At 32.0% G+C, this 144,179-nt stretch overlaps 11 protein-coding genes across 14 annotated transcripts; 9 read left to right on the top strand and 2 right to left on the bottom strand.

The window, feature by feature from the left end:
* Window positions 1–43,995: 43,995 nt before the first annotated feature.
* LOC128041031 (ankyrin repeat-containing protein BDA1-like) lies at window positions 43,996–44,490 on the top strand. The gene has a single exon (XM_052630314.1). It carries the CDS (start codon window positions 43,996–43,998, stop codon window positions 44,488–44,490), a length of 495 nt encoding a protein of 164 aa, XP_052486274.1.
* A 2,107-nt stretch (window positions 44,491–46,597) lies between these two features.
* Window positions 46,598–53,055, top strand: LOC105771136 (ankyrin repeat-containing protein BDA1). Of its 2 annotated transcripts, none has more exons than XM_052631741.1 (2): window positions 46,598–47,364; window positions 52,370–53,055. In XM_052631741.1, the coding sequence occupies exons 1-2, from the start codon at window positions 46,768–46,770 to the stop codon at window positions 52,772–52,774; spliced, it is 1,002 nt and encodes a 333-aa protein (XP_052487701.1). In that variant the 5' UTR covers window positions 46,598–46,767; the 3' UTR covers window positions 52,775–53,055. The 2 variants fall into 2 exon arrangements, with proteins under 2 accessions (XP_052487701.1, XP_012447994.1); XM_012592540.2 differs by lacking the exon at window positions 52,370–53,055 and adding an exon at window positions 48,442–49,091 and having other exon boundaries at window positions 46,607–47,364.
* Window positions 51,108–52,425, top strand: LOC105771137 (ankyrin repeat-containing protein BDA1). Its single transcript, XM_052631742.1, has 2 exons — window positions 51,108–51,861; window positions 52,285–52,425. The coding sequence occupies exons 1-2, from the start codon at window positions 51,265–51,267 to the stop codon at window positions 52,294–52,296; spliced, it is 609 nt and encodes a 202-aa protein (XP_052487702.1). The 5' UTR covers window positions 51,108–51,264; the 3' UTR covers window positions 52,297–52,425.
* A 15,405-nt stretch (window positions 53,056–68,460) lies between the features above and the next one.
* On the top strand, window positions 68,461–70,828 carry LOC105771026 (hypothetical protein). The gene is made up of 2 exons (XM_012592425.2): window positions 68,461–69,137; window positions 69,848–70,828. The coding sequence occupies exons 1-2, from the start codon at window positions 68,523–68,525 to the stop codon at window positions 70,625–70,627; spliced, it is 1,395 nt and encodes a 464-aa protein (XP_012447879.1). The 5' UTR covers window positions 68,461–68,522; the 3' UTR covers window positions 70,628–70,828.
* A 653-nt stretch (window positions 70,829–71,481) lies between these two features.
* On the top strand, window positions 71,482–75,435 carry LOC105771027 (metal tolerance protein 11). Of its 2 annotated transcripts, none has more exons than XM_012592426.2 (6): window positions 71,482–72,070; window positions 73,300–73,409; window positions 73,500–73,745; window positions 73,881–73,961; window positions 74,083–74,316; window positions 74,864–75,435. In XM_012592426.2, exons 1-6 carry the CDS (start codon window positions 71,890–71,892, stop codon window positions 75,212–75,214), a joined length of 1,203 nt encoding a protein of 400 aa, XP_012447880.1. In that variant the 5' UTR covers window positions 71,482–71,889; the 3' UTR covers window positions 75,215–75,435. The 2 variants fall into 2 exon arrangements, with proteins under 2 accessions (XP_012447880.1, XP_012447881.1); XM_012592427.2 differs by lacking the exon at window positions 71,482–72,070 and adding an exon at window positions 72,340–72,608.
* A 3,513-nt stretch (window positions 75,436–78,948) lies between these two features.
* Window positions 78,949–83,479, top strand: LOC105771028 (uncharacterized). 2 transcript variants are annotated; one of them, XM_052631009.1, is made up of 5 exons: window positions 78,949–79,132; window positions 79,934–79,976; window positions 80,081–81,976; window positions 82,247–82,415; window positions 82,506–83,479. In XM_052631009.1, exons 3-5 carry the CDS (start codon window positions 80,117–80,119, stop codon window positions 82,529–82,531), a joined length of 2,055 nt encoding a protein of 684 aa, XP_052486969.1. In that variant the 5' UTR covers window positions 78,949–79,132; window positions 79,934–79,976; window positions 80,081–80,116; the 3' UTR covers window positions 82,532–83,479. The 2 variants fall into 2 exon arrangements, with proteins under 2 accessions (XP_052486969.1, XP_012447882.2); XM_012592428.2 differs by lacking the exon at window positions 78,949–79,132 and having other exon boundaries at window positions 79,232–81,976.
* Window positions 83,480–84,090: 611 nt separating this feature from the next.
* On the top strand, window positions 84,091–85,168 carry LOC105767678 (dirigent protein 25). The gene has a single exon (XM_012587250.2). The coding sequence runs from the start codon at window positions 84,142–84,144 to the stop codon at window positions 85,042–85,044; it is 903 nt and encodes a 300-aa protein (XP_012442704.1). The 5' UTR covers window positions 84,091–84,141; the 3' UTR covers window positions 85,045–85,168.
* A 1,300-nt stretch (window positions 85,169–86,468) lies between these two features.
* Window positions 86,469–88,214, top strand: LOC105771023 (60S ribosomal protein L35). Its single transcript, XM_012592419.2, has 4 exons — window positions 86,469–86,589; window positions 86,714–86,849; window positions 87,509–87,665; window positions 88,000–88,214. The coding sequence occupies exons 1-4, from the start codon at window positions 86,586–86,588 to the stop codon at window positions 88,072–88,074; spliced, it is 372 nt and encodes a 123-aa protein (XP_012447873.1). The 5' UTR covers window positions 86,469–86,585; the 3' UTR covers window positions 88,075–88,214.
* An 8,992-nt stretch (window positions 88,215–97,206) lies between these two features.
* LOC105767592 (exocyst complex component EXO70H1) lies at window positions 97,207–99,301 on the top strand. The gene has a single exon (XM_012587166.2). It carries the CDS (start codon window positions 97,228–97,230, stop codon window positions 99,052–99,054), a length of 1,827 nt encoding a protein of 608 aa, XP_012442620.1. The 5' UTR covers window positions 97,207–97,227; the 3' UTR covers window positions 99,055–99,301.
* A 373-nt stretch (window positions 99,302–99,674) lies between these two features.
* Window positions 99,675–100,343, bottom strand: LOC105766954 (probable E3 ubiquitin-protein ligase RHG1A). The gene has a single exon (XM_012586495.1). The coding sequence runs from the start codon at window positions 100,341–100,343 to the stop codon at window positions 99,675–99,677; it is 669 nt and encodes a 222-aa protein (XP_012441949.1).
* A 7,364-nt stretch (window positions 100,344–107,707) lies between these two features.
* Window positions 107,708–108,906, bottom strand: LOC105767567 (probable membrane-associated kinase regulator 4). Its single transcript, XM_012587136.2, has one exon. The coding sequence runs from the start codon at window positions 108,848–108,850 to the stop codon at window positions 107,939–107,941; it is 912 nt and encodes a 303-aa protein (XP_012442590.1). The 5' UTR covers window positions 108,851–108,906; the 3' UTR covers window positions 107,708–107,938.
* Window positions 108,907–144,179: the final 35,273 nt, after the last annotated feature.

The following is a 144,179-nucleotide window of genomic DNA, read 5'->3' as shown; positions in this document are numbered from 1 at the left end:
CCATATTATTGAATGAACATTTTTCTTGTGAGGTCTTCTTCCTCTCCAATTTAGTTTGAGTCTCATCTTGACTTATTTGCTCGTCAGTGGCGTCAACCTGATTCTCTTTGAACTTATCACCGATTTGGTGTGGCGTTCATCCCTATCTTGATACTTTTGGTTCCTACCTCTTTAGGTAATGGGTCAAGGTCCCACTTCCTTCATCACCTTTCCACCTTAAGCAATATAAGTCTTGGGACGACACTTTCTGTAGTGTTGGATCATTCTTGATGCTTAAGTCCGAATTTCCATTCCATCTATCTATCAAATTATCTATCTTATTTTTTGATTAACCGAATCTATTCATATTATACTTAACCTATTTTGAACCTAATTCTATCACTTTACTTCATATTTAACCGATTACAAATAAACTACTCTTTTGGAGCGATACTTCCTTGTTGACGATCGGGCAACTAAGACGACTTGACTCAACCTACAGAGCCAAATCACATTAGTATCTCATGAGAAGATATATATTTTTAAAGGCATATTCATTAATTCATTCAATGAATGAAACCATACAATTCGGAGAAAAAAATAGCAAACACTTGTCCTGGATGATGAAGGACAAGCTCCATCAACACAACAAAGGCTTTAGCCTCAATATCAATAGAACATCATGACACATTGACAATTGGATTTGTCATAACTGAAGCACGACATATCTAGAGTAATTGCAAGCATTTAATACGATAATGAAATCAGCCCCGGATGGTCCAAAGCGACAAGTAAAAATTGACAAAAGAATCGAGCATTAACTAAACTAAAGAGGACGACAACTAAATCATTCCTAAAATCACTTGTAAAACTAAAATCACAGGCATAAGCAAACTAAAAAAAAGTAATACAAGAGCAGACAAAAACTTCTAAAACTGAATACTTATTAAACAATGGAAAAACAAGTAAAAAACATATAAACTTAAGACAATACGGGTTCAAATTGATATGTGAAATCATTTATTACTCTGAAACATTCTTAAACTAAAAACGAATAAATAAGTTGGAGAAGAGCCACCCACTTTCGAAGAAAAACTACTAATAGTCGGTGGAGTTTTAGCAAACAACAGGCACCGTCATCTGTCCATCACAAATTGTAAAGATAACAAAGAAACCCACAAAATAGATCTGCAAACTAAAAAGAGAGAAGACGTGTGTAGTGAATGAGAAGAAGAAAGAAAGAAAGGGTTGATGGGAGAGAAAAAAGGTGGGCGATAGCCAACCCAAAAGCTGACATCGCCGCTAAGCAAAACAAAAGATAAGAAGCAAACGACTTGAAGAAAAAAAAAAGATAATAATTTTTAGGAAAAGATAGACTTATTAAATGTCTAGACAAAAAAAGTTTTATGGAAGTCATTTTTACTATTATGCTGCAACGGTTTAAGGGTTTTATTATTTCTTAGATGTTTATTAAAACTTAAAAAAAGTGTTCTACACATAGGAAAGCCATATTATTTTACTAATGATATCTTGTTTCAACTTTCATATTTATTTATTTATTTATTTATTTCTAACATCCTTTGACATGTTTTGTTAGCTGGCATTATATGCTCCCCTCCCTTCTCTTCCTGCAGTTGCTTGAGTCGGATATAAAATGATGTGGTGGGAAAAAGCCAAATGGTCTTTGAATAAGAATGCTATTGTTTTGGGGGGCATATTCATCTTAGCAAACGAGCTCAACTTTCTTAAGATTATAAAGACACTTAAAGTAAGACCTAGCTGGAGGGCTCCTCAATGGGAAACATTAAGGTTCAATGTTGATGGTTCTTCGATGGGTAACCCTAGTGATGGGGGGTTGGTGGATTGTATAGGGATGAAATGGGTGTGGTTCTTGTCACCTTCTCTAAGTCTATTGGGATTTCTAATGCTTGGTTGGTTGAATTACTTGCTATCAAAGAAGCTATTACTGTTTTGTTTAAAGTTTCAAAATGGAGAGAATCAAATAAACTTCTTGTTAAAAGTGACAATTCTAACTCTAGTAAATGGGTCAAACACATGTCTCAAAACCTCCTCAGATGGTGAGGAATGTGTTAAAATCAATTAGAAATACTACTGCAAATGTGGCTGACTAGGATATTCTTCATGTTTTGAGGAGCTTAGAATCTGATGCAAAATAACTTGCAATGGAGGGTGTTGGCAAAATTAATGATTATTTTGTTGTGTTTTCCTAGTGCTATGCCTTTTGTAAACCCATGTGTGTTTTGCCTTGATGGCTTATGCCTTGATGGCTTATGCCTTGGTTTTATGATTTTTTGTTATACTGTTTTGCTGGTATTTACAATAAATTTTATTCTTAAAAAAATGTTCTTTGCTAAAAGTCCTTAAAAAATGCAATAAAATTTAAAGTTTTTGGAATGAAAGCTAGCTAAAATCGTTAACATATGACATTACATAATTAATTAGTAAGCGTATGAATTTAGATGCGTATATGATAAGTATCAAAAGTAACATGTTCTAATCTTATTCTTAATGCATTTCTAAAAGATTAATTGATGTAAAATGATTAATTTTATGCTTCTAATTCTTTAAATTCATGTTTCTAAACTTAGGAGAGAATTTGAGAGCAAAAAATGAGTGAAATTGAAAAATTAGAGTAATATGCAAGGGCTACACGGGCTGGACTCTCCCATACGTGTTGGGCACACGGCTGTGTGATCCAGATAGGCTAACACACCGGGCATGTGACAAACCGAGTCAAAATCATGATTTGCACTCCAAATAGCAGAGAAACATAATTTTTATGTTTTTTAGACACTCTAAGACATATATATGACAAAAATAAAAAGAAAGGAGGAAGCCATCATATAATACTTAAGAAAATAACTTGAAAAATACCATTGAAGCATATTCAAAAGTAGATTTCCATCAAGATTGAAGATTCCTTTTAATTTCTTTGGAGATGATTATGAGTTTCTGTAACACCTCTAACCTGTATACATCGCCAGAACAGGGTTTCAGAAGATTATCGAAGTTTTCAAACCAAACAAACATAAATCTCAAACATTTCAAATCATATCAATAATCATATTAAAATAAACTCAAAACATACATATTGTCACTTAAACGAGCCCTCGAGGCCCTAAATACACGTTAGAAACAAGTTGAGACTAAATAAAAAACTTAGAGAATTTTTTCAGGAAACAAGGAAAGTTTTCAAAGTTACAGGGTCACAGGGCCAAGAGACATGACCGTGTCTTAGGCCATATGGGCATTTGAAATAGAGACACATGGTCGTGTCCCAACCCGTGTCCATACCCGTGTAACTCACTAACTTGGGTCACACGGCCATGCCACATGCCCATGTGCCAGGCCGTGTAACAACTTGACTTGCAACACTTTGAAGGCTACAAGGGACACACACCTGGTCGTGTCTCACACATAGCTGATACACACGCCCGTGTCTCTGTCTATGTGGATGAAAATAGGCTATTTTACAAGACATTTTTCTCACCCAACATGGCATACAAGCCATAACAAGGCACCAAAATCAAGCATAATCAAGCTATATGCATAATGTATAACAACATACAACCAATATGTCTGTAGGAACCTCAAATGACAACATATAAGCATGTATAGTTATGTATTCAATTTGGCCAAAATAACCAACTAACTTCTAGGAATATTTGAATCAATACATACCATTTGAATTTAGTTACCAAAACATACCAAATGGTGCAAAACATGCCATTCAACTACTAACATTAACATTCATATGTGTCATTCACAACCAAGTACCAATTCACCATATTTCCAAATAAGATACATGTCATATATAATATGCATATCCATTACTATCATTCTATATTTCCTCATTCAACCACATCAAGTAAATCATCAACTATATTAAGGCTAATATTTACATGCAAAAACTAAGTTCATTTCATCACCAAAATACCATAACATAAGCCAAACCAAATGACCATTTTAACAACCAAAAACATGGTCAACACTAGCCAAAATACCTATACATGCTATTATAACCAAAATTAAACATCCAAAAGTATCGAAAGAGCCAATAGATAGTGTGGTAGATCTCCAACGACTATCCAACCCGAAAGAGCTTCCAACAACTACAAAAACAGAAAATTAAACACAAAGTAAGCAAGTCATGCTTAGTAAGTTCATAACACATATAGTCTAAGCTTGCCAATACAATATAGAACCACAAATCATGTATAACCCAATCCAACATGAGAATAACTAATTCAAAAACTTACATATATACATTCATACTTTTAATTTCACAAGGTACACATTACCTACCTTTCATCATACTAATGTAATTTACATTGAAAGCTCTTACCGAAGCTTACACAAGGTAAAAACAAGATGGTTGACACATCCTTTTTCATAATTCGATAACCAAAGTTATCCTTTTTCATAGTTTGATAGCCGAAGCTATCCCTTTTCATAATTTTATAGTCGAAGCCATTCCTTTTCATAATTTGATGGTTATCACCATCCTTTATCATAATTTGATGGTCGTCATCATCCCAGAGCTATCCTTTTTTGTATTCGATAGCCGAAGCTATCCTTTTTCATCTATCAATGATGGCTGTTGGAAATTATGTAATAACAACATTTAAATCACAATTAAAAACACTATTTAAATACGAACTTACCTCAACGATAAATAAGAAAACGAAGTCCACTAATCTAAAGCTTTTTCCTTGCCTCGATCTGAAGCCGTACGTGGATTATCTTGATATAAATGAATAAATTTAATCAATTTGATAACTAATCTATTCAATTGAATCCAAATTCACATTTTTACAAAATTACATTTTTCCCCTGATGTTTTGATTTCTTTACAACTTAGTCCTTAAGCTCGAAAAATGAAATTCATGCAATTTACTCCTAACCAAGCTTAGCCAAAATCATATAAACTTATATCATCCTACACATTTCATTAATTCAGAAACTACACCATAAATTTTTTATATTTTTCAATTTAACCCCTAATTGACAAATTCACCAAAAATCACTTAACAAAAATTATTTATCTTACAACAACTATCCATTTTCTTCCATCAAATAGCAAAACACATACACATTCATCAATTGTAAAACCCTAATACTTTAAAATTTTCAAAAATTAGTCCCCGGGCTAGCAAGATTAAGCAACAACGACCTCGGAAACATTGAAATCAATAGAAACGGGACAAAAACACATACCAAATCAAGCAAAGAGCAATTACCAAAATTAAAAGCTTCGAAAATGGATTCTCAACCCTAACATTCGGTTGAAGAAGAAATAAAATATAAAGGTTTTATTTTTGCTTTATTTAATTTATCATTTAAATTACTTTATTACAATTATAACTTTTAAAAACTTTAAAATTTACACAAATGCCAAGCCACCATATTCCCCTTTCTTTATTAGTGGTCTAATTATCATATAAGGACTCTAACTTTAAGGTTCTATAGCTATTTAATACTTTTAGCTACTAGAACACAACTTTTGCACTTTACGCGATTTATTTTTTATCAAATTAAGCATGTAAACAGTAGAATTTATGAACAAAATTTTTATACAATATTACTATCATGTTGTAGGTAATAAAATAATTATAAAATAAATTTTTATACAATATTACTATTCTGATTTCACTCAAAATGAGCTATTAAAATTTCTTTGTTTCTTGTGGTTATACTATCTTTGAGATGTTTTTATTTGCTATCATGAACTAATTTTCCAAATATCTAGGGAGATGAACCCTAGGTGATGAAAAGATTACTCTTCAAGCATGTGATTTTGTGAGAGTCCCTACTGAGTGAGATGATACTAATTATTCTGTTAACGTTAGGAATCATATGGCTCAACATTCTTTGCAAGAAATCCTTCATGAAAACGTGTTGGAGCCATATTTTATTCAAAGTGATAGAACTCGAGGGACAACTAAAAAGCGAATGGTGCAGCTCGACAACTAGATGAATGACGACTAAAGCTTGATGAGAAGTTAAGAAAACATGATGAAGAAATAAAGCAACGCCATGATGTGTATGTGAAGAGAATGAATCAATTCAAAGTTGGGGACAAAGTTGTTAGAAAAATTAGATCCACGAATTTTTCCTTTAGAGTTTAAGTTAAGAGTGTTTGACCTATGTGTGGTAAAAATTATTTTTTCACACAGTACAATTGAGGAAACACATCTTGAATATGACACATTTAACGTAAACAGTCATTATCTCAAATTTTATTATGGTAATAATAATAATCATAGAGAGGAGCTTCGGCTCCATGATCTGTCTTAATCGTTTGCACAAAAATAGAAAAGTCGAGCATTGGCTTGAAATAAACACTTCTTGAGAGGCAACCCGAGTGTTTTTATTTTTTCTAGTTTACTTTCATGTTCTTTAAAAAATAAAATATATATAGTACACGTAACACCCCTAACCCCCAACTGTTATCGAAATAGGGTTATAGAGCAATACCGAACAAATAGAATAGTAATGCAACACCCCTAACCCGGCCAAAACATTATGGCTGAATATGAGAGTGTTATGAAGAATGGTTTTGAAACCAACTATACTTCGAAAAAAACCATGTGCAGTTATCTGATAAAATATCCAAGTTTTATTAAAAAAATTCATTTATATTTTACTGAAACCGTTATAAGTTTTTCTTTAAAGTTAACTATTTATTTCATAGTGGAAGTTTGAAAATCGTTTAAAACCAAAACGAAGCTCATGTTTCCAAAAACCATTTGTTAAAACCATTTGTTTACGTAAATTGTTTTTGTCAATGTTGCGAAAGAGAAAGCAAATCAAAATTCAAACCCAAAAGTTAAAACCATACAGTTTAGAGAGTCCCAGAAATTACAAACTCTCAAGAAAAACAAGATTTTAAAATAAACTGTTACTACTAAATAAAAATAGTTCTCTGTCAAGAGGTCACCGTTGAGCCTCCGTCTCACTGACCCGTTTAAGTCTGTGGATTACCAAAACGGAACAAACAAACATATGTGAGTTTTTGAAAACTCGGTGTGTAACCCAACAAAAATAGTCATGCAACATACACAGAATTTCATGTACAGTCAGAAATAGATTCGGACCTAAGTTCATAACAATAACAGATATTAGAATCAAATAACACATCAGACGTACAAAATCCTACCCTCATCCTCTACACACTATCTCTTTCCATCTCATCACACCATGTGGGGTTAAAAACACCCACTCATCCCTACACACCATATAGTGTAAATGCGACACATAACAGATAATATGCAAACAAGCTGCCAAAATATAGGTGAAAGGTCTCTGTACAGATCACTTCCTTCACATATACAAATCCCACCCCAAACACAAATACATAATCCATATGCAAAATTAACAAAATAAGCATGCTTAACATCCTCGTATACAGATAAATACATACTTAACAGTATAGTCAAGCATACATATCAGTATACTACTCAGATCAGTTTATTAGAATATCAAATTGCATGAAATAGGTTTTGGTTAGCCCTTTCCGACCCTACGGTAGGCCCACAGTCGATCGGAGCTACCCGTTAAACCCTAGGGAAAATTTCATAATTCTAGGCCCACACGCCTAGAATGGCCTTGCTTGTGTGGCCAACACGGCTTGGCCCAAAACCCACACGCCCAATCTGTCCTAGCCTGTGTGGTCCACACAGTCAGCCACACGTCCGTGTGGCATCGACAGACCCAATTTTTGGCTTTTGCCAAACCTCAATTTTTTCGTGTTTAGGATACAGTCCTAGTACGATTTTGATGCGAAATCACTCCTGAGACCTACAGGACCTAAAAATCAATAATACAAACTCTCAAAATCAGTCTAAATCCTCAATTAAATCGAAATAAAGAAATTGACTACAGTAAGCATTCATCACTTACCCAACTTTCAGAATGATCCTGCTACTATGATTCCACAAGAGCAGAGCTTTGTTCATCACGATTCACTATTGCCAACAACCCAAAAATAAAACTAACGAAAAGGACAACATCGTTTTAAAACGGCTTTAAAAGAATTTTCCCTAACTCGAACAAAAACCTTACTACCACCACTTACCAAATCGTGCGAAAAACGGGAAACCAAAGCACCACAATTTAACAGGGAGATAATGATAGAAAACGATAGGTAGAAAAAGAAAGAAATTTGATAGTGGGAACTCTCGAAACCTTTTTAGAAATTGACTTTTATTTTAAAACGAAAATGAAGTTGTCACCAATCTTTTTTAATTAGGTGTGATCGGGTCACCTCAAAGTTATGTCATTTTTAATAAAACTTTAGATTTATTAAAATTATTTTTGGTCTACAAAAAATCCAAGAAACGGGTTCGGGAGTTGATTAGGCTTAAGGAAGGATTAACACCCTCATAATGCCCAAAATTGGTACCTAATTGATTAATTGATGTCTTAACATCGATAATTGAAATTTTGAAAAGAATTTAAAACATGATCCCTCTTTGCATAATATTATTAGATTAAAATATCACTCAACTAAATTAAATTTTATGGAAATTGACCTTATTTTGAGTTAATCGAGAAGGAAAGATCGTACCCCGTGAGTTAGGACACGATCCCTTAAATTCTCGAAAGCCAGAATGATCGCCATTTGATCATTACCTAAAACTCTTTTTTGTCTTTTTGTTATTTTAAAATGGATATTCAATTACTTTTGTTTTAGAAAGAGATCATACTACGTAAGTTAGGAGTACGACTCCTCAAATTCAAAAAATAATGAACATTGCCTCAATTTTGATTATTTCTCATACGTTGGGTAAAAATGAATATAATATTTAATGCAATATACCATTAATTTATTTAAGCAATATATGATTATATGGAACCGTAATAAAGTACTTAGCTAAAATGAAATTGTTATACAAGTTCAAATAATATTATGAATAAAATATAAGAAATAAAATAATAGTAGCCATAGCAATAATAATGCATAATGAATAATATAACTATAATAATAATGATAATAGCATCAATCAATAGCGATAAGAATAACAATAATAATCATAATACTATGTTAGATAATAAAATAGATAAGATAACTCAAAATAAAAATAAAATGAAATATGCATAATTTAAAAGGTAAATATAAATTACGTAAAAGTACCGAGAATAATAAAAGAAATAATAAGATAACTAGAAGAAATATAAAAATAAAATAATAATGGGAGTAATAATAAATAGATAAGATAACTAGAATAAATATAAAAATAAAATAATAATGACAATAATAAATAGGCAAAGGATTAAATTGGAATTTAAATGAAATTCGAAGTACAAATTTTAAAAAAATAGCAGACAAAGGACTAAGTCAAAACAAAACAAAAAGTACAAGGATCTAAAGCGTTATTTTCCTAAGCCCAACACGCGTGTCATTCCTTAGTAGGTCAACGCTAGGTCAAGGGATTAATTTGTAAGTAGATTAAAATTATAAGGCAAGAAATAAAATAATTAAAAAGGAATAGGACTAAATTAAATAGCACAAAAGCAAAAGGACCAAGGAAGTAAATAGACCCCCCAATATCATAATACAAGGATCTTGTGCATTTCGGGTTGAGTTGGCGGATCTTGCTCAAAATTTCAGCGTTTTGGTTTCTGAAAATTAAGCCCAAAACAATGCCATTTTATAAGGATATATAAACCAAAAATAATAAATAAAAAAAAGGTCATTTGTATCCAGTTTCAAAAAAAAAAAATCTTTCTCTTTTCCTTTTTCTTTGTAGCCATCTCATTGCCCGGCTATGGAGCTATCATGGCCACCGTGACCATCTCAAAAAATGCCCTTTTTAGCCCTTCATTTTTTTTAAAACTTTTTTTTACCCTTTTAACCTTTTTAAAACCCGATTTGAAATAAAAAATGATGAACCCTAAGAAATTTTGAGAAGCCTTTCGATTTCTCTCGTCCGACAATATTGTCTTTCATCGGAGACAGTAGCCTCGGCCTTGTATGGCGAAGAACAAGACGGGGCAAGTGAAAAATCTTTATTTTATTTCTATTTTTCGCAAAATCAAATAAATAGAAAACTACCTTTTTTAAAACATGTTGTTTTTTTTTTGTATTCTTTTCTTGTATTTAATTTTTTTTTTCTGTCAACAATACATCCGTTGTTATGCCTTTTATAGCCATATATTACATAATACTTTCTTTTCTTTGTTCCTATTATTTCTGCTTTCTATGGTTTTTTTTTTTTTTTTTTTGCAGATCTTTATGGCAAAGGTCAAGTCTACGGTGGTGGAGAAGCACACCCCTTGCCATTTTGGTGAAATGGTGGCAGTGGAAGTAGACCTCAGGGCGCAGGCATGTTGACATTGTGGGAGAACGGCGTTAGAGGCCTAGGGTTTTTTAGTCTTCTGAAAAAGTTTAGGTTATGGGCTCTAGGGTTTTTTTTTCTATTTGGGCCATTTTTGGTAAATGGACTTGGACTTTTTATTTTGGTTTTTATTTTTTTATTTATTTTTTGGTCTCTGTTTAGGCCGAACAAAATTGGGCCCTTACAGGAACAACAACAACAAAAAGAGGTTTTTTTGGGAAAAGATAAAAATTAAAAAGAAAATAAAACAAATAAAAATTAACAGAAATCTTAACTCCCCGCTAACAACATATCCCACCAAAACCAACGCTAGATTCTCATGCAACAACCTTAGAGTTCCAGTTCCACCGAGCCTTTATTAGACAACCGAAACAAAAATTAACACTCCTGTGTCCCTAACCTGTGTAACTCTCTGACTTGCAACTTAATTAAATGTAAGGGTCACATGGCCAAGTCACACGCCCATGTACCAGACAGTGTGAAAAATACTGAGCATTTTGTTTTGAATTTTAAGATGTAAGGGACACACGGCTAGAGCACATGCCCATATCTCTACCCCTGTGGACAAAATAAGGCCATTTCCAAGCCTTATTTCTCACCCATTTGATCATCGACCTACACAAACATTTTAACACATCCAAAAGTCAATCCAAAACATTTAAATCATGCAAAACTCAAGTTTCATATATACCATGTCACTTCATAAATCCATATTTGTGAATTTATCTATTTGACCATATTTACTTAATATCAAACATGAAATTAACTCATATGTTAATATACCAAAACACATTTATCACAAGTCATTCCAATGGCTCTTTACGACCAAAATATTTGTATGTCAACATTGGCTAACCAAAACCTATACATGCCATTATATCCAAAATAATTTCATAGTTATATCGAATTAAGTCGATGGATAGTGTGAGTGATCTCCACCAAGCTTCCAACCCAACGAGCTTTCAAGTACTATAAAACAAAGAAAATAAAATCGAGTAAGCACTTAGTGCTTAGTAAGTTCATATAACGGGAAATAAACTTACCATTTATTTGTACATTAAGTAAACATTCACATACATTCCAAATAACTTGGCCATAGCCTAAGCACACAATCTCAACAAATATATTAGTTATTCATTTCATGTGAATATTAATAATAAAGATGAGCTTATCAAATACCAAATTCTATGCATTTTATATATTTTCAGATATTGATTTCATTTTGATTTTCACTTGTCTTCATATCAAATTCTCACTCGTTGATTCATTTGAAATCTCGATGGATACGAGGGTAGTTCACATAAGTGTACAAATCAGAAATCCGTCAATTCATGCCTGGGGGTACTTATTAGAGTAATTAATCAGAAGCACACTCTCAAGCCATATAACAGTATGCTCATATGAGCATGTAACGTAAAGCTTATCTAGGCCTATTAATGGAAAGCTCACAAAAAGCCTTTAACGAGTAGCTCCGAAGAGCACTTAATTAGAAAGCATCGAATAGCAATATAATGGAAAGCTCAAGCGAGCACTAACGGGAAGCTTTGAAGAGCCTTTAACGAGAGGTTCACAAAGAACCTATAAACAAAATGCTCATAAGAGCGTGGGTGTGTCTACAATATATGCAGATCACAACCATTCGAGATACTCCATAGAGTATATAACAGGAAGCTCGTAAGAACACTATAACAGTGTAACACCCCTAATCCGTATCCTTCTCCAGAATAGGGTTATAGAGCATTATCAGATTTTACAAATTAATTTTCAGACATTTCATTTCATCAAGCATTCATATTTATAACCAATCAAAATCAAAACATTTATGAGCTAACATTAACCAATTTAACTTATACAAGTCATTATAACTAGAATCAAATCATCCAAAATTACCAATAGAACCAATGGATAATCTGATATATCTCCAACAAGCTTCCAACCCAATCGAGCTTCCGATAATCATTTCAAAATATCTAATAATTATACCTATTACCAATAATAATTCAATTCCAATAATAAAACAAACATATATATAATATTCATTACCAAATAGCATTCACTTCTATTAAAATTATACAAAATATAGTTCATACGAACTTACCAGGCTAAATTGCAGAAATAGCAAAACTCAGGGACATTTTGGAAAATTTCTATTTTTCTCAAATTTCCACCCAATCTTGATCTAAATTAATATTTCATTCAATTTACTAATTTAAATGATTAAACAATTTATTTCATGCAATTTGGTCACTTTTTGACATTTTACAAATTTACCCTTAAAGTTTCACATTTGTTCAATTTAGTCCCTGAACCTAAAACATGTAAATTGGTCATTTTAATGAAAAATCATGCTAGTTGAATAATCATATATCTTCCTCATCCTCCTCTCCATTCCACACCCTTAATGTATATAACATGCTTATATGTAACATTATCTATAATTTCACCATTTATTTATATATTCATTCAAAGTTGTCCACTTGAGTCATAGTCACTAAATTATTTATATCTTGAGCTACAGAACTCCAAATAGATATCTGTTAATTTTATTTGAAACTAGGCTCAAATATATTATTACCATAAAATTTTCAGAATTTTTGGTTTAGCCAATAAGTACAGTTTATTCTTTAAAGTCACCTCTGTTCTGCTGTGTAACAGTTCTGATCCTTCTTCACTAAAACTTAATTATCTCCTTGTAAAACATTTGGATGATATAATTGTTTATTTATATTGCAAATATACTCTCTAAGTATTTTAAACATGTAAATTATAACCCATAATTATTTTTGTACAATTTTTTATGATTTTCCAAAGTCAAAATAGGGGAACCCGAAATCATTCTGATCTTGTCTCGCAAAATCTATTATATCTCATGATTTACAATTCCATTACATACACCATTTCTTCTATGAGAAGCTAGACTCAGTAAGATTTAATTCCATATTTTTTTCATCCTCTAATTTCATTTCCACAATTTATGGTGATTTTTCAAATTTAACCTTCTACTGCTGTCCAAAACTGTTTTAGTGCAAAATGTTGATTACTAAGTTTATAACTTCATTATTCCCTTTCTCTATAATATTTCCCATCACTTTCACTTATTTCTCTTCAGTAATATATCAATAACATAAGACTTTATATAAGAAAACTCTACTATAACATCTTTTCCTTGCTATTTCAATAATATCAAACTTAAAAATATATTGAAATCTCAATGTTCTTACCTTGTCCTATTGATTACAGTCTTTAACTTGATTTTCTCTCTCCTCCAGCTTCAATTTCTTGAATCCAACTTGATATTCTAGCTCCCCATAGTCTCATTGTTATCTTTGTCTCTTGATGGATATAGAAATTCTTTTGATTTCTAGGTGAAAATGGTAAGTTTTTGGTGGAAGGACCAAATTGTAAAGAAAGCAAAACTTTCCTTCTTTTTCTCTTCTCCTCACGTTGGATGCATGGAAGATGATGGGTTGGTTGCTTTTCATCTTTCTTCCACATATATATACTAAATAAAATAATAATAAAATAATAAAATATCATTTAAAAATCAAATTAAAATGTTAATAAACTAATATTTATTTATTTAATTAATCTAAAATATCACCAACATCATCATTGTCTTCTAGATTTCTCTCTCTTCTAATTGACCATTTTTCCCTTTATATTCTTTTAAAATTCCATCCTTGAGTCATCACTTAATTTGGTAAAATTACGATTTAGTCCCTCAAAATTCTTCACCTTTTCAATTTGGTCCTAATTCATCCATTTTCCTTAGTTTCTAGATTATTCTACCTTTAAAATATTTGCACTATTGGTCCTTCAAATTTTTCATATTTACACTTTAACCCCTTAAATTTTGAGTATTTACTCTTGGGCCACAAAACTTTTCTCACTTTTGCGATTTAATTCTTTCTTGAATTAATTTGTCATAATATACTTCTCAATGTTGACATAACTCAAAATTACCCTTTTTATCCCTTTATTTCCTTATTTTACTATATCAGGAATATTATCTTACTTTCTTACTGTAGTAAATTTTTTTGGGTATTACAAACGGGAAGCTACGGTACGTCTACAACATATGTAGTAACATTACCATTTCGGAAAGCAAAACCCTGTATCCAATCGAGTTTCATTCATTTTATCGGGACTTATTCATTTATTAAGAATTGCCGGGTCTGAGGTAAATTATATACACATACATGACATTTATACAATTTACATATTCAAAATTCAATTTAAGCATATTAATATACACAATTCAGTTACACGAACTTACCTCGACAATTGTTCGTGAGTTGAAATCTATTAATCTGATACTTTTTCTTTACCGCGATCTAAATCTGTTTTTTATCTATTCGGATCTATACGAGTAAATTTAGCTCAATTTAATACATTCTATATTCATTTTTATCCAATTCACATTTTAGACAAAATTACCAATTTTCCCTATACTTTTAATATTTATGATTTCATCCCTAGGCTTGGAAGATGAAATTCATGCAACATAACCCTTATTCCAAGCCTACTTGAATTTTATATGTAACTATAACAACACATATTTTTCACAAAATTAGAATTTTCCATGAATTTTGCATTTTCATAATTTAATCCCTAGTTCATGATTTCATCCAAAATTCATTAATAAAATACCTTTGAATATCCACCAAGATCTCAATTTCATCCTCTAATAACTAATATCATATGAATTCATCAATGGTAACTTCCAAACCTTTCAAAAAAATCCAAAAACTAATGAAAAAGTAAGTTGGACCTGATTGTAAAAATCCCAAAACATAGAGATTTCAAGTAAAAAGCAAGAATTAAACTTACATAAAGCTAAATCATGAAAAACCAGCTTAAATCCTCTTCAATGGCTATTTTTCAGCTAAAAATGGTGATGATTTTCTCAGCTCAAAATGGTGATGATTTTCTCTAAAATTTTCAATTTCTCTTTTATTTCATTTAATTTGGCAAAATTTACAATTTTCCCCTTATTTCAAATAAAATCTCTGATTTTTCTAAGTTTATGCTACCTCATGTGATCTATTTGCCCTTTTAGTCTTCCTTTATTTACTATTTAGGTTATTTAATCACTTTAGCAAGTTTTGTACATTTTTCAATTTAGTCCTTTTAATTAATTAACTAAAAAAGTTAAAATTTCCTAACAAAACTTTAATAATAACTTATTAACACTTCGTAAATATTTATAAAAATATTTACTAGTAAGTTTATAAAATTGAGGTCTCGATACCTTATTTTCTAAATCAATTAATCTAATAAATCCTTATAAACACAAATTTACTAATTGAAAAATCGTTTAAAAACCACATTTGGCTCGTAAATATTAAATAATAAAATTTACGAGCTCATCTGAAGAATTTGGTGGTCTCGAACCATTGTTTCTGACATCACTGTAAATTAGGCTATTACAGGATAGGGAAGTTGAGTTCAGTATTGAACTGTTATTGGGTACTGCTCATGTGTCCATTACTCATTCTCGCATAGAATCGAAGGAGCTTATGGAACTAAAGGCTCAACTGTAGGAACTTATCAACTGAGGATTCATCCAACCGAGTGTGTCTATATGGTGAACACTAGTTCTATTTGTCAAGAAAAAAAGACAGCACAATGAGGATGTATGTGGATTATCGTTAGTTGAATAAGTTGATGGTAAGAACAAGTATCCACGTTCGATGATTGAAAATATATTCGATTAGTTTTGTGGGGCATCTCTTTTCTCTAAAATTGATCTTTGTTCTGGGTACCATTAGCTCAAGTTTAATGGTATAAGACTGCTTTCAAGACCCGTTGTGGGCACTATGAGTTCCAAGCCATGTTGTTCGGTTTGACGAATACCCTGGCTATGTTTATGGATCTAATGAACTGTGTATTTTAGTCATATTTGGATCAATTTGTACTCATTGGAGGTGTACTCATGCCAGATGCAAACAGCAACAAGGTTTGCTTGATGTACTTGCCCCCATTATTTGATTTGCATAACATTCGTTTGTATAGTTGTGGGTCTGTAATGCTGGCCATGTTGTATCACGAACTAAGTTGGATGACTTTGTTGGATGACAAATCCTTCTATCGTGGACATAAGTAGATGCCTCATATTGCTACAGTTTTGGGCACTTTACCGGATGTCATTTCTGGCATCGGTGAGTCACGAAGCATATGTATTTTCACTCGTGAATAGGTGATAAAATTTTACCCATTATAGAAATTATTTGACATTTTTGCATAATGATATTATTTTAACAAGTTTTTCTTCATAGATGGAGTACTAATCCAAGTTATCGGGAGGTCATACACGGTTTCGATATACTGCCTAATGATTGAGAATCATGCCGGAGATGGGGTAAGTTATTTCAATATTTGTGATATTTTATTCCTTTATCTTACTCGACCCACATTAATATAACCATGTTATTAATTGTATAGTTCATCTCGATGTCCTATTCTCTCCTAGATAATGCGAATGTTATTCCCTCGTCTGCTCACATCTACTTAGACCTATGGTGCATTAATGCACCCATTATAAATTTCTATACAGTGGAGTGGTATCATGGGGATTGAGTACTCTAACAGTTTGGTAACATACAGTATATTTCGGCCTCGCTAGAATGTTTCAGGGATATCCACGAGATTTACAAGAGGGGGAACATGGAAATAATTTGGCGATAGTACATCAACAATATATTGTAGTGTGGAATAACAGGATGGAGCGAATACCTCAAATAGATCGTTGTTTTGATCTATAGCACTCGTTAGAGTACATATAGTGATACTCTGAGATGGGGAAGCTTTATTTATTTGGTGAGCAGTTGGTGATAGCCCCCCCCCACATATGACATGACTTGGGCAATTGTCCCATCCCCTTCTACACTTGTCTTCTGTACACGAGCCAGAGCTATCGCCCAAGCCTGAGCCAGACTTAGACTCATATTTTTGGGGATAGTTCTTTTAATCTAGACTTGGGGGTTGATGGCTATTTCTCGAGCTTATCAGGACACGTATATCATTCAGAGTTTGATATCTTCAGCCCACTACCACAACAATACCCCACTCTTCCTTGCCCATTACCACCGTAATACTCAACTCCTCCTGGCCCAAGTTCATGGATAAAGTTTGGAGCCTATGATTTTTCTTCTACGTTTAGTAAACCCACAAGTTCTTGTGAGGAGAACGTTGATCATAGCAATCACCCGCAACGTGAATGCTGACCATCGCAAAAATATACCCCTAAGACTACACCATCAAACCATCAATTTTACGGGGTTCTCAACTTTAAATAGTCAAGTTTTGCATTTATATAATTATAGTAAAATATAAATGCAAAATTACAAACTTTGTAATTTTAAATAACATGTGTTGGAACAAACTCTATATTTATTTAATTGAGATTCATTAGAGCAAATTTTTTAATTTAAATTAGATTCATTGTAACAAACTTGGAACAAACTTTGTTATAAATTAGATACATTAGCTCAATTTCTACCCGGTCGCGGCGATTCTCCAATATAGTAGGTTTCCTATGGGCATTTACTTCAGTTATGCCCAACTAATTTGCATATGCCACAAAACTTTCTGTCAATTTTCTTCCTAATATCTATTTCATTATGGATTTTGGTTGATTGCGGACGACCTTTCAAATTCTTACACAACCCTTTGTCTCGGACAAGTTCGAATGTAGTCAGAGGCACCTTTCGTGTAGATAAGTCAAGCAAGATAGGGAATTCACTCTCCCAAATACACAATATACGCTCAAAAGTGTGCACCTCATATATAAACTGTTCAACATTGAGCGACGTATGCGCACAAGCTGCCACAACGTATGCACAGGGATAATGAAGTGTTTGGAACCTCCTACAATCGCACTATCTTGAATATATTTCTACTTTAATTGACCTTGGCCCTCTGACGATTTGCAACCATTGCATCCTTAACATCTTTGACAAACATAGGTCCCACCTCTATTTGGTTGACTTGTTATTGGCCCATTCTTGGCATCAAGGTAGCCAACCTATAGAATGTAGCCGAGAACACAAATAAAATCGGAAGATGTCATGTTTTCCTCAACACGGAGTTAACCCCCTTACTAAGTTGGTGGTCATATGACCATAGCGAAGCCCCTCATTGAAACTTTGAGCCCATTACCACAACTCCATGGTACCCAACCACTATAAGAAATGTGTGTTCATTTCACCTTCCATGTCACTATCAATTTGAGTCATCCTTTGTTGGAAAGGTTTGGCTTTAGCGCGTATGCTATACATTTATTAAGAAAAGATAAGTTATAGCCTTGAATTAAAACATTAAGACATATATTGAAAAAATAAGGTTATCCTTTACCCATTTTCACAACTTCTCTCTGCTAGTCTGCATTATTATACTCTCGTTAAAAGTTTGTCGCAATGTGTCAGATGCAATTAACGGATCTACATGGTACAAAAAAACGCCTAATGGCGGCAATTATTCCCTTCCCTCTATCAAAGATGATACATGTATTATCGTCACTAAAAACATACCTCTGTAGGTTCGTGAGGAAGAATTCCCACGATTCCATATTCTCCTTATCCATAATGACAAACACTATTGGAAGCATGTTATTGTTCTTATCTTGAGCAACCACAATAACTTCATCTGCATATATTTATCGTATAGTCAGGTCCCATCTACTTGTAGTAACACCTTGTAGTAGGGAAATGTGCGCACAGATGGATCAAACGTCCAGAACATCCATTGGAAAATTTTTTTTCTCGATTGTAGATGGTCATCCGGGCCATAATAAGGTCATGTCTGTAACTCAATGACAGTCCTCGATATGTACTCTTGTATAGCAGCTATCTTCCCTGTAGCTCATTGTGGGGCGCAATAAATATCCGTGCAATTATTCTATTGCCATCTGTTTAGCTGTCCATGCTTTCTGGTATTATACCTGATACTGGACTCGTGATTACATTTCGACAATCAATACTAAAACTTTAATGATTAGCATATCCTTCACCATTGGCATGATGCATGTACAGATAGTTTTGGAATCAAGTTTTCGATGATCTTCTATCATACGTGTTGAAGTGCATGTGTAAGGCCTAACAAATTCTTGTATCTCTCACATCTATGACTTCTGGATAAATACGACTCATAGCCGCTAATTGTAGCCCTCAATCATTCACCAACACTCCCCAATGTATAATGTCAGTTTAGACACAACGACTTTGCAGTCTACTGATACATTCATGCTATACCGCTTCATGGAAAATATGTATTCTTCATTACTTTCGAATTTCAAGCCCACAAACAACTCCTCAGGATCGAAATCTGCAGTCAGTCGGTGAGCAGGTAGTATATCAGGGTATTTAGGGAACTCAGTTGCATGCGTCTCACTGGGGTCTATGAGCAACATGTGTGCCCCAAAATTATTATGTATCACAATACATTGAATCTAGTTCCTGATTGAAAAAAAATTAACATTTCCATCGCCATTCACGTCTTCGTCGTCAATATCATTGGGGAGCTCGTCCATATCAGGATCACAATCACTATCGACCTCATGATCAGAAGGATCACGACTATTGTATCCATCATCACCAATTGTTTCAGTCTTGGGTGTAACACTAAGATCGATATTGATCCCACATATAGTCGATTGACTATTAACGTACGATATCAGAACCACCATAGACGACTCTTGAGATCCATGTTCTTCACCAAATGAGTGGGATTTTCAGTTGGCTCCACATCAGCTAACTCAGTAAATAACTAAATTAGTGCATTTTGGTATCATCGATTCCCACAATAAAGAGTGACCATTGTCTCCACGTCATCATCGTCTATAATTTTTATTTCAGTGAAATTGATAGGATCTGTCGAAACTGAAAACTTGTAGAAAAGTTTCAAGAACCTTCTCCCACAACGTCTAAAACTTTTTACAGTAATCCTTTCCTTCATATCATCAAATGAGACATTTCTATTAAATATCATTGCTAATTTTTGGAGACATTCAAATATACATCCAACTGTTGTTGTCAAAATTACTCCATCAAAATAAACGCATGCGAAAAACTGATTACCATCATCAATACTAAATCTGTTAAAAAAGAAAAAAATTCTCAATACAATTTCGAAAAGAAAAAATTACTTTAATAAAAATAATATGTAAAAATATACCAACATTATATCAATATGCAAAATTTTTCATTCATAAGCTCAGCATTATATCAACATTAAGTTCTCATTTCGTACATGTACAACCATATTTACTCATTTTTTCCACATTTTCCGATCTCTAACTTTTACTTTATCTTCGCATTTAACCACTTAAACTCATTTATGCATTTTCTTCCATCTCCGATTTTGTATCTTTCTCTAGGAAATACTCTATATTAAATTTTGAATTCTCTTCAAATTCATCTTCTACAATCCAATTTGGAAATTCCTCAAGATTTTCTTCCTTTTCCATCTTTTTAACAGGTATTGAATTTATAAATTCTTTAGCTAATTCCCTAACAACTAATTTATCCATCCATGGCATGTCAAAGACATTTTGATTCCTAGTCAACTTTCTCGAACCTACACTTTGTCTCGCTATTTTCCTTTCTCTATAACAGATTATAAACTTCACGTAGTATATAATTATATTCCAATAGGTTCATGGTACCAATTTCTTCCAAAGTTGGTCTAAATCATTTGATGCTCACATTCTATTAATGTCCCTATATGGGTAAAGTGTACTTTATTCTTTCTAATAAGTTCATGACCCTTCCATAACACTTCTTGCATCTTTTGATTTACGATAACAATGTGTTGAACAATTCCTTCTTCTAGTCTCATTCTATAATCTTGCACTTCTTTAATCATCCTATCAACTTTCTCCCTTTGTGCTGAAGTTGTTATCTCATCAGGCAATATCATATCTATTGTCATTTCTTTCAATATCTATGTCAAAAAAAAGTTTTTTTTCCAAATTTCAGTACTTATCTATTTTCCTCTAGTTTCATCCCTAACTAAAATTAATTTATAACAATTACTAACAAAATAATTTTAAATAACATAAAAATACATTTATAACAAATCACAATAAATATCAAACTAAACAAATTAATAACAAAATAATTTATAATCACTTCTAATCACTTCTATTAAAAAAAACACACCTTCACTTTCCTCTTCTCTACTATGTTTTCTTTTCTTTTCTTCTCATTTCTTTCTTTTAGCTTTCTTTTCCTTTATTTCTTCTCTACTAATTTTTTTTATATTTATTTCCTTTTCCTCTCTTCTTCTCTTCTCGCATTCCTTTTTTTTAAACTACTTCTCTTGTTTTAAAACTACAAAGTGGTACTATGGTTATAAGGTCCCCAAATCTACTTTTTCTCCTGTATTGCCTATCGAATAGGGGTCACTGGTGCTGCCTGCCAAAGAGGGGTCACTGGTGTCGCCTATTGATATGGCACCACCCCTGCCCTATACTTTTATTTTATAACCGAGTTTATACTAAACCCGTATCTTGGGTGTTGCCAATCATAATAGTGTAACCATTAAAATATTATTTTTTACATAAAATCATTTTCTGCTTGAAAAAAATAAGGTGGTGCCGCTTATGCACCAACCTCCACTCCACAAACATCCTATTTTCATATATAATTGGGCACACATACCATTTTTTAATTTAATTTTTTATTTTATAATAATGGTATAAAAAAGCCTAGTAATGGCGACTCCATTTTTGTCTTCTCATTAACATCCAATGTGCAAACAACATGTAATTGTTTTTATTATATGCAAGTGGAAACCAATAAGGTTTTTGGTTGAGCCTCACTTTGTCCAAAACACACTTTTTAACTTGGAAATTTCTTAGTCTCCTTTTGTTGGATGGTATTCAACAAAAAAAATTTTGAAGTTTCTTTCGATCACATCAATCATAGTCTTGATAAGGATGGAAGGTTTAAATAAATTTATTTATATTTAAAAGGTTACAAGGTTTAAGCCTTTCTTTCAACCTTTCTAAATATGATAACATAATTTTCATATTTAATTTTTTAATATTTAGCATTTATAAACTATATCAATATTCACTTATCTATATTATTATAAAATTTTCACTTTAGCTCACAAACCTTTTTATCAATGGATCTACATAGACATTCATAAAAAGTTAGCTTGTATTCAAGTTGTGATTGTTGAAGTAATGAGAGACTTATAAAATCATTCCATTTGATTTATTAATAGATTAGAAATCTATATTTATAGAGATAAAGATAATTAATCAAAATGTTGAACAATTAAGTCCAACAACAACAATAGTTTAATAAGAATAATAATAAATGAAGAAAAAGTTAGACTGATCTCACCAAACTTTTCGAAGTTGATCTATTGATTTCTTACTGAAGATTTTCATATCTTACTCTTACACTTTTAACCTTAATTTTAGTCAGCCCAAACATAAAAAAAAATACATCAAAATCATGAAAACACAGAAGAAAATTGGTACAGCGCTGACGACGTGGGTGTAATAGTGCTTGGCGGAGCATTATGGCACACAGGCAGCCTTGTGCTCAAAGGTATTACGAGACTTCGTCGAATGTCATTGCCCCTTAATCATTTTAGGTGCCATATCTGTTTTTCACCTTTTTAAGCTCCTAGTCGCCCATTTCAACCTCGTAACCTAGTTAGCTATTCATTTTACTCCTTATACTTGGTCATTATGGAGTTATGCCTCGTATTTTGGACTAAATAGTGTGCAACATCACAATAAGGAAGTGATCTTTGTCCCGACGAGCAATCGATGTCACGATAAGAAGAAAGCCCTATCCTAACGATGAGATCCTTGTTCGTCTCGATGATACGATGCCATGTCACGACATAATGACATGTAGTTCAATTTTTCCAGTTTTCTTCTCCCAGTTAAACTCTGTTTTTAGTTTCTTATTTAAAATCTGGTTAACCTAGGGTTGTTGTAGTCATTTATGCTACGAATTTCAGCCTATACATAGTCCTTAGTTACTTCAGGTTTTATAACAACAGAAATATTTAGATTGAGAGAATTCTATCCTTTGTTTCGAAGGGTTTTTTCTTACGGGGCTTCAGGTTTTCCTTTAATTCTCCCCATCTTTTATACTACAAGTTTTATGGTATTTGCTCATTTAGTACTCCTAGTTTTAACCCCTATTTCAAAATAGTCCTTATTTTAAAATTAAAGATCTTTTAAACATCATTTTCAAAAATTGATTTGATTTTCTAAAAGCCATAGACGAAAACATATCTAGTTTACCATGCTATGAATTTTTTGAGCACACTAGAGCTAAAATTCCTAAATTACCCTCAAAACTACTAGGCCTAATTTTGGGGTGTGACAATAATCTCTACTTTTTCCAAAGATTTTGGACATTTAGAACGTGTCGACCAAATCTACGAAAAGCCTACACTATTCATCTCTTGATTCGATAGACTTTTGGTCGTTTAACCCGATTACACGTGGCATGTACATAGGAGTGTCTAGTAGATGTAATGTAAAGTTTGTTTTGTGGCATTGTTGATTTTTGAACACCTATGGTAAATTACAGATGTGATGAATTGTCATGCTCGTAGTCTTGGTATTTTGTTATGCAAATATGGATGGTTAATCAAAACAGGTAATGCACATCTGAATTATCTTGTGTTATGAAATGGATATTAGTTATGGAATGGTTTGTGTTTATTCATTTTCATTGTTGTGAATTAATGTCAATTATGACATATTGATTGTGAATTGTTTAGATTACTACAAGTTATGTTTGGCATGGTGTTGGTATGTATTTTAATAGGTTTATGATTGCCAAAATGTATCTTGATGTCACTTTTAAGAGTTGGCTTTGAAACAAGTATCAAATGACCTACTTTGGTTCTACACGACCGTGTGACAAACACGGGCCATCTACGAGGCCATGTAGGTATTATAGAAATGGTCATTTTTAATCCACACGGTCTCAATTTGTTACATGGCCTATTCACATAGTCGTGTGACTATTTGAAATAAAAATTGGACCTTTTTACCACACAACTTCAGAGAGTAACACGATTTGGGCACATGATCATGTGATCCCTATTTTGAAAATTTGTCCTACTTTTTGAAAAGTTTTCAATTTGATTGTTATCTGTGCTCAAGTCAACTTAAGAGCTTTTATAAGCTCAATTGAGACTCGGATTAGTTTGTAAATCATATTATGCATGGATTATGAATTTTTATTATTTAATTAAATTTTAACACTGAAATTGAATGTAATTTGATTCGATATTGGTAGTAATATTCTATAGCTTGGGTTTGGTGACCGAACCAGGCGAGGGGTGTTACACTTATACTCAAATACCATATTTATACTCTTAAATAAAACTAACATGAGATCCATGTAAAACTTATCATTCTTACCTTGATCTCTTGTAATCAAACCCTAATTATTATTCTCTCTCCCCCAAGACAATTATAGATATACTTCTAATGAAACTATCATAACTATTATATTTCTCTTTTAATTTCACTAAAGAATCATGAAACAAATTGGAGGAATTAAGCTTGAAAGGCACGGAAATGGTGAAAATGACATATTTGTATTAAAAACAAAACTTGTAAAGATAGAGAAAAGAGAGTGTCGAAGAATGGGAGAAAGATGAATGGATATCATCATCTTTCAAGTATTCTAAGATAATATCTATTAATTTCTAATTTAATAATTAAAATATTAAAATATCTCCACCGATCATATCTTTACACCAATTTAGTCATTAATCATTATTCTTTCCATAATTATCTAAATTGAATATTGATCATTTAATCCTCAACTTTCTCTACAAGACCATTCATTAGTCATATTTTCTTTTGATAAAATTTCACTTCTAATCCTCTTCTTTTTCCTTCAATTCAATCTAATCATTCAAACTTTTACTTCTCTCACTTTTACCCCAACACTTTTCACTCTTTTAGTCAATATCCCGATTTATTTCTTATAATATATACAAGCCCTTTCAATTACCTTTAATATCTATCTTCTCCTGTACTAACATCGATAATTTTTATTTTATGAGCTTCTCAAATTCTAACGTATTTACTATTTGATTTAACATTGTTCTCAAATCGGGGTATTGGGATGATACAATATGTGTGAGGAAACACACATTTAGAATATAGGTGTGAGTTTAAAATAACATACAATAAATAATGAAATGCAATGTTTGAATATATGTATGAAATTAAAATAAAAAAGTATAATTTGTGAGTAAAAGGAAAGTTTAATAGATAAATACATCATATTGATAATATTAAATACACCAGCTTAAATAATAGTACAAATATACAAATGAAGTGGGTGAAAATTTGTGTAATAATATTAAAATATATCAAAATATCAAAATAAAGCATTTCTTGAAGTGGTAAAGAAAAAAAATTAGATGTTGGTGGCATGGGTTCAAAATTGCAAACTTTTTACCAATTTTATTATATATATATATAAACAAAGTACCTTCATAAAAATAAAAATGATTTTATACATGTAAAGGTATTTTTCGTAATTACCTTAACTGAGTTGATAACCGTTTGACCTATGACACTAACATGTAATAATAGCATGTTTAAGGCTTCATTTCTCATTCTTTTCAAAACCGCTTTTGGAGCTATAAGCAATACTAAATAGATTGCTTTTGAAGTTAAAATTATTTTCGAATCCAAAAGCAAAAACACTCGAAAACACTTTTTTTTAGCTTTTACTTTTGGAAAAAGTGCTTTTGGAGTCCAATGATATTTTTAACCCTTATTTATAATCTAATGTATTTTATTTAATATTTGTATATAGTATATAATTATTTTCATATTGCAAATTGTTTATAATATATAACACTATATACTTAAATTTGAATGGTTATATTTTAATAATTAAAATATAAATTATATATTCAAATTAAGTTTTACAAGAAATTAGTATTAATTTCTTAAAAAATTTAAAATTTATATTTTGTATATCAAAATACTAATAATGAGCTACAATATATTATTTTTATATTCTTACTAAACTATCATAATATTATGTGAATGTATATTTTACTTTACAACATATCTAATATAGATATTTTGTTTCTCAAAAACTTTTTTATAGAAATACTAGACACTTAAATTTTAAATCAAACTTTTCACAAACACTTTTTCATACCACTTTTTAAAAGTAATGAGAATCCAACCTAAGCCTATATTATCCTCCAATTTATGGGTACAAAGAGTTTATGTGTAGTTTAGGCATTGTATAGAAAACGTATATCTAAACCTAAAAAGAAAAGTATATCTAAATCAAAATTTTCAAAAACCCGTTCCTTTTGAAAGATCTAGGCCTTCTGATTCCAAAGATAGTCCACTCGCTTGGTAAGTGTCCTTAATAAACACTTCTTTTTAGGTGTGAAAACTCCTTTTAGTGTGAACACGCCTCTGAAGATCATAGGATCTCACCTAAACATAAAAACCTCATACTGTCACAACAAAATGGGTCCCACAATGCACGCCCTGCACATACCTTCTAATGGTAACCCCTCTACAATGGCTTGCCATATCCCACTATTTGAAAAGTAAGAACTTTCCTATAAATACTCTTCCAAGCAATGAGAAGGGGATCTTTTGGCCTCTTCAGTGACCTTTGAGCACTTATCCTCCTCAACCTTCTCCATAGCTCTCTTTGTTTGTCCTCTTATCTTTTTTGGCTCTCTGCCTCTTAAGGTGAATTGGTCTCCTCAACACCAGCACATTTCACTTCTTGTCATCTTCTTTGTTGTACATTGTATCAACAATTATTATATGAATTCTACAGGGTTATATACGCACTAACTCTAATCCACAACACAAAAAATTCATAACAACATCTTGTTTAATTATTTTATATAGGCAAAATCCCTTTTCAAGTTTTCAATTATTTATGTGTCTCTGGTAATCTTATATTCTTGGACATGGATAAAGGGTTAAAGAGAGTAGCTCAATCAGGAAACATTGATGGCTTATATGCATTCATCAACGAAGATGCCAATGTTTCCAAGCGTATAAATGAGATGGATTTCATCAATATGTCATTACACATTGCTGCCACTTCACGCACACTGTTCTCGCAATGGAGATGATGAACTTGAAACTATCGTTTGCTAGGAAATTGAACTATGATGGGTTTTCCTTGATTCATCTAGCTTCGCTCAATCAATAAAGTGAAATGATGATTGTATTTTTATCAGTTTATAAAGATCTTATTAAAAGGAAAGTAAGATTTCACTATTTTTCATTATGCTGCTTGAGAAGGAAATGTTTAGTTTTCTAGACATTTACCCCGATTGTATTGTTCAAGATATAATTGAGATAAATATCTAGAAACCTAGACAAAAGGTGGACATTTGTTGGTATCATTAGACAATTTTAACTGTAAAGCTAGGTCCAATTTTGAAATTGTTGGAAAAATTGTAAGTTATGAGAACTTTGAGGCATATTCTCAATTGGTAAAGGAAGAGAGTTGAATCATAAAATTTTGGTTTAATATTCTACTCCAGGAGACCTTTACAAAGGTATAACATATGCTCAAAATGGTTGAGTGATGAATGAGAAATTGATGCTCAAAGTAAGCTACTTGGAAATATTTGTTGAGGAAAGAAAAGCTCAGATCTCACATTGGTTAAATACCAAGTGTGAGATGTGAATATGTATGATAACCCACTTGAATGGTTGTTGAATGATTAAGTTTGGGACCTTGCCTCACGCATTGGGTGTTGTAGGTCCAAACTCGTTAAGGTTGGGGCACTTGCATGATGTAGCGATGCAAAATATTCGAACCGGTTGGGCTTAAAGTGGGATTATAAACATTTTAACCCAACATGAAATTTATTTTTTTTTCTCAGCAAATATATACAAAATCTCATATAAAAGAACATATACCCTGATTTTATTTTATTCTAATCAATTTGATTTGATTTTAATCAAATTGATTTAACTACCCCTTTAATGCAAATTTTGTCTCCTTTAATCCAAAAATTCCTCCACTTTGAATGCCTATAAAAGGCTAAGACTTCTTCTGAATTATTTGTTCAATCTCACTTCCCCACATCGAGATGATTTTCTCTCCAAAATTCTTCTATTTTCTTCTCCATATTTTCCAATGTTTCAGTGATAGAAAAAGGCATTGTTTGTTCATTGATCACTGCAGAGGTGCTACTGCTTCGATCATCGTGTTGTTGTGTCCTGGGAGACATTCGACCAACATTTCTCCAAGTACCATAGGATTGATCGAATCTGTCTTAAAGAAACTGTGTAAAACAGACCTCAACATCTAGTAGACTCATTTCTTCTTTTTTATTTCTGGTCTTTGTTATGTTATTTATTTGTTTTTCATATCTAATAATTTAAATATAAATTATTCATTTTATTTTATAATATACATATAAATATTTTTTATTTATATTTATATATTTTGTTCTTTAACGTGTTTTGTCCAACAACCTTAAGACTGAATTTATTATTTTTAATTCTCCAATCTAAGACGAATGAGACACCAAGGTGAAAGAACAAAATATATTGTATTTTATTTGAAAATAAAATTAAAGTTAAATAAAATCTACTTGGATTTATTCTTGTCATTTAATGATTTTATTCGATTTTGTTCCCAAATTAAAAGTGAATAAAATTTGTTTTGAGATTTATTCTTTATTCCGTTGTTTAATTGATTTTATTTGTTTGCAAATTAAAAGTGATTAAAACTTGTTTAGAAATTTATTATTTATTCTCGTTCTTCAACAAATTTTATTCAATTTTTATTTTATTTCTAAAAGAGTATTAAAATTAAATAAATCTATTTTGGGATTTATTCCCTCATTCAATGATTTTATTCCAATTTTGATTTTATTTCGAAGCAGTATTAAAATTAAATAAAATATGTTTCAAGATTTATTCCCGCGGTTCAATAGATTTTATTCCAATTTTGATCTTGTTTCCAAACGAGTATTAAAATTAAATAAAATCTATTTTGGATTTATTCCGCCATTTAATGATTTTATTCCATTTTTATTTTGTTGTTAAACGAGAAACTAAAATTAAATAAAATCGTGTCGGGATTTATTCCCGCTATTTAACAGATTTTATTTTATTTTATTTTTGTTTCCAAATTAAAATTAAATTAAATAATCTATTTCGGATTTATTCCATTGTTTAACATATTTTAGTCATTTGTAATTTTGTTTCCAAATTAGTATTAAATTGAATAATCTATTTTGGGATTTATTCCGCCGTTTAATGTGTTTTATTCGATCTTAATTTTGTTTCCAAACGAAGACTTAATCAAATAATTACATTTCAAGATTTATTACCATTGTTTAACAAATTTTATTTTGATTTTGTTTCCAAACAAGATTTAATTAAATAATTTTGTTTTGAGATTTAATCATGTCGTTCAATAGACTTGATTTTATTTTTGTTTCGTAATTTTAATTCTAACGTTTAACAAATCAAAGAGAAATTTTTCTATTTATGGTGGCCTTAATTGTGGCTTTAAATTGTGAAAGCTTAAATTGTAGCTTCAAAATTGTGACACCAAAGAAAATAAAATTCCAATAGTGAATTAAAAAGACAGTTTGAGAATGCATGACTAGGATTGGTTTCTTTAAAGACTTGGTATTTAAGCGTGTCGGGTGCACCACCTCTCTTTTAGGGTTACCTACTTGGTACATTATTTTATTGTATTTTTGTTAGACCGTATAAACTTTTGTTTCGGGTTTTATTAAATTCCTATCGTCTAATAAAAGTTGATAAATTTCTAATTATGGTTTTTTTTCTAAAATTTAATAGAAAATGGAAACTCCCATCAATGCTGTGGAAGATATGGACTTGTGTGCTATAATTTCTGAAGTCAACATGGTTAATTCAAATCAAAGAGAATGGTGGCTTGATACTCGTGAAACACATCATATATGTTGTGACGAAGACTCCTTTTCTAAGTTGGAACCTTATGAAAATGAGGAGAAGATCTATATGGGCAATGTTGCAAATTCTAATATCAAGGGGAAGGGTAATGTAGTCTTGAAGATGACTTCTGGCAAAGAACTCAAGTTTCAAAATGTGTTGTGTGTATTTGACATATGCAAGAACCTTGTTTCTAGGACACTCCTTAGTATACATGGCTTTAAGATGGTGTTTGAATCCCATAAACTAGCTTTTTCTAAGGGGGAATGTTTGTGGGAAGGGGATATGTATTAAATAACATGTGGAAACTTAATGCAATCTCTGTAAAAGCAAAGACAATGAATAAGAATGTCACTTCTTCCTCTGTTTATACTTGAGTCATTTGATTTATGGCATGGTAGGCTCGGGCATGTTAATTATGATACTTTACGTACATTAATTAACTTAGAGCACATTCATTCGTTTCACAATAAATATAATTATAAATGTAACACATGTGTTGAGGCAAAAATTAACAAGGTCAAAAAACCACTTGATCTAATACATACCAATGTTTGTGACCTAAAGTTTGTTCAAACGAGAGAAGGGAATAAATGTTTTATTACTGTCATTGCTACTTATATTTGCTTAAGAGCAAAGACGAGATAATTTATTCTCTACAAGCAGGAAGTTAAAAACCAACATAATAAAAAGATTAAGATGGTGAGAGGTAATCGTGGTGGTGAATATGTTGAACCATTTGAGTATTGTACTCAACATGACATTATTCATAAAGTAACACCACCATACTTTTCTCAAATGGAGTAGCCGAGTAGAAAAATCAGACTCTAAAGAAAAAAAATGAACGTATTGTTAGGAAGCTCTAAATTATCACAGAAATGTGGGGGAGCTTTTCTATGAGTTAATTACCTTTTAAATAAAGTGCCCCACAAGAAAAGGGACAAGACACTATATGAGTTATGGAAAGGTAGAAAATCATCCTACAACCACTTGAAAGTGGGGGATGTCTTGCTAACATAACGTATAATGGTAAGTCAAGACATATGCATTGTCGACATAATACCGTTAAACAATTGATCTCAAATGAAGTTATCTCTATTGATTTAGTAAAATCAAAAGATAATATTGTGGATCCATTAACTAAAGGCTTAAATCGAGATCATATTGATAAAATATTGAAAGGAATGTGACTAAAGCCCATGAAAATAAAAGGCACCATGTGAAGGAAAACCCTACCTAGTTGATTGCAGATCCCAAGATTTAGGCTCAAAGGGACAACCTAATTGTATAGACCTTGTGAAGTCACTGTGGGGGTACTTATCCCAAGTCCATTCCTATGATGTAAACAGTGACTAAAAATGGGATAAGTTAAGCAATGCTTTTAATGACCATTGTGTGTTTTGGTGAGACGAACAACATATGTAACCTATGTGAGAGTGAAGTGGGGCCACCTCAAGGAAACTATTGGGGCATAGTTCTCTCAACTCTTGCAGAAGCAGGAGATGTTTACAGCTATATGAACATAACCATGAGAACTAAAACCTTGCCAGAAAGGTAGTTGTGTGAGGTATATCATCGTTTACACAAACAACAGAATAGTTCAAAGACATCACGTCTTCTGGTTAGCTAGTAAAGTAAATATACTTTCACAAGGGAAGGTTCAAGGGTGGATATCTACCTATACTATGCAACTACCGACTGTAGATTCTATCACCACATCGAGTCGATTTTTTTATAAAACTATTAATTTTGATTCATGTGGGGGATTGTTGGAACAATTGTAATTTATGGAAACTTTGAGGCATATTCTCAATTGGCAAAGGTAGAGAGTTGAATCATAAAAGTTTGGTTTCGTATTCTACTCCATGAGACCTTTACAACAGTATATCATATGCTCAAAATGGTTAAGTGATGAATGAGAAATTGATGCTCAAAGTAAGCCACTTGGAAATATTTGTTGAGGAAAAGAAAAGCTTAGATCCCACATTGGTTAAATATCAACTGTGAGATGTCTATATATATGATAACCCACTTAAAAGGTGATTGAATGACTAAGTTTGGAACCTTCTCTTGTGCATAGAAGGGTGTAGGTCCAAACTTGTAGGGGTTGGAGTGCACCCACACGTGGGTGACGTGAAATTTTTGGACCGGTTAGGCACAAAGTGGGTCTGCGGATATTTTAGCACAGCACAAAATTAAATTTTTTTCTTAGCAAATATATGATATAAAAGGACATATATCTTGATTTTATTTGATAATTGATTTAATTTCCCCTTTAATGCAGATTTTGTCTCCTTATACATGATATTTTCAAAAATTCCTCCACTTTGAGACTTCTTTTGAATTTTTTGCTCAATCTCACTCTCCCACACCGAGATTATTTTCTCTCCAAAATTCTTCTATTTTCTTCTCCATATTTTCCAACGTTTCGGTGATAGAAAAATGCATCGTTTGTTCATTGATCAATGCAAAGGTGATACTGCTTCAATCATCGCATTGTTGTATCCTTGGAGACATTCGACCAACGTTTCTCCAAACACCGTGGGAGAGGCCGAATCTGTCTTCAGAAAACTGTGTAAAACTGGCCTCAACATCTAGTAAAACTCATTTCTTCTTTTTTGATTTATGTCTTTGTTATGTTATTTATTTATTTTTCATATCCGATAATTTAAATATAAATTATTCAATTTATTTTATTTATTTTATTTTATATATATAAATATTTGTTTATTTACATTTATAGATTTTATTCGTTATCGATCAGAAATTTATAAATTTCATTTCGTGAAATTCTATTGGAAAATTTAGTTGTTCTAATAAAAAAAATCTGTGTATAATATTCAAAGACATTAAAGTCCAAATAAGGTGTGGTGGCTTTGATTTGATGCAATGTAATGTAATACAAAAATGGGAAAGGATGAAGATAGGGTCCTAATTGTCTTGATAAGGAAGTGTAGGGTCGTAATAGAAAAGGTAATTATAATTGTGAATAAAGCATATGGCGCGGTCCAATGTGCAAACAAAATGTAATTGCTTTGATTTGATGCAACTCGAAAACAATAAGATTTTTGGCTGAGCATACTTTCTCCAAACAAGTCTCCTTCAATTGCTTCAATCATAGTATGGAGGGTTTAAATAAATTTATAAATGAAAAATTTACACTTCATTTCATTTGTTAAAAACCTGATTTGATTTTTGATGTTTAACATTTATAATTATATAATAAAATATTCATGCACTTGCTACTTATAGTTAATATCGTTAAAAAATATATCATCCAATCAAAATTTTCCACATCGTCACCCCATTAAAATATAATTCAAAAATAACTTTACATTGATATTTATATTAATATTAAATAAATATAATTATATTAATATTTTTTTTTTTAAATTTATCCCTCCCTTCCCCGTCTCTCCCCCATGCCTCACAGTATGTCTAACTTAGCTATACCACTTTTCAATTTTCATATCCTTTCTCAAATCTCACAAACCTTAATAACAAGTCCCTATCTTCAACACTGACCTAAAACCTTTCCCCATCATAGAGAAATGGTGAAAATCCACCATTTAATTGAAAAGTCTAACTTACTCAAAATATTTAACTAGAAAAATCTATCCCGTCCAAGTGTATAAAAGATATCAACATCTTTCATTGTTAATAAAATTGGCTGTTAACTATTTTTTTTGAGTATATATCTATTGTTTAGAATCACTTGCTTTGATCCGAAGGTTAAAATTGTGGATAAATTATACAAATGTCACCTGCTTTGAACTCATTCCTATTTTGGTCACCCGCTGTTAAATTGATAACGGAATGTCTTTTTCTAACTAGTATAATAACATATTTAGTCTTCAATACTTACATATTCTATCAATTTGATCTTAATTCTAAATAATTTAATAATTTTAACCCTTCACATTTACAAATTCTATCAATTCGATCCTCAAGCCTCCCAATTAAAACTTTCGACATTTAAAATAGAGGCATTACACATTTGTAAAACCCAAAAAAGAAAAACAACTTCTCCAATAAGACAAATTCATTTTAGATTCCAATATGAATTCCCAATAACCTATTCCCGCTCCCGCTCAAGTCTATACCCCCAAAAGAAAGGAAGACAACATAATTAAACTAACATAGCATTGGACTAAATATTCACTAAAATCAATTTCAAATCATCCTCCCTGCAATTGTGTTCAGAGGTTAACCCCACCCCAATTACTTCATGCTTTAACCACATAGAAACTCCCCAATTTACATCACGCATCCATACAATGAAGTAAGATAATAAAACTTCCACTGCTAGTCGTACTATTTTTTTTTTCCCAAACTTAACCGTTCCACTTTATCATCAACAGATAATTAATACAAAATCAAATCAAATGCAAGAACAAAAAGAAAAACAAAACCGTAATTCAGAAAATTAAAAGAATTGAACCAAAAACTGCATGAATTTCAGGTGCACTTACTCAGATCTTTAACTGGAAAAAGTGAAATTAGAAAGGAAGGGTTAAGTGAAAAATTACCTAGCACTCAAAAAAGAGTACCATCCAAATTAGCAAGTAAAGCAATCTATCAAACTGAAAAGCCTTTTTTGGAGGGGGGGTTTTACAAATTTTTAGATGCAGAACGACTCTGTTTTTTATGATTAAATTGATAGAATTTATAAATGTGAAGGGTTAAATTTATTGAATTATTCTAAATTAGGATTAGATTGTTAGAATATGTAAGTATTAAGTACTAAATGTGGTATTGTACCAATTAGAAAAAAAAACTTTTTGTTATCAATTTAACAAAAAGTGACCAAAACAGAAATACGAACATAGTTGAGTCACCATAAGTTTAGCTTATCTTAAAATTATTTTGGTTTTTTAGGTTCTTACAATGTTTAAGGTGTGTACATATTAAAAGATGGCTTTCATGCAGCCATTGAACTCGTGCTATGCAGATTGCAGCTGAAGAACATGCAGTTGTTTTTTTGTTGATTAGTTGATGTTTTGTTACTTAGTTACATTTGAACTAAGTTGATAATGTATTTGTTGTAATTTGGTGTTGATAGATGTGATAAATCAATTTAACCAAGTGTGCAAGCAAAGTTTTATAAGTTTAAAGACTTTGATAGTGGAGTTAGGTGTGTTTAGGTAACCTTTTTTATTTTCAGTCAAGCTGATTACTTGATATATGTAATGTGATGTTTTTAGCAATGTTATCTATGAATTATTCATCAAATTCTCTTCTTTGGTTTTGGTTCTTATCGAGCAATCTGTTACAATTCAAGCTTGATTTTCCTTATTTGTTCAGCAAGTTACAGTTGCTTTTAGCCTAAGACTTTGCAATGATTTCTTGATTTGTTTTCTTAACTTCCACAATTGGTATCGAGAGCCAACTTCTTAGAGGACCTTTCTCTTTTCTACTCTCATAAACACAATGTCTTATCAGGTTTCTCTCCAACACCACCAGTAATGTTCAATGGTGAAGGCTACCACATCTAGGTAGAGAAAATGGGGACCTACATGCAAGCATTTGACTTGTGAAAGGTTGCCAATGGTAATCTTGAACTACCACCCTTGAGAGCTAACTGCACGGTAGTTCAGATTTTGTCTCCTTGAGAGCTAACTTCCCCTTTAATGCAGATTTTGTCTCCTTATACATGGATATTTTCAAAAATTCCTCCACTTTGAGACTTTTTCTGAATTATTTGCTCAATCTCACTCACCCACACCGAGATTATTTTCTCTCCGAAATTCTTCTCTTTTCTTCTCCATATTTTTCAACATTTTGGTGATAGAAAAAGGCACCGTTTGTTCGTTGATCATGGTAAAGGTGATACTGATTTGATCATCGTGTTGTTGTATCCTAGGAGACATTCGACCAATGTTTCTCCAAACACCATTGGAGCGGCCGAATCTGTGTTAAAGTAACTATGTAAAACAGGCCTCGACATCTAGTAAAACTCATTTCTTCTTTTTTGATTTATGTCTTTGTTATGTTATTTATTTATTTTTCATATCCGATAATTTAAATATAAATTATTCAATTTATTTTATTTTATATATGTAGATGTTTATTTATTTATATTTATATATTTTATTCGTTAACATATTTTGTCGAATAGAAATTTATAGATTTCATTTCGTGAAATTCTATTGAAAAGTTTAGTTGTTTTCCGTGTATAATATTCAAAGACAATAAGTTATTGCAAAGAAAAGGACGACCGTGTTACACATTAAAGTCCAAATAAGGTGTGGTGGCTTTGATTTGATGCATTTTAATGTAATACAAAAATGGGAAAGGATGAAGATAGGGTCCTAATTGTCTTGATAAGGAAGTGTAGGGTCCTAATAGAAAAGGTGATTATAATTGTGAGGTTGAATTTTCGAAGAGGAGAGTGTATTGAATAATGCATATGGTGTTAGTCCAATATGCAAACAAAATGTCATTGCTTTGATTTGATGCAACTCGAAAACAATAAGGTTTTTGGCTGAGCTTACTTTCTCCAAACAAAAAATTTAATTTCAAGTCTCCTTCAATTGCATCAATCATAGTGTGGAGGGTTTAAATAAATTTATAAATGAAAAAATTTACACTTCATTTCATTTGTTCAAACCCTGATTTGATTTTTGATGTTTAACATTTATAATTATATAATAAAAATATTCATGCAGCTGATACTTATAGTTAATATCGTTAAAAAAATATGACTTCCAATCAAAATTTACCACATCATCACCCCATTAAAATATAATTCAAAAATTATTAAATAAAAATAATTATATTAATATTTAAAATTTTTAAAAAAATTATCCCTCCCTTCTTCGTCTCTCCCATGTCTCACGGTATGTCTAACTAGCTATACCACTTTTCATACCCTTTCTCAAATCTTCGACACTGACCTAAAATCTTTCCCAAGATAGAGAAAGGGTGAAAATCCACCATTTAATTGAAAAGTCTAATTTACTCAAAATGTTTAACTAGAAAAATCTATCCAGTCCAAGTGTATAAAAGATATCAATATCTTTCATTGTTAATAAAATTGGCTGTTAACTATTTATTTTGAGTATATATCTATTGTTTAGAAACACTTGCTTTGACCTGAAGGTTAAAATTGGAGATAAATTATACAAATTTCACTTAACTATGTTCGTGCTCCTATTTTGGTCACCCCACTTTTAAAATTTTTTAATTTAGGCATTAATATTTGAATTCATTCCTGTTTTGGTCACCCGTTGTTGAATTGATAACGGAATGTCTTTTTCTAACTAGTATAATAACATATTTAGTCCCCAATACTTACATATTCTATCAATTTCATCTTAATTCTAAATAATTTAATAATTTTAACCCTTCGCATTTACAAATTCTATCAATTCGATCCTCAAGCCTCCTAATTAAAACTTTCGGCATTTAAAATAGAAGCATTCCACATCTATAAATTTGTAAAACCCAAAAAAGAAAAACAACTTCTCCAATAAAACAAATTCATTTTAGATGCCAATAGGAATTCCCATTAACCTATTCCCGCACCCTCGCAAGTCCATACCCCCAAAAGAAAGGAAGACAACATAATTAAACTAACATAGCATTGGACTAACTATTCACTAAAATCAATCTCAAATCATCCTCCCTGCAATTGTGTTCAGAGGTTAAAATCAGTTCATGCTTTAACCACATTGAAAGTCCCCAATTTACATCACGCATCCATACAAAGCAGTAAGATAATAAAACTTCCACTGCTAGTCGTACTATTTTTTTTTCCCAAACTTAACCGTTTCACTTTATATAATACAAAATCAAATCAAATGCAAGAACAAAAAGAAAAACAAAACCGTAATTCAGAAAATTAAAAGAATTGAACCAAAAACTGCATGACTTTCAGGTGCATTTACTCAGATCTTTAACTGGAAAAAATGAAATTAGAAAGGAAGGTTTTAGTGAAAAATTACCTAACACCCAAAAAAGAGTACCATCCAAATTAGCAAGTAAAGCAATCTATCAAACTGAAAAGCGCTTTTTGGAGGGAGTTTTACAAATTTTTAGATGGATAATGTCTCTATTTTTATGATCAAATTGATAGCATTTATAAATGTGAAGGGTTAAATTTATTGAATTATTCTGAATTAAGATCAAATTGTTAGAAAATGTAAGTATTAAGTACTAAATGTGTTATTGTACCATACCGATTAGAAAAAAAAACTTTTTGTTATCGATTTAATAGCAAGTGACCAAAACAGAAATATGAACATAGTTGGGTGACCAAAAGTTTAGCTTATCTTAAAATTATTTTGGTTTTCTAGGTTCTTACAACGTTTAAGGTGTGTACATGTTAAAAGATGGCTTTCATGTAGGCATTCAACTCGTGCTATGCAGATTGCAACTAAAGAACATGCAGTTGTTTTTTTGTTGATTAGTTGATGTTTTGTTACTTAGTTACATTTGAACTAAGTTGGTAATCTATTTGTTGTAATTTGGTGCTGATAGATGTGATAAATCAGTTTAACCAAGTGTGCAAGAAAGTTTTATAAGTTTCGAGACTTTGATAGTGGAGTTAGGTGTGTTTAGGTAATTTTTTTATTTTCAGTCAAGCTGATTACTTGATATATGTAATGTGATGTTTTCAGCAATGTTATCTATGAATTATTCATCAAATTCTCTTCTTTGGTTTTGGTTCTGATTGAGCAATCTATTAAAATTCAAGCTTGATTTTCTGTATTTGTTTAGTAAGTTACAGATGCTTTTAGCCTAAGACTTTGCAATGATTTCTTGATTCGTTTTCTTAACTCCCACAATTGGTATCGAGAGCCAACTTCTTAGAGGACCTTTCTCTTTTCTACTCTCATAAACACAATATCTTATCAGGTTTCTCTCCAACACCACCACTAGTGTTCAATGGTGAAGGCTACCACATCTGGGTAGTGAAAATGGGGACCTACCTACAAGCATTTGACTTGTAGAAGGTTGTCAATGCTGATCTTGAACCACCACCCTTGAGAGCTAACCCAATGGTAGCTCAGATCGGGAAACACTCAGATGATAGAGCCAAGAGGTACAAGGCAATGTCTTGTATCCAAAATAGTGTTAGACTTGATTTTCATAAGGATCATGGCTTGTGAGACTCCAAAGCAGGTTTGGGGTAGGCTTACAGAAGAGTTTCAATGCACTAAAAAAAATAGCAACAACTTTTAAACTTAATGAGAGACTTTGAAAACTTGAAGATGAAGGAGTTAGAGACAGTTAAGCAATATTCAGATAGGATCATGGTTGTTGTAAACAACATCAGACTGCTTGAGGACCAATTCAGTGAAGTCAGAATAGTGGAGAAGGTTATTTCAACCTTAACTAAAAGATATAAAGCCAAAATCTCTTTTCTAGAAGACTCGAGAGACCTCTCAAACATCTCTTTAACTAAGCTGATCAATGATCTTTATGCTTAGGAATAAAAGAGAGCTAGCAAATAAGAGGAGCATCAAGAAGGTGTATTCCAAACCAAGAGCAGACCAACTTTGAGCTCCTCTGGCTACAAAAGGGAGAAAACTTGGTCAGACAAGACTAAAAGAGATAGAGCAAGAAAGAGATATTCACCTTGCCTCCATTACAAAAGGATTAGCCATCCAGAAGCAAATTGTTGGTACAAACATGATGTGCAGTGCAAGGTTTGTAAATAAATGGGTCTTATTGAGAAAGTTTGTAAAAACAAAGGCCAAAAAAACAACACCAACCTCAGTAGCTTAAAACAGAAGCTTAAATGGCAGAGGAAAGTTATGCTCAAGAAGAGTAAGTATTTGATGTCTCTTGTTCTGCAAATAGAATAAAAACCACAAAAAGGTGGTTGATTGACAGTGGTTGCACCAACCACATGACACCTGATGCTGCTATCTTCAAGAGCATAAACAGAACCTTTAATTCGAGATTAAAAGTGGGCAATAGCCAAATACATCAAAGTAGAAAGGAAGGGAGATGTATTGGTTGACACTCCTTCAGGTACCAAACTTGTTTCCAATGTTTTGTCAGTACCTAAAATTGATAGAAATCTACTAAGTATTGCTTAGCTACTTGAAAAAGGATATTTTGTTGTCTTCAAAGGAAAAGAATACCTGATTCGTGATCCAAGTAGATCCAAGCTCATGTCAGTAGCCATGACTGATAGAAGCTTTGTTGTTGATTGGAATAAAGGGTTTGTTAGTGCTTACACAACTATCTTAGATGAGTCTAGGTTGTGGTATAGAAGGTTGGGCCATGTTAACTATAGGTCACTGCTTCAGTTGTCCAAAGAATATTTGGTTGAAAATTTCACAAAAAGTGTTGAAAAATAGGAAGTTTGTGGAGTATGCCAGCTAGGAAAATAAGTTAGACTACCATTTCCAACAAACAAGGTCTAGAGGGCCTTTGAAAAACTGCAGCTAGTTCATACTAATGTGCGTGGCCGTATGAAGACTGACTCTTTGAATGGCAGTAGGTACTTCATTCTCTTCATTTATGACTATTCAAGATTCTGCTGGGTTTACTATAGAAAGCTCAAGTCAGAAGTAGCCTCAGTGTTTTGGAAGTTCAAGGTTGCAATAGAAACTCAATCAAGTTGCAACCTCAGAACATGAAGGTCAGGTAATGGGACAGAGTACACCTCAAATATGTTTCAAAGGTTTTGTGAAGAATCAGATATTGAACATCAACTCACCAACACCTACACACTTCAGCAAAATGGTATCAGTGAGAGAAAGAATTGAACCCTGATAGATATGGTTAGATGATTGATGTTTGAAAGGAGTTTGCTTAGAATTTTTTGGTTTGAGGTAGTGAATATTGTCGTATATCTTAATAACAAACTACCAACTAAAGCCTTGCTTGAAAAAACTCCATTTGAGGCTTGGTTTGGTTTTAAGCCATCAGTTGCTCACCTAAAAGTCTTTGGTTGCATCTGTTATGCAAATGTTCCTGCAGCTAAAAGGGACAAATTGGTAAATAAGGTTTAAACTGGCATCCTTGTAGGCGATATCAATGTTAAGAAGGGCTATAGAGTTTTGGATCTTACAACCTACAAAGTCTTTGTAAGCAGAGATGTGGCATTTGATGATAAGTCATCCTAGAATTGGAGCAAAGGTAAATCAGAGTGTGCTACTGAAGACTTAGTAACAATGCAACCTGATGTTGATCAAAATGATCAAAAGTTGGACATTAATCATGTACCAGTTAGGGGAACCAAACTCCTTAGTGAAGTATATGAGAGGGCTGATGAAGTTATTGTTGAACCAGCTATTTTTGAATAAGTTCAAGTATAAGAGGGTTGGAGGCAGGCTATGCTTGATGAAATGAGCATGATACATAAAAATCAGACTTGGGCTCTAGGTGCAAGACCAGTTCACAAGAAGGTCATAATAGTAAAATGGGTGTTTCGAGCTAAACATAATGCTGATAGAACTTTGAACAAGGCAAGGTTAGTATTGAACGGATTCAGTCAGAAGTATGGAATTGACTACTTTGAAACATTTGCACCAATGGAAATATTTAATACAATCAGACTACTGGTAGCATTGGCTGCTCAAAGGCAGTGGAAAATATATCAACTTGATGTAAAACTTGTCTTCCTAAATGGTTTTCTTAATGAGGAGATATATCTTGAATAGCTAGAGGGTTTTAAAGTTACAGGTGAAGAAGCCAAGGTGTACAAGCTGAGAAAAGCCTTGTATGGTTTAAAGTAGGCACCAAAGGCCTGGTATGATAGAATCGACAACTACCTATCAAGCTTGGGGTTCAAGAGAAGCTTTAGTGAACCAACCTTGTATGTGAAGAAAGAATATGATGAAACACTGCTTATAGTCTCCTTGTATATAGATGACTTATTAGTGACTGGTGGGAATGATGCTATGTTGACAGGTTTCAAAGACAAAATGAGGAATATGTTTAAGATGCTTGATTTGGGTGAAATGTCCTGTTTCCTTGGCATGGAGGTATCTCAGACTTTACAAGAGATTTTGATAAGCCAAAAGGCATTTGCTTTGAAAATCCTAAACAGATTCCCAATGCAAAATTACAAAGCAACTAGTACTCCATTTGGTTTTGGAGAAACGCTATCAAGCCAAGGTGTTTTTGAGAAGGTTAATGAATCAACCTATAATTCCCCATGCCAAATTGCAAAGCAACTAGTACTCCAGTTGGTTTTGGAGAAAAGCATAGCCAATGTGTTTTTGAGAAGGTTAATGAATCAACCTATAGGAGCCTAGTGGGATGTTTGCTCTATTTAACAACCACAAGGCCAGACATAATGTTTGCAGTCAGTTTGCTATCTAGGTTCATGCATTAATGCTGCAATATGAACCATTTTCAAGCTGCAAAGAGAGTTCTCAGGTACATCAAAGGAACTCTGAGCTTTGGAGTTATGTTCACCAAGGTTGACAGCATGAAGCTCCTTGGTTTTGCTGATAGTGTTGGGCATGATCAATTGATGATATGAAAAGTACTTCAGGGCATATGTTTACCCTTGGATCAGTTTTTTTTGTTGGAGTTCAAAGAAACAGTCCATTGTTGCTCAATCAATAGTTGGAGCTGAATATGTTGCAGCAGCTGCAACAGTTAATCAAGCAATTTGATTAAGAAAGATCATGGCAGATATGAACTTACACCAAAGACAAGAAACAGAGATCAGAAGTGACAATCAATCTGTTGTTGCAATTACAAAACTCCAATCTTTCATGGCAAAACTAAACACTTCAAGATCAAGTTTCATTTTTTTAGAGAAATGGAACAGTCTCATGAAATCAAACTGGTTCATTGCAGTTTTAAAGATTAGTTAGTTGATATCTTAACAAAGCCTCTTGGTGCATCAAGGTTCAAAATTTTGAGAGCTAGATTGGGAGTTTGCAGCATGGAAGCCAGGGAAGAGTGTTAAAAGATGGCTTTCATGCAGCCATTCAACTCGTGCTATGCAGATTGCAACTGAAGAACATGTAGTTGTTTTCTATTGACTAGTTGATGTTTTGTTACTTAGTTACATTTGAACTAAGTTGGTACATCTGAATTAAGTTGGTAATGTATTTGTTGTAATTTAGTGCTGATAGATGTGATAAATCAATTTAACCAAGTGTGCAAGTAAAGTTTTATAAGTTTTAAGACTTTGATAGTGGAGTTAGGTGTGTTTAGGTAACTTTTTTTATATTCAATCAAGCTGATTTCTTGATATATGTAATGTGATGTTTTCAGCAATGTTATTTATGAATCATTCATCAAATTCTCTTCTTTGGTTTTGGTTCTGGTCGAACAATTTGTTACAATTCAAGCTTGATTTTCTTTGTTTGTTCAGCAAGTTACAATTGCTTTTAGCCTAAGACTTTGTTGTGATTTATTGCTTTGTTTTTTTAACTCCTATAGTACAGTTCATTAGAGTAAAAAATGTTATAATCAATTTAATTGAAATCATAATTTGATCCAAATTTATAATAATGATTTATCTGAAATAATATCAATTTAAAAAAAGTCTAAAAATCTAATATATATATATATTAGAAAAAATAAAATTTAAACATTAAAACCTTTTTTTCCGTTTTAAATTATTTGTTTGCTTTTGCCAAGACTGGACAAATTCTTAACTACATCTTCCTCAGTTACTTGATATATAAGTAGTCAAAAGCCCTTTTCAAGTTTGATAAAATTAAGTAGGCAAAAAAACCCTTTTTAAGTTTCAATCATTAAAGTGTCTCTGGAATTCTTTGATTCATGGAAATGGATGAAGGGTTAAAGAGAGCAGCTGGATCAGGAAACATTGATGCCTTATATGCATTAATCCCTGACGATGACAATGTTTTCAAGCGTATAGATGGAATGGAGTTCATCGATACGCACTTACACATTGCTGTAGTTACAGGCAATACCGGTTGTGCAATGGAGATAATGAACTTGAAGCCATCGTTTTCCAGGAAACTAAACCAAGATGGGTTTTCCCCCAATCATCTAGCCTTGCTTAATGGAAAACCAGAAATGGTGATTGATTTTTTATTTGTTGATAAAAATCTTGTTCGTCTTAAAGAGAGGGAGGGTTTTACTGTTGTTCATTATTCAGCTCGGGATGTAAATGTTCATCTTTTGTCTCGGGTTTTGAATACTTGTCCCGATTGTATCTTTGATTTGAATGTAATGAGGCAAACTGCTTTGCATATTGCTGTAGAAAGCAATAACTTTGAAGCATTTAAAGTTGGAATGGATTTAGAGTGCGTTTGAAGACAATAAGCCTAAGAGAAGTAAAGTATTGAACTTTCAAGATAAGAATGGCAACACTGTTTTGCACTTGGCTGCATCTATTAACCATCCCCAGGTAACCTTGTCTACAATATACTTGCTACAATATTGGTAGTTCACCACGTGCGTAGAAAATAAACAATTTTTAAAGTGGTTTTTAACTATAAGTATGCCGTGTCAAATGGTAATATAGAAGTTTACGATGAAGCACGAGAGTTGTAACAATTCGTTTTTTAATGGTATTAAAAATAGTGGTTTTAGGACCACAATTTTAACAAGTGGGTCTGTAAATATTATTATTTAATATTTATGAGTGTATTATAGTGTTATATTGGACTTTGATCGATAAATTTGTTAACTAAACAATTGATTAAAGTACAAGTAGTTTGACTCTATAGTTAGTGGTTTTGGAAATTAAGGTATCGGGATCTCATTTTCATAAACCGAGATCGTAAATATTTTTATTAAATATTAAGTGAGTGATTGTATAAGTGAATTGAATTTTGGTTTGGTAATTTTATTAAATTAGTGGTAAATTAAGATATAAGAACTAAATTGTAAAAACCATAAAAGTTCACTAAGTTATAGTAAAAGTTCACTAAGTTATAGTATTATATTGCTATTGATTTTATTAGCTAAAATTCTTAATTAGTAATTGTTTCGGATTTTAAAGGGTAATTCACCACTTTTTATTAGTAGTAAGTCTACCTAGTTCACTAATCTACCTAGTTCACTAAGTTATAGAACTAACAAACCTAGAGGCAATCCAAACGAACAAATATTCAATTATGTTATCCATCGACAGAAATCATGTAGATACATAATAGACACGAAAATTCGAATGAAAAACATTCAATAAGCTAATTATAAGCAAGTCAAGAACATCATATAAATGAAATGCTTATGTCACGTAGGTCTTCTAGACTTGTAACATTTTGAGGCAATGACGGTTTAAATTCAAAGGAAACATAGTTCAAAATGGTTCAAGCACTATAAACAATAAGACACATGACATTGTTTCCTATTTACCCCTAATTTTTCTGTTAAGCTTACCTCTTTCATTCTCCTTCTCTCACCTTCCTTTTTTTTCTCCAAAGACGAGGACAAATTTAACTTACGTTATTTCATATTCACCTTAATTTTTTTTATTAAACTCGCCTCCTTATTTTTCCACCCTCGTATTCCTTTTATCACTCTAAAGATGAAGAATTAATTTATACATACAAATCAACCCTTCAAAATCTAACTTAGAGAAGCAGTAGAGCATAAGAAACCGTGTATGACTAGTCACTTGTCAAGTCTAGAATAACTTATACACGCAAATTGGACATTGTACAAGAAAATACTCATTTCTTAAAATGTGCTGACTTGGACGCGTTTTCAGGAGAAAACGCAAGAAAGCGCGTTGAAAAAGACATACTTTTTCCCATGTCAGCAAAAGCAAGCTGACATGGACACGCTTTTGCCCGTGCATAGACTAAATTTTCAACAAAGGACATTTTTTAAAAATATTACAAAAATAGACCAATTTTTTGAAAATTTACAAGAATAAGCCTTTATACAGATCTGAAGTGGCAGCATCATTTTTTTGTTGTGCCACCAATTAAGGTGGAAATAAAACTTACAAAATAGATTTTTATATAGGCCCAAAGTCTCATTTCCCTTATTTTCTTAAGCAATGTGAGATATGTGTATATATAAACTCATAAATAGGTTTGTAGCTTGTTTCTAGACAATATAGATTCCTTCCTTTTTTAACTAACAACATAAGATTAAGGCTATGCTATGGTTAAAAAAATTTGTACTGCCACTTTGGGTCTTTATAAAGGCTTATTCTTATAAATTTTTAAAAAATTAGTCTATTTTTGTAATATTTTAAAAAATGATCTTTTTTAAAAATTTAGTCTGAGCAAGGACAAAAACGCACCCACATCAGCACACTTTTGCTGAGACGAGGTAAAACACGTCTCTATCAGTGCAATTTTCTACAAAACATATCAACGTCGGAATGTTTTATTGTTTTTGGACCGTTCCAATCAATAAGTTTTTTTAGTGACCCATTTCCATAATATTTTAGGAAATGGGTATTTTCTTGTACAATGCCACACGCAAATCAACCCTTAAAATTCCAAGTTAGAATTTTCAAGAATGGACAAATTTTTAGCAACATCTTCCTCAATTATTTGATATATAAGTAGGCTAAAGCTGGTTTCAAGTCTTCATTCATTTTGGTATCTGATTATTCTTTGATTCTTGGAAATGGATGAAAGGTTAAAGAGAGCAGCTGAAACAGGAAACATCGATGCGTTGTATTCATTCATCCACCACGATGCCAATGTTTTCAAGCGTATAGATGAGATGGAGTTCGTGGATACGCCATTACACGTTGCTGCAGTTGCGGGCAATACCGGTTTTGCAATGGAGATGATGAACTTGAAGCCATCGTTTGCCAGGAAACTGAACCAGGATGGGTTTTCCCCCCTTCATCTAGCCTTGCTTACTGGAAAACCAGAAATGGTGATTGATTTTTTATCGGTTGATAAAGATCTTATTCGTGTTAAAGGAAAGGGGGGTTTCACTGTTCTTCATCATGTTGCTTTGGATGAAAATTATGCTCATCTCTTGCGTCGGTTTTTGAATTTTTGTCCCGATTGTATCTTTGATTTGACAGTTGAGAGACAAACTGCTTTGCATATAGCTGCAGAAAAAAACAAATTTGAAGCATTTAAAGCGATGTTGGAATGGATTCAAAGTGCGTTTGAAGACGATAAGCGTAAGAGAAGTAAAATATTGAACTATCAGGATAAGGATGGCAACACTGTACTGCACTCAACTGCATCAATTAACAACCCCCAGGTATATACCTCATCCACTCCTTCCGTTTTTTATTTTTTTTTCCTTTTCATTTATCCTTTCAAAAAATTTTCAGCCTCCCCTGGTACATACATCATAATTGATTATTTAATTTTAATAACTAATGATAAATTAACTAGTTCATACTAATTAATAGAATTTATTAGATTTATAAATTTAATAATTTATTATGTGAAAGAATATAAAATAAAATATACATAAAATCAATAATACATACATTTATTATGTCTTTTAATTTATTGATTTGATTCTCATTTTTTTAATAAAAAATCACTGTATAAATTTTATAATAGGTTTAGAACTTTATAACAACATGTTTATAAAGATTTTAAGCCACCATGAAAGTCGCAACAAAAGAAGAAAATAAGAGGTGCAGGACCCAAAAGAAGGGTACCAAAAAATCCAACAGAAAGAAGCCGTCGTACCCCAAACCTCATTAAGAAACCCGTTTAATCGAAACCCTTTCAAACCCCCAGGACACCAAAACCACCTACCACCAAGCCATAAAAGCCTCCTCCACCTCCCACCTCAAACCATATCATATCAAAATTGTACCAACCTATACACAAGCCAATTCAAAGCACCCACATCCAAAAAGAAATCCTTAAACATGTTAATCCTCACCCATCCAAACCCCACTGTTATTGACACCAAACTCAGAAACCCTCACCGGATATCAACAAAAGGAATAAGACTAAAAACCATTACCAGCAGCCAACAGCATGGACTATTTATACTAAAAAAGAACTTTTACACCAAGCGTTTCGCCCAAATTCAATGTATCAATAGCCTCCTTCAACAAAATTTTTCTCCTATTCCTCATATCTGAGTCAGTCAAAAATGCGTTGACTATTCTACTGTTGATTAAAGAGTTCACCCGCTTTCCTCTTTTTTCTGATTCCCATTCTTCTCTATTCTATTTATTTTCGTTTCACATCTTGGACCACACTAAGGTTTGTGTTGAATGTAAACAGTATGTAGGGTAATGCTCGAATGTAGGAGATTGTTTAAAACGCAATGTATTTTTGTGAATTATTTTTGGAATTTTAAATGAAGCAGATGATCAAACTGTTGATAGAATGTGAGGAAGTGGATAAGAACAAGATCAATGACCGTGGTTTTACAGCAATGGATGTGTTACAAAGACAAACTGTAGCAGACAACACGGAGAGTGTGAACATCCTAAACAGCAGCAATCCCCTCACGTTTCAAAAGTTGTCAAAGCTCAAATTACTGACAGATGAGATAACAGATATGAGAGAAGAAACAGTGGGTGTATTACTCATCGTATTCTCACTAATTCTAACAATGACATACCAAGGAATCCTCAGCCCCCCAGGCAGCATTTTCCAGGGCGATGCAACTGCAACTAGTTCAAATCATCGTATAGGGAAATCAGTGATGAATGCGACTGGCTTTCTTCTTTTCTATATTCCAAATGGGGTGGCCTTTTTTACATCTTGGGTCATGACAATATTACTGTTGAAATCCGTAGCTGAAAGTATAATATATTTTTTGTCACCAATTTACTTAATGGTGTGTTTCTGCTATGGGGTTGCTTTGTCAACTATAGCACTTCCAGATCATCTCAGTTCGGTCGTCATGTGTATCACAATCATCATTTATTACTCACTTTGCTATATTTGGTCAGGTCATCACCGTGGCTTCAGAAAAAAAATTAAAATAATGTAGGTGTCTATTTAGTTTTATCTGGTATATCAACTCAATTTTAAGAGTACTGTATGATAAAGTTGTAACTTTTACCTCAATTTGATATTTTGATGATTATATTAAAAAAATTGGTTATGTTATTTTAATAAATATTAATGGATTGAAACAAAAATCAATTTAAAAATAATTTATATCTTCATATTATGTTGGTATTTTGTCACAATTCATTTAAGAGGAAACTATATATATTTTCTTATCATGATTATATTATTTCCGATATTGAAAGTATTATAAATTAAGTTTTATCTACAACAAACAGACTAGATGGAAGAGCCATGAAAACCTCAGACATTCAAAGAATTAACTCTAGGAGAATATGGACATTTGATACCATGTTAAACTAATACAAAGAATGAAAATAACAAAGATTTTAATAATCAAATATGACCATTAAATTCATCTAATATGTAAAATATTTGCTATTGCTTTTAAACATGACAAAAAAATTGCTATCAATAGCTAACAACCTAACTGTCAGCTAACTAATAGCTAACAGATTAACGGACTTAATCAGTTACTCTAGCATTAAGTTGATGCAAGAAATGAATAACGACCACCTGTTTCTCTTCCCACCACCACCACAATACAACCAATATTAAAAGAGTCCAATAAACCCCAAAATAAAATAAAAAAACCAATGAAAAAAGCCATCAACAATGGTAAACTGGACAAGTTAGTTGATTTCTTGAACTTAGCGGAAGTAGAAAGTGATTTCGAGACTACTAAAAAGTGCAAGCTTTGAAGGGGTTGAAGTGCTTGGTTAAGGAATATATGTTTGTATTAGCCCTTAATTACGCGGAAAATACATAGAAAAAAGCAATTACTTGACATTTCGATCATCTTTCTATTTAGGTGAAAACAACATGGAGAACATTTTTAAAATTTTAATTAATAATAGTGACTAAATTTAATTAATAATAACAACTAAATTGATAAAGTGACCAAAATAATAAAGATAACATTTTAAAAGTAAAATAAGATGTCAATGGATGTTTAGGTTTTTTATTTAATTACAAAATAAAATAGGCTGTAGAGTCATTACGAAAATGATATGTTTTCTAAAATAAAAATTAACAAAGCTGTCAGGCAACATTAGCTATACAAAATATTTTAATAAAATAAACAAAATAATAATAAATTGAAAAATAATATGATGTAAGCCGTGCCAGCACCCCTTTTCTCCTATTGAAGTTTAGGTTTTGTTTTTTTTTAATTTAGGTGGTTTTGGTATAATTTTAAAATTCATACTTATATTTTATGGAAATTAGAAGTTAATCATTTTATTATTGTAATTAATAAAATCATTCATTCAAGAATTTTATGAGAAAAATTAGAAATCAATCAATAGTTCAATTTATATGTTTTTATCAACAATTGGATTAATTTTAATAACATACGAGGATTAAATTTTAATAAATTAAAATAAAGGAATTAATTTTTCAATTTTTATGAAGTAAAGAGATAAAATTCATAATTAAACCTTTAAAGCATACTGAAGAATACCAAACATTGTACGATTATAAAAAAATAGTTAAAATATAAGAAAACATAAAAACATAAACTTATAAATTTTTTAATTTATCACATATAAATTATTGAAATGATGATTTTATTAATTCTTTGCATGTAAATTTTATAAACAGCTAATCTTAAAGTAAGCAATGTAATAATCAAATTTAATAATATTAAATAATTTTACTAACTTTTAAATTCGAAAACATATAAAAATCAAAATAAAAAAATTAACTTCTAAATCCCATTTAAAAAAAAACTAAAAGTCAGCTAGAGGAAATTGACATTTTCGCTTCACCCTTTTTATATTAAGATATTACATTTTCAAACTGGTGCTACCTCAGATATTCACCCCACCGAAATCTACCATTTTTATTTTTTTAATTATTTAGATAATAAAAGAAAAAACCCCGAAGGACGTTTTCGTTCTGAAGTCAGTTTAATTCTTATTTAGAAAATATATAGCAATGCCATTAGTAAACTCTTGAAGAACTTAACTTATACACGCAAATCAAAATGTAAGTTAGATTTTTCAAGACTGGGCAAACTTTTAGCAACATCTTCCTCAATATAAGTAGGCCAAAGCTGGTTTCAAGTCTTCATCCATTTTGGTATCTGATTGTTCTTTGATTCTTGGAAATGGATGAAAGGTTAAAGAGAGCAGCTGAAACAGGAAACATCGATGCCTTGTATTCATTCATCCACCACGATGCCAATGTTTTCAAGCGTATAGATGAGATGGAGTTTGTGGATACGCCATTACACGATGCTGCAGTTGCGGGCAATACCGGTTTTGCAATGGAGATGATGAACTTGAAGCCATCGTTTGCCAGGAAACTGAACCAGGATGGGTTTTCCCCCCTTCATCTAGCCTTGCTTACTGGAAAACCAGAAATGGTGGTTGATTTTTTATCGGTTGGTAAAGATCTTATTCGTGTTAAAGGAAAGGGGGGTTTCACTGTTCTTCATCATGTTGCTTTGGATGAAAATTATGCTCATCTCTTGCGTCGGTTGTTGAATGTTTGTCCCGATTGTATCTTTGATTTGACAGTTGAGAGACAAACTGCTTTGCATATAGCTGCAGAGAAAAACAAATTGGAAGCATTTAAAGCGATGTTGGAATGGATTCAAAGTGCGTTTGAAGACGATAAGTGTAAGAGAAGTAAAATATTGAACTATCAGGATAAGGATGGCAACACTGTACTGCACTTAGCTGCATCAATTAACCACCCCCAGGTATATACCTCATCCACTCCTTCCTTTTTTTTTTTTCTTTTCATTAATCCTTTCAAAAAATTTTCATCCACCCCTGGTACATACATCATAACTGATTAACTAAAAAAGAAACAAACTTACAAAGCATCCCTATCTTTTAAATTTCTTTCTTCAATTTATATCATCTCTTCAATGAATCTTCCTCATTGCAAACAACTTTTACACCAAGCGTTTCGCCCAAATTCAATTTATCAATAGCCTCCTTCAACAAAATTTTTCTCCTATTCCTCATATCTGAGTCAATCAAAGACGCTTTGACTATTCAATTGTTGATTAAAGAGTTCACCCGCTTTCCTCTTTTTTCTGATTCCCTTTCTTCTCTATTCTATTTATTTTTCTTTTCACATCTTGGACCACACTAAGGTTTGTGTTGAATGTAAACAGTATGTAGGGTAATGCTCGAATGTAGGGGATTGTTTAAAACGCAATGCATTTTTGTGAATTATTTGCGGAATTTTAAATGAAGCAGATGATCAAACTGTTGATAGAATGTGAGGAAGTGGATAAGAACAAGATCAATGACCGTGGTTTTACAGCAATGGATGTGTTACAAAGACAAACTGTAGCAGACAACATGGAGAGTGTGAACATCCTAAACAGCAATCCCCTCACGTTTCAAAAGTTGTCAAAGCTAAAATTACTGAGAGATGAGATAAAAGAGATGAGAGACGAAACAGTGGGTGTATTACTCATCGTATTCGCGCTGGTTCTAACAATGACATACCAAGGAGTTCTCAGCCCTCCGGGCAGAGTTTTCCAGGGCGATGCAACCGCATCAACCAGTTCAAATCATCGTGAAGGGAAATCAGTGATGAAGACGAGTAGTTTTCTTATTTTCTATATTCCAAATGGGGTGGCTTTCCTTATATCTTAGGGCATAACATTATTATTGTTGGAATCCGTGGCTAAAAGTATCATATCTTTTTTGTCGCGAATTTACGCAATTGTGTGCTTCTGCTACGGGGCTGCTTTGTCAACTATAGCACCTTCAACTAGTGTCCTTTTGGTCGTCGTTTCTACACAAACTATCATTTCTCTCTCACTTTGGTTCATTTGGTCAAGTAATCACCGTCGTTTCAGAAAATATTAAAATGTATGTGTCTATCTAGTTTTATTTGGTATATCAACTCAAGTTTAGGAAGTTGTATGATAAAATGGTAACTTTTAGCTCAATTTGGCATTTTGATAATTATGATAAAAAAAAAAAACAAAAAGAAGAGTATTTATGTACTTTTAATAAATATGAATAGATTGAAAAAATTAATTTAAAAATAATTTATATCTTCATATTATGTTTATATTTTGTCACAATTCATCTAACTTTTCGTTACGTGATTTGTCATTGCAATGCAACTTAGAGAGGAAACAATTATTTATTATCATGATTATATTGTTATTATGTATTTATAATAATTTAATGTCACATCAATAATTTTATCCTGAATTTTAAGATTTTCATTTGGATTTAACTTTTTTTTGAGATGAAAATATTGACATGACATCATTGTTTCGTACCATCCTTTCCGTATTGAAAGTATTAGAAATTTTGTTATACCCACATTCCGAATCTCATTTTATGCCCACGAGAGATCCAACACGTGTCTTTCAGTAGAGTTGGCATTCCGACGAACCATGCATGTCCAACCTACTACCTTGCGAACCTTGACTTGACAAAGCTAAGGTGCTATACATTTCCACTAAATATAAACCACGTGAGAGCTCATGATATTCATTGATTACCAGTTGTCTTAAGGTGCCTTATCCTATGACGTAACAATACCATCACTGCTAAGAGGATCAAATCAAATTCCTATGTTAGTATTCCTTGAACACGTAGATAAGCTTGTCCCCCAATATAAAAGAACCCATGCAATTGTTCATGAAGAGTCTCTCATCCTCCTCTTCCTCTTCTTGTTCTTAAAGACATTAGCACCAGAAAAACCTTCTATTCAAGTTTGCCAACAGGCACTGAACCACCACTCCAACCACTATTTTCTCTCCCTTGTTAATTCTAAGGTTAACAATTTATGCGATGAACATGAAGTATCATGACCAATCTAAATACAAGTGATCCTTTCAATATTAATTTCGATCCTATCAATTACCTAACTATCGATCCTACAATTCAAGATATTCAAGCAAAGGCAACCTAAACTCAAACAACCCAAATGTAAGAGTTCATGCATGTCAACCAAAACCTCAATCAATAAAACAAGACTAATCCTAACCCGAAAACCAGCAAAATTCTATTAGTGTAACTCATATCAACAGTTTTATCAATATCTTAATGGTATTACAACCCACCGCTCAACATCATGCCGGAACATCACTGTTGATAAAGGATCCCACCTCCACCAGTTAGGAAATCAACAATATATATATAGACATGCATGAAAAGATGAAAGCCATGGAGAAACAGATGTCTTCACAACAAAGAAGGTATGAGGAACAACAACATATAGACATTCATCTACCCTTGCTTAATCAACAAACCCAAATGGTGATTGATTTTTTATCGGATGATAACGATCTTATTCGTGTTAATGGGAAGGGAGGTTTCACACTTTCACTGTTCATCATGTTGCTTTGGATGAAAATTACGTTCATCTTTTGTCTCGGGTTTTCAATTTTTGTCCCGATTGTATCTTTGATTTGATAGTTCAGAGACAAACTGCTTTGCATATTGCTGCAGAAAGCAATAACTTTGAAGCATTTAAATTTATGTTGGAATGGATTCAAAGTGCGTTCGAAGACAGTAAGTCTATTAGAAGTAAAATATTGAACTTTCAAGATAAGGATGGCAACACTGCAATGATTCTATGGCTAAATAATAATCACTATTGACATAGTTTGATAATCATATGGTTCCTTCATGACGATCCAATAATTGATTTTTTTTATAAGAAGAATTTTTTGTGTCGCCACACGATACCGGTATATATTTTTTGAAATACTCATGAAAAACATGAGTATTCACGATGAAAAAAAAAAGAAAAAAGAATTTTTTAAAAAAAAACTAACTTTTTGTGTATTGTCTGTGTGTTAGGTAATTCTTGTATTCTTGGCTTGCCAATATCACCATGAGTGAGTTGAAAATTTTAAGAAAAGAAGACTAAACACAAATAAAAGCTGAATATGAATTATTTTGAAGAATTTAAGAAAGAAAACATGAAAAGAAAAGTTTAAATAACTTTTATTAAAAAATAATAATATAAAATATAAAAGAAAAGTTCAAATCTTAATTTAAAATATTAAATTTCATTTTATATCTATGTTCTTTTTCCATTTTTGACTTTCCCTCCATCTCTCTCATATTTCTTTCTTTCTCCCTCTTAAATCATTTAAGATTATTTGCGTTTAGTTTTTTTTTCCCTTAAGTTTTTCAATCTGCTAATAGTAGCATTGGCAAGTTCAGAAGATAAGAACCACCTATGAAGTAAGCATCGGTCACGGGCTTTTCTCTTTATTTTTTTGTGATTTTTTTTTTGTTTATTTCAACTGTTTCTTTTTTGCTTTTTTTTTTCTATTTCATCTTTTTTTTAATTTCTTATCGATGTTGCCTTACACATTGACGACACCAAAAATATATATTTTTTAAAATTTGCTAACCGGTGGTGACACCAAAAATATATATTTTCTCTACCATGAATACCTGTATTTTTTCCCAAGTATTTCAAAAAATACATATTGATACTACTTGATTAGACTTATTCATTAGCCTAATTGAATTGGGTTCGAGCACAGCCCTAAAAGATAATTTAGGCTTGTTTGAAATGAGAAAATGATAATAATTTAAAATATAAATTTGTAAAAGGCATTCAAATTTCATACATTTTTACTTTAGAAAGTCCTCTGAGATTGAAAAATGAGAAACTAAATAATATTATTATATGCAATCAATGTTTTCCCATAAATCTCTCAAATCTTAATTTGAAATCAATGTTACTTTCTATTCTAATTTCATACCTTTTTACTTAAAGCCCTCCTTCTAACGTCCCATTATCCTCACTTCATCTCTCTCGTATTTCTTTCTTTCTTTCTCTTAAATCATTTAACATTATTTGCATTTTATTTTCCTTTCTTGGGTTTTTCAATCCAATAATTGTAATACAGGTAAGCTCAGAAGACAAGAACCACCTCTGAAGCAAGTATCGGTCACGGACTTCTCCCTTTATTTTTTTCTATTTCACTTTTCTTTTCTAAAAAATTTTACTAATGTCGCCTAACACACCAACGACACCAAAATATATATTTCTAAATTTACTGACCAGTGGTGCCACAAAAAAATTTATTTTTTAGAAAAAAATTATCGATGCCTCCTGACTCATCAGCGACACTAAAAAAAATTATTATTACATTACTGGTGTTGCCTGACACAATTATAGCACCTATTAAAAAATTGTTTTTTCCTCTCTCTTTTTCTTCACCATGAATACCTGCATTTTTCATAAGTATTTTAAAAAATACATATTGGTACTGCCTAACTAAACCTATCCATAGGCCAAGTCGGGTTAGGTCTGAGTTGGGCCCTAAAAAAATTTTGGCTCATTTGATAGGTCCCGACTCAACTCAAAAAAATGGGCCTAAAATTTTGCCCAAGCTCGGTCGAATCACTACATGAATTTAAGGTTTTAGCGACATTTTTAGTGGCGTTTGGACGAAAATCACCTCAAATATTATACGCTAGTGGCGCTGACGGAAAAACGCCGCAATAAGTAAAGTAATAGCGGCGTTTATGAAAAAAACACCGCAAAAGGTCAAGCTTTAGCATCGTTTATTAGAAAACACCGCAAAAGGTCCAGCATTAGCGGCGCTACGAGAAAAACGCCGCAAAGTATCATTTTATTTTAAACGAAATGGGCCGTTTTGCTCTGCTCAATTTTATCCCCAACTCATCCCCGAAATCCCTTATTTTTCTTCCCTAAAAATTTTCTCCAGATCCCTAATTCCCCAAATCAAAATCCCCAAATCTTTCCCCGACCATCTGCTGCATCGCAGTCGATTGTCCCCTCTGCCACATCGCCGTCGACACTCCTCTATCGCATCGCCGTTGACACTCCTCTACTGCATCACCGTGTAAGTCTTCCTATGGTAGAATCTTTGTTTCGAATTCATTTTTATCTGTGTTAGGCAAAAAGGGTGGGGTGGGTGTTGCTATTAGTTTTGCAATTTTTGGTACTTTATTTCACGTGCAAGTCAGTATTTCTTTTCCCGGGGAGTTTGATTTTCCATTATTGTTTTTGAACCATTTGTTTCTTCAATTTTCCCTTTACATGCCTGCTAAACACGGCTAAGGTTACTTTGTTATACATTTGAACCATATGGGCATGTTTTACCATTGTTTTTAATGGTTCTAAAAGCAGAACATATTGACCTATTGACCAATTTTTCCTTAAAATTTTAACTCATAACAGATTTGAATCATCATTTTCAGTAATCCAGTTGAGTTTTAGTTGTTTGCCTTTGTTTCGTCAATTATGATATACCACAAGCTTACTCACTGCAGTAGGCTTGTTTTCTCAGTTTTAGTTTATTCTCACAACTAAACAGTGATTTATGTATGTTTAAATGCAAAGAACAATCGAGGTTTCTGCATGCGTTTATTTTGGTTAAAATGGAAACCTTTTTGAATAAGATTACTCTTTATTTGCTTAGAAATAGGTCCCTCATGCTTTCATCTATTGTTATTTGTTTGACATAATATATTGGAATTGATCGTTGCTTGTTAAGAGGTCTAAAGTTTGCATTTATTTGTGAGATCAATCAGTAACAAAAGAACAATTTTTATTCCAATTGGCAGCCTTTCGAGGTCAATAAGATGTAATGTAATAAAGGATTCACCACAATCAACCATGGAATAATTACTTCTGATAAGTTTTAACCTTATGCAAGGCTCGTACTCTCTGAAAATGAAGATGTTCGATGCAAAAAAAAGTGAATTGACATGCATCGGATTTGATTTTAGCATCGGGTTTGCATCATCTATGGCTGATAGTTAAACATTAGGATTTAGAACACACGTTAATGGCCATGTAAAGTACTCTATGCTATTATGTTCTCTATATGCCTTGTTGGATGAAACCATTATCTGGTTCTTTAATAAATTGCTCGACATTTCTGAGTTTCTCAATTTTTTAAATATTTGTATTTGATAATGTATATAGTTCGAGAATATGATACTTCAAATGTATGAGTATATGAATTTTTAAAAAATTTTAAATATGTATTTGAGAGTTTACCTGTTGAGTTGCAACTGGACATACTAATTAACTCGCACAGTATCTCAACAAATATAATTTAATGGAAACATATGTGTTCCCCAAACCTGTTTCATTCAGTAGGTGCTAAATTCATAGAATATCTAATATTAATTGTTGTTTGTATATGATTTGTTTACCTTAAATAGGGTTCTAATATGCTTTGTGCATTACACCTTTAATATCTATAGATACAAAGACGTCTTGCACAAAATCGTGTGGTTGCTCGTAAAAGCCGTTTGCGGAAAAAGGTAAGTGGATGTTGGTTTGCACTGAAATAGATGGGCTGAAGGCAACATTCGAACTTCTGTAATAACTTGATTTGGAATTGCCTTTCAGGCATATGTTCAATAGTTAGAAAGTAGTAGTTTAAAGTTGATTCAATTGGAGAAAGAGCTTGAACTAGCAAGAGAACAGGTTTGAAGAAGATTAATATTGTTGCAATTTTTTATTTTTTTTTGTCATTTTAGAATTGTTTAAAGCTACTCAAGCAATAAAACTTTTGCAGCAGGGTCTTTATTTTATTTTAAAATTTAAGATAACTTGAGTTCTAACTTTTGGATTTTAATTGTGTTATTAATTTATTATTTTAAATGCTAAATTTAAATTCATTAATTTTATATTTAGTTTTATAGTTAAAATTTTCATAGAAAATTTAATTTAAATGATATTTTTATTTATCCTTAAAAGTATATAGTTTAAATTTTAAATTTCAAAATAAAAATAATATAATATTTATCATAGAAATAAATATTATTTAATTAAAATAAATTTTAAAGGAAAATAATATTTATATTAATTTTAAAATTATTTTAATATTTTTCATAAATATTATCATAAAAACAAATTGATCGATTTTAATGTGTAGTATAAAGTTAAAAAGTTTATGGAGATTTAATTTAAATATTAACTCAAAATAGATGAAAATTTTAACTTTATTAACATATAATCATTAATTTGTTATTTTTTGTCTTTTAAGTATACTAAATATAAAGGTGATAAAAACACAAATTTATAAATTAAAATAGTATAATTAAAGGGTTAAAATTTAAAGTTAAAATTTAAAGATGATAATCATAACTTACATAAACATTTAAAGAATAAAAAAAAACTTTGGATCATAACTTACATAATACATAAATATATACCATATCATAACTTACATAAATATATATCATATCATAACTTACATAACTTACATAATACATAAATATATATCATATCATAACTTACATAAAACTTTAGATCAAAATATATAAAATCACGTAAATTTGGGCAACACTATTGTTTTTCCCTACTCTTAATTATACTTATAAATAAACAACTTACCTGAACCGGTTTACCCTACTCTTAATTGTTTACACCCATTCTTTGCATGTGTAAGAAGTGTGGCAACATCAATTGGCATATTCGTGAAGTTGTCTACGAACATCTAATTGTTGATGGCTTTATTCGGGGGTATAAAAAAGGATTTTCTATGGAGAGTGTACACCTCGTAGAACCTCTTCAACGATTAATCCGACTTATCCTCATAATGCTTACCATTAGTCTGTTAGAGAAGATGACATGGAAGGTATGTTGCGGGATGCATTTAACATGCGCAGTCATGGTTTGCAATCGTTTCCACCTGAAATTATTACATTTGATGATTGTACCTAATGAAAAGCCAAATGGAGAAGTGGCGAAGTTCTACAAGTTACTTAATGGAATGAATAAAGATCTTTGTGAGGAATCGAAATTTTCAAAACTGTCCTTCTGCATTCATCTTTTTCACTTAAAATGTTTGGGAGGGTGGATCGGAAACTCTTTGACACTGCTGTTAGAGTTTTTGAGAGATATGTTTTCGTCTACAAAAATCCCTCATTCACGCAAAGATATCAAGAAACAGATAAAAGATTTAGGCCATGGGTACGACAAAATTCATAGTTGCCCAAATGACTACATGTTGTATTGAGGTGATTGAAAAAACCAACAGTCTTGTCATGTTTGCGGTAAATCTCGTTGGATGAATAGGAATACAGAAAATGTGAATAATGATGAAGGTGAGGCACAGTCAAGAAAGAAGCCAATAAAGATTTTGCAATATTTTTCACTAATACCAAGGCTTCAAAGGCTTTTTATGTCGTTAAAGACAACCGAGTCTATAAGGTGGCATCATGATCAACGAACCGATAATGGATTATTAAGGCATCCTGTGGATTCTTTAGCTTGGAAATCATTTGACAGTAAATTTCCAAGCTTTGCCAACAATCCTCGAAATGTGAGGCTTGGGCTAGCATCTGATAGATTTAATCCTTTTAAAATCATGAGTATTTCGTACGGTACTTGGCATGTAGTGCTTGTTCCTTACAATTTGCCTTCGTGGATTTGCATGAAGCAATTTTCTTTTATCTTATCTATGATTATCCCTGGAGAGAAAGGTCCTGAGAATGATATTGGCATTTATATGCAGCTACTTATTGAAGAGTTGAAACAGTTATAGGCGGATGTTGAAACATATGATGTCTTGAGAAATGAGAAATTTTATTTACGTGCAGTTTTTTTGTGGACTATTAATGATTTCCCAGCTTATGTCAATTTATCTAGTTGGAGTACCAAATGACGTTATGCTTGTCCTTGTTGTACGACACAAATATGTTTGAAATGGTTATTTAATGGGAATAAGTTCTCTTATATTGGGCATCGTCGGTGGTTAGATGGAAATCATAGATTTAGATTTCAAATGACTCTATTTGATGGTACTGAAGAGTTCAGAGAAGCTCTTGAGCAGACCATTGGATTTGAAATCTTGTTCATGTTAAAAGATATTAATTTCAGTTATAAGAAGATGAATCAACCACCCAAGAAGAAAACAAAGAGAAGACCGACGGAGGCTTATGTTGGCGATGTTGACCGGCAGATTGATAATGAATCTGATGAAGAGGATGATCCTAATGAGGAGGCTTATAAAAAAAAAGTATTTTTTTTAGTTACCTTATTGGGAGCATCATATTTTGTGACACAATCTTGATATCATACATATTGAAAAGAATGTTTGCTAGAACATAATTGAGATAATTCTGAATATCGATAGAAAATCGAAAGACAAACTTCAAAGTTGACTTGATCTAGTTGACATAGGAATTCGACGTGATCTTCATCCCCAATTACTTTCGAATGGAAAATCTCGATTGTCGCCTTCTATTGTTGCAATGTCGAAGAAAGAAAAAGAAGTATTATGCACAGTGTTGAAGGATATAAAGGTCCCAAATGTGTATGCATCAAATATATCTCGATGTGAGTCTTAAAGATCAAAGACTATATTCCGTAAAATCACATGATTATCATATCTTGATGCAAGATTTACTACCAGTTGCTTTACGGTGTTGTATGTCAAAAAAGGTGGCGTCTTGTATAATTGAACTGTCTAATATAATGAAAGCTATTTATGGCAAAGTTTTGATTGTTGAAGAACTTGAAAAAATACAATATCGAGCTGCCTTGACTTTATGCAATTTGGAGCTTTCATTGACAAATAATAATGTTTTCGTATAACATTTATAAATAATCAATTTACTTTCGATTCAATAGGTTTGGAGTGGAAAGGACTTCAAAGACGAAGATAAATGGCTTTCCCAAGGTCCGAATAGAGTAGTAAAAAGATATACTACCTTCCTTATTAATGGACTCAGGTTTCATACAAAATCTCGTGAAAGATTGAGGAGGACTCAAAATTATGGAATAGTTGTTAATTCTTCAATTACAAGTTATGCTAGTGCTAGAAACAGTAACCCTGTTGAGGGAAATGTGGAGTATTACGGACTTCTTACTGACATTATTGAGTTGGATTACTATGGCAAACAGAAGGTTGTCTTATTTCGATGTGATTGATGTTAATACTGCTCGCGGAATTAAAAAAGATCAATTTGGTTTTCCAATGGTGAACTTCTCTCGATTAATTCACACTGGACAACAATTGATAGACGAGCCATATGTATTTTATTCTCAAGTCAAACAAGTTTTTTACTCGAAAGATCCAACTTATGAGGGTTGGTATGTTGTACTCCGTAACACCCCTAGAGACTTGTTTGACATGGTCAATGGAAGTAGAGATGATATCGACGAAAGATCAGAAACTTTACCTTTTCCAGAACAAAACTTAAATAAAACTATCCCTAGTACTAGTACAAAATTTCAATGGGTTCACCAGGAAGTGGATGAAGATATTTACGAATCATGATGTAGTAAGATTTTACGATTTTTTAATTATATGTAATATTATAATTTAAATTTTGATCTTGTTAAATATTTCAACCATTTCATATGTACTATTATTATTGTAATTAGTTACTAATATTTCGACTATTTTATGTGTATTGCAGATAAAATGCCTAGAAGAAGATTGCGAGATCTTAGTATTATTCAAAATCCTCCAAATTCGGAAGAAACAAATAGTGAACAACAGACTGTTATTGGATCTTTGAATGTTTCGAATACAGCTGACGAACCTGTAGAAATTCAAAGTAATGTTAACTTTAATTTACATGCATGTAGACCTTTATTATTGATTTTTATTTCAAATTCTTATATTATAATATACCATTTTTTTTAGCTGAAAGTGGTAGGAGGTGCAAAACTCGAGGACGTACTTTATTAAAAGATTTATACGAGTTAAATCCTGTCGAGCGTGTCAAAGTAGCTAGAAACAGTCTTGGTCAGCCTATTGGATGAGAAGCTCGACTTTTAGCATGATACTTGAACATTATAGCATGAAATGCCAATTTGTTGTCTATCAACTATGAGTCATGGCATCATATGCCTGATAGTAACAAAAATCAAGCTCTCAATAATATTAATGTAATAACGTAAATGTAATTTATAATACTTTGGTTTAAGTTTCATTTATATTTACTTTCTAAACTTGTGTTATTTGCAAGAGAGATTCATTTTAGAGGTCTCAGATAATTCTGTGAAGAAGGCATTAGGAAAAAAATGGAGAGACCGTAAAAGTGCTTTAAAGAAGGAATATTTTAAGAAAAATATAAGTCTCGAAGAGAAATTACGAAATGTCTCAGCTGAGGTACCAATGGGAAGATGCAGTTAGATTCTGGAATTTAAAGAAAAGAGAGGTATTACGTACTTCCAAACTCTTATAATTATTTCGGTTTATAGTATTTATTATATACGTAATAATAATTTCATAATGTAGGATCATGAGCGAGTTGGAACTATAAGTAGGTAAAAACAAAAATTCATGCACACAGTTGGGTCGAAAAGTTTTGTTTGTGTAACTGATGACAAGGTATTTTGAATTTATTAATTGTGTCAAATATTAATTACTTTCTACTAAATAATATTTTTCCTACTATACTGTAGGAACTGTCATCTGGTTAAAAAGTTGAACGCCTTCAGCTTTTTAACATTACACATAGAAAGAAAGATGTATCTCCTATGACTACTGAAACTTCAGAAATTATGGTATATTTACTTTATAAAATTTGATTATTTTAAATATTTATAATGTTTAATTATAATGGTTTAATTCGTCATTTGTAATGCAAATAATGTTAAGTTATGTTGCACTTGTTTTGATTATATATTTCGTTTCTAACTCTTTGATTGATTTATTAGGAGAAACTAAAGGATAAAATGGTGGAGTATGAAGCGATCACTTCAAGTGATAGTTCTGTTAATCTTAACGACATTGATAATCGAATTATTACTAAATTTTTGGGTCTTGAAAGGTATGGTTAGGTTTGATTTCAAGGATCTTTTGTTAACCCAACCCAATATTTTGGATCCAGCTCGCAACAATACATGCCTTCGGGGAATCAGGCTCAAGCTGAAGTTCAATGGTTAAGAGACCAGATGACTCAGAAGCAAGCGAGCACAGTTGAGCAATTTGCTCAACTTAAAGTGGAGGTAGCTTCGAGAAAAGCAAAGACTCAAAGAAAACATGAAGAACTCCAACTATAACTTAAAGCGGAGGCAGCAGCGAGGAAAGTAGGGGCAAGCAGAAAATATGACGAACTTCAACTACAGCTTCAGAAGAAAATATGACAAACTTCAACTACAGCTTCAGAATATGATGAAAATGTTTCAGCAATCGCAAAATCCATCATCTTAGACGTTTGTTTTCTTATTCTAAGAATATTTTAACAATATATATATATATATATAACTTTTGAATATAATATTTTTTTATTTAATTTATTAATTTAGATCATATACATATTTCTTTCGTTCAATTTGAAGTATCATTTAGATTTGCAATTTTTGGTTGGATTTGATGTTACAGGAAATTATGTTGACAATTCAGGTTCTATATGAATGAAAATGGGTTGGTAAAAATCTGTTAAAGTTAGTGGCGTTTGTGGGGAAAGTGCCACTAAAGGTCATGTTCTTTAGCGGTGTTTGTGGGGAAAGCACTGCTAAAGGTCATGTTCTATAGCGGCGTTTTTCCACATAAACGTCGCAAAATTTAGCGGCGTTTTTTGCGGCGCATATCAAAACACAGCAAATTGTTTTAGCGGCGCCTATAGGCCTAAAAAAAGCCGCTAAAAACCTATTTTACTGTAGTAAATAAAAATACTGAAACCCGAGCCTAGCTTGACTCGACCCGTACTAATTTTTTATATTATTTTTTATAAAAAAATTAAAAATAATACATCAAAAACACTAAAAAACATTAATATAAATGTTTTCCAACAAATTGAAAATGAATTTTAAAAATCTTTATACTTAAATAACACTAAGATATGCTACTTAACAAGAAATGCTTCTAAAATAATAACAAAATTAACAATAAAACAATAGTTATATAATATCCAAATAATAGCAAAAAAAAGTGTAACAAAATAATAGTGAAATGACAACAAAACAGTGAAAAAAATAGCTTTAAAAAACCAACAACAATAGTATAGTGAGAAAGCAATAGATTTTTTTGCTCTTTTTGCAAATCCAGGCCAAGTTGGCCAAAATATCATTACTTGAGGTCTAGTCTATTTTCTAAACGGGTCTTATCTTTTTATCCAAATTCTCTCATTTTTTAGGCGTACATTCGAGTCGAGTCAAATGATCTAATCTATAAACAAGTCTACGCTTGATAAAGACACTAAAAGAACATTTTTTTTAATATTTATAATTTATATTAGATTAAATGAATGGCTTGCACACCACAACTTAGTTAATAAAAGTATACTATCTATTTTTCTAAAATTTTGAAAAGCATAAAAGTAAAGGATATTTAACATAAAGGTTTAAATATTGTATTAATTACCTTTTTACTTGGAAATGAAAATGACAAGTTTGACCCCACCAAATACACTCCTAACATACTTCAACTTCATCCAACTCAACCTAAAATTAAATATTTATTATGGTTTAAATATGAAATTGGCACTTGAACTTATTCATTTCTCTCATATTGGTGTTTAATTTTTTTTTCCAAATTGGTATCCAAATTTTTTTTTCGTCAATTAAATTGATACTCACCTTTAATGCGGTTGGTTTTTAGATGACATGGCAACGCTAGCCAATTGTGTGTTGCCATGTGGTGTTCTTATTAATTAATTTTGCCTTTAAAACCAATGATCAAACCGAACAAAATGATTAAACTAAAAATCAATTATCTAACTGATTTAATTACCGGTCTAATTTTTAAAACATTAAATTTACATAATATCTTTATTTTCACTCCCTGTCAAGTAAGATATATATTATATTACAAGGTCTAAGACTTAAAGCTGATGTGGATTGATTATTTAGTTAAGAAGTGGAAAATTATAACAATTTTAAATAAATAAAATTTAAAACCTTTTAATAATATTTTAATTTTTTTATTTTTAACAAATATTTTTCTATGTTCTTACTTTCTAGTTTTTTCTATGTCATTAAATTTTTTAAAACAATTTAATATTAAATTGAAAATAAATTTTATTTTAATTAATATGTAGAATTAATTCGTGCATGTATGAGAAAAAATTAATATATAAGAAGGAATATTGAAAAGCAAAATATATATGAAGGAAAGAGGAAAACAACAATAGCAACAAAATTTTGTGTGCTTACATTTTCATTATTTTTCATGTATTTAAAGAATTATAATTTTTTTTCAGAAGTGTAATTTATATTACATAAGATTTAATATTTTAATATTGATTTTAGTTTTTCCCAAACATTGAAAGGAAAAGATTCTAGCGTTTTGATTTTTAATTTATTGTTGAACTAATTCAACCAACAGTAAATGAAAAATTAAAAGCTTTTAATATTTATATTTTTAATTTAGATTTTATTTTTAGCTGAATTTAATCTTCATTCATTTAAAAAGATTTAATTTGAAAATCAACTTTTAAAAAGAATCGAATTACTTTTTCAAATAAAAATAGTGATTAGAATATTAAATTTTAAAATCTACGTGTGCTTCTTACTTGTTTTTTTAATGAACTTTTTGTATTTTTCTAATTTTGAATATAAAATATTATCATAGAATTAAATCATTTCATTATATATTTTATTATAAAAGGCAATCATGCGTGCAACACGACTCAACTATTTAATTCTTTTCTTAAGGTTTGGGTAATGAGAAAAGAAAAAGGAAATGATTTTCGACATATTTTCCATAAAATTCTAAGAATCATTCTTTGCTCAAAAGTGGTGTAATAAAAACTTTGTTCTGTGATGTTTATACTCATTAGGCGAAAAATAGGAAATTTCTTTTGCTCGTGTTACATATATAACAAATAAAGTTTTTTTTTTATCATATTATCACACTACCAATCAAACAAGACATAAAATGATGTTATTAAGATAAAATTGCATACAAAATTTTTAAAATTATATAAAAGTTTATGGTATAAGAATTAAATTGATGGAGTGAAATAATATGTTGATTTTATGAGGACCAATTTATATTTTAATTTTTATAAAATACTTTGCTTAAAAAGTGATGCAATAAAATATTGTTCCATCAGGACCAAATGATTCTAAAAACAACTTTTTCTCTTTTTTCATTCTAAAATTATATAATTTTTTTAATTTTTAGGATTAATATGCAAATTTGCCACGTCTATCCTTCACTTTATTTCTGATTGTGCTTGTGAACTAAAGATAAATTTACCACTATATTTTAATTTTATTTTGAATTTTGTTGCTTTAGTTTTATTTGATTGAATTTTGCCATTAAAATCAAATTTTAATTGAAATTTTCTATTCAATTTTATTTTAAAATAATTTGAAGACAATTTTAATAAGAAATCTTTTATATTTTTCTTTTGATATTTAATAACAATAAGTTAATTAATATAATGTTAAAATTAAATAAAAATAAACTTATTTTTCTTTCATGATATATGTATTTTATTTTTCAAGATTTTTTCATCAAATAGAAATTCTAGTTTATTTTTATAAGTTAAATTATTCTTAACCATATTTGAAAGAATCTTTTATTAAAAGATATTTTCAAATCAAAAAATTAATATTGAGAGGTAAAATATAATTAAAAATTTAAAATTGGCTGCAAAATTTAATAAAATTTAAAGTTTAATAGTAATATTAAATTACATAAGAGTCAAATGGTAAATTTACTCGTATTTTCAAAATATAATGACAAATATAAATGAAAACAAAGTACAGTGGCATATTCCAATATTCACCTATAGTATGATGGTAAATTTGCACTTCAACACATTTTGTAATATTTTAGAATTTTCTAATTTTTCTATGATTTTTTAAAGAACGAGTATTGAATATTTGTATATAGATAATACATAGAGAAAATTTGGAGGGTTTAAAATAACATTAACTCATTTTCTCTCACTTTTTAAAAAGAATTTTATTTTTTATCATTTCTATACGAATCAAGGTTAAATTGATAGAAAGTATAAAATTCAAGGACTAAAATTGCTATTATACCAACGAAAAAGTACCATAGTTAGTCACTTAACGGTCCAGTGATAAAGAAAAAAAATATTAATGATCAAATTTTAACTTTTTAAGCTAAGTGACCAAAACAAAAACATACTCATAATTGAGTGACTAATAGTGTAGTTTACCCTTTTCTATTACTAAGTAATATCATTAATTTTCAAATAAATTAATATATTTTTTCAAAAAACGGAAAAATAAATAAGGGGAGAAACTCTCACATTTTACACTTAAAAAGTGAAAGTGTTAAAGAGTGAGTTAAAAGGCCAAATTGTGAAGGGTGTTAACTAAGAATGAAGATAAGCACCTTGAACGTGATTCACGTACATATATTTGTATGTATCAACCATTTGAATTCAATGGCAAATTGTTATATAAAGGAAACAAGCTTACCCTTTCTTTCTCACTTCAAACTCATTCTGTTCATCAGTGGCAGCGGAATCAAATAGCGTCGCCATAACAATGCAGTCTCCCAATACGAAAGACAAGCTGATGGTTGCGGCTGAACGCGGAGAAATTGGTATGTTGTATCAACTTATCGAGGAGGACGGAAACGTGTTGCATCGGATGGATAAAATGGATGTGGTCAACACTCCATTGCACATGGCTTCATCCAAAGGATACATCGATTTCGCAATGGAAATGATGTACTTAAAGCCATCCTTGGCTAAAAAACTGAACAAAGAAGGCTTGAGCCCCGTGCATGTTGCGTTGAAATGTGGGCATACACAGTTGGCGGTTTCGTTGCTGAGACTTGACAAAAGTCTCCTCGGTGTCAAAGGGAAGATGGGTTACACGCCATTGCATTATCTAGTCATGTACGAAAAGGATAACGATAATTTGAATAGGTTTTTCGATGACTACCATCCTTGTATCATCAATGATTTGACGAGTCAAGGTGAAACTGCTTTACATGTCGCGGCTAGATACAATAACCAGGCACTTACATGTCTTCTCAAATGGCTGAGGACAACTGCTAAATTTAGCATGTTGCAGAAGCATAAACTCCTTGACGTGGGTAACAGGGACAAGGAAACTGTGTTGCATGTTTTGGCGCAGTACCAACCGCAGCCCCAGGTTCACCCTATTTCTTCTCATTTTAATCCGAAATTTAAATTTTGACCAATTTCATTTTATTATAAATTGTGAAACTAGGCTTGTCCAATGACAAGTAGGTCCTATTCGGATGATTGTACTTAAATAATATCTATATATTAACCAAATAGCAACTCGATTAAGAAATTATTAAAAGTATCACAAGTTAATCGAATGGTAACTCAATTAAGAAAATTATTAAAATTATCGTATATAATAGAATTTGAATCCGTACCAATTAGATTAGTAAAATCTTAAATTTATTACTCAATCGATACTCTATTTTATTGTTTTCCATACATTTTGTTTTCAATTACACAATCTAGTACTTTCATCAGTTGTATATATATTAATAATATTGTTGATTGAGTTAGTATCACAAGTTAATTTGACATCAACTCAAGATTGATGACAACATCATGATAAATAATTGTACTCATTTAGTATTCTTAATCGATATATTTATGTGTTTAAATTTTATTTTGTACAATTTAATCTAATTTTCCATTTTAATATCATATATATTTTATTTGTTATTATTAATTAGTTTCAACTCATAGATTTTTATTATTTGTTGTATGTTATAATTTTTATGTTTAAAATGAATGGGTCTTTCACTTAATTGTCAATTGGTTTCATGTTGGACACTCTTATTAACAATATATGTATATATGTATGTTATTTTAAGGCAGATTGTGAAAATGCTATCAAGTGACCTTAGGATCAACACGGAAGCTAAAAATTCGAAACGTCAGACGGCTCTTCAAATCTTAGAGTCCTCGGATAAAAAAGGCAATGACGACATCAAGAAGTGCGTGTCCATTTTACGCCACACAAAATTCTGGGATCCCGTTGCGATTCTTCGCAGAACGCCGTTTTATATCATGGCGGTGATTACTCAATGGGGATACGAAATCAAAACTATGTCACCCGATAATGGGAATGCAATGCTCGTCGTTACAGTTCTGATCCTTACCACCAGTTATCAAGCCTCGCTAAGCCCCCCTGGTGGCGTTTTGCCGGCAGATGTGCCCGGAAAGGACAACAGCAATAAGTTTTCCAACTTGCAGATTTACATTGGTTCCATCAACGGTACTACTAGCAGTAATCATAGTTATCATGTGGTGGAAAACATCGACTTCAAACCCAATACCTCCACGGTGGGATCGTCGGTTCTTAAGAATGGACCGTTCCTTTGGTTCTTCGTTCCAAATATTCTGGCCTTCTCAACATCTTTTCTTCTAACATGTTTGGTTATTCCCACCCTCGTCAGCGGTTTCTTCTCCTTTGTTCTCACTTTATCATTGTCCACATTGTTGTTTTGTCTCTTGGATTCCGCATTGGTTATCATATCGCCCGACAATCAAACTAGCCAAATTCTCTTCACTTGTGTTTATACCATAGTTTATATCACCTATCTCGCCATTGCATTTGTAGTGGTTCCTAAAATGAGGAAATATGTTATTTCATAATCATGACCAGTGAGATTGTTATTCGAGTTCTGGGATTAGGATCTGTGATGTTGGGATGCAAACATAATATTAGCAATGAGATGAAAATAACAATGAAATAAGGGAGAGAGAGTGTGTGAGTGTGTTTTAACAATAAGAAGTCTACGAGTGTATTAATAATTGTTCATGTATTTTAATAATATTTCAGTTTTTACTATACAAGTATATAAATTTAGCTATTATATTATTTTATGTTAAATAAAATAAAATATATAATATTGTTATACCTACACCATGTTCAGAGAATCATATGTATTTGGAGAACTTGACTAAAGCTAGCATATCGTCCACTTTTTACCACGGGCCAAGCTGAGCTTGATAAGCCTCATATAACATCACACCTCCGCTGAACATATATGACACGTGAAAAGTTCAAAATCATTAATCGCCTAATTATCTTAGGATGTCATATTATCGTCACTGCCAAAAAATCGAAACTTTATCACAAGTTTTGTAATAAAAAATACAAACAAATTTTACTAAACGAAACTTTATCACTACTATTTATTTCAAGCAAGCTAAGTTGATAACCCTTGCTTCGACCAATAGAGGGGCAATGGTTATAGATAGATATTTTGGATATACACAATGACAAATTTAAGAGGGTTGATAGGTCCTGGTCCTGGATCCCCTGAAATAAAAGTTTTCAATCTAGGTCATTTGAATTTTCCCTCAATAATTTTAAAAATTATAAATTAATTTTAACGGTGTGATTTGGTCCGTGTATATACACTTATTGAGACAGATAAAGACAAAGAGGTTGGTGGGGATTCTTCCTATCTTCCACTCATCAATCTATCTAGCCACCATATCTCATATTTGGGGCTTGGAATTCTCTATTATTTCTCCTCCTTAGCTCCGGCTCTTCACCTTACATGGACGAATCGACACTTCCCCCACCACTTTCTCCTTATTGAAATCTTGTAACAACATTTAGTTTTTATTTCAAAATTAATTGGAAAAAAAAAAAAGAAGTGAGAGTATAATTTATTCTTAGGTTCACCAACCAGATAGTTTATAGTTTATCCAAGTTGAAACGTAGCCCTTTACATATCTTCCCTTCGCTTTCCCATCCAACATTCCTGGACGCTAAATGCCAGGGGATTTTTTTATTCCCGAAATACCCTCGCTTTTCCTTCAAATTTCCAACCTTTGCCGCTGCTAAATTGAATAAAGAAAAAGGAAATCACACTTAACAGATCTAAACAATTTTCCTGTTTGGAATGGTGCGCGGGGAAATGGTGGAGATGGTGGCGCGAGAAACCGACGAAGAGCTTTCATTGTTGCCACATCAGAGCAATGTTGATCGATCATGGCGGTTGAACTTCGATGGCTTCCAGTTATCTCCCGAACACAAAGACAAAAAGCCTCCTCGTAGCCTCCATGATTGCCTTGGGGTTTTAGGTCATTCCAGTGCTTGATTTTCTTATTCAAATTTCCTTCTTTTTTTCCCAGAAAAAATATTAATCATGTTTCATCATCTTTGTTGTTGGGTATCTTGGATTTTGTTTTTTTTCTAGTTCCGATTAGCAATACTCTATTCTTTTTTCGTGCTTGTTTAGGATATTTGTTTTAAGTTTCTTTTTTTGTTTGTTGACTGAACAGCTTGGCACTGTACGTAAAAGTTACATTTATATTTTTCGTGGCTGTGTTTTAATTTCTGTATCATGGTTGGACTTTAATTAGCAATATTCGATTCTTTTAATATGTTTGGTTATGAATTTATTCAATTGGTGATATATATATATATATTATTCTCCGTTTATGGCTACTATGAGTTTGAGTTATTCTTTAGTGTTTTTCAGCATCAAAACTCTAATAGATTTAAGAGAGGAGAGATTGTGCTGTTTTTTGGTCTTTAAATTTGAGCATTATCTTGATATTTCGAAGCTAAAGAGTGATCAGAGCTTGATCGCCTGGGTGTTTTTCTAGGCACAAGGAGGTATGTGAATCCTTGTTTTAGATGTTGTTTTCATCATGGATTGTGCTTTCTTTTGCTAGAAAATTATGGTTAAAAAGTTTGCTAGCTTTTCTTTTTATCAAGCTAGGATTAACAATTGGATTTGCTTTATGTTATGTGATTTCTTGTTTATTTATGTTGTTTTTTGTGTTGGAAGTTTGCTTTAGTTTAAATTTTCATTTTCTTGAAGTACCCGGATATGATTTCCAAATATCCTTCAAATGCATGTAAAAACTAAGAAAAACTAGCCATGCTGGTGTCGAATACATATCCGTATCCAAAACTCACATCCAAGTTCGAGTAACATAGCTTACTGCCTTTCTACATGTGAATGTTTATATAAATGACTTGCTTCTCACTTTACTCTGACGTGTGTATATTGAAGTTATGAAATATGTAGGACTTCGTTTTTTAGAGCTCTTTTGGAAAGAAAAGAGATTTTCGCTCTTTAGGTTTAAACATGTATGTCATGTTTATATCAAGTTTCTTTTGCTTTTTGAAAGTGGAAAGCAAAAAACAATAAATGAACTAACATGTTCTATGGTTGAAGTTTTAGAATTTACGTATAGCTTAGTCTGTAGTCTTGGCATCTGTGGAATGATGGGTGAATGATTGCAAATGAACAAGACAAGTTACAAGAATGCATCTTAATTGTTTTCTTCAACGGTTTCAGGTCCGGAAGATAATGTGGCTGAATACTACCAGCAGCAGGTAGAAATGCTAGAGGGTTTTAGTGAAATGGATGCCTTAGCCGAGCGTGGATTTATTCCTGGCATGTCAAAGGTTTACTGCAATATCTTCTGTTTTCTCTAGGTAAGAAGATTAGCTTACTTGAATTAGAATTAAACTGAATTTTGTTGCTACGGTTGGCAGGAAGAGCGGGAGAGGTTGGCTAGAAGCGAGACATTAGCTATTAGAATTTCGAATATTGCAAACATGGTTCTTTTTGCCGCTAAAGTTTACGCTTCCATGAGAAGTGGCTCATTAGCTATAATTGCGACCACATTGGACTCTCTTCTTGATCTCTTGTCTGGCTTCATCCTCTGGTTTACTGCATTCTCCATGTCAACACCAAACCCATATCAGTACCCAATTGGAAAGAAACGAATGCAGCCACTGGTCAGTATTCTTGCTGTACCTTCTTGTCATAATCAATTTCCCGACCATTGTTAGCTATGCTGCTCAGACTCGAGTATGAGTGTTCGAACTGAAAGATTATTATCTCACTGTATTATACTGGTAATTTTGCTGCAGGGTATCCTTGTTTTTGCCTCTGTCATGGCAACTCTTGGACTGCAGATAATCTTGGAGTCTGTTCGAACAATGGTATCAAATGTGAGTCATGTTTGATTATGCATTACAGTTCTCTTCTCCATTTGATAAATCTTTTATTATATTCACTGATGACTGCTTATAAAGATGGAATGACAAGAAAATCTTTCTTTGTTTTGCCTAGGAGGATGAATTCAACCTGACAAATGAGCAAGAGAGGTGGGTTGTTGGCATTATGCTTGGAGTGACTCTGACAAAGCTTCTCCTCATGTTCTATTGCCGCACATTTACAAACGAAATCGTTAAAGCTTATGCTCAGGATCACTTCTTTGATGTTATCACAAACATCATTGGCCTTGTTGCTGTGCTACTTGCTAATTACATCGACGATTGGATGGACCCTGTTGGAGCTATCATTGTAAGTGAAAACCTTGTCTCATTTCCATGGTCTTTTTGTTTCGCTTTTGGCATGAACAGTAAAGGAAATAAGGTTCTTCTTGTTGCCACTAACAGTCATTATGGTATCATCGGTTTGATTCTATGAAAGAATTGCAAATACTGTACAGATCAAGCCCTAAAGACCTAGGCAAATCATTTATAAGATTAGTTGAACACAATGGTTTTTATAGATCTTGAACTGTCCTCCTGTGATTAAATGTCTTCACTATTTTCTCTTGAAGTACCCGTGTCCAGTATATATCTAGACACAGGTATCCGGATATGAGCCTTCAAGACCTTTCAAATACATAGAAGACTTGTAAAACATTGAACATACCTGTACTTGATTTCAAGTAACATAGGAGCGAGCTTGTTAAATCAAATGACTATAGCTGGTAAGATTGTCATAATCTTCTTATAGATACTATAAAAGAATCAATGCTTCGTCTATTTTCCGAAATATCAAATTTGCATATCATGTTTAGCTTAAAAACATTAGCCTGTGCTCATAAGGCTGGATATTGCAGCTGGCTTTGTACACAATACGGACATGGTCGATGACAGTATTAGAGAACGTGAACTCACTGGTTGGAAGATCAGCAGCTCCAGAATATCTTCAGAAACTGACCTATCTGTGTTGGAACCACCATAAGGCCATAAAAAACATCGATACGGTCCGAGCTTACACCTTCGGGTCTCACTACTTTGTCGAAGTTGATATTGTACTTCCGGCAAACATGGCATTACAAGAAGCTCATGACATTGGAGAATCCTTGCAAGAGAAACTGGAGTTACTGCCCGACATTGAGCGAGCGTTTGTTCATTTGGATTATGAATTCAGTCACAAACCTGAACATGCACAGGCACATGCTCTGTAGGTAGCCATTAACCTATGGTTTGTCCGGTTGGGCTAGTATGTTAGAATGTTTCCACCTACAAATTCTATGGCCTATGTATGGTTGGAACTCGAGGTTTAGTTTAGTTTAGTTAGTTCATGTACTGAACCTTGGCATCTAACAAGTCTAGAGTTCGAGTTTCTGTATTTTCAGTAAAAAAGAATCAACTGAGAGTAAAATAAGTAAAGGTAAATATTGGTAAATGCGGATCTTTACTAATTTTATGCTCCTTTATTAGAGCTCTCAAATGGATTTGGGTTTATTCAGGGGGGAATTACTTAATGCTAAATTTGGCAATATTAAATAAAAATATTATGAATGTAATTATGTTCTAAAATTTATGTAATATAGTATTATTAACGAATTAAACTTATATAAATATAAAAGACAAAAACATCCCTAATATTTTATATCTATACTTAATCTTATTTAAATATTTTATTGAGTTGGTGTCACCCTTATTCGAGCCATTAATTTAGTTATAAAATTATAATTAATATTATTATAATGACATTTTGTCTTTTCATACTTTTATATCATTTACCAAAAAATTACAAATCCAAAGATAAAAAAAATGTAAAATAGTATTGACATACAAGTTTATTGTCATAAAATATTTTCCTTCACCCATATCGTGGTTGTGACAAAATGGAATATTTTTAGTTGTTTTAAATTTTAGTTTTTAGTATTTTCTCTAACCAAGTTTATGTGAATTAACTCATGACATCAACTTAACCAAACACTCGACTAATAGTATATATACACAATAAATTAATTTTTTGAAAGAAAAATAAATTATGGTTTTACAAATAAAAAGAGGGTAAGTGGATGGTTATTTTTAGTGGTAATCATTAAGTAACATGGATAAAATGAAAATAATAATTTAGGTGGGAATTAAAATAGAAATAATGACAGGATTTACTAATTATCGTGGTATCTATACTTTTAATTAGTTTATTTTGATAATGATATTTTCTTTTAACACCGTTAATGACATGACATTAAATAAATAAAGAGATAACACGTACATCAATCTCTTATGCCACCTGACTAATTTAGAGTGGTTAGAGATGGAGATGTGGTGAGTTTACTTTGGGTTTGCAAATGCTTCATTCTAGATTTGGTTGGACGATAAAAGTAAAGTTTTATTTCAAATGACTCGAAAAGGATAATGTTGTTGAAGGATGATTTCAAAACCTAAACTCATTGTGAAATTGTTACTGATTGAGAGAGGGTTTTTTAACTTTAAAATTGATTCTAAGTCCTTTATTTTGACATGGCTGCCATGTGTCAAACTTTTATCATCCTTGGGTTGAAGTACCCAAGTGATAGATTAGAAAACGAATCAATTGAAAGTATATGTACCACATCCATAATTTTGTGTAAGTATACAAAGGTAAATCTTGGCAGTATCCCATTACTTATTTAAGTTATAAAATGTAATTAAATTGTTTGATAAATGTAATTTTTAAAAGAAATAAAATAAAAATAATTGAATTTTTTGAGAAATTAAGTATTGAATTTAATTTATAAAATTCCTTAAAATTAAATGTAGAATATGACTAGATTGTCCGGTAACTGTAATTTTAGAATTTTAAAGTAAAATTTTAAAGGATAATGTTAAAAGAAATAAAAGGAATTAAAAATATTTCATAAATAACTCATTATTTTCTTCTATAACTTGATTTAAAAAATTAAATCACCAATGGGTTATCAAATAAGGCTTTACTTATCACTTCTTCATTGAAAACTTTTATGTGCTTTGCATTTTATCGTGGACGACGCTTTGGAGGATAGGTTTTTTAAGGGTAAAATATGCTTCAATTCCTTGTTCTTTTTGTACATTTAGATTTTAATCCCTCAACTTTAATTTCTTAAAATTTAGTCCTTTTGTTTTTCATATTTTCAAAATTTTAAATTCCAGGTGTCAAAATTCTTCTATTAATTTTATTGACATAACATTTTAAAGAAAACAATCACTTGGTAGTCATATATAACAAAAATAATGTTGTAATGAACATTAATTTAATAGAAGAACTTTAATGCTATTAACAATTAAACTTATATTTTAAATCTGAAAATAAATGGACTAAACACTTGTAATAAAAATAAAAACTAAATTCTAAATGTACGAAAAGTAGGACTTACAACCTATTTTAACCTTTTTATATTGTAAATGACATATTTAACCCAAATTCAATAAAAAATTTATGACCGTAAATATATCAATTAAACACATATATTTATAAGAAAGGGAATTGTTTGGTGCACTACCAACAGAGTAAAAACTTTCATAATGGTTAAATTAGACCTGTTCATAGGTTGGGTTACTCGACCAGGCCTGCTCGAAGTTTGGAAGGGTTTGGACAAAAATATTAGGCTCGAAAAATGGGTTTGGGCAAAAAATTTAGACTCATTTAAAATATGGCTCGGGGTCGACTTAAACATTCAAGGCTTAAGTTCAGCCCGACTCGTTTTTAAGTTTATAATACTTTATATTATGTTATTTTATATATTATTTAATTTAGAACACATTAAAAATAAACTTATATTAAATATATAATATTACTCTAAAATAATGTTAAGATCACCGTATAAAAAATTCAATAAATAAAAATGTTTAAAATTATTAAATATTAAAATAATATAATATAAATATTTAAAAAAATTAAAAATAATATGGTCAGGACTAAAATGGGCTTGGATTACTCATTTGTAAATATGGATGGGTTCAAGCAAAATTTTAAGTCCATATTTCGGGTAGGTTCTGACTTGGATAAGCATAAAGTATGTTAATATCATATTTAAGCCCAGCCCGAACCTGACCGGGAGCATGAACACCTCTAAGTGAAATGTTGCCATGTGTTTTGAAGGAATATTAAAAAATTAAAAAAAAAAAAAACAAACAAGTATCATGTACTAAACATTGCTTGTAAAGTTAAAAAACTCGAGACATAATATTAATAGAATATATTATATAAAAGATTTATTTACAAAATATTCATGAAGTATTTATCTTTTATAATATTTTAAAAATCCGCATGAGAGTATATTTTTAGAGGTTAATTTTTAAAGTATGGTTTAAGTTATTTTATTTAAAGATATTATATAAAAATAAAAAAAATATTCTTGAAATAAAATTTATTATTTTTTAAAAATTTAAAAATTTAAAATATTTGAGTTGATGTCTAATTACATTTTGAGTTAAAAAATAAAAATAATACAGCTGGTAGTATAAATTATAATAAATATTGCTATTTCATTTTGGCGCCACAGAATTTGAATTTGCGCGTAGTTTCAAACGACGAGATATGGCAAAAACACGTCCCACCAAATTTTAAATTAATTTGTTTTTCTTCTTACTTATTATTGGATTTAATTTATTATTATTATTTCCTCGTTTTGGTATTTAAATTATTATTTTCATTTGATTTTATTCAAAAATACCTATGTGTAATCAGAATAAGATTTTTTTATTTTAATCAAAATGAAATAACTTAATTATGATTTAAACCTTATTATTATCTCCGGAATATTTTTTTATTCATTCTAAACCTTAAATTCGGTATCTTGATATCTTTGGATTTTCGATTCAATCTAAAGAAAACCCATTTCCCAGAATCTTAGTTCGTTTTCATTAATGAAACATTATTACTATTTAATAATTTCTTTGGCGTTTAAATTTTGGTTTTCTTCAAAGTTTGACCATCCAGCTTGCTCGACATGTCTGCTTCTCTATTTCACCTTTCCTTCTTGATTTGTATGTAAAACACTCTAGAAATTGATAAATAAGAAACATCTGAAGTAATACAAATACAGTTTAGATTGAAACTTTGTTGGGCATCTCTAAACTCAATACTCAGCACCCACTTTCCTTCATAAAACTTGGGGAAAAAATAGGTCATATCCTTATTTTCTTCCTTTTTATTTTTTTCTGGGTTTTTGTTCATTTGTTTAAGCTCTTAATATTTGTTTCCGCTATTGTCAAAGTTGGATTCTTTTGCTTCTTTGCTTTTAATGATTTTGTTTCTTTCATTTTTTTTTTGCCATTAGCCTTTGCTTTATATGCATATTTATGAGTCTTCTAGAAACTTTATTTTTGCCTTTTATCAGATGTTCATATGACTACTTTTAAGTGAAAACTCTTTTCTGCTTTAAATTTTGAACTTTTCTTATTAATTTCTTGAGATTTTTTTTATGATGATGTTTGTTCTCCTTTCTAGGGCAAGGTTTTCTTTACAGGAAAATTCCTAGTAATCCTCTATTTTCAGTTTTAGTTTTGATTGACAAAGGCTGAACATCCTATTTAGTGTTATATATGTGTGTGTATATGCATATGCGTATGTATATACACATATGGAAAGCTGTTAATCCTAGTTTCTTTCCCCTTTTAGATCATAGTTTGTATATCTAATATTAATATGGAATATCGAGGAAGCAATGCATTAAGTTTATTTCTCTTTGATTCAAGATGATGTTTGTTTTCCTTTAATAGAGTAAGTTTTTTTTTTCCCTAGAAAATTTCTTGTATTGTTCTTGTTTCCGTTTCTAGTTGCTATTGGTTTAGGCTGAACATCCACTTTAGTTTTGAATTTTGATAAGTGTTTGTGTGTGAAGAAAGCTATTAATCCTGGTTTATTTTCCCATATAAATCTTAGTTAATCTTAGTTTGTTTATTGAAAACTAATATGACATTTCCAGGAAGCAGAGGGAGGTCCCAAAATTGAGTATTTGGGAATATACAGTAAGTAAATCCGAATCAACATCTGTCTTCCTCTTGATGAGCAATGGATGGCAGTGTCTGCATTTCTGGTTGATCCTCATTCATGCATTTTCGCATTTCTGTAGAATGCTTTGAACTATAAGAGTATCGGTTTTGACTAGATGAAGAAGTCAAAGAATGTGGAATCTAAACCTACACCGAGTGTCATTGCAAGATTAATGGGTCTTGATGAACTCCGGCCTCAGGAACTTGTCAAGAAGCCGAAGCAGCAAAGAGTGCTTTCCGAGAATTATCGACGTAAAGTTGCTTCTATTGGTGTTTGGGAGAAAAAAACAGGTGATGAACACCGTTCCTTTCAGTTCAGCATTGAAGAGCAGGAGTTCATCAGGGAAAGTGGTCCATCTTTAAATGAAAGCTTTGCAGGTGCAGGATTTATGACAGTCGGTATCAAGCTTCAACCTTCGAAAGAAGTTCATTCTGGACTACCTGGGTTACGGTTTGCGGGTTCTAGAAAGGATTGCTTTGAAAATCATTTTCAGAAACCAAATTATCCAACGACCAAGCATGTCTACAATCAAGAAGGCAGCACTTCTAACCTGCAAGCTGAGAATGTAAGATTGCTAGAGTCAGCATATGCTTTTGGATGTGAAAAAAACGACATATACAGGAAGGTTCGCGGTACAACTCATCAAGAAGATCCTAAATTGCTCCAAAAACTTGATAACCGTCGCATAAAAGATTCCCGAATGAAATATGGTCATGATAGTACTTATATGGTTCCTAGATTTCGTCGTGAATCAAACAATGAAAGACGTCCTTCCTTTAGGAAAATTGTTATTCCGAATCCTACGAAGGTAGAGAAGGCTAAGAATTGGCTTGCTTCTCCTAGTTTTAGTGAAGCTTCGTATTCAAGTAATTGGAAAGACAAAGGGTTTGTTAGTCATGGGAAGGGAACTTTGCATGCTCAAGTTAAGGAGATGAAGAACGTTTGCAATGGTGTGAAACACACCGGGCATAGGTCTATCCTTTCCTGTGAAACTGAAAAGGAAATTTTTAGAAATACAAGGCATAATATGAGTAACATTTCTTTGGAGCCACTGAGGTTGGGATTCAATGGCGTTCACAGTTTTAAGGAAGAGCCAGAATTCATGATGGTTTTTTCCCCTAATAATTCTGAATTGAACAACTGGAACAAGCCCTCATGTTACTACCTAGATGGATCATATATGACTCTGGAAGCAAGGAAGCAAATCTCTGAAAGATGGAGGATGACTAAAGATTTTCGGGAGAATGGGCTTACAGGCAGGTGCAGAAGCAGAACTCGTGATGAAATGCTTACATTGCTGGATCATGGTAATTGTGCAAACTTTCAGAGTCCATTGGGCATTAGCAGTAGAGGTGGCCAGAAAATTGGTGGTGTTGGAGATTTAATAAGGTCCATATCTCCAGCATATTGTACATATGTTGAAAGTTCTAAAATCATGACTGATCGAAAAGCTTTCCATGGTGATTCATATATTACTATGGGGCAAAGGAAGCAGGATGCTAGTGGGAATTACGGTCTAGAACAAAGAAACTCAGTATCCATCTACAGGAAGTCTCGACCTAATCTATACCTAGAGTCAGAAAACAGTCACTTGCTTCAAGACGTATATGTTATCAATAATATGTTCCATAACAACCTTGAGCAGCAAGATCTTTCTAACGAAAATTCCGTAGTTTCTAAGTCATTAAACCATAATATCATTCACTTCAATTCTGAAAATAAAATTACCACAATTGATCAATGGAATATCATCAAGGATGAAAATATGCCTGCAGAGGATTGTCTACTACACAAGTCATCGATGTGCACTGCTGCATCTCTTAGCATTGCCTCTGATATGTCAGTTACTGTAGAAACGGATGTTGGCGAGTCTATCAGAAACCATAAGCAGCACCAGTTTGAATCAACAGGCTGCACCATGTTGGAGAAAGATTATGATTCTTCTTTGTGTATCCATATCACTTCAAGTCAACAGGTTTGATGTTCCTTTTCTTTTTGAGTCTCCAATTTTTTTTTATTAGATTAATACCACATTGAAATAATGCTATGGTGCCGGATATGGTTTGATCAATGATAATGAAACTGATTATTGTTTAATACTCGAAAAAGTATTTCTTAGTATGGCAGTTTGGACTAAAGACATCTTGTTTTCAAGAATATTAGTTTGTATTAGAAGTCAATAGTACATTTTTTGTTCCATAACAAAAAAATGGATTTTCTGATTTGTTTCATTGTTATTGTACAGGAAGACGTAGCAATGAAAATATCCAACGAGTGTAGCAAAGACACTGAATTTCTTGTCAACTCAGAGACAACTCATCATCCCAGTCTGGTTTCTGTTTTGGAAGCACCATTCCAAGAGGAGATTTTATCAAACACCAAATGCTTTGGAAGTGTAATGGCTAGCTTACACGGTTAGTGAAATAGAAGGATTCCTTGACCTTTGGATTCTTCACCGCACCTTTTCTTGATTTAGATTCTTTTATGATCTTGTTTTCTAGCAGGCGTACAGCGGCAACTCGATTTCTAAAACCCGAACCGCTCAAAGGATACTCAGAAGGATCTGGAATGGTTGTGTCAACTGATGATGATAATGATACAGGAATAGAGTCTCTAAAGGATTGTGAAGTAATTGATGATGATTCAGCTCGGTTGTTCAGAGTTGAAGAGAATGGAGATTTCTCTTATTTGGTGGATTTATTGACCGAAGAAGGTTTCCGTGGTAGAAATCAGGATATATGCTCTGATAAATGGCAGTTTCCCTAAATCCAAATAGGCCCTTCAATTTTCGATAAATTAGAGAGGAAGTATGGTGAACAGATATCTTGGAATAGGTCAGCAAGGAGGCTACTTTTTGACCGAATAAATTCGGGTTTAATTGAACTTTTCCGACCATGCTTTGGAGAACCAATGAGGGCAAAACCTGTTGCAAGAAGGCTTAGCCATAGGCAGAACTTGAAGGAGATCGAAGAGCAACTGTATAAGCTCTTAGTTAGCCATGAAAAAGAAGCAATAAAGAACTCATCTGAGAAACTATTTGGAAAAGATTGATGGATGGTTATTCTTAGGATATGATGTTGAAGTAATCTGTAAAGACATAGTGCATTTGTTTATTGATGAACTGGCAGCAGAGATTGTTAGCCTAGAGAGTTTTTGAAAGATTTTTTAAGTTTTTTACATATATTTGAAGGATCTGTGACATGAGTACTTGAAGAAAAGTGAAGAGTCGGAGCGCAACATAGAACAAGGTTGTTTTGCATTTTTTTCATTCATATTTTACAGAAACTTGTGAGAAAAATATAGAAAGAGTTGAGTAGGAAAATATACATAACATGGTTCATTCTTTGCATTAGTGTGAAAAGTCAAGTTGTATGGATGTGTGTGTGTATGGTGGGATGATGGCAGATGCCATTACGGTGTATACATGTAAAGGCTAAAAAGTTTTGTACTTTGTTACTAAAAGAAGACAATGAGAAAAAGAAAGGATGTGTTTTTTTGTTGCCCGCTATGCAGTTAAAGGTAAATACTTTATATTCTGCTAAATACTAAGATGGGCTCGGATTGAACTATTAATGGAAAGATAGTTTGAAGAACAGGAAAATCACATAAAATGCTTATGGAACACTGCATACTAAACAAAGATTTTATATTCATTCGATACATATACATGAATAGGATCACATATGGTTGACCACTTTTAGGTATCACTAATCAACTTTTCTGTGTAACTGGTTTAGTTTATTTCCTTTTCTGCTGACTTTCTGGTTAAAATCTAATTTTGCTTCGACTTTTCAAATTTTTTAAAAATATATTAATATTCGACATCTACTTCTATAAGTATTTTGGATATAAGACATTTCAAATATTTATAATATATAATTAGAAAAATTGAAGTAACATAAAGTCTTTTTATAAATGAGAAAGGTGCCATGAACTTTCCTTAGAGCTAAACCATCACCCAATATTCCAACCATTCCTTATCTTCCACTTTCTATAAAACTTCAACAACTCCATACATACACATACACATTTACACATTTACACATATATATATATATGTATGTGTATGAAACTCCAGTTCATCAAGACAAATATAAATTCCTGAGCTTGTATTGTTTTTCCTTGCCAGAAACATATCAGATGGAAACCTATAAACTCATTTCTGCACTACTTCTCACCTTCACAATTGCCTTCTCCACTTCAGCAAGAATGCTTGATGAGCAACCCTCAAACCCATCCAATCCTGTTTCAACACCTGTTTCTAATGTACCACCATTGACCACCCCACCAGGCTCAAACCCTAACCCTACTGTGGTTGGTGGTGCAACCAGTGGTCCCAATCCTGTAAACCCTAACCCTGACCACCACACGCTGACCTTCTTCATGCATGACATCCTAGGTGGGTCAAACCCCACTGCACTAGCAATCACCGGCATTGTCAACAACCCTGCAGTCAATGGTCAGCTCCCATTTGCCAAACCAAATGGTGCCAACCTCCCACTCAACAATGGCATTAACCAAAACACTGGGAACACCGGCATTCTAAACAACAATAACCTCCCATTGCTCACTGGTCTCGGTGGAAACACTCAAGCTTTAAACAATGGCAAGAACTTAAACAATGGGCCTTCCAACTTCCCCGTCCTAACTGGGGGCCAACTTCCTTCAGGGTCGGCACTGCAAAAGCTCATGTTCGGAACCATGACGGTCATCGACGACGAACTGACTGTCGGACATGAGCTAGGTTCTGGGTTCCTAGGCAAGGCACAAGGGTTCTATGTGGCTAGCTCAATCGATGGGAACAGTCAAACCATGGCATTTACGGCCATGTTCGAGAGTGGACACTACGCTGACACCCTTAGCTTCTTTGGGGTTCATCGGATCGGTGTATCGGAGTCTCATTTGGCCATCATGGGTGGTACTGGGAAATATGTTAATGCAAAAGGTTTCGCCATTGTTAAGACTATACCAGCAAGCAATCAACAGCAGGAGACTGATGGCTTTGAGACAGTGCTAGAGTTTACTGTTTATATTACCTATTAGATCTGATTTGAGAGTCAAAATTCAAAGATTTCTGATTTTTTTTTATAAAAATAGTGAAATTTTATGTGATTTATTTGGAAAATTATACTGTGTTATGAATCTGACAAAAAATGAAAAATTTAGAATTTGTTGCCAAAATTTTGAGTTGATTTATCGGGTTAAATGAATATGTAAGATCCGAATTAACCAATAAAAATCAGATTGAGTTATTAAAATTTCATACAAAAATTTATAATGATAAATTTAATTGGCTAAATCACAAATTTAGTCACTAATGTTTACATGCTTTGTCAAAATGATCTCAATTGTATTTTTGAGCTTTTTTTTCCATCAACTTTTCTATTATTCAAAATTTTTTAATAGATTTGATGAAAGTACCGTTAAAAAATTTAACGGGATGATGTGAAATTTCATATGTGGAATATTTTAATGAGATGTAATCTATATCAAAAATATTGAATGTGTGCATTCATTTTGAAACATTTTTTAGATAATTACGTTTATTTTCTTCAAACTAAAAAGTTGTTTTTTAACTTCATGAATTATTTATTTATTTTATTGTTTTCCACGTGTAATTATTTTATTGGGTTACCTAAGTAATAGATTACATCTCATTAAAAATATTTCACATATGAAATTCCACATCATCCCGTTAATTTTTTAATGGTACTTTTATCAAATCTGTTGAAAAAAGCAATTTGAAAAAAAATAAAGGTTGGTGACCAAAAAAGGCTCAAAAATACAATTAATGCCATTTTGACAAAATATATAAATGTTAGTAGCATTTATCATTAAGCCAATTTAATTCTCAACTTGTCCTTAAATATTGTAAATAGAGTTAAAAGCGGGCTCTTATTTCGGGGGTTGCAACGAGAATTGTTGTGGCTAGAGAAGAACTTGGTACATGGCGTGGAGGAGTTGAGAGAAATATTGGTAGATGTAATGTTGTGCAGACTAAACTTTGGACTATCTATAATGGACTCCTTATGACGTGAGATGCTAATTGGGTTAATATTCTGGTCGAAACAAATTGTTCTCAAACTATAGAAGCCATTTTAAATAGGCCTTGTAGACAATTGTACAGTGACCTAACCTATTTGTAGGAGGCAATAGAAGGTGATCATTAAGAAGATTCCAAGAGAAGTTAATAGAGGTGGGATTATGAAAGCATTCTCTTATGATCTGATAGTCTTATAGGAACCCCAGAAACATCAACGGCTAGATGTTATACTAGAATAATATTGTAATTATTGCCGGGTTGTTTAAAGATTTTAATCCAACTCTTTTTTAAATATTTATAAAAATATAAAAATCGATTTGTGGAGAAGCAATACTCATTCCTCCATTAGACTTTATCCAAACAAGCCCAAGTTTAGAAGCCCATAGTATATTAAAGCCCAATAAACTACAATAAAATAAACCAAATTTAACCCAATTCTTTAAAACCCTAGTCTCCTTTTAATATTAGGGTTTCGTCATACTTTGAGAAAGACGGAGCGAAGCCGGATTGCACCCACTTCTGAAGAGCAGCGGAAGAAGCAATGGGTAACTCTTCAAATGCCTTTAAAATGTTCATATTTTTCTTGCATTTCCTAAAATCAAACATGGATTTTTCATGTGTTTTAATCTTTGTTTCATGTTTTTGTTTGTAAATCGCTTAAAAAAACAGCGAGAATCAAGGTCCATGAGTTGAGACAGAAATCAAAAACTGAGCTTTTGGCTCAGTTGAAAGATCTCAAAGCTGAGCTCGCTCTTCTTCGTGTTGCCAAAGTTACCGGTGGTGCACCTAACAAGCTTTCCAAGATGTAATTTTCTCTCTCTGTATTGTTCTTTTTTAATCTGTTTTATGTGTTAGCTATGGATCCTAAGTTTAGGGTTAATTGGGTATATGAAAATGGAACTTGATTTCCTAGTTTATTCGGAGAAATGGGTATTCATTTGTTTTTAACAAAGGATTTTCTTGTTCGATTGGTACTTTCTTATATTGTTTTTGCTATGTAGTGAAAGTGAATTGCTGGTATCTCTGGAACAAAGTTTTCCTTCTGTATAGTTGTTAAAATGTGTTGTGATCAATAAAATGTTAAAACATTTAAGAAATTGAATTTCATTAAGAAGCTTAATAATTTCGCTTTTATGTATGGAACAATATGTTTGAATTTATATTTATTTTAGCCATATGCCATTTTTTCTCCCTCCAATTGTATCATTTGGTGACTATATGAGAAGTGAAAAGCAAAGTAGCGATATCAATTCCGATATCATTTGATTGGCAAGTTAAGCTTTTAAAGAGCTAGTTAGGACTAATGTATATGTTGGTTTTGAAACTGTACACTTTGGAGTGCTTTGTATGTGAGTTTCATTTATCACTTGTTCAATATTTTATTAGACCTTGTTGATTTTGTTCCGGTTCCGGATTCATTGGTTTTGGCATGTTGTTTTGAGTCTTCTGTTTGTATGAATGCAGAAAGGTGGTGAGGTTATCAATTGCTCAGGTGTTGACAGTGATCTCACAGAAGCAGAAGGCTGCACTGAGGGAGGCATATAAGAAGAAGAAGTTCTTGCCCCTTGATCTCCGTCCGAAGAAGACCAGAGCCATCAGGAGAAGGCTTACCAAGCATCAGGTACAGACATTCTTTTGATTATGCGAATATGCTTTTATTATAGCTTTTGTTGAATGAGTATATTTTACTAAAATCCTAGTGTGAGTCTCGGGTTAAGTTCACATACCCATGTCTGAAGATGTGCTTGATATAGGTGTCAGACATGAGTACATTAAGAAAATGAATAGTCGGAAATCAGAATAACATAAAATCATGTCATTTCAGCTGCCATGCCGCTTCCATCCATCTTGAATGCATAGAACTATCAATGAAACATGTATTCGGGTTTAGTTTGCTTGCTGTTTGTATAGCTTGTTCGGTTGCATCTGAATATCGATTTGTTTGCTTGCCCTAGGCATCGCTGAAGACAGAACGTGAAAAGAAGAAGGAAATGTACTTCCCAATGAGGAAGTATGCCATTAAGGTGTAGGATAAGATATTTGAGATTCTATTTTCAAATCCGTTTGTGTTTACTTATTTGTGAAAACCCGAGCTGTGATTTTGTTTGGTTTTTATGTTTTTGAACATTTTCCCATATGTCAAATCTAGATTTTAATCTTTTTGATGGAAGTGGTAAATTAAATGAGGGACTTTCTGCTTAAGAATGAAATTTAGATGGAGGTTAGAAATGAAATCCATTTATCTTTGTTTTGAAACATCTCACTAGTGTCATGCTGGGATCTTTGGTGGTCAATGCCATATGTGGGAACTTCTCCTCGGCATTCCCTGAGGTGGCTTCAGTCATGATTTTATACCCCTCCTAATTGATGTCAACGCTGAAGATGGCAATGTCAATTCTTATTAAGGCGAATCTTGAGTGAGAATTTAAATGGCGATGGAATACTTTTATGGGTTGGAATGTAGTCGAGTCCAAGCTCAAGCGATTATTAACCCAATTTTGGGGCAAAATACCAAAAAAAGTCCTTTTTTTTCAATATTTACCGAAATGGGTCGGTTTTTTAATTATTTACCGGAATGGTCCATTTTTTGCGAAATCGCGCCACGTCAGCGTGATGTTAGGGTAAATGGCAGGAGGTTGTGTCCACGTCAGCGTGACCTGCTGACGTGGAGGGAAATCGCGCCTACGAGGACGCCATTTGCTGACGTGGCATGAACAGTTTATGTTTTTAGCTTGGAAAACTTTGAAAGGCCATAACTTTTGGCTCGGTTGTCCGATTGAGACGAAGTTTTTTTTGATTTCGAATAACTTTTCGAGATCTACGTCTTCGACAAATGACCAAAGGCGGTTTTTTGCGATTTCGTCGAAAAAGATTCTTTTTTGCCCCTAAATTTCGATTTTTTCGGTTTAAAATTGAATTTTGAAACATTTAAATCATTATTTTCCTTATTTATTTGAAGTAAACACCGGATCTTTTTCTACAGAATTGTCTTATATCATCTTGTTATTCATTATAAGTCAGTTCATTCCACTTTTGAGAAGTTCCCTAAAATTTTTCATTTTATTCAATTTAGTCCCTAAAACCTAAATAGTCGTATTTTCAAATCTAAGCTTCGTTTTTCAATTCAAATTCAATTTCATCCTTCCATAACATTCAAATATTCTTAAATACAAAAATTTCATGCTAATTTTGAAATAATTACACTTTAGTCCATATACTCGTAACTAACAAATTATACTTTACAACTTAGTCCTTATTCATCTCTAAGTAGTTTTTCAACGCGTATATCTCGAAAAGTTATTCGAAATCAAAAAAAAATTCGTCTCAATCGGACAACCGAGCCAAAAGTTATGGCCTTTCAAAGTTTTCCAAGCTAAAAACATAAACTGTTCATGTCACGTCAGCAAATCGCGTTCTCGTAAGCGCGATTTCCCTCCATGTCAGCAGGTCGCGCTGACGTGGACGCGACCTCCTGCCATTTACCCTGACATCGCGCTGACGTGGCGCGATTTCGCGAAAAATGGACCATTTCGGTAAATAATTAAAAAACCGGCCCATTTCGATAAATATTGAAAAAAAAAGGGCTTTTTTTTGGTAAAATAGCCCCAATTTTGTCCTTGAATTATAATATTTTTTTTCGTTTTAGGCATTTAAAATTTTAAATAAACGGTTTGCAATTGGGGCACCTATTTTACATGTAGTTTATTTTTTGTCCCTTCTAACCTGACATGTGGACCAATCATTGGATGTCATATGGTAATTTTTTCTAAATTTTAAAATTTTATTTCAAGTTATCCTTAATAATTGCCTAAGAAATTCTCGAATCTAAATTAAAAAGTAAAGGAGGTTTTTTAATTAATTAAATTAATTGCATGTTCTTTGTTTGGGTAAAGAAGTGATGAAAAAATTATGAGTTTTGTTTGGCATGAACCATGAAATTAAATAATTTAATTAATTTCAATGATTTTTCAACGATAAATTTATGAGTTTTGTTTGGCAGATCATATAATTAAAAGAAATTTGTGTTTTGTAGACAATTATTAAAGATGAGTTATTTGAGTTTATTTTAATTTGGAAACAAAATAAAATTTAAAATTGTAGAAGAAGATTAAATTAATTAATTAATTTTAATATTATAATGATAAATCGGTTGATATTATCAAGGGATAAATTTTATTTAATGGTTTATTTAATTAATTTCGATTTTGAAATTTAAAATTTTAATAATGAAAAAAATTTAGAACTTCGGATAGGGTAAACACGTACAAGTTGACAATTTTTAATTCATTATTTTAGTTTCTATTGTTTTCAATTCAATCCTTAAATTTTTTTACCTCAATCAATATTTAAAAAAATATTTTTTAGTTGTCAAAATGAAAGTGACCTAAAAGTTAGGTGAGCAAAATGAAAGTATAAATGTGATATGGTGTGTACAGTTAACCACTATTAGAGATTTAACACGACAAATGAAAGTGCCTAAAAAGTAGGGTGACAAAATTGTAAGGATTCACTCAAAATGAGAATGAGTTAAAAATTAGATGACTAATTGGGTAATTTATCCTTAACTTTAATTAGATCTAAATCAATTTTAAAATATTTATTAAAAATCCTTCTATTTTATTTTATTTCTCAATAATAATGTGACAAATTGTGCACAGAGTTGATATGCAAATAGTGCAACAAATTTAAACTATTTTTTGTCATTTTCATCGTGTTTTAACTTTTTCATATAGTGTTTTTATCATAATTTATCATAATTACTGGAGAACAAATTTTAAATTTATTTACATAAGATGTAAAAATATTTAATAATTTACATTATAATGATTTAATATAATTAAAATTACATTTATTTATAATTAATTCTTTAAACCCAGGCACAGTGAAGTAATACAATCTAGTCTATTTTAGACAATAAATCAAAATTCCTAAGGCCGGCATTCATTGATGTTATACCGACCCACAATTATAGGCCATAGCCCAAGACTTACAGGGCCCACAAAGCCCACCATATCAAGTCAATACTAGGTGTCGTACCTATCATTTTCACTGTAGGACCAAAGACAAACAAAATGTTGACACTCATACCTGTTTCAACTTAATCGAATGATTGATTTGGGAATTTGTATAGATCAATTGAATTAGATGATTAAACTGGTTAAATTAAATTATTTATTTTTAAATATTTTTATAATTTTTAATAATTTATTTAATTGAAATCGAAAAACTAATGCCTGAAACTATCCTGCTTCTATCAAAGTAGTCGATTGAGGACAAAAGGAGTGGAATCCATGCAGCTTGGCCTCCAACCTAAACCTTCGAGTAAAGATTTATATGTTGAGGTAGGTGTTTTTTAAGTTTCAAGAAATAAAAAAAATTATTGTAATAACTGAATTAAATAATTAATTCAACAATTAATTAATTAAAAAAAACTCACACATTTACGTAAGGTGAAACCCGAAGGACTTAATTTTACTATTGAAAATCTCATTAACATAAACTTTTATCCATTGAATCTTATATTAACTTAAGTATCGGAGAGTGTCTCAACTCACATTTTCCTTTTAAAACTAATTACAGGGTGAATAGCTAGAAGCATGTTATTTAGAAGAAAAGTGTTGAAAATAATAAAAATAATCTCATAGCGATACATTTAAAAATGATAATAAATTGGACAGACAAGAGTGGAGGCAGTCTACCATTACCCACACAATAGAGATTTGAAAGTTCAACAACATTGGGAAAAATAGAGCCGCAAATTCTTACTTGACCTTCCATTGTTCCTTTGAAAGTTTCAAACCATTATCATTAAAAGTCAACCACATCTTGAATAATTTGGACCAAAAACTCAGCTCTTGATAGACCTTAGATTCGTTTTTCATTATTCAAACCAGAATACTTGGGAATAGAAAGTTATTGTTTAAATAAATTTTTTTATCAAGAATTCAGGTGTTTTCCTTCTCAATTTTACTTCATCACAATCCGCCTATACCTCTTTTTCTTTTTCATTTATTTATCAATAGTATAAGCATCACTTATGCATAAACTAAGGGTGAGTTTGGATGGGCGGTGTGGTTACCTGCGGTTAGTGTAAAAACAGCGGTGGCGGTAAAATTAGATACTGTAGCGATACTGTAACCTGAGACAAAAAGTAAGCTAAACGCACCACACTGCAGCCAATCACCCATCCAAAATTTTTACTTCTCAAGAATTCAGGTGTTTTCCTTCTCAATTTTACTTCATTACAATCCGCCTATACCTCTTCCTCTTTTTCTTTTTCATTTATTTATCAATAGTATAAGCATCATTTATGTATAAACTAAATCCGAATTAGATATGTATATTCAACATTTTTCATTATTTATAATATTTTTTTAATATTTTAACTTTACAAAAAAATTCATTTTGTTATTCATTTAAATTTTCGCCTATTCAATTTACATTTATTTGTTAAAACATTCCAAAATGGATGAAAGAAGTTAGTGTTTGTTACTTTTATTGACGTGGCATACAAGTGAATTGCCATATGGATGACATCTTAGCATTTAATTAATTTTTAGAATTTCAAATTATTAAAAGATTTTTTATAATTTTAATGATCTTTAATTTTATAAAAAATTTTGGATTTTAAAAGTTAAATTAATTAAATTATGATGTGTTATCTATGTGCCAATCCACATGTATGTCATGTCAATAAAGTTAAAAATTGTTATGACAAAAATACAAATTTGAAGACTAAGAAAAGCAAAATTAAATAGATGGCTAAAATGATTTTTTTTTTATAAAATTGAAAGGCCAAACAAGTTATTATACCTTATTTTAATTATATTTAAACTCTCCTATCATACCCAAAATTATCAAATTTAGTCTGGCTCCAATGAATTGTAATTTATTAATTTAAAAAATTAAAGTTATCCAAATTTAATTATAAAAATATTTTATTTTTAATATTAAATGAATAGTAATTCTAGGATGGCCAAAAATAGGTTCGAGGATAGCCATGCTTCACTAGACCTGTTCCTGGATTGGACTATTTGTCCAGGCGTAAAGGCTCGCTTAAAATTTGGGAGGGTTTGAAAAAAAATATTAGCCTTGAAAAATGGGATTGGTCAAAAAAATTAGGTCTGTCTAAAATATAGGCCGGGATCGAACTTGAACATTCAAGGCTCGAGTCTGGCCCGACGCGACCTGTTTTAAGTTTATAATAATTTATATTATGTTATTTTTATATATTACGTAATTTAGAACAAGACAAATTACATATAAAAGCCCATTTTTTTTAAAAATTTACCGAAATGGGCCCGGTAAATAACTATTTACCGGAATGGCCCTATTTTTCGAAAGCGCATCCACGTCAGCGCGATGTCAAGGGATGTGGCAGGAAAACGCGTCCTTGAGGAAGCGTTTTGCCTACTTTGAGGACGCGCTTTATGTCCAAGTAGGCAAAACGCTTCCTCAAGGACGCGTTTTGCCCATGTCTCCTGCAGTAGGGTTTTAGGTTATTCGTTTAGGGTTAGGGTTTTGGTATTTTTAAATTTAGGGTTTTAGAAAAAAATTAAATAAATAAGGGATTAGGGTTTAGGGTTTGTCAATTAAATTAATTATAAAATTTTCAAAATTGGATTAGTTTTCATGTTTATTATTTTTAAGAAAAATCAATTAAATTAGGGTTTAGAGTTACTTGAGTAATTTAATTAAAAAATTAAAATTAGATTAGGATTTAGAGTTAGGGGTTTTTAAGGAAAAATTAATTAAATTAAGGTTCAGGGTTACTTGAGTAAATGAATTATAAATTTATAATAAATTAGTTTAGGGTTTAGTGTTTAGGGTTTTTAAGTAAAAACTCAAATAAATTAGGGTTTGGGGTTTACGGTTACCTAATTAAATTATTTGTTAATTTAAAGAAGCTCCCACGTGGACGCGCTTTTTTTACAGTGGCTCCTAAGAAAATAATTTCGAGTAGACGTTTCTGAGCAAACAGTGTCAAAAACGCTTTAAGCAGGATGCTTTGTCTGCAGAAGTACTGAAAAAAGCTTCCACGTGGACACGCTTTTGTTACAGTAGCTCTTGAAAAAATAATTTCGAGTAGACGTTTCTGAGCAAACAGTGTCAAAAACGCTTTAAGCAGGATGCTTAGTCAACATAAGTACTGAAAGAAGCTCCCACGTGGATGCGCTTTTACTACGTAACTCCTGAAAAAATCTCCCACGTGGACGCGCTTTTGCTATAGTGGCGCATGGCCTGAGGCTATAAATAAGGCAAAATTTTCCTTCGAATTGCATAAGTTACTTACAGCAAAAAAAATTTAGAGAGGCTAAGAAGGATAGAAATTGAAGATGAGTAAACGTATTAGTGCTGTTATTTACTATGATGGTAAGGTTTGCCACACCGAGAACGGTGTTGATTTTTTGTCGGAGAGTACAGTGCGACTGGTTTTTAACCAGAACATAGATTTGACAGAACTTCGTAAAAGAATTAGGCGTAAAATATTCAAAACGATGCCAATGAAAGTTCTGTCTATTACGTATCGATTTTGTTCTTCTATTGATCCGGTGACATATGACTCGTTCGACATAAAAGGTGTTCGTAGCTTGGAGGCAATGGTGCAGACTCATCTCGCTAGTGGAGCACCGTATATTGAGTTATATGTACAATTTATATTGCCAAATGATGCACTTACGACTGGTGTTCGAGAGGTATACGCGACCCCTGCCCGACACTCGGTTAGTGGGTTACAAAACACGGAGCAACCCATATTTAGTAGCGGTGTGGAATACATTTGGATGTAGTGTGACCAGAATCTCAGCCAATCCGTATGCAATTACCGTAGGTCGATTTTGTGATGATCATTCAACACCTCAGGTGCCACGGAGATCGGTTGTCGGAATCCAAATTACCGTAGTACTCTGTCTGACTGGTGCATCTCCACAGTCACATAGTTGACCAACGCGACTTTCACGTACCAAGCGTTTCGATTTTGGAAGTACTCATCCAGAATTACAGCCGGAATTGCCGGATCCTCGTATGGTGTCCATTCAAACTATATGAACATGATGAAAATATTAGTTATATACATAATACATAATACTAAATACTAAATACCAATCGACTAGCTCATGATGGAAATATCAATTTTATTTAATACTTACTTGTGCTTCTGACTTTTGGTCTAATAGAAGCCGTATATCTTCAAGACAGCTAGGTAATCCAGCATAACTTGCGGGATGGTTCCACCTAATTAAATAAAATTTTAGCATACTATTATATTTTAAATCTACGTAATAATTGTAAAATCAAATATAAAATTTACCTCGTTATGAGTGGGAATGTCATTATGAGTGGGAATGTATATGGGTGGTTTACTCGAGGACGTAAAAATAGAAAGCAAAATCGTGCCCATGACTGCAGTAGTGACAGGCAACCTCCGATTTTGACTTTATTCGGTCGCGTCGCCCCGCACATCTCCCAGTACAGTGTTGCCAACATGGCCGAACCCCAACTCAATTCACTGACTGCTCTAAAATCAATGAGTTTCAGCAGCCATCTTAGATATATGAGGTTTCATGACAAGTCCGGCATCATATAACCTCCAATTATCTGAAGAATGTATGCCCGAGCATATCAGATTCTTTCTAGTTCGGTTGAATCATCATCCGGATCTAGAAATGTGTCTCAGAACTAGCTCATCTCAATCTGACCTCCGTTAATATTCTCTGGAATAGTGCCCAAAAGCTCGTAGCATACTGCTCCCCAATCGCCAGATTGAACAGACCTGGTGACTGGGTACCCGTCCACCGGCAATCCCAATTGCAGATTCACATCTTCCAAAGTGATAGTATACTCTCCACATGGAAGATGGAATGTGTGCGTCTCAGGTCTCCACCTCTCAATCAACGCACTGATAAGTTTAGGGTCCAACTTGCATCCCCGGCCTACCATCGCCACGTGCGAAAAACCCACTTCCCGCAGGTAATTCTCTACCAACGGTGATGAAGGACCATACATATTATGAATATATCATTACAATATCCGATCTACAGACTTTTATAACAAATAATAAATTAATAATTATTTAAAATTACATAAATAAAAAATCTTAAATAATATTTAAAAATTAAATTTAACACTTACATTTTCATTTGTTTGACGGATATGTGCTTGTCATCAAGACGAATCAATTCTCCGGCCATTGCTAAATTCGTAGAAATTTTTACGATTTAAAAAAAATTCAAAAAAATAAAATTTAAATTTTTTTATAAATAATTAAAAAATTAAAGCTCTTTTAAATAGGGATTTGAGAGGAACTTGAGAGGAAATTGAGAGCAAATTGAGACTAAATAGGAATTTGAGAGAAATTTGAGAGAAATTTGAGAGGAAATTGAGAGGAAATTAGAGAAAGGATTTATTTGTGAAAAAAATGAAAGGGTGGGGGGTTTTATAGTTTTTTTTACCGTTGGAGGGGTCACCAACGGTCAAAAAAAATAGCCGTTTCTACTGTTCACGCGCGGGCAAAACGTGTCCCCAAGGGAGCACTTACGTGGCAGGAAAATGTGTCTTGGAGGGCGCGCTTTGTCGCTACGTAGGCAAAGCGCTTCCTTGAGGAAGCGTTTTCCTGCCACGTCCCCTGACATCGCGCTGACGTGGACACGCTTTCGGGGAACTGGGCCAATCCGGTAATTAATTTTTTACTGGGCCCATTTCGGTAATTTTTTAAAAAATTGGGCTTTTTTTAGTGTTTTGCCCTTTAGAACACATTCAAAAAATAAACCTATACCAAATATATAATACTAATCTAATGTAAACATTAAAATAATTTTAAGATGACTATAAATAAAAAATATATAAAATATAAAATATTAAAATAATATGTATAAATATTTTTAAAAGGAATTAAAAAATAAAATGGATGGGTTTAAAATAGGGTTGGTGGGAAAATTTTAAGGGGAAGCCAAACTTAAAACATATGTGTTTAAAAGTATTGGGGACATGTCATACTTTGCAACCAATTAAACCGACCTTCCGTCAATTCCCTTTGAGTTTCTCACGCCACTGTTGTTGAAAATATGCATTCCACACGGAATTAAGTCAACGGAAACATGCTGCTCCATTCCTCTATTTATTCCTTCTACTCCCAAATCCAAATTTAGCACCAATCTCTCTCTTATACCTTGGAAGCTTCAACCATGGTGTTTTTTCACACTTCAAGCAACACGTCCTTGTCTCCCACTTCCACTTCTTCACTTCCAACCTCCCCTACATCTTCAATGGTGGAACAAACCATTCAAAATGCCGAATCAATCATAAAAAAATGGGACCTAAACTCTTCCTCATTAATCACAATCACCCCTCTCTTTCACCCTAACAGAAAAGAAGCTAAAGACTACCTCAAATGCGTTATGGATCTTCGTGGAACTATGCATTTTCTAGTTTCTCAAAATTCGGCTCCCCATAAGCTCGTCATCGCTCAAACCCTCATGCAAATCGCCATGAAAAGGCTTGAAAAAGAGTTTTATCAGATACTATCGTCCAACCATGAGCGGCTCGATCCCGAATTGGTTTCGACGAGTCTGTCATCCGATGGTTCAGCCAGTTTTGATGTCGAAGAAGATGAGGCTGATCAGCTGAAAATAGCTGGCGAGTCTATCAGCGAAGTGGAGAGGGTCTCAGCGTTAGCAATGGCGGATTTGAAAGCCATTGCTGAGTGCATGAGCAGTTCTGGCTATGGCAAAGAGTGCGCCCACATTTACAAATTGTTCAGAAAATCGATAGTGGATCGAGGACTGTATCTTCTTGGCATTGAAAAGTTCAAATCTTCCCGAATCAACAAAATGGATAGGGAATATCTCCATCTTACAATCAAGAACTGGTTGAATGCAGTCAAGATCGCTTTGAAATCACTCTTCAATGGCGAAAAAATTCTCTGTGATCATGTTTTCTCGGCATCTCAAACTATAAGAGACGCTTGTTTCGCTGAAATAACCACGGAAGGAGCCAAGAATCTCTTCAAGTTCCCCGAACTCATCGCCAAGAATAAGAACTCACCGCCGGATAGAATCTTCCGGCTACTCGAACTCCACGGAGCGATCTCCGAACTCCGGCCGGATATCGAGTCGATATTCAACGTTGAATTGACTTCAGCCATTAAACTCCAGGCCCTTTCATCACTGCAAAAAGTTGGTGGCTCGGTTAAAACATTGCTCACCAACCTCGGATCATCAATCCGAAAAGACTCATCCAAAACACCGGTTCCAGGCGGAGGAATTCATCCCCTCGCTCAATCCACGATGAGTTACTTATCTTCCCTGTCCGATTATGATCGGATTCTCACCGATATCATATCGATTCATCCACCGATAGACAACGCACTATTTCCGGAATCTTACTTTAACGATCCTACCGTCATCGAAGCTCCGAAGCAAGCCGCTTCTGTCCATCTTGCATGGTTAATATTGATCCTTTTATGCAAGATTGACAGTAAAGCACAACTATACGAAGATCTGTCACTTTCATATATTTTCTTAGCAAACAATCTTCAGTTCATCATCAATCAAGTTCAGACAAGTACCCTCAAACATCTCTTAGGTCATCAATGGTTGTCCCGACACACCCAGAAGATCAAACAACATGCTTTGAGCTACGAATCAGTTGCTTGGAATCGGGTTTTCGAATCTTTGCCCGAAAGAACAACATCAGAGTTGTCGTACGAAGCAGTAAAAGACTGTTTCAAAAGATTCAATGCTGCTTTCGAACAAGTTTATGTGAAACAGATTTCGTGGATCGTACCCGATGGGAAGTTAAGAGATGAATTGAAGGTTTCGATCGCCGGAAAACTTGTGCCGGTTTATAGAGAATTCTACGAAACGTTTTCGACGAAATTGAATGCGGATTTCGTGAGGGTTTCGCCTGATGATTTGGGGAATTACTTGTCGGATTTGTTCCACGGAACCCGGATTTCGTCGAGTTCTTTGTTACAATCTTCGTCTCAGTCAAAGGGTTGTCTTCTTCGATGAATGCTACAATTCAAGAGCTGTGAATTCAGTGTCTGGTTTACAAAATCTATGCAATTCGTTTCCTTCTTGATGTTTGGTTTTAATTTATTGTTTTAGAGATTCAGATTGGTAAGTTTGAAATGTTTAATGTATGACAATCAAAGGATGATGAAGTATGAACAGAGTTACAGGAGAACTTTGGATGAATTTGGATTCCTTGGTTGTGTTTGGAATAATACAAGTACCCAAACTCAAATTTTACCACTAATATATAATCTAGAAAAAAAGTTATCATTGTTGAAATTTAACCATTAAAACTTAAAACTTGGACACCGAAGGCCTGAAACTTAGAATGGAAAGAAAAAAGAGCAGATAAACCAAAATAGATATACAATAGTTTTAGCCTTGCACAGGTGTATAAGTGTCAATTTTATAATCTAACGTACTAAACCAAAATCAGATAAGAAGGTTCAAATCATATCCTCCTTCCCCTCCACAAATTTCAATGATGAAAAAGACACTGATAAGTGACGAAGGGTTACACGGGTAATGTTGATCAACTCCTTTTTTTATAATTTTCTTTGTAAAAATACAAAAATCAAAAGCATGTTAAAAGTAGACGACTCAAAATAATGATAGGATTAAAGGTGAATCAAAGTGGGCATCTGATATCGACACAATGGACAAAGATGACTAGTTTCCAACCATTTAGCGATGCAACCATCATGGTAACCATGACCGCAAGGCATCGAAGCAACCTCCTTGCCTTTCACAAACTCCTCCAAGCAAATGGCGCATTCATCCTCCCTCTTCGTCATTGGATCCCATCTAACCCTGTCCAAACCTTCAATCGATGACCTACTTGCTGGCATGAAATTGATCACAGTATTCATCAATGATTCGTCAATCAACTCATCATCATAATTAATATCATCATCCTCGATGATGCTCACATCAACAATTATTTCCACAACCACCTTCATATTTATTACTTTAAGCCCAAAGTTCATTGGGTTGCTATTTGCATCCCTTGCAAAAAGTAAAATAGGAGCAAAGACGGCGGACTCGATGAATTCTGGAGAAGCTCTTGAATCAAGAACCATGCAAAGAATGATGTCTCGATGATGTTGTTCGGATAAAAACATGTCTCGACCAAAAACCAAGGTTTGATTAAAGATATCTAGGGTGGTTTCGACATTGAGAGATGAAACGTAACGAAACTCTGTATTGATTTTGAAAACATTATCACTGAATTCTTCTAAATTAGGCTCGTTTTCTTGCCTAATGTTCACATTGTAACAAAAAGCCATGGCAGTGTTTTATATATATATTTTCTGTGTTATGATATTATTTTATAAGTAAAGAAATAATATATTTATAGATAGGCGTGTTTTAGTTCTAGTCTTATTAGGAATTTAACACAAGGTGGAGTTGGAATTAAACAATGTTTTTATATAATTTTAAAAATATTATAAATATTTAAGTGATCGATAAATAATAAATTAGATACCCTATCATTATCTACAAATTCAAAAATTTAAATAATATCCAAATTTATTATCATAAAAGTAAAAGAATATTGAAAGGTCCATTGCCATCGTAATTTACATTTGGATATGTTAAACTGAAAACATATATAATATTTTCTCTTCTACATAAATTTACAGTGATACCACATTTTGAACTTCCTGTATGAAATCACTGAAAAGAAGATGATAGCTTTAAGATTGAGCCAAGTCTTTCCGTCATTCGTGGCGTTTCTTCTCTTTCTTGAAAGCATTGAAGAGGTCGATGCCGAGAAAAGCATTAAGCAAATTCATTCCTGCCATTCCAAGCAATACCCTTTTCGAACTTGGAAGCATCTTTGATTAGCTTTCCGCTTTTCAGAATGTGTGTGATACGAGTGTAGTGAAAACAAACATGATCCAATTAAGAATCCATTCAACCTTCACGAGTCGGTTCTCGGCTCTCGGCATCACCAACACCGGCCATCCGCCTCAATTTCCTCACATGTAGAAAGACGAAATGCAGCTGCAACATCGGAACAAAAGGTTAACCTTTTAGCAGTCCACAACAACGTCAACAACCTTGCTACCATTGCCATTAATAAAACCTAAAACTTCTCCCAATTCAGAAAAAACCAATTTGGTCGCTTACGGTTTTCATATATCATAAACATCAATATAACAATGAAGCACACCTCAACCCAATTCTTTAAAAAGAAAGGGTGAAGGTTTTCACGCGTGCATTGATGGAGATAATAGTGTGTGCATAATAAACTTAAAATATATAATAAGACGTGTAAAAATCATATATTTAGAATGTGTTGGTGCATTTATAAATAATGAAATGTAAGTTTTGAAACTAATAATTATAACAACACATATGTATAATATAATTTGATATATTTAAGGGTGAAACTTGTTAATTTCACAATTTACATTTTAATATTATAAATTAAAGATTGCAATAGTTTTGTACCCTTCTAAAATAGTCTATACGTAAATCAACAAACACAGTCTAATACACATTATGGTAAAATAGAAGTCTATAATATCAATACGGTTAAAATATGCTATAAAAATTTATTTCTTATACTTTTATAAATTTATTATTAGTCTTTTTAATTTTAGATTTCAAAATTTGGGTTCAATTGTTAATTTCATTAAGATTGTTTTATTAAATTTAAGTTTATTACAATATCATTTTGTAGTTATATTACTACTAAATGAGTATTTTTTATTTCAAAATGTAACACCGACAAATTTAACAAAAAAATTAACAGTGTTAATAATTGGATCTTAGTTTTGGAATTTGGAAAGTAGAGTGACTAAGTTCTTAAAAATAAAAGTATAGAGACTAAATTCTAAAATTAATAAAGAGTACAGGGACCTATGACATATTATCACCTATCAACTTTATTTCCAACGTCACCAACAAGTATTGAGTGCAGTAGTAAAACATATTGTATTTTTAATAATATAAGTTTAAACCTTAAAGATAACATTATTTAAATGCAAGAGAAAACAAATCTGACTAGAACTGCTTGTTTTTTTATCAGAAACTTGTGATTTAGTTTTTGATGCAGCAAGTAAGGGAAAACAATTCTTAATTTTTTGTGCCAAAAATAAAATTGTTGATTCGGTGGCTCGGGCTGCAATAAGAGCTTGGTGTCATTATGTTAATAAAAAATGGCTCAGTGGTATGTTAACAAATTGACCCACTATAAAAATGAGGCTCTATAAGTTCATGGACTTGAGAATAGAACAAAAGAAGAGGGGGCTCAATCGTCTTCAGAAAAGAGATGCAACAATGTTAAAGAAACAATTATCTTGCTTGCAAACATATCTAAGCGAAATTAAATATATGACGAGATTATTTGATATTGTAATCATTGTTGATCAACAGAAAAAAATATACGACTCTTTAAAAATATATCACTTTTTGGGAATTCCAACCATTTGCAAACCTCATCTTATGTCTAAGTTGACATAAATTTTTTTTATTAAGTAGACCATGGTCACTTCATCTTAAGGGATAATCAGGAATGAATAATAAAATTTGATTGTGAATATTAGAATATTGACTTGTTATTGTGTTTCAAAATAAAAATCATGGGGCCTTTTCATCTTAACCCAATTAAAGAGCCTAAGGCACAGTTTGCTTTCCAGCCCAATGGATTACTAAAGCCAGTAGATTCAAGTCCACAAGTTCAATGTTCTTAATTACGTTCAATTTTCATTAAGGGTAAATTACATTCAAAGTAATTAAATTATTAATAAATTTATGTTTTATTCACTTAACTTTCAAAAGTTACAAAATGATCATTAACTATTTGAAATTTTTCATTTAAGTAACTGGATGGTTATATTTGTTTTCTTCAAAGTCCAACTAGCGAGTTAGTAATAATTTGATGATTGATACAGTACTGGATCAATACCCACCAACGAATATAAGAACATACCTTAGATCCAAGTAATCTGATGGTTAATATTAGAGATCAGAGAAGAAATTTATTTACATTTTGGTTCGAGATTCTTGACGTTAAAAGTGCAGGCAGTGCGAATGGAGAATGTCATATAGCAACGATTTTAACAATTTAATGACTTAATTGAAAACTTTCGAATAGTTCAACAACTCTTTGTAACTTTTTGAAATTAAGGGTCTGTTTGATTGAAGGAATTGATTTTCCGGAAAATCATTTCCAACTTTTCCAGCGTTTGATTGGCGGAAAACATTTTCCATTTGGAAAATGAACTCCAAAACAAGGGAAAATGGGTTACATTTTAGGGAAAATGTCTTACCCTTTCAATTTCCGTAAGACATTTTCCGTGCTCTCCTCTCTATCGCCTCCTTCATTCCTTCCTTCATTTCCGTTAGAAAATTGCTTTTGTTTATCGATTTTCCAGTAACTTGTTTTTTTAATTATTCAATACTTGTTTTTTAACACAATTACAAAAAATTTATTTGATATTAATTTTTTTCAATTTATAACGATTAATATTGTAGCTTAATAATTGAGTATTATTATAAATAAATCATTGCAATATATGTAAAAATAATTTAAAATATAAAAATTTATTAATATATATCAATATATGTAAAAACAATTTTCGGAAAATATTTCGGAAATCGCCAAATAGCGAAAATATTTTACATGATTCAATCAAACACCAAAAATATTTTCCATAAATCATTTATAGAAAAGTAAAATATTTTCCCGAAATCATTTTACGGAAAATATTTTACTGGCAATCAAACAGACCCTAAGTGATCAAAATGTAAATTTACTGATAATTTAGTGACTCTAGGTGGAATTTACCCTTTCATTAAATCATTTGGGTCCAAGTCTAAGTCTTTTAATATAATTAAAGGGTTACATCCATGTTGTTACATTAATGAAATAATTGTACAAACAACATCGTTAATATTATCTTCAAAGTGAGATACATTCATGGAAATCGCAGCCTTAGTGGTTAACCAACATCAAATTAGCCTTTTCATTTGCTTTTCTTTGGGTTTAAAGTTTAATCTAATAAAAAGTTTAGGGTTTAGTGGATTGATAAAATTAAACACTGTTAAAGTAAAGAAAAGCAGCCACCTGAAAAGCTGTTAGTCTACACATGGAAGATCTTCACGTATATATATTTATTGTACACTGTGTTTCCTTTTTCTCAACTTGGTTAGGTTTAAAGAGGAAGACAGGTAGATTAATGAATCAATGTCATGATTACTTCTGCCATCATATGATTAGCTAATTGAAATTATATTTACTGGAAAAGCACGGCGGCTTCCACATCATTGATGGAACTCAATATTTATTTACCACCTTTACATTTGAGCAAATGGAAAAGATCATGGTATCTTCAATCCTCTTAATTTGCTATTTTATATGCTGCTTGTGATCATAGGTTGGCGGCAATAAGATCAGGTGGTGCACATGGTGTTCTAGCATCATGCCCGTCCGCAAAGGAGAAGCCAAATATTTATGTAAAGTGTGTTTGGTAAAAAGAGTTTTGAATTTTTTAATTGATTTGAGCATAAATGGAAGATTGAGTAGTTAAATTCTCGAATTGTATTGTTTGATGAATAGAGGTTTGTAAGAACTTGTTGAGTTAAAACATCCAAATAAAAAGTACAGGGACGGACAACTTCTTTCACAGCTAATTGAGAATGAGATATGTGGAATAATATATTTGACCACGCTTGCTAAAAAAATTACTCCTTTGGTCACATATATGTATTTCTTGAATATTTATGTACTCTTAATTTATTTTCAATTTATTTGTATAAAATGATTTCTTATGTAACTTTATATTGATTGAAATATGCTACTTGACAAATTAATTTATTCAAAGCGTGATATAATTATCACTAATTACATGCTAAGAACGTGACATAATTATCCCTGTAAAACGACGTCGTTTAGGAATGATTCCAATAGCCTCAAAACGGCGTCGTTTTTGCTTCTGACTCGATTACTCGACCCAAGGCCTCAGGATTCGCGTGTTTTTGGACTAGGGTATAATTGCATTCCTAGTCCTTCCGCTTTTCAAGCGGTTCGCAGTTAGGTCCTAATCCTATTTTTCATTTTTTTAGAAATTATACCACATGATTTTCGTGTGTTTCAAGTTAGTCCTCAGCTTGCTGATCTCCTGGAGAAGGGACGAGAGTCCGTAGGATTGGGATAATTGCTTATTTGGCCCTCGCTTGTTTTCACGCTCTTCATTTTAGTCCTCTATTTATTTACTTTATCTTAATTTATCCTTTTAATTTGATTTGGGTTACGATTAAGTCTCTCAATCGGTTTAACTCTTTTATTTTTTTAGTTATTGGCTATATTCAATTTTTTTATTTTTATTTCCTTTTCACAGAGCCTTGGTTTATTTATTTATTTTATTATTTATTATTATTTCGTTTATTCATTTATTTATTACTCCTTTTATACATACCAAAGAATTGAATTATATACATGTTTTATGGGTACATTTTACTTATTATTGTCTTTTATTCTATTTTATTTTTAGTGTGTTCTTGTTCGTTTATTAGTTTTATTATTAATTATTTTAGCATTCTCATGTCGGTTTTGTTTTTAAATCATGCATTTTCTGTTTTTATTCTTACTTTGAATTACCTCATTTGTTTCATTATTATCATGATTCGATTAGTGATATTATTATTATTATTACTAAAATTACATTATTATTATCTTAACATTTCCTTATTTATTTATTATATATCATTTTAATATTCTACCCGTATAACTATTTTACATTATTTCATCGTCATTACATCATGTACTATGCTTAAGTATAATTGGCCGTTTTTATATTATACCCAAAATGAGATGGATACATATTGTTTAAATGTCACATTAGTTATTATTTAAGAAAGGAAATTTTAAAATTAAGATAAATGTCCTGTAATTGGAGATTCAAGAAGTCGTGCCTTAACTTACGGGGTTCGACTTTCTCCTTGAACCTAGATAATCGAACATCCCTTTTAAAATTAAAACATATAAGATTTTAATTAAGATATTTCCGAGAATCTAAGGTATCGTGTCCTAACTTACGGGGCATGGTCTTTCTTCTCGATTAACTCGAAATAAGGCATTTTCCATTCAATTTAATTTAGCTAAATCGTATCTTAATAACATTATGCAAAAAGGGATCGTATTTTAAAATCTCCTCAAATTTTCAATTCTCGACACTAAAGATGCCAAATAATCAACTAGGTACCAATTTTGGGCGTAACAAGGGTGTTAATTCATCCTCGTGTGTAATCGACTCTCGAACCTATTTTCTGGATTTTTGTAGACCGAAAAATATTGTTTTAGTAAATCAAACCGTTTATTAAAACGATCAAATTATGAGGTGATTTGATCACCTCATAAAAAAAAGGATTGGTGGCGAATCTCATTTTTATTTTTAAAATAAAAAGTCGATTTCAAAAAATGGTTTCAACACAGTTAATAGAAACAATTGATCAAACCAGCCATTGCAATCAACTATTAACCAATTGCCAAATAGGGCCATAATATATATGTTTAAAGTAGATCCAACTCACCTTAACTGGGTTTACTTTTGACAAGGTATTTTTAAATTTGAAACCGAAATTTAGAAAAAATAAAATTAAGTTAAATGCGCAATTTGTATTAGATATTATAATTATTTAAATTTAATTTATTTTTTACCTAATGAATATTTAAATATTATTTATACTCAGATATTGCAATTATTAAACTTTATTTTCACCAAATCAATATTTGATACAACTTTATATTAATATACTAAATTGAACTAAAAATGTTATTAAATTTATCATTAAAATTTATAAATTCTATAAAAGATATCAAATTAGAACAAAATTTGAAAATTTTGAGGGGCTAAACAAAATTTATCCTTTTTAGACACTACATTATAATATTGAAATAAAAAAATTAAAATTTAAAAAACCTTAAAGACAATTTTATAAATTTTAGGGGATCCACTTCTTCCATCCTCTAAATTTGCCTCTGCCTGACTGGCTTTGACGGAGCTCGGACACCAAGATTAGCTGGTGCCGACAGTGCTGATGCATTAAGCGTAGCTGATGCCGATGGCGCTCCGGCACCATTGCCACAGTATTTACCAATTTCAGTAGTTTGAACCATATCTGCTTTAACATTTTACTGTATAGGTGATTAGGGCCATCAACTTACATAGTATGACTTTATTTTTTTATCACCTTTAGGAATGTCTTAAATATTATTGCCATCAATTGCAACGAATATGGTTGACAAAAACAATTAAAACCCTAACACTGTGTTTGCTAAGAGCGATATTTTTTAATTATATTTTAGTATATAAGTTAATAATAAGTTAATTTCAATTAGTAATTATTAGTCATTATATAATTTGTTTTGGGAAAAAATATATTTATTTGTTTATTTTGAAGAGATTTTATTTTCTCGTCTTTTAATTTTAAGTTTAAATTTGTACTAATTATTCCTTATTTTTTATTTAGCTATTGTAATATAATCGGTTAAGTTTTAACTCGATTTACGTAAGCATTGTTGCCAATGCAGGAAGATGTAAGTTCGAGTGCATTGAAATAATGAAAAATAAAAAAATAAAGAAAACTATTCAATACATATATTTTAAATAAATTTTTTTAATATTATTAAACTACTAGCCAAGGGTGGCATAAATGAGCTAAAATCTGACTGTTTGATCTTTCTATAGGAGATTACCTTTTAATTGAATCCCGGTTAAAATCTCAACATCCAAAAGGTTTTCTTTTTAAGGAATTCAATTCATCACTTTCTTTCATTTCAGCTCTGCAACGGTCCCTTAGCCTCTCTTGTTGAATGATGTCATTGGTCGTGTTTCGTTGTACATCACCGTACTATCGTGTTGGAATCACGTCATATCCATATTGCATGTCCAACTTCACTAACAGTCTTTCTCGACCTTATCAACTGCTGAGATTGCTTGCAATGCGCAATGGCTCCTTGAATTGGACTCTCAATCTCAACATTCACGCTGCTGCTTCGTTTAAGAAGCTGCAAATACTGAACACCATTTGAGTTTGGAGATGGAGAAGAGCCAGATGATGATGATGAAGAAGGAGACTTGTTCGTCGAATCTTGTCGTTTGATAGCCAAAGACAAAGATCTCCTATGACGAATTTGTCCGAACGGAGCTTTCTTTGTTGATTTCATCATCATGGATCGATCCAACCTTTCTTTCGCTCTCAGGATGGATCCTTCATCAGCAACTTTTGCTGCTGAACATGATTCACTGGAGCATCCTGATTTACTAAACAAAGATTTCAGATAACCCCTATATGCCTTCAGTTTCGAACCGATGACCGACGACGAGGACTTTTTCCGGTGGTTTTTATCGTTGCAATGGCCACTCAAAGCTTCAGTTGAGTACTCAAACAGACACTCCTCAGGATTCAACTCTTGACTAATCCGACACGACTGAGAAGGCGAAACATTGCAGGATTCAAATGGAGTGCTCGTTAAAGGCGTCCCATAGAAGTCTCCATAAAGGGAAGTCGAGTTTTGCAGGAGTTTTTGGACCATTTGTAAACGAGGAGGAAGGTGAAGTGGAAGAAGCTTACCTTTGTAAAAGAGTTCGTCAGCTGGGGAAGTAGTGGGCTGGATTTCCATGGAAGAAGACATTTGGAACTCAAACTCTATGGGGATGGGGAACTGCGGAGGTGGTGAGCTTATGGAGGAGGAGTTGCAGAAGAAGGTGGAGTATGAACTGACTTCCATCTCAATGTATTCATCATCTTCAAGATCATTTGATAAGTGGCTGACTGCCATTTTTTTTTCTTTTTGTGTGTGTGGTTTTTGGATGTAAATGTTTGTTTAGGGGGGAGTTGAGTGTTGTGAGGAAGGGAGAGGAGGACACTCTTTAAATAGTTGATGCGGCCGGTGATCGGCTTATCCATCCCCTTTGTATGACATTAATTAATTATAAAGTAATTATAGTATATTTACTCATATTTACTCATGATATAGACAAAGGCCTCGTTCCCTTTAAATACTCCCAAAATTTTAACGTATGCAAACATATATCATGATAAAAAAATGGTAAAATTATGATAGGTACTAAGAGGGTAAAAGTTAATTCAATTTGAAAAAAATTAATTTTTTTTTCGAATTTTAAGTTAATAGAACCGAGTTATTTGAGCCAACTTGAATAAGTAATTCGAGTTTCGAATTCGAGTCGAGTTGAATTTTACAATTTAAATGACTCGAATAATTCAAATAATATATTAAAATTTAAATTTTAAGTTAATCGAATCGAGTTATTTGAGCCAACTCGAATAAGTAATTCAAGTTTCGAGTTCGAGTCGAGTTGAATTTTACAATTTAAATGATTCGAATAATTCAAATAATACATTGGTGTAAATACCCCTTTGGTCTTTATCAATTTTGAAAATGAGCAAATTGATCTCTCTCAACAAAAATTACAAAATAATTTTTAATATTTAAAATATTTATAAAAAATTCTAAAATTTATATTTTTAAAAAAATAATAAAAATTCTAAAGAATATATAAGAACAGTTAAAATTTTAAAACTTTCTAAAATAATAATTTTGGGACCTAAATAAGTTAATTAAAGATTCAAGTTTATCATATCTTTTTATTATTTTGCTTTGAAAAGTTTTCATATATATATATATATATATGATTTCAAATTTATGTGCTCTATTATGTAATTAGTTATCTGTAACCATATTTTAATTTGACATGTGTAATATTTTAATTTAACTTGAATAATTTTACTGAATTTGACTTGACTTGATTCGAAATAATTTCAAATTGAGTTAGGATGATAAAATAGGACTTGTCAACTCGACTAACTTGAAAATTTTTTACTCGATTCAATCGAACGCTCACCCCCTAATTGATGCCCTTAAACCCTAAAATTTAATGTCAATTTACCATAGAAGTTGAAAAGTGCTTTTGAAACGTCTCATGAAAAATTAGTTTTGAAAATTTTGATAATGTTTACTATTGTTGTCAAAAAGTGATTTTGAAAAGATAAAATGTTCATTTTATGATTTTGTAAAGTAGAAATTTTAATGGAGAGATGAAAAGATAATTTTATTAAAACGCTCTTCTCCAAATGCCAAAGGTTAAAAATTTTGGCTTTTTGACATGTGTTAAAATCTTAGTTTAAAATCAATGTTTGGGTTGAAAATATGCTTGTTTACCCAATTTTTTTGTTTGAAATCATGGTTTGAGTTAAAAAGTGTTTTTCAACTTCAATGGTAAACAAAACCTTAGTGACATTATAAAAGGAGGTTATCTTTAAGCTATTCAACTTGAGTTCAAAATTTTAGAATTCAAAAGCCCAAAAGAGAATTTTTCAAATATCAAAGGTTTCTTTACACCCATGAAGTTTTCAAAAGAATAGAAGAAGTTGAAAAACTTCTAAAGAATTCTCAAAAGTCGCTCTTGATCTTGTTTAGCCAAAAGAAAAGAGGAAAATCATGTTGACAATAGCATTCTTGAGACACTTGAAGTAGCATCAACTATCAAGAACAAGTGTAGGAGACCTTGGATATAAAATCTCTCCAATATGGTTCCATCAACATAAAGGAGATCAAATCCATTTTTTAAGACCAACTCTCAATGATCTTTGAAGTGATTCTCATCAATCCAAGATTAAATCTAGAAGATCCTTTGATCAATTCTCAAGAAATTTCAAGAAATTTCAAGAAAACAACTCTACAAACTCATTTTCAAGATCAAATCATGATGATCTTTGTAGCAGACCACATCCATCCAAGATCAATTCTAAACGACTCAGATTAAAACTTCATGAAAGAAAAGAATCAAAATATTTTCTTTGTATTCAAGAAACTAAAGAGGTTGTAACTTTTATATTTGATAATAAAAAAATATTTAATTTGTCTCAAAATTTTCAAGTCATATTTTCGACATGAAATTTCTAGTACATTTGGTGGGACAATTTCAACCTTTCACCTCTTTTCTTACAAGTTAAAGCTCATCAAAATTGTAATAACTCGCACGAAGAATATTGTCATCGATCCGAATCTTATATATTCTCCAACACAAAAGTTATAAGAAGTATTTGCAATAGTAATTTGCTAAAGCTGATTACAACTAGCATTGCTTCATTAAAAAAAATTACTACCATTTCAAAAGATGTGAAATCCACTATAAAAGACACCAAAAGACGGTGAAATTTAATGGTGACACAAATTAAAACCTTAGGGCTTTGCTTGGTAGAGTGGAAAGAAAATTGGAAGGATAGTAAATTGAAGGGAAAGAAAACTAAAATGATGGAAAACATAATTTTTCTTTCCATAAGTGTGTTTGGTAGGAAGGATGGAAATATGAAAGAACAAGTAAATTTATTTCCTTCCATTGCTTGGTAGATTTGAAAATGAAAGGAAAGAAATAAAACATTTGAAAAATGCATAATTATGAGCTAACATTCACATCTCTCTCATTTTCTCTCCCCTTATCATTCCAAGTTAGAATGATTAATTTTTATGCATTAGGATAGAAAATGATCATCCTTCCTATTTTCTTTCCTCTCACTTTTCTTCTTTACCAAACACACTCAAAATTCATTTTCTTCCACTTTTATACCCAAACAAGCACACCATAAGTGAAAACAGCCAAATTCATGCAAGTGAAGCTCAACATCAAACTATTTAAGATGTTGGTGAAATTTCTACAAAAATTGTTGAAGAAAAACTTTAAAATATTATTTTATCAACTCAAGGAGTTCATCAAACTTAGAAGCTTCAAGAAGCAAAGGTTGTAACTGAAAACAAAGATGAGCTCATTGAGTTTGATATGCACCTCCAACTTGAAACTTTACTTCAACAAAAAGAAACTAGTTCTAGTTGGTTATAGAAAATCAGATATGGCCGGAGATATTGACTCGAGAAAATCTACTTCAAGTTACTTCATTACTTTTGTAAGGGGAGCTGTCGCTTGACAATCAAAATTGCGAAAATGTGTTGCTTTATCCACTACTGATTCTAAGTTTATTGCAACTACTGAAGCGTGCAAAGAGTTGCTTTAGATGAAGAAATTAATGAGGTATGTTTGGTTTTGTGATAGCCAAAGCGCTATTCATCTTGGTAAGAATATGACTTTTCATTCTCGATCTAAACATATTAGTGTGAGATATCACTAGATACAAGAAGTTCTTAAGGCTAAGTTAAAGCTTTAGAAATTTCACATTGATGAAAATGGTGCCGATAAGCTAACCAAGGCCTAACCAATAGATAAGTTTGAAGCTTATTGTTTGATCACTAGTATGGTGAACATCCCTATATATACGGATTACAAAACCCGAATCACCCCATAGATTCCAAATTGATCCGCTCCATATAGAGTGGATTTTTTTTTGAAAAGTGGACATGGTGTTGGATCACCAGTATGCCCCGTGGCGCAACGAAAAAATTATTTCGGAGATCATCAACCATGGATCCATGTACGAGGAAAAAATTGGGTTGAAATAAGGGTAAAAAATATACCTTTCGAAATTTAAAAGCGACGAATAACACTGTTGATAGGATCCCTTTGCAGAGATGTTGATTCGAAGTCGCAACAATATCGTCTTGCCTCTATGTAATTGACCTAGTCAAAGTCGAACAGAAAAAAGGGGCTTATGCCCTTATTATTAGATAAACAAATGGAAAGTCAAAAAAAGATATTATATTCTTTCCTAAAGAATATCAATTTTCATATCTTTTATATTTTGACCGAATTTAATTATTATAACTGTTTATATTAATAATTTTGGTAAACTATATACAATTAATATTTTTGTATGAATCAAATTAGTATATTAATTTTATCTATGTTCTCTATTTGTGTACAACAAGTATGCACATGTAATGTGTTTAATATTTAACTATCAAATTAAATTCAATAATTAATTTAATTCACGTGATAGCTAAATATAATACCAAATGTATTTAGATTCTGTTCGCTTCAACTGTAGGGTGTGACCTTGTAGGCTATTGTAACGTTAGTAGTAATACTAGAACGTTTCTAATATTACACACAATGAGTGGCATCTAGCAATGCATCAATGCTACCTAAGTTACAAGAAGTCGTGATTCGACATAACCTTTCTGTGATAATTTTTCATGTATTATATCCTTTTGTCCTTAATATCTAAATTGGACACAAGTCATGGGATAGTCACACTTGTATAGTCCAATATCATATTTCTTGATATTTTGAGTAGACTACAATAAACAAATAAATATGATATCTTATATCAATTTATTCACACTTATTCGAGCATGACCATGCGTTTCTAGTCTTACTCCATCAAGAGGCCTAAGTTATTGCTCCCATTATGTAGAAGGGACAAATTCTATCTTGATCAATCATATCCCACTACATATATTGCGACATACTCAATATCAGTCTTTATAGTATAACCTATTATGGTAGATGTTTGACTGTGTCAAAATATACGACTCACGATGTTGGGACAATGATGATGTCTGAGAATCATATACATAGTTAGCACTATAAGTAATGATATTATTATCCTTATACATATTGTCTAATACATGCTCATGTATCAATCAACTACACATTAGGCTTAATGAATTATCATTATCTAAGCCCACAAACTTTATTAAGGACCTTTTAAGAATAATGATATTATTCTTGGGACTTTATTATTAACTAGGTTTTTTTTTTACACATAGAAAAAGAAACTGAAATAATAATGGTAATGCCTTATATTTACAAATAAGATTAAACAAGCATGTGATTACAATCATCTTATGATTGGTCTTTGGGCATCCTCTAACATGTGGGATGGTGCAGAGTGGATTTTTTCTTTTAGATAGTGGGTATAGAGCGATTATAGTAATTGCTTGCCCCGCCCTACCCTACTCCATTATATAAAATTACCATTTTATCCTTATATATAACACTATTAAAAGGGTAAAAATGTAAAAATGTATTATTAAAAATTCTTATATTTTATGCTCAAATATTTTTCTAAAGAATTATGTTTAAATATTTACTTGACTTTAAAAATATTGAAAATATTATAAATATGTAGCAAAAATTAAATTGAAGCGGAGCGGGGATGGATGCATCCAACATCTATGGATGTGGAAGTGGACTTCAAGATTATACATCCATATTGAAGCGTGATAGATGGTGGAGTAAAGTGTACCAACTATAGAATTATGATGGATTTAGCAACATCCGCCCCCGCCCTACTCCATTGCCATCCCTACCTACATAGTGAGAGAGGGAAATTTGTTGGGCATGGGTCCCCATATGAGTCCCACTATGTGTGGGAAGGCCTGCAATCCCTTGTGCCCTATAATACTAAAAGTGGGGCCAAACTTTTTTTATTATCAGTTTTTCTTACCGCAAGGCAAAGAGAAAAGATATGGGAGAGCAAAACATTTTTTGACACAAACTAGTTTTCATCTTTTTTTGGATCGGAGGTCCTATTTTTGTTTGGGGTAATGTAGCATTGGGTTTTCAACTTTCAAAGTTAAACTTATGTTGGTGATATTATCAACTTTGCTCTTAAAGTTTGCTTGGATGGTCTTGTTTAAATTATATACTTTATATTGTGGCTTAGATTGTGATCTTTTAGCAAGATCTTCATTGCAGTGGATTTTTTTGAAGAACTTTCAGTCCCTTGATTTTTACACTTTACTTTAAAAAGATTATTTTATGGTATCTCAATTTTATTATTTTTACTTATGATATTGTGGTTGATTTTGCTATAATTACTAAATTTATTTTCTGCCATGTTTCGTGGGGCTTGATTTCATCCCAACACATCTTATATGCAATCTTATGTTTTCTTTTGTATTGTATTATTTTAGTTTGACAGTAATTTTTTGGTAGTAATCATAAACTTATCACTTACGAGATACATAGTAATCATAAAGTAATATTACAATCCTTATTTTGGTAACCTCAGAGTTGAAAACTTATCACTTTGATTCTTCAAATTTAAATCTCATATGTCATTTATCTACGAATTTTTCTTTATATTTATTTTAATTAATTAATTAATTAAACTGGAGTTAAATTAATTATTCAATTCAGTGTTAATAATTATGTCAAATTTAGCCTTCAATGTTTTTATATCTTGCCCTTGTTTTTTTTTTATAGCTAAATTTGACTATCAACCTTTCAAAAAAAGTCAAGTCTAGTCATCAACCTTGCAAAACGAATCGAATTGTTGTTCTTTTAATAAATACGGACTAAAATGTTCAATTTTTAAACATGACAACCTGCATGACAATTCACATATACTTGATACTATTTTTAAAAATTTTATGAAGTTTTTATATTTTGAATTTTGAATGTTTTATTTTTAATATTTGTAAAATGGCATGACATATAAAACCAATAGCGCTGTAGGTTGCTAGGATAATATTTTAATCAATTTCATTAACAAAGTGATTTGACTCTTTTTGAAGTATTAGTGACCAAATTTAATTTTAAAAAATAAAATCAAACTAATAAAGGATATAAACGCTGAGAATTAAATTTGACATTATACTTTTTGTTATTTTACTATAATGATCATTTTCTTGAAATTACAATCATTTTAATAAAATAAATAAAATTTAAATTTAAAACCTTAAAATTCACAAAAATTAACATTTGTAATCAAGTCATGACCTCATTACCTATTATATTTGTATTTATTGCTAATATTGAACGCAATTGGCTTGGATGTATAAAATACTGAACATTATGGAAGGTCCATAATAGAAAATTATGGAAATTCATCCTAACAGGGCCAACCCTTACTGCTTTTTCCTTAATTAAAGGGGAAAAAAAACCTAAAAGCATTGATAGAATATCCCTTCTTTTGATACTTAGTTAAATATTTAGAACACAAAAAGAATCAACTAATGATTTCCAAGCTGAAATAATTGTTAGTATATCTTCTTTTAATCATGGTGGCTTTAGTGTCATCATTAACTATTAATTATTTGTGGAGATCAAAAGCTAGGTTTGTTATACTTAATTATCGATGAAGCTCACTTTTATAACTTAAATACGATAATCATACTTTTTTTTTTCTCTATTATAAATAAATTTGTTCATGGCCTGACCTGACCCGAAGGTTCGCTCCAAAAATGAGAGAGTTTAGGCAAAAATATAGGCCCAAGAAAAGGGCTTGGGAAAAAAAAAATTAAAGCCTGTTTAGAAAATAAACGAGCCTCAGGTAAGATTTTTTGGGCCTGACCCGGCTTTGCAATAAAAAAAACACTGTTGTTTTCCAACTATTTGTTGTCATTTCACTATTATGTTGTTATTATTTGAATATTGTATAACTCTTGTTTTATTGTTAATTTTGCTACTATTTTAGAGGCATTTGCTTATTAAGCAGCACTTATCTTAGTGTTATTTAAGTATAATTTTTTTAATTTTTTTTTAAATTTTTTGGGAAATATTTATTTTAATATTTGTAGTGTTTTAAATGTATTATATTTTTTAATTTTTATATAAAAATAAAATAAAAATTTTAATACAAGTAGACTGAGACGGATCAAGATTTTAGTATTTTTATCTGAGTCGAGTTTGGACAAAACTTTAGACCTATTCTTCGATTCGAGCCGAGCTCAGACTTATCAATCGAGTTTAGAATTTTACTAAGACTTGGCCTGACCTATGAACACATCTAATTTTAAATTTTAAAATAAATTTATCACAAAATTTAGTTTAATTTAATATTAAAGTTTTCGAAATCCATCTCCAAAAATCGTATTTTTCCCTCTAATATCTTTTCGCCCGATGTTTTTTATTGAGATATTCCGGTTTTTATTAAACTAAATGTAAAAAGTAATTGAATTGACAGTTAATCTATTTTCGAATTTTTCAAAATATCTTTTATATAGCTTTTGAAAACTTGAAACAATGGTTAGAGTTTTCGTCCGACATTTAGATGATATGAGATTAAATTTTATTGTTCTATTTTTTTCTAATATTGTAATGAAAAATAATATATGAAATATTTGTATCCAAATACATTTCAGTAATACTTTTTTTTTTCAAATTTTTTTTAATAATAATCATATGCTTGACTTCACGTGCAAATTCAAGTAAATTTATTTTATTGTTGAAACTAGGGTACTCTTCACTGATAATAGTGATTCCCATGTTCGGAGATCAAACCTCCAACCACATAATTAAGAAATGAGATGAACAATCACCACACAACTTATGGTTAATCCAAGTAAATTTTATTAGTTATTAGTCCAACTTACACATGAAAAAAAGGAGTATTCAAACCTTTCCTAATATGGCTTAAACTTTTGGGATAAATGGTCATGATTAACGCATCTAAGAGCTGAGTTATTCGTATAGTAAATTTAACCCCAAGTTGACTTGATTTGCCCTAATATGAATTATTATTTATTAATTAGAAAATAATTTTTTTAAATGTAATTATAAAAAATATAAATAAAAATTAGTTTTAAACTTTAATGTTAAATAAATGATGAATTCAAACTTTTTCGCTGGGTGGTAGATCAAACTAGATATATTGACATGTGGTATTTGACATGCACTCATTTAAAGCTCTAAGAGCAGATGGAATCCATGTGGTGTTCTGCCAAAAGAATTAGGAGCTGGTGGGCACGGGGAGTATGTGACCTTGTTCACAAGACATTTTCAGGTGGGTTTTTCTCTAGTTGGCTTAACTGTACACTTCTGGTTTTGATTCCTATAACCGATAGCTTGAAGTATCTACAACATTTCTGCCCCATTAGTCCTTGCATGGTTCTTTTCAAGATCGTAACAAAGACGATTGTCAATTGTTTATAGCCTTTTGTCCGGAAATGGGTGTATCCTAATCAAATCAGCTTTGTTCTAGGAAGAAGCATAACTGATAATATAATTATTGTGCAAGAATTTATATCCATTCAATGTGAAGTAAGAAGCGCATAAAGGTTTACACCCCTCATCCGATTCGATCGCCGAATTCGAGTTACAAGATGCCACATTCGTTGCTGAAGCAACTACAGTAAAAACTTACAATAAATAAGCATTCACATGTACAGTCAAACATCAAACATCATCAAAATTACATTAATAAATCATTTACGAGTCTTATTCGAGCTTACGAAAGCTCTTTTGTCAACCCGAACTTGAAATAAGATCAATTGCAAAGTTTTTAAAATTTATGGATCGACATCGCGACTTCCTCTAATTCTAGTCACGATGTGGCCATCTTAGTATGTCATGTCACGACGACAAGCCTTATCTTGTCTGTCACTCACTGTAATGGCAACATTGCGACGTCCAAAATCTGAAGTCACGATATGGCCTTTGTTTTTTTGTAAAAATGAACCCTTTTGGTACCTATTTCAAGTTCAACCAAAACTTATAACATTTGCACCTAATATCAATTTTCTTTGAATCAAAATAATACCGAAGACATGCCAAATAGTTCAAGCATCTATATTCAAGTGCTTAACAAGTCTATCACTACTTATACACCATTAAATCTAAACAATTCAATGTCATTGCAACTAACAATCAAGTCATGAAATCATCAAACCTTATGTTAGCTCTATTTTTTCAAGTATTTTAATATAAAAAGTATATTAAAAATTCCCTACTTAAATTTGCAAAAAGTATATATAAGTCCTTCAAATTATTTTCAAAGTGTTGGACAAAATAAACTTTTAAAAAGCCTTGAATTAACTTAATTTTTAACGAGTTTTTGAAGTCTGAAGAACTTCTATCGATACTTAGGTGGACAAGTATTGGTAGGACTCAAGATGAAAAGGCCTTGAAAAAGCTACAAAATTCTATCGGTAGAACTGGAAGTTCTACCGATACAACTTTGGGTTCTACCAATACAACCCGAACTTCTATCGATAGAATACACTCCAGTAAGGAAGGTAGTTTTGGCCTGGGACTTCTATAGATACCCTGGTCTGTTCTACCGATACAACCAAAGTGCTACTGATACCTTGAGGACTTTTACCAAAACAAGTCAAGTTAGTAGCCAAAGATCAGCATCTCTTACACTTTTACCGATACCTTGAGGACTTCTATCGAAACAAGTCAAATTAGTAGCCAAAGTTCAACATCCCTGCACTTCTATCGATACTCTGATGGGTTCTATCGATACCAAATGAAACCTTCAGATTTCTACCATTACAAGAGAACTTATACCGATAGAACAAGCCCAACAGTCATATTTTGGAAAGACTTCTACCGATACAACGAAGCTGCAGACTACATTTAATGTTTGTTTTTATGGCTACAACGACTCCATTTTGTTTCTAACAGCTACAAACATCCACAAGGTTGTTCGAGGACGTAAATGCAAGGTCAAGGCTCCCCAATTGAAGTCAAGAAAGACAAGAAACAAGTACCTAACTTCCAAGAACTCAATTTTCCCATCTTTCTCAATCTTTTAGTAAATATTTCTTGTACACACTTGTGGGTTAAGTTTTCTATCATTTTTTCAAGTGTTGCAACTTTGTGTGAGTGTGCTTAATTGTTAATTATCTATGTTTTAGAGGTATCATCTTATTCATCATTATTTTTCTCTCATTTGTGAGGTGTTACTTAAGGTTTTGGGTAGAAAACCTTAAGGGGAAGTGATTCTATCTTACCTTTGAAAAGATAGGGATTTGTAAGGTTAAACCTTGTCATTAAAGGTTCAAATCTAGTGGGTTTTGAAAATCCTTAGTTGAGGAAAGCTAAGGTAATGGATGTAGGCAATTAAGGCAATACCACTATAAATACTTGAGACATTTTATTTTTGCCCTTTCCTGAAAACGTTTTAATACACCAATTCACCCCCTCTTAGTGTATTTCAATCTCAACACATTACCTAAGCCAAGCCATCTTGAAATATGTCATTTCAATTTCATTATGACCATTTATGAACACATAAACATATCCATAACCCATAGGCATTAAACATAACTATCAACTATCAACTTTAGGCCACATTTACAAGCATACTTCAAGTTAATAATGTTCAATTACAATTCCATCTCATTCACCTTCAAACATGCTACCATTTCCTCCTCATTTCATACCATTTCATAGAGTAACATTTAGATATAAATCATCACACCATTTATCATAAGAGTACACCTACATATCCATCACCATATGTGAGTCAAAACACCAAGTCATCACAAGTTACCAAAAACACACATATACAATAAGGTAACATCAAGACACCTTATATGTACGTGCCACAATCCAATACTCAAAATGACTAAAAAGATACCAATTCAATGATTGGATAGTGTGAGCTTCGAACAAGCTGGCTTGACATGTTCTGCAAGGTAAAGATCTACAAGGGAAAAGGTAAAAATAAACGGGGTAAGCATTTACGATGCTTAGTAAGTTCATAGGCATTAAACAAAAACTTACATTATCTTTCATTTAGATACAATAAGCTACTAAACTTGACATAATTGACTAGACATGGCAAAGCACAACATAAACAAGGTGATATTTTGCACATAATCAAACCATGCAATATCGTAAGTATGTAAAATACCATTTTATGTCATAATAAGTAACCAATTTAAATACCATTCAATTCAAGAGAAACATATCATATATATACCAAGGCTTATATTCAAATCATTCACTAACACTTCATTTGAACATTGAATTTATTTTGTATCATTTCAATTTTTCGTTTCATATAAATAGTTTCGCCTGATGAACCCTAGTAAATGGACTCAGATACACAAGTACTACACCACACTAGTTGCTTGTCCAAGCTAAGTAAATTCGTGTTAGGTTACCAGTCCAGGCTACATTTAATTGCTTGTCCAAGCTAGAAATATGCATGTCAGGTTACCCATTCATGATAAACCTTTAAAACGGCATCAGGTTACCAATCCAGGCTAAACCTATGTCACATATATCTTTGAGTCCACAAGAAATGCAGGATCTCGATAATATCCATCATTAATTCGTATAAGTGTGCATAAAACCTTATTGACATTTCAATCATATCCTAACATTTACTAAGTTCACCCAAACATTTTCAACACACACACATATATATATTTTTTTACAATTTAGTCTAAATATCACATTTATACCAATTCACGACCAAACACATATATAATAACAAATAAAATACAAAAAAACTTAAACACATTTATATTGTATGAACTTACCTGGAAAAACAACAAATAAATTGAATCTTTAGGGCTATTCGATAATTTTGCCTTTCCCCCGATTATCCCCAGTTTGATTCAATTCTCGATCTAAACAATTATTTTAGACAGTTTATCAATACCAAACATTTTCATGTGCCATTGTCTATATGAACCTATAAAATTTCATTTTTTATGCCCTGAAGTTTTACATTTTATTCAATTTAGTCCCTGAAACCGAAATAATAATATCTTTCAAATTTGAGCTTCGATTTCACAACCGATCTCAATCACATCCCTTAGGGACCTTATACTATCTATTAATACAAAAATTTCACATCAATTTCATAATTTATTCACTTTAGTCTTTATGTACAAAAGCTAACAATTAATCATTTCAATTTAGTCTTTTTTTTATATCTAAGCTTAAAACCTATCAATTTATACCAATTTCTTCAAGAAATAAAAAATAACAACTTTCAAAAACTTGGTACATGGGCTAGCTAAATCAAGCTCCCATGACCTCAAAAACATAAAAATTACAAGAAAATGACTTGAAATTACTTACCTAATAGGGACAAAATAATGAAAAGCTTTCAAGGGTTTTCTTCTTTTCTTAGAAAAGGTGGTTCAGTTGAAAAATAAGAAAATATGAGCATTTTAACTTATGTTTAAAATATATACTTTAATTAATTCATTAATAATTTAATTAATCTAATTAATCTTTAATTAATTAATATTTATATCAATTAATAAAATTTAATGGATGATAACATCATCCTTCACTAATTGATGAAACAAAATGGTTTAATTACCATTTTGAACCTTTTGCTAATTAAAATCTATAGCGATAAACTTTTACAATTGAGTCCACGTACTTTAATAAACTTTTATACCAACTCCGTAAATAGTTTATATTTAAAATTTTATTAAAGTATAGGGATTAAATTGTAAAATTTTTATCGCTATATATTTTAATTAGCAAAATGTTTAAAATGGTAATTAAACTATTTTTCTTCAATTAGTGGTGGATGTTGTTATCATCCATTAAATTTTGTTAATTGAGATTAAGGTTAATTATTAATTAAATTATTAATGAATTAATTAATATATATATTAAACATAATTTGAAAATGCTCATCTTTTCTTCTTTCTTCAATCGAACCACCATTGCTAAGAAAAGAAGAAACCCCTTGAAAGCTTTTCACTATTCGGTCCCTATTAGGTAAGTAATTTCAAGTCATTATCTTGTAATTTTTATGGTTTTGAGGTCATAGGAGCTTAATTTAGCTAGCCATATAAAATTTTGTTAAAGTTTGGTCTTTCAATTTTATCTATTAATTGTTTAATTAAAGTACAATGACTAAATTATAATTTTTATCACTATAGATTTTAATTAGCAAAAGGTTCAAAAGGTAATTAAAACATTTTGTTTCATCAATTAGTAGAGGATGATGTTATCATACATTAATTTTTTTTATTGAGATTAAGATTAATTAATTAAAGATTAATTAGATTAATTAAATGATTAATGAATTAATTAAAGTATATATATTAAACATAAGTTAAAATGTTCATCTTTTCTTCTTCCTTCAACCGAAACACCATTTCTAATAAAAGAAGAAAACCCTTGAAAGCTTTTCACTATTCGATCCCTATTAGGTAAGTCATTTCAAGTCATTTTCTTGTAATTTTTACGTTTTTGAGGTACCGAGAGCTTGATTTAGCTAGCTCATGTATCAATTTGTAAAACTGTTAAAATTTTTAAAAGTTTCTATCGTTGATTTCTTGAGTTTTTTTGTATAAATTGTTAGATTTTAAGCTTAGAAGTGAAAATGACTGGTTTGTAAAGTTTAATTGCTAGTTTTTGAATATAGGGACTAAAGTGCATTAATTTTGAAATTGGTATAATAATTCTATAATTTTTTATAATAGAGGGTATAGAAGGATGAAATTGAGATCAATTTAGAAATCGAAACTTAAATTTGAAAGTTATTACAATTTCGATTTTAGAGGCTAAATTGAATAAAATATAAAGCGTAGGGCATTTGAATAATGGAATTGAATTGGCATATGCATACTATAGGATGTTATAAAAGGGCTGGAGTTGATCAATTGAATTGAATTATTATAGATCAATAATTGGATCAATCAGAAGATAATCGGGGAAAATGCAAAAATGTTGATTAGTCCTTAAAGATTCTTTGCTTGATGTTTTGCTAGGTAAGTTCATATGAAACTTACTTTATTAATTCATAATATGTTTGTATTGTATTGTTTTATTTTCTAGTTTGAATTGCTATGAATATAATGTCTTTTGGCATCAAATGGACTAAATCGTAAAATACTGACTAAATAACAAATATGAATAGGTAAACGGTATCAAATGGATGTGAAATTGTTATATGATTTAATGATATATATATGATGATGTTATAAGGTTTCAAATGATACAAAAATGGTAACAGTGCCCTTGTGAACTTAGTAAACAATTAGGATACGAATGACATGTCATTAGGGTCCAAACAAAAAAGGGGAATGGGAGTTTGATCAGAGACTTATATGATGATTTGAGATCCAACATGCATCGCGGATTCTCTGAAGCTTGTGTGAGCAATCATCACACCCTAATTTGAAGCTTGTGTGAACAGCCAAATACATATCAGCTTATGAAAGCACACAAGTCCAGTATTTGAATTCAATTTACTATAGTTCTCCCGAGCGAAAATGCTAATTAAATGAAAATGAAATGGTTGAAAAGATTGTATATGAATTTAATTATTATGTTTGCAAAATGAGCATGATTTGAATTGTTTATGATATAAAATTATATGGTTATACATGTATATGAATTGAGTACTATGTTCTTGTTATGTTAATGAACTAACCTTTTGGTTGTATTGTTGAATTGAATATGAAAGTTTAAGGATGCCAAGGGAATACCGTGTTTATGCCAATGTGTTTCGATTACTTAATTTAATGTAATGATAAGGCAAGTTAAGTAAATTTCATATGGGCTTATTAAGCATTCGAAATGCTTACCCCATTATTTTCCTTTTTCCTGTAGATTGTTGATTTGCGGAACGTGTCGATCGGATCATCTCAAAGCTCACACTATCCCACCTTAGGCTTGGTAGTCTTTCGATCGTTTTAAGTCTAGGTTTTTGGCATGTAAATAGGTGTCAAATTAATAGCTTAGTTTAAACTTAGTTAATGTTGAATTATGAGATGATAATGTTCATATATGTAGTTATACATAATTTGGTAATGTGTTGAGACCTATGAATGGTATTCAAATTGGAGTAATTGAGCTTAAAATGACCTAGTTAAATGTTGGTGTGAATGGTTAAAAGCGTGATTGTATAGATGAAGTTTGAATAGATTAAATCTGTATGTCTGGTGTCAAATTGTGGTATATTGGTTTAATTGATTTGAATTGGTTTAAATGTGATGTTTTGGTATGTTTTTGAAGTGATCTTGTGCAGGAAAAGGTGCTCAATTATACACCAAATGGCCTAAGTAGTGCCAAAAACAAAGTTCACTTCGCGACATCAAGCGATGGCCATTGCGACACCAAGTGATGGTCGTTACTATGATACCTGAATTTTAGACCACGGCGTGATGAGGAACCTTGATGTCACAACGAGGAATGTTAGTATGTCATGTCGCAACGAGAAACCTCTTCATGTTGCAACGTCAAGATGAAGTTTTGGAAATGTTTCAAATTGTCCTTGTTCGATTCCGGGTTAATTTTAGAGCATATCTAGACCCGTATAAGACTTGGAAAAGGCTGTATTGTATGATTTATGTTTTGATGTAAAATTTCTTTGTCCGTAGTTTCTCCGACAACAACTATAGCATTTTGTAATTCGAATTTGATGATCGGGTTGGATGAGGGGTATTACAGATGTCATCTACACCAAAGGCCCACAAATGGTCACTATGCCTCATAGTCTCATTATTGATGAAGTCTAACTAAAAGCCAAGCTATTGAATTTGTTCGAACCCTCATCGAACAAGCAATATTTGAACACCTTCTGAAGGGTACTGTCTTAGGGCACAACAACAAGACCTCCTACCCTAGATCGTTGAACTAGGTCTTAACCTCCTCGTAACCCTGCAATAAAGGCTTTAATTACACAATTCGGTGGAAGACAAGGTCTATTTGATGAGGAGGTCAAAATTGTCCCAAAATTTCAACTTCACAAATATGTACTTGTACTGATCCAAGCTTAAATTACTAACCCTTCCGTAGAGTAATTCTCCACAGAAGGGGCCCCAACCATTATGCAAAGTATAATAGCCTTGGTTGGGTAGTCTTGTTCACTTGGGCCAACTGAAATAATTTTTGGAAGACCCTCAACTTAGGCCACCCCATCGGTTCGTTGCAATGGATAATAAACCCTATAATGATCAACCAAGAGGCTTTGATTAGTTTCCCCGGTGCAACCCTATAATAGTTCAAAATTTTTTTCCATAAACAAATGGATGAAGAAGTGGAACCCTACCTCTAGTGTATAGAAAGAAAAATAGTAACCTGACATCCACCGCCGTGCTTGGGCCCACTCATGGTGCTTAGAAAGTTGGCCCTTGTGGTGATGCTAAACTAAAATTTGTAATGATCCAATTCTAGCCCACGACAGCGAAGCAACTGCCATATCCCTCTCCCTCTCACCCACCACATATTCCATATCTAACCTTGGGCCCTTCCTAATCTTCTTTGCAATGACCTTGCAGGTGTTGGTCTCTCTATTGCGAGTATCTTCGGCCATTAGAATCAAATGAAAATGAAGAAAAATAAAAGTGAAAAGGTTGAAAGAATCTTACCCATAAAACCTTGAATCTGAGAAAATAAGATTGACAATGAAAGAACAAGAATGAAAAATGAATAACAATGAAGGAAAGTAATAGAAGAAGAAGAAGAAATTTTTAAGGATGTGAGAGTAGAAATTTCAAAAACACTTAAAAAAATTTCAATTGAAGAAAATAGACTTCAACTGTTGAAGTTTAAGGACTATTTAAATGGTTTCTTCAAAATGGTGTGTCTAGAAAATCAACAAGCTTTATAATTCATGTCCAGTCTGAACAGAACACATATCCCACGAAAGGACACAAAATTTTGCCTCATCATGGTGTTGCTTCCTAAGACACAACTTCAGCACTTTAACACCGATGCAACCATTCCAGAACCTTCGGTGCACTCCCCTTTTCCTTTAACCGTTCTTAGCATGCACAAACCACACATATTTTCATCTTCCACCCTTTCATTGAGAAAGTTGTTTGGAAGGTCCCAAACTAAGCCACTTTGTAACCTACCTCTCGATCAGGAGGCAATTGTTATACCCCTACATTAGTAAGGACACATAGAAGGATAGGAAGCGACTTGCTAATTACCTTTCGTTAGATACCCTTTGTAGTGACCCTTCACCTAGAACCATACATGATTAACCCTCCGTGATTCCTACCTAAGTTGCCTTAAAGATAATCCACTACGAACTTTCTATAGGGACCATTGAGGGACCACTAAGGCACAACAACCTCATCAAGGACAATGTAAGACAAGACCACACATACCACATATGGTGACAACTAACTTGTAATGGCCATTACCATCTAGTCAACAACTTAATCATATCCACATCCCATACTGTTGGCTATGTGGCATAAGGGGACAAAAGGTTATTCGTCTATAAATATCCAAAGCACGAGAGATAAAGGATCTTCTTCTCAACCAAGAAAAAGCTAAGTATCAGACTTCCTTCTCCACCTTATCCCTTCTCTTTATTCATAACCACCTCATCCAACTTTCCGTTTGTAATAGGTGAATCGGCTACCTTGCCTCCACCACTTTCTCTTATTTATCTCATCCCTTATTGAAACCTTGTATCAACATATATATTTGTCTTTAACATATGAATTATCATTACACACAACATTACCATTGTTTTTTAAAAAATGGTTAATATAAATATGAAATAAATTTTCAATAACAACATCAATATATATCATTGTAATAATAATAATCATCATCTTTGATAATTTATAAAAGCCATTCTATAAACAAATAAGAAGCATGAACTAAGAAAAGCAAAGAAAATATCTTTTAGAATATTTGGATGTTATTTTAAAAACTATATACATTTAAAGTATTTTTCAAAATTTTATGAATTTTAATTTTTTCACATAATCATAATTTTTAAAATACTTTTTTATAATTTTAGACTATAATTATAGATTTTAGATATTTTTATTTTTTAGAACTATCATTAAAGAATTGTAAATGTAAGAATTTGATATTTTAGTTATAATTTAGAGGTCAAATTAGATATTAACCCTTGAGCTAATGTGTCACATAATCATTCCATTAAGGAGGTAACGTTGATTGATAGACAAGTGATTAAAATGCTACAACCCAGTAATGTGGCTGACTATATTGTAACATTTGATAGTTGAGTGACTAAAAATAAAAAATCGAAGTTTAATTTAGTGATGATTTGTGTAGTTTACCCATAAAATATTTGACGTGTAATAAGATATCTCAATTGAATTTTCCTTCAAAACCTTCAATTCTCTTTTTTTTGGTAAATAAATAAGAGTTTAGCCATAAGCTAAAAGTACAGTAGTATTATTCTCCATCAACCATTGTATGCATGGCGCGTTGGACGTCTTCCTCCAATAAGGGTGAGTTTGGATGGGCGGTGCGTTTACCTGCGGTTAGTGTAAAAACAGTGGTGGCGGTGAGATTAGATACTGTAGCGATACTGTAGCGTGATACAAAAAGTAAGCTAAATGCACCGCACCGCACCGCACCCAATCGCCCATCCAAACCCACCCTAAATCTCTCACATATGGCAGTGGATCTACATGAATAATCAACTGTTACATTCCACCTCTAGCCTCTTTGGCTATTCAATCTACCACCTTTTTACTATCCCTCAAAATATGTCGGAGTTTCACATCCCAGCCCTTAGAACACCAGTCATGTATTAGCCTAATTTCGCTGCAGTTGTTGCCCGCTGCTAACCCATTCTGTATAACGTCAATTAGCAAAGCATTATCACTCTCTAGCTCCACTTGACGGAAGCCCTGTGCCCAAGCTAGCTTTAATCCTTCAAGCATTTCCCCGAGATTCAACCTAAAAGACATAAGACATACCTGTCATCATCTCGAAACCCCCACCCATCCTCCATTCGGCCCTCTCATCACTCCACCTATAATAGCCCTCGGCCTAGTCATTATTGATATTTATATTCAATATTAATACATATACGAAATGTGTACCAAAGTATAACTTTCAAAATATATAAAAGCTTTTCAAATAAACTTAAGTATAAATGTATTATCTATTTATCTATATTATATTTAAGTCCCTAATTAAATTAGTGTGATGAGTCAATTAATTATAACTTGAATGAAAAGCTCATAATCTCTGAATCTTAATGTTACTATTTAACCAAAATCTTATTAGTAATATAATAAAAAACTTAATAAATATATATATAGTTTTACATAAATTTGTCACTTGCATGCATAATGCAATATATATCAAACACAATCTCTCCAGAAGTAAAAGAAATACTTTTGATTGCATGATTTACTACTTTTACTGGATTTCAGGGGCTTTCTTTTGTTTTGTTTATTATAAATAATGGAAAACTCCCAGGAACAATATTTCCACTTACTGCATCCTTAAAATGATCCACATGACTGCATTCTTTTCATCTTTTCTTTTTCACCCTCGCTTGTTCATCAATCTGCTTTTCTTTTCTTTTATTTATTTCGGTAAAATAAATCCAGAGACCAAGGTCTTTTACATTTAAGAATGTGGGAGTTGTTGACTTTAAGTAAGAAAACAACAAATGATCCGACATTTGATCGTGGGCTGGGAATCATGTCGTGGATGAAATTCCAGAATTAATTCCTTTCTTTTTATTTCCTTTTTAAGCATTAAATCCATAGCCCAATCACATCCTTTCCCCTTTCCCCCTACCAATCCATTAAAAAATTTAAATACAAAGTCTAATAGATTTAACTTTCTTTTTCTTTCGATTAGACGTACCAATGGGTGAAACTTCATGGCCTGGTGTTTCAACCTCATGCCCTTAGCTTGACTTGTCAGCTTGTTTTAGTGTTTAAAAATTCTAATAGATGGACCCAAACCTAAAAACCTCTTATCTTAAGCTCGAGTTGTATGGATGGAGTGTATTGAGCCAAAAAACAATTTCTCCTTTTTGATGAGCAAAGCTAAATGTGTGTTGAAAACAAGCAACAGGAAGGGTATTGTTGCATTGTTGATATGGAACATAATTATGATCAACTCTCCCGATTTTAAGACCTCATGTCGTCGGTAAAGCAAGGTCACAAAATAAAGTTGCATAAAGGAACCAAAAACTAATTAAATAAACGAAGTCCACGTTTTATCTCTGAGAAATCGATAAAAAGTCCTCGACTTAAATCATATAAAAAAGCTCGATAATGACCCCAAAATCTATGGTTTATTTAATAAAAATGGGTTGGATTATCTTTAAATTCAACTAGGAGTAAATGGCAATTACAAGCCTCTTCTTTCAAGACAAGATAACCCAAACCCAAACAACAATAGGTTTGGTCCAGTGGTGGGATCTGAATTTATGATACAATTTCTTTCTTAAAGAAAAGGTGAAAAGATAGAAGACATAATGGGACGAATTAAATCCTAAAGGTAAGAAATGATTTTGTTGGGCTATCCAAAGAAAGAAATCGAATTGTTTTCCCGACAATTAATGGAAGTAAGAACAAAAGATAGCCACAGATGCATTCATCCCAAAGACCCACCACCACCCCCACAAAATTGGGATTTTTCCAGTGTTGTGGCTTGCTTTCAGTGGTGAAAGCAAATGATAAAAGCAGAGCCTTGTCGGAGCTCCACCGGAGGGCCACCATTGCCGGCCATCCAACCATCACCAGATAGAAAAGAAAATCACTATGAAATTGGGACGACAGAGACTATTGCTAACGAAGAAAAAAGGGGTTGTTTTGGGTTAAGTGCTGGCTTTCGAGAAGAGATTTTAAAATGCCTTTGATCCCCACCTCCGGCTTCTTGTTATTTTTTTAATATTTAAATTAAAGTTAATGTAATTATTTTAATTTCAAAAAAGAAGGTTCAAATTAAAATTGTAAAGATCAGAACAAAAATAAATACCATAGTATAGCAAATTCAAATATTTAAAATGAATATTAACTCGATTGACATGAGTATTGTTGTCAATGCAAGAGGATATGAGTTCCAGTGTGTTCGAACGCATTATCTTCCTATTTATATATTGGAGAGGAATTATAAATAGTTCTAAATATTGTATAAAAAAAACAGATATGATTAGAATTTATAATAAAATTGTTCAACAAAGTAAAATGAATTCAATAAATATAGGAATGTTGTATTGATTATGCTACTTGATGTTGAAAGGAAAGGATTGAAGGGGGGCTTTGCAAAATGTAAATGATGGTGTAACTGTAAAAGATAAGACAAATTTGATATTTGTATAATCCTTTTTCAATTACACCTTTATGTTCCTTTCATGGGGTTCATCATTCACTCTATATCACCTTTCATCCACCATATGAGTTGAGTCTATGATAAGATTTATTTGAATTTGAAGTGGGTTGGTGAGTATGAAATACTAATTAATAATTATTTTAAAATGGGATTTATTTTATTTTGATCACTCTAAGTTTTCTTTTTAATTTAATTATTTTAATTAAGTAATTATTTAAATTAGTCACTGCCGTTAAAAATAATGTTAATTCATTAACGGATTGTTAATATGACATATTAGTTAATTGAATGATGTCACTTATGGTATTTTTTTTTCTTTTTAACTAGAAACTAAAGCTTAGGGACTTTTTGTAGCAATTGAAAAGCTTTTTTTTTTCTTCTCTCTATTATCTAACCACTCCCTGTTCAAGCCATCTCAAATCTTGCAATCACTCTCCACCACCCCCATCTGACTCCCTTCTTTATTTCGTAAGAGGGTGTTTGCGGTACCAATTTGTATTCTTAATTGAAGCTTTCAATTTCTGGAACATTTAGTTTTTCAGAAAACTCAAGGTTTGAATATTCTGCATGGCTGCAACTTAAGTTAGGGGTATTAACATGGATCTTAACTTTAATCTCCTTGAAACTGGTTATCTCACCCTATCAATTGTTGTTGTTGCCTTCACTTTACAAGTAATATCACCATCTTTATTTCAATAATTCAAACAGCCTCGCTCATTTATAATAGTATATATATATATATACCAAGTTTGAGCTAAAATCTTGTAGGATGGTAATTCTCACTCCCTCAAAGGATTGATTCTTATATTGTTCTACAATGTTATTGGAGCTTATCTAAGACACCTCTAAGTAAGAATAGATTACCATATATATACATTGAAACTTCCTTTTCTAACTGTTTATTATTGGATTTTTCCTCACATTTTATCTCAAAGCAAGTTGACATCACAAAATCAACAACTAATAAGTAAGAATAAATTACCATATATATTCACACACATTCATCACTTGAAACTTTCATTTCTAACTATTTATTATTGGGTTTTTCCCCACATTTCATCTCAAGCAAGTTGACATCACAAAATCAACAACTAATACACCCATTGATCCAATCTTCAGAGCTCGAGAAAGTAAGTAAATTTTTTAGATAGCTTTTTTTTTTTTAAACAAATGGATTCAAATATTATGGAACTAAAAGCACGGAATTTGTCGATATATGATGAAATATTGTCTAAAACTTTTAACAGGAATATCATCATATACATTTTATTTTGAAGGAGGGTGTTTGCTTCTTTATATGAATAAAGAAGGGAGTCAGATGGGGTGGCGGAGAGTGATTAATGTAAGTTCTAAGAGAGTTTGAGCAGGGCGTGGCAAGACGACGACAAAGAAGAGAAAGAAAAAAAAAAGTTTTGGATTAATTACATAGAGGTCTTTAAGGTTTAGTCATGAGTATTCCTGTTAAAAGCTAACAATTCATTAGTGGATTAACGAAATTTTTAATAGCGGCGACTAGTTCAAACAATTATCTTAATTAGAGTAATTAAATTGAGAAAAAATTAGAGTGATTAAAATAGGACAAATCTTATTTTAAAGTGACTTTGAATGTAACTTACCTAATAATATTTAATTATATAATCTATCAAGTTATTAAAAATTATTATATTATAATAATGAAACCAACTACTAAATCAACTCAAGCTAACTTGATTTGTACATGAATTTTAAAATTTAAATATTGGGTACAATGATAAGTCATATTACAGTATTGATGAGAGAACATGTATTCAAGCATTGAAGATAATATTATTAGAAGAGACAACGACAAACCTCGAAAATAAACTCTAAAATAAACATGAAAAATACAAAAAAATTCTAAAAAATTTTATCCGCACCATCATAAAGAAATTAGAGGAAAATGAGATTACTTAATATTAAACCTAAATTTTTATATCTACAACATAGTTGTTGTCATTGAGCCAAGAGATACAAGTAAGAAGTGGACATTCAAATTGGTGGGATAATATTAATGTTTGTATTTTTGGATGAACTCAATTATTTCTCCAACAGAAATGCTTAGATTGGCTCATGAACCCAATAAGGAAGACTTGGAATACGGATTCAATTAGAGATATAAGATAATGGATCCTAGAGTGGATATATGTTGGGGTCCTGTGTCTTGTAGAAGCATAGGAACCATGATGTGCATTCTAAAGGAGTTGTTCCCAACCCAACCCAATCCAAGTGGGTATAGTTGGAAGGTGTGAAGAGCACAAACCTTCACTAAATATCTGCACGAATAATGCTGGCAATGAAATTGAGCAAGTTCATATCAACAATTATTCTTTCATCACAACAAAATTAATTTACCTCTAGAATTAAGATTATTTTTCAAAATAAAAAAATAATATATGCAATCGTTTATTATTATCACAATTGTTTGCAGTTTTAGTGTTGACAATTTGATAACGAAAGAATTGAATAAATCTAATCACTTATTTTTATCACATTTACTCACAATTTTAGCATAAAATTTTGCATTAAAAGATTGAATAGTTGTGATGACTTAAATCTAATTACTATAAATTATATTAATTATTTTTCGCCACTAAAATGCTATCTCATGTAGTTATGGTTTTATTTATGTTCAACTATATTTTTAGTTTTGATTATTTTGTTTATCTTTCCTTTTATTAATTCTATTAAATTCGGTATAATGAATTAAATAAAATAGCTTGATCAAGAAAATTATAAAATAATATAAAATATGCTTAAATGTTTAGAATGCTTTTATAAACAATTAAACTCTTAATTAAAAACTGCAATCGATTGAGTTTTTAATTTAAAGATAGTAATCGATTGAGTGAAGATGTGGTGGTGGTGTCAAAACAATAATGACATGGCAGATGAAACACCATTTCGCATGAAAAATGTTGACGGATAATTGATTTTTTTAATTATTTCACGAGAGTTTAATTATGGGTAAGTTTTCGTTTTGATCACTTAACTAAAAAAGTTACAATTTGGTCTCTTCACCAATTAATCCTTGATAAGTGATTACTAATCTTTTCAATCTAGCCCTTACACTATAATTTATCCAATTTTATCACTTGGAAATTTGGTCTTATAACTTCATATATACCACATGAGCTCCTTGAATAATATTTTCGGTTTAGCTTGACTTAATAATTCGACCTCGGACTCGATTTTTTTTTACACTGGCGAAAATTAAGTCGTTATATTATTTCTTAATTAATAAACAATTCACATTTATCTAACACCGTACTTGAATTAATATATGATGATATTTTAATAATTTTTTCAACTAATTAACATTCAGTTAACTCAATTAAAATTAGAAGAGATATCGATAGTATGAAAGTTTATATATAGGCATAGCAAGGGAGAAAGGATAATTATTTTATAATCTCCATTAGAAGTATTAAATTTTACAAGTAAGATTAAAAATATATAGTATATTGCTTTTATTCACATGTTGTAGTGTTCTAAATTCGACCCAGATGTTATGGCCGAATCCGAATGTGTCATAAAGAAGGATTTTTGAAAACTGAGTCGTTACAATAAATCGTACCAGTTTATAACTCATCCTCGTTTATACCTATTATCGAAAGCGTTATTTAAATAATTTCTTTGCCAAAATATGTCTTACAGCGGAAGTCATTGAAAACGTTATATTTGAAATCTCATTCGTATTTTCAGAAAACCTTTGTTTTCGTAAAAACCATGTTTTCAACTATCTGTCCCAAATAAAATGTTAAAACGAAAATAAAATAGTCCAGAGAGTCCATTAATTACAGAATCCCTAAAATTTAACCTTAATTAAGTAGAAACCATAATTAAACTTAGTTCGCAATCTTGTGGTCACTGTGAGATTCTGTCACACCGATCCGCCTAAGTCTGTGGATTATCTGAACAGAACAGACAAACAAATGTGAGTTTTTGTAAACTCAGTGTGTAACCTAACCGACGCCAAAAACTTTGAGAAGAGAGAGAAAATTCAAAAAAAGAAATAAAATAAAAATAACATTTTGATAACACATCCCTTAATTTTCTCCCACTAACCCACTAACTCACAACCACCTCAGAATTTCAAGACCACTTAAACTCTTCCAGCCAACCGAAACAAAAATTAACAACCTTCCTCCCGCAGGGATTCAAACAAAAGACCTCCAACAAAACAACCCCTTACCACTCGAACCAGCAGGCTCATTTTGATATACATTAACACACAATTTACCATAAGCCCACTCAATAAGAGTAAGGCTTGAATTTAAAATAACAAAGTTTTGCCAAAAATGATATTTGAACCCAAGACCTCATACACACACACACCAAAAATACTTAACCACCGAAGCAAATACACATTTGTGTAAGATAGCAGATACACATTTGTGTAAGATATTTATCAAAAATAGAAATAAATTATTCAGGGCGTTACAACTCTACCCTCTAAAAGAAATTTTGACCTTAAAATTTACTTGATCAGAACAGATGAGGATACTGTTATTGCATCGAATCTTCAGGTTCCCACGTGGCTTCTTTAGTGTTATGATTCTGCTATAGAACCTTAACTAACGGAATGGACTTCCTCCTTAAAACCTTAACATCTTGAACTAAAATTTGAACCGATTCCTCCTCAAAAGTTAAATCTGGTATAATTTCAATCTCCTCAACAGAAACAATGTGAGATGGATTAGATTGGTACCGCCTCAACATTAAGAAGTGAAACAAATCATGGATATGGTCTAACTCTGGAGGTAGTTCTAACTGATAAGCGACCGGTCTCACACGCTTCAGAATCCGATACGGCCTAATGAACCTAGGGCTCAACTTGCCCTTACGACCAAACCTCAGAACTTTCTTCCATGGAGAGACCTCAAGAAATACGGAGTCCCCCACTAAGTACTTGGTATATCTCCTTTTCAGATCTACATAAGACTTTTGTCTATCAGAAACCGCCTTCAGACGATTCTAAATCAATCTGACCTTATCCTCGGTCTAAGAAACCAACTCAGGACCCAAAATCCGTCGCTCACCCAACTCAGTCTAACATAGCGAAGTACGACACTTACGACTATACGTAACCTCGCAACGTGCCATCTGAATGGTAGACTGGAAACTATTATTGTAAGCGAACTCAGCTAATGGCAGAAAATCCTCTCAACTACCTCAGAAATCTATCACACAACTCCGAAGCATATCCTCCAGTATCTAAATCACCCTCTCAAATTGACTATCGGTCTGAGGATGTAACACAGTACTGAAGTCCAAGCTAGAACCCAGAACCTCATACAGTTTCTTCTAGAATCGAAAAGTGAAGTGAAGATCCCTATCAAAAATTATCGAAACAAGAACCCCGTGCAATATTATAATCTCAGAGATATAGAGCTTTGCCAACTTCTGCAGAGAGTAGTCCGTCTGAACCGGAATAAAATGAGTGGACTTGGTCAATCGATCCACGATGACCTAAACAGAATCTTTCTTAGTGGGTGTCAAGGGCAACCCACTAACGAAGTCCATCGTCACTCGTTCCCATTTCTATAAGGGAATCTTAATAGGTTGCAACAAACCCGAAGGCAAGTGGTGCTTAACCTTAACTTACTGGTACATCAGATAACGAGCAGTAAAATCTGTAACCTCACGCTTCAAACCCAGCCACTAATACAGTTCACGAAGATCGTGATGCATCTTATTACCACCGAGATGTATAGCATAAGGGATACTATGCGCCTCCCTCAGAATCGATGTAGATGTTACACCTCTCATTATATAGATAGTGCTTTCAGATCTTTAACGTAAAAACCACAGCAGCTAACTCGAGATCATGCGTTGGATAATTCCCCTCGTGTGACTTAAGCTGACGAGACACATAAGTCACAACCTTACCATTATGTATCAATACACATCCCAAACTGATGTACAATGCATCACTATACACCACAAACTCTTTACCAAATTCAGGCTGTACCAGAATAAGGGCATGCACCAGAACAGATTTGAGCTTCTCGAAGCTCGGTTGCTACACATCAGTCCAGACAAAAGGAACACACTTATACAGAAGCTTAGTCAAAGGAGCTGTAATCAAAGAGAACCCCTCAATAAAAAACTGATAGTATCCCTTAAGACCTAGAAAACTAAGAATCTCTGATACGTTCTTAGGCTATTTCCAATCAATCACAACCTTAATCTTTCTAGGGTCCACTTGAATCTCATTAGTAGAAACCACGTGCCCCAAAAAAGTTAACTCTCGTAACCAGAACTCACACTTGTTCAACTTAGCGTAGAGTTATTTTTCTTGGAGAATCTAAAATACTACTCTAATATACTCATGATACTCATCCTCAGTCTTAAACTAAACCAAAATATCATCGATGAATACCATGAAGAACCAATACAGATACGGCTAAAACACGCGGTTTATCAAATCCATGAATACAGCTGGAGCATTCGTCAGACCGAAGGGCATAACTAGGAACTCATGGTGCCCATAACAAGTCTTAAATGCAGTGTTATGAACATCAACTTCTTTAACCCTGAGCTGATGATACCTAGATCGAAGATCTATTTTTGAAAACACTGAAGCCCCTCAGAACTGATCAAACAAATCGTCGATCCTCAGAAATGGATATTTATTCTTCATAGTGAGTTTATTCAACTGTCGGTAACAGATGGTACTATCCTTTTTCTTTACAAATAGAATCGGTACCCCCACAAAGACATATTAAGACAAATGAAACCATGATCCAGAAGCTCTTGAAGTTGAGTCTTAATCTGCGTAAGCTCTTTCGGTGCCATACGGTACGGATCGATGGACACCGGAGTTGTACCCGATAGGAGCTCAATGCCAAACTCAACTTCTTGGTTCGGAGGTAAACCCGGTAACTCCTTACTGTTCTGATATACCCAACAAAAAAATCTCCAGAAACAGAAACACTGACATAAGCCAAATACACCTTACACCCTTTTCGAACCAATCTTTTTGCCAGTAAAGCAGAGATCACATTAGACAAGTAATCTCGATGCTCACCGATCACAACCATTTCCTTATCATCCAGTGACCTCAAAAGAACTCTCTTAGTCACACAGTCTAGACTAACTTGGTGCTAAACTAACCAGTCAATACCCAGAATTAAGTCGAACTTCTCAAACGGAAGCTCATTTAGATTCACTGGAAACACAGTATCTTATACTACCAACGGTATATTCTTATAGAGTCTACTTACTCGAACAAACTGCCCCAACGTATTCAGTACAGTAATCTCACTAGAAGTACACTCCATAGAGATTCCCAAGTTTTCAGAAATGGTACTAACTACATAGGAATGTGTAGAGCCTATGTCTATTAGAGTAGTATAAGGTACTTCAAACATAAAGAACTTACACGTTATAACATTAGAAGTGTCTCTATCCTCTCACCGTCGAGCAGTAAACACCAATGTAGCCTGCCTCGCCTCAGTTTGACTTACACCTCTGCTCGATGCTCTCTATCCTCGACTCATACCATTACCACCCCTAGTTGGTCTACGGCCCCTAGTGGCTACTGAACTGCCCTTTGAGGTTGTATAGAACTCGTTCCTAAAGCTTGTATCTGATCAACCTGCTGTGGACACTTTCTAATACTGTGCTTCAAATATCCACACCTCAAACAAGCTCCTAACCTCCTCCAACACTCATCCAGATGGCGCCTACCACAATCACTACAAGATTGAATCCCTGTAGGAGCAACAAGAACCCTCACTCTAACTGACCCATCAGGTTTGGCCCATTTCTTAAGCCTCTGAACAGAACTAAAGGGCTCTGAATCCCTCTTATTCTTACCTCGCTCACGGTCTCTATTTTGGTACTCTACGCGCTTAACTTCTTCAGCGATCTTCACCTTATCCACCAGAATAGAAAACTCATGCTCCCTCTACGGAACAATCAGTACCCTCAAACTATCTCTCAAACTATATCCTCAAAACAGACTCATTTCTCATACTCAAACGCCACCATGCCTCGAGCGTAGTGGCTCAATTTCAAAAACTCGGCCTCATACTCAGCCACAAATCTATCGCCTTGCGTGAGATTCATGAACTCATGCCTACAAGCATCCACATAGCTCGCACTAATATACTTCTCCTGGAAGGCAGTATTGAACAAGTCCCAGTTCAAACGGTCCCGTTGAGTACCCTCTTCAACTGACAACCACCACTGATATGCCTTATTGAGAAGCAAAGATATTGCACCCTTTAGTTTCTGCTCAGGAATACAGTCGATATCGTTCATAATCCTCTCGATGGCCTCCAACCAATACTCAGCCACAATAGGCGCGACTCCAGTGACACCTCTAAATAGCTTAGCTCCATTGGACCGGAGTCGTTCAATTACTGACCCATGGCTCTCAAAGCTAGAATAGGGTCCAGCAACCCTCTCCAACATCCTTAACATGGTTTGAGACAGTGCGTCATCCCCAGTCGAGCGGCTTTAAGACCCAGTCTCAATAGCTGGTACAACCGGTGTCTCACTCGTGTCTAAGTTTAGCATACTGCCCAGAGAGAAAGACTAAGCTCGAGCCCCTCTACGGGCGAGTTTTCAGTCTCTAACTAACTTAGTATAGTTTTTAAAAAGTATTAACTATGTTTCCAGAGTATTCGATCTAAGTTCAAAAATACTTACAGGATTGACATTGGAGACTCGATGTATCACATACTTCTTAAAATTATCCATATCATTTGAAAATTAATTCTTTTTTAAACAAAAATTTTGGAACCCAAAATTCACAGCTTGAGTTTTGTAACTTGGCTCTGATACCGCTAAATGTAACATCTCAAACCTGACTCAGACGTTATGGCCAAATCTGGAGGTGTCACAAAGAAGGATATTTGAAAACTGCGTCGTTACAATAAATTGTACCAGCTTATAAATCATCCTAGTTTATACCTATTATCGAAAGCATTATTTAAATAGTTTCTTTACCAAAACATGTCTTACAGCAGAAGTTATTGAAAACGTTATATTTGAAATCCCATTCGTATTTTCGAAAAACTTTTATTTTAGTAAAAACCATGTTTTCAGCTATTCGTCCCAAATAAAATGTTAAAACAAAAATCCAAATATCAAAATAAAACAAAAATAGTCCAGAGAATCCATTAATTACAGAATTTCCAAAATTAACCTTAATTAAGTAGAAACCATAATTAAACACGGTTCATAATATTGTGGTCACTATGAGACTCCGCCACACTGGTCTGACTAAGTCTGTGGATTACCTGAACAGAACAGACAAACAGATTTGAGTTTTCGTAAACTCGGTGTGTAGCCCAGTAGAAATAGACATGCTAAACATGTAGAAAACACATACACAGACAGATTTAGATTCGAACACAAGTCCTTTATAGGTACAGATACAGATACAGAAACATATAGAGATATGCATATCAGATATTCGGATCAGATATATAGAGTCTTACCCTCATCCTCTACACACCAACTCCGACCATCTCATCACATCATGTGAGGTTAAAAACACTCACCCAGCCCTACACACTATATTGTGTCATTACGACATGTATCAAATAATATGCAGTCAAGCTGCCAGAATATAGGTGAAGGTCGCCACACATAATACTTCATTCACATATACAAATCCCACACCGACATAATAATAGATACAGATACAGAAAAATCATGCTTAACATGCTCGCAAACAAATATCAGTTATTTATTGCATAATAAAGAGAAATGTATAACAATGTCCTACACAGAGCAACTAACAGAATACCAGATCACATCATTTAGGGTTTGATTACCCCTTATCGACCCTGCCGTAGGCTCACAGTCGATCGGCACGACCCATGCGATCCTAGGGAAAATTTTAGAATTATTGGCCCACACGCCTAGATTGGCCTTACCCGTGTGGTTCACACGGCCACACTCACACCACCACATGGCCATGTCTTGTGCACGGTCGCACCTTCATCAAACACACGGTTGTGTCCGCATACGGCCAACCACACGGCCAGGCACACGCTTGTGTGGCGTCGATAGAGAGATTTTTCGTCTTTTATTAAACTCAGTTTTTCACATTTTGGGAACACACCTGGTTCGATTTTGATGTGACAACACTCCCGAGACCACCAGCACCTAAAAGCAGAATACCCAACACCATTTTAACAATTAAATTGCAAAACTATCAATACTAAACCGAGCAACACGTACAAACTTACCACTATCAAAACCCAATCGCACGCACAGATTAGACTGTTGGACCAAAACCCACTGCTTCATCGTATTCTCCTACACAAAAAATCCACAAAATATTACATCCCCAAATTAACACTATTATGCTAATTCAAGTGAAAAGAAAAGTAAAAGAAACACCCTAACGAACTTACTTACCCAACGAACAAGCACAAACAAATTAATGAACTCCAACGATTAAAACAATTTATTCGGAGTAAGGAACACAAAACAAAACGAATAGAAACAGAAAGCACAGAGGGAAGGAAAGGGAGAAGCGAAAACCAATGTCAGAAACCTTGAGAAGAGAGAGAAATTCAAAAAAAGAAAATAAAAGAAAAACAACATTTTGATAACACATCACTTAATTTTCTCCCACTAACCCACTAACTCACAATCACCTCGGAATTTCAAGACCACTCAAACTTTTCCAGCCAATCGAAACAAAAATTAACAACCTCACTCTCGTAGGGATTCAAATACAAGACCTCGAACACAACAACCTTTTACCACTCGAACCAGCAAGCTCATTCTATTATAGATTAACAAACAATTTACCATAAGCCTACTCAATAAGGGTAAGGCTTGAATTTAAAATAACAAAGTTTTGCCAAAAATAGGATTTGAACCCAAAACCTCTCACACTCACCGAGAACATTTAACCACCAAAGCAGATACACATTTGTGTAAGATATTTACAGAAACAGAAATAAATTATTCAGTGCGTTACACATGCTCATTTTGATTTTATTTGTGGTATTTAAAATCTCCACTAATTGTATGTAAAATTATTCTTTTAATTGTCAATCACATTATTAGTTGAGTAATAATTTGTGTGATGTTCAAGTTGATTGGCATCAAATTTAGGGTTCGATATCTATGTTTGTAAACTTGTTTCCCTCATTATAACATAAATGTTCACTTCTATTTAAAAATGATAAATTATACCATCAATCACTCAACTATTAACATATTTCTATTTTGGTCACCAAATTATAAAATATTCAATTTAGTCACTAACGTTTTAGATCATTTCATTACGGTCACTTTACATTATATGGCTAATAGAAATAATGATGTGGCATTTTTCTAATCGGGATAATATCACATTGAGTCTTCAATACTTATACATTCTATCAATTTGATCTTAATTTTAAATAATTCAATAAATTTAACCCTTCATATTTATAAATTCTATCAATTTAATCCTCAAACACATATAATTAAATATAACTATAATTAAAAGATTATTATATGTTACGAAAAATACAAAATATAATATTATAATGGGAAATATTTTAGTACATTGCAAGTGGAGTTGGACTCCATTGGACTCCACAAGTAAGATTAATAGGTTGACAAATATCCTATAAGATCATAATAAAATATAAAAAAAATACACTGTGAACCCTATTACTTTTATATATTTTAAGGAAATATTATATTATTTACCATAAAAACCCATGACACATTTTAACCTAAAAACCTAAAAATCTCACTAAACAGTGGTAGATTGGCAAGAATATCTCCACTAATTTTACTTTTGGCACTTTGCAGTTGTGATCATTTAAACAAAAAAGCTATTATGATTTTTCTCTTTTTTGTAAATTGAATGTTAAATAATTAACAAGAAAGCAGGGTGGGGGCATTTTTGTTTTGGGCGTTCACAAACATCCTCTACTTTATATTTCATGTGTATTGAAAAAAGACTTGTATTTATGACTTTATATTAGAAAATCCTTCTCTATTATCTTGTTAAACAATATACGTGTTTGTGGATTAAATTGATAAAATGTATAAATTTTAAAAATTATAGCAATTGAAAAAAGTTACATCATTATTTTTATTAATTAGTAATAAAATTAAAATTTTTATAATTTAATGATAAAAACATATTAATAATTGAATAACTTTTAATGGATTTTTATAAGTTAATATTCTTTTCTTGAAATCATGAAGTGGATTTGACTATTTTCACGTAGACTTAAAGAGAAAATGTTGGTCACTAATGGCACCTCTTCTTATTCGTCTCTAAAACACACAACCAATGTGAACCCACTGTCTCCCTCTTTTATACGTTTTTGGATTTCAAAATCCCTTTCGAAAATTTCTAAAGGAAGCTAAAATATCTTTCATTTTAGTCACAAAAAATATGTTTTTTGAAGTATTGATTGGACTAAAATAATTAAGGATTAAACTAAAATAAAGCATTAAAATTTTATTAAATTGTACTTATTTATCACATTGCTGAAAATTTTAATTATTTTCAATATTTAAATTTTAAATTTTAAAACATAAAAGTAATTAAACAAATTGCTAAGCGATTTGTTACTATAATATTAAAAATAATTAAATTAATCACCTTCTAAATTTTATTTTATGTTTTCATATTGTTCTTAATGAAATCAACTTGATAACTCATATTTAATAATTGTTTGTGAAAGTTAAGTTTATTTTGATTATATAATTTGAATCTTTCATACTAAGTTAAAAGTAAAGAAAAATCATTATAATTAATTAAATTAATTATTTTTCTTCGTTTGGATAAAGAAGTGATGAAAAAATTCTGGGCTTTGTTTGACATGGAAGATAAAATTAATTGATTTAATTAATTGTAAGGATTTTTCTTTGCTTTTAGCTTAGTATGAATGTAACGATCTGGTTTCCAGTGATGTCGAAAAATACAGTTTTGGAACTCTGTTTCCGTAAATCGAGCCCGTAAATATTTAATGAAGATATTTATGGAGTTATTATATAAGTGAATTGAATTTTGGATAAGTAATTTAGTCAAAGTTGTGTTTAATTAGGGCACAAGGACTATATTGTAAAATCCAATCGCTATAATTTTTAATTAGAAAATGAATTGGAGACTTAAATAAGAGAAAGAAAATAAGAGAAACCTAAGAGAGATTGGGAACTTTCAGTTCTAATTGGTATGTTGAATTTAGTTTCTTATTTATTTATAATTTTTATGTTTTTTAAGTTATGGGAGCTTGATTCAACTAGTTCATATACCAATTTATAAAACTGTTACGGCACGTTAGGTTCACTGGAATGGAATAGAGTTGTAATGGAATAGTCATTCTGTAGAAATAGAATAGGATTGTAATGGAATTAAATATGCATAACAATGGTTTGGTTGGATGGAATGAAATGAGTATTGTAATAATATTCATGCGTTTGGTTGAGAGGAATAAATACGTAATAATAATAAAAATA

Source organism: Gossypium raimondii, chromosome 5 (assembly GCF_025698545.1).
Source record: "Gossypium raimondii isolate GPD5lz chromosome 5, ASM2569854v1, whole genome shotgun sequence".
NCBI lineage: Eukaryota > Viridiplantae > Streptophyta > Magnoliopsida > Malvales > Malvaceae > Gossypium > Gossypium raimondii.
This window is presented reverse-complemented; position numbering and strand designations above follow the sequence as displayed.

Coding starts and splice junctions, on each gene's coding strand:
- LOC105771023 (XM_012592419.2), top strand. Junction 86,850..87,508: donor CCTAACAAGCTTTCCAAGAT/GTAATTTTCTCT, acceptor GTATGAATGCAG/AAAGGTGGTGAGGTTATCAA. Junction 87,666..87,999: donor GAAGGCTTACCAAGCATCAG/GTACAGACATTC, acceptor TGCTTGCCCTAG/GCATCGCTGAAGACAGAACG.
- LOC105771026 (XM_012592425.2), top strand. CDS start 68,523: ATGCAGTCTCCCAATACGAAAGACAAGCTGATGGTTGCGGCTGAACGC. Junction 69,138..69,847: donor AGTACCAACCGCAGCCCCAG/GTTCACCCTATT, acceptor ATTTTAAGGCAG/ATTGTGAAAATGCTATCAAG.
- LOC105767567 (XM_012587136.2), bottom strand. CDS start 108,850: ATGGCAGTCAGCCACTTATCAAATGATCTTGAAGATGATGAATACATT.
- LOC105767592 (XM_012587166.2), top strand. CDS start 97,228: ATGGTGTTTTTTCACACTTCAAGCAACACGTCCTTGTCTCCCACTTCC.
- LOC105771028 (XM_052631009.1), top strand. CDS start 80,117: ATGAAGAAGTCAAAGAATGTGGAATCTAAACCTACACCGAGTGTCATT. Junction 81,977..82,246: donor ATATCACTTCAAGTCAACAG/GTTTGATGTTCC, acceptor GTTATTGTACAG/GAAGACGTAGCAATGAAAAT. Junction 82,416..82,505: donor TGTAATGGCTAGCTTACACG/GTTAGTGAAATA, acceptor GTTTTCTAGCAG/GCGTACAGCGGCAACTCGAT.
- LOC105771136 (XM_012592540.2), top strand. CDS start 46,768: ATGGATGAAAGGTTAAAGAGAGCAGCTGAAACAGGAAACATCGATGCG. Junction 47,365..48,441: donor CATCAATTAACAACCCCCAG/GTATATACCTCA, acceptor TAAATGAAGCAG/ATGATCAAACTGTTGATAGA.
- LOC128041031 (XM_052630314.1), top strand. CDS start 43,996: ATGGATGAAGGGTTAAAGAGAGCAGCTGGATCAGGAAACATTGATGCC.
- LOC105767678 (XM_012587250.2), top strand. CDS start 84,142: ATGGAAACCTATAAACTCATTTCTGCACTACTTCTCACCTTCACAATT.
- LOC105771137 (XM_052631742.1), top strand. CDS start 51,265: ATGGATGAAAGGTTAAAGAGAGCAGCTGAAACAGGAAACATCGATGCC.
- LOC105771027 (XM_012592426.2), top strand. CDS start 71,890: ATGGTGCGCGGGGAAATGGTGGAGATGGTGGCGCGAGAAACCGACGAA. Junction 73,410..73,499: donor TTATTCCTGGCATGTCAAAG/GTTTACTGCAAT, acceptor TACGGTTGGCAG/GAAGAGCGGGAGAGGTTGGC. Junction 73,746..73,880: donor AGAAACGAATGCAGCCACTG/GTCAGTATTCTT, acceptor ATTTTGCTGCAG/GGTATCCTTGTTTTTGCCTC.
- LOC105766954 (XM_012586495.1), bottom strand. CDS start 100,343: ATGGCTTTTTGTTACAATGTGAACATTAGGCAAGAAAACGAGCCTAAT.